The 118,175-nt window shown below is 41.2% G+C and overlaps 2 protein-coding genes, 2 long non-coding RNA genes and 1 pseudogene across 22 annotated transcripts; 3 read left to right on the forward strand and 2 right to left on the reverse strand.

Annotated features, from left to right (window-relative positions):
* Window positions 1-8,115: 8,115 nt before the first annotated feature.
* On the forward strand, window positions 8,116-18,670 carry LOC107503065. 18 transcript variants are annotated; one of them, XR_004954434.1, is made up of 7 exons: window positions 8,119-8,399; window positions 9,907-10,188; window positions 10,589-10,744; window positions 13,414-13,538; window positions 13,636-13,760; window positions 13,898-15,840; window positions 18,311-18,670. It is a non-coding gene; the product is annotated as an uncharacterized LOC107503065 (long non-coding RNA). The 18 variants fall into 18 exon arrangements; XR_004954432.1 differs by having other exon boundaries at window positions 8,136-8,399; window positions 13,414-13,760; window positions 13,898-13,999; window positions 15,720-15,840; window positions 18,311-18,663; XR_004954429.1 differs by lacking the exon at window positions 13,636-13,760 and having other exon boundaries at window positions 8,143-8,399; window positions 13,898-13,999; window positions 15,720-15,840; window positions 18,311-18,660.
* Window positions 18,671-27,852: 9,182 nt separating this feature from the next.
* On the forward strand, window positions 27,853-40,144 carry LOC118611482. Its single transcript, XM_036232684.1, has 8 exons — window positions 27,853-27,865; window positions 29,221-29,329; window positions 29,726-30,045; window positions 32,143-32,229; window positions 33,599-33,717; window positions 33,828-35,914; window positions 38,330-38,491; window positions 39,666-40,144. The coding sequence occupies exons 1-6, from the start codon at window positions 27,853-27,855 to the stop codon at window positions 34,170-34,172; spliced, it is 993 nt and encodes a 330-aa protein (XP_036088577.1). The 3' UTR covers window positions 34,173-35,914; window positions 38,330-38,491; window positions 39,666-40,144.
* On the reverse strand, window positions 36,416-59,812 carry LOC118611444 (annotated as a pseudogene).
* Window positions 59,813-75,670: 15,858 nt separating this feature from the next.
* Window positions 75,671-79,664, reverse strand: LOC118611447. Of its 2 annotated transcripts, none has more exons than XR_004954446.1 (3): window positions 78,230-79,664; window positions 77,222-77,291; window positions 75,671-76,849 (listed from the first exon to the last, which is right to left on the reverse strand). It is a non-coding gene; the product is annotated as an uncharacterized LOC118611447 (long non-coding RNA). The 2 variants fall into 2 exon arrangements; XR_004954447.1 differs by lacking the exon at window positions 78,230-79,664 and adding an exon at window positions 77,716-77,827.
* LOC107504814 (zinc finger protein 665-like) lies at window positions 77,915-102,921 on the forward strand. Its single transcript, XM_016134352.2, is given in 8 exon segments — window positions 77,915-78,145; window positions 80,631-80,718; window positions 85,891-86,017; window positions 86,473-86,601; window positions 87,169-87,272; window positions 93,795-93,849; window positions 96,276-98,667; window positions 98,669-102,921. Coding segments are annotated over 7 exon segments (3,015 nt in total). The 5' UTR covers window positions 77,915-78,145; window positions 80,631-80,703; the 3' UTR covers window positions 98,862-102,921.
* The last annotated feature ends 15,254 nt before the right edge of the window (window positions 102,922-118,175 follow it).

Genomic DNA, 118,175 nt, shown 5'->3' on the forward strand with positions numbered 1-118,175 from the left:
TGTCTAGTTTGAAGAGATACTGGAAATACAACCTTCAAAAACAGGCAAAATGTGCAATAATTTGAAAAATTAGCAAAAAAATTAGGAGAAAGAATAAGAAAATAGAACGAGTGTCATGAAGAACACGTAGTAGGTTGATAATTCCAAACCCAAATATATCCATTGCTATTTTATACACATATATTCATTGCTCCTGGTAAAGGCAAACATTGGCCATATTCAATTAGATTTTTGTACAAGACACAGCTAAAACCTAAGAGTTAAAGCAGAAAAGTGCAAGATACATTTCTTGCAATATTTGACAATAAGACGGACTTGAAGTTTGAAGTAGTTTGGCATAATTAGTGTTATTTTCACCTTTTTTTTTTTTTAACAGACCCCAAGAAACATTTTTCAAATACCCGCTATGTGACGGTACTAAGCTAGATATCATGGATAAAAGACAAGCTAGATCCTGCCCCTCACAAGTTACAATTTATTGGAGCAGAGAGAAAAGTGTGCTATGTGCCAAGAAGGTGAACGAACATATGAGAGAGTGCCTCTTATACTTAGAAAACACTTCCCGGAAGAAGCGAAGTACAAGGAGAAATCTGAATGCTGAGGGGGAAATATCCAAGCAATTAAGTAAATAATGGTTTATCAAAATGAAAACAATGTGCATAAACAGAGGAAAGTGAGAACCAGACATAAAGAAAATGGCTAGAAATGAAGATGAGAAAAGCATATGCCCATCTGAATCTGAAGGAAACCTAAAGCCATTTTTATACACTTCCTCTGTCTGGAATACTCTGCTGTCTTGTTTCCTGCCCAACCATCTATCTATTCCTGCATTTCTAATCTTCAAATTTATGTCCTCCAAGAAGCTTTGTCTGGCTTACCTCCCTCAACACCCTTTTTAAGAATGATTATGTGCTCCCATACTTCTACAGTACTTTCTTGTAATTAACTGTTTAATTTTCTCTCCTTGTTACTAAACTAAGTTCCACGACAAGAATCTTGCTCCTGTTGTATTCCTATTAGGCAGCAGAATGCCTGGCATATACCTGGTGTCTAATAAGTATATGTTGAAGGAATGAATGGAAATGACCATGCATTTACTACTATGAACTAAGCACTAAACCGAGTTCTTTATAGGTATCATCTCGATTAAACTCTCCGGTATTATTTCCACTTTACACACGAGGAAACTTAGCCCAGATCACATAGCTATGAGACTAGGAGCGAGGACTCCTAATCTCTACATTATAATCATTTCTCACAGGTTCTCCCTATTGTATTTACTCCTTTTTGTTTGTTTGTTTGTTCGTTTGTTTTCTCCCAGCTTTATTGAAATATAATAGACAATTATTTGTTGATACTTACATTGTACCATTCCATGAGTTTTTTTTTTCATCCACTATAGTTGGCATACAGTAATATATTAGTTTCAGTTGTATAGCATACTGATTAAGATCCACATATCTCAAAGGGATCACCCCATTAACTATTCCCCCTTACAAATTTATTACATTATTAACTATTTTCCATATGCTGCACTTTATATCTCCATGTCCATTTTGTAATTATCCATTTGTACTTTTTAACCACTTTTGCCCTTCTTTCTGTTCCCCCAACCCACCTCCTATCTAGTGCCTGCCCCAAATTCTCTGTATCTATGAGTTTATTTCCGTTTTTGTTGTTCCTTATCTTGTTCCTTAGATTACACATGCGCATGAAATCATGCAATATTTGTCCCTCTCTATCTGACTTATTTCATTCAGTGCAACGTCCTCTAGGTCCACCAAGGCCATATCTTTTTCCATTCCCTTCCTTTTAGTCTCTGTGTCTTTTAATCTGAAGCGGTCACTTGTAGGCAGCATATGTAGGGATCTTGTTTTCTTATCTATTCAGCCACTATAGCTTTCAGTTGGAGTACTTAACTCTTTTCCATTTGATAGGAATGTCATTTTTTATTCCTGTTTTGGACACATGGCTTTTTTTTTTTCTTTTTCATAAAAAGTCCCTCCAACATTTCCTGTAATACTGGTTTGGTGTTGATAAATTCCTTTAGCTTATTTTTGTCTGGGAAGGTTTTTATCTGTCCTTTGACACTAAGAGGACAAACGCTTTGCTGGAGAAAGTATTCTTGGTCGTAGATCCTGGGTTTTCATCGCAACGTTATTTTGTGCCAAGCCCTTCTGTTTCGCATGGTTTCTTTTGAGAAATCAGCTGCCAATCTTACGGGTGCTCCCTTGTAGGCAACTAACTGTTCATTTTATGATTTGTTTATGTGGTGTATCACTTTAATCGATTTGTGTATGTTGAATTATCCCTGCGCCCCTGGGATGAAGCCCACTTGATCGTGGTGTACAATTGTTTCAACGTGTTCCCGTATTTGGTTTAGTATCTTATTTAGAATCTTTGCATCTGCGTTTACAAATGTGTTTGCATCAATATGCGAGATATTGGTCTATAGTTTTCTTTTTTCGTGTTATCTTTGGGTATCGGGGTAATATCGGCCTCATAAAATGAGTTATAAAGTGTTGCCTCCTCTTTGATTTTTTTGGATGAGTTTGAGGAGAATAGGTATTAAATCTTCTTTGAACGTTTTGTTGTAGAATTCATTGGTAAAGCCATCTGGTCATGGAATTTTACATTCTGGCATGTTTTTGATGATCGTTCCAGTTTCCATACTGCCGATCAGTCTATTTAGATTTTCCAGTTCTTCTTGATTCAGTCTAGGAAGGTCGTATCTTTCTAAGTACTTATACGCTTCTTCTAGGTTATTACATTTCGTGTTCTATATTCTTTCATAGTATTCTTGTATGATCCTTTGTATTTCTACAGTGTGTCGTAATTTCTCCTCTTGTGTGTTTTATGAATTGCAGCAGTAAAGTTTTTGATTCCATATTAGAATATTTTTTATATCAATACAATCTCGCTGAGATAAATTCATTTTGACAGCTAGTGTCTGAATATGTAGTTATAAGGTTACCCTTTCCTTAGTTGCTTAATTGAAATTTCCTTAACTGAAACTTATTTATAAAGTTTCCTTTTCCTTAACTTCAAGAGGGAAATGCTCCATTATCAACAGACCGCAGGTGTTTTCAGTAGAAACACAAGTACTGACACCAGTTAGAGAAAACACTTCTATTCCAGCAACTGTGATTTGAATACACTGATTCTACACAGTATTGTATGTCCTTATAGCTTCATCCTGTTCTTTATTAAAGCATGAATGTGTTACAAGCACAACATTAGTAACCCTGAAATTTAGTCTGTAATTCCTGTAGAGGCTGACGGAACAGCAGATTGATCTGAGGACTACAGTTGCTAAGCACCTTAAAAATCAGGTTTCACGATCACTTAAACACCAAAATGACTGCCATTGTCAATTACACGAAATTAAATTAGGAGCCACCACTGGTGGGCACTGTAGGACCCCATCTGCCATTACCACCCGGGCTCATGTCACAGCAATTATTCCTTATTCTTACGTGGCCTTGACATTGGACCTAGTTCACCCAGAAGCATCACTTTTTCCACATGATCACTTACCCAGACTTCATGTAGCTCCACTTTCATTACAGATTCTGCCTCTCAAGGGAAATCGAAAACACCCAACTTCCTGCTGACAGAATAGTGGGCTCCTGCGATGGTTACAACAGCCAGTGCACATGCGGGAAGGAGTCTGCTGGACCCTGACACATGGGTTAGTGATTCTGTAACATCGCCTTTCCCCAGGACCTCATTTGTCATTTCAGCTATAGTGTCGTGGGAAAATATCCCAAAAGCTCCAAAGCCCACTCCAATGAAAAACCAAGAAGTAACTCAGAGAGAAGGAGAATTCAAATTTATTATGTACCGTCCCAGACGAGCTAGTCGTGCTCTGAAGATCTGGGCAGTAGGCTCAGTTGAAATATTGCTTGTATATCAGAATTTTTACACAAGCTAATTGGTCAGTTTGAACTCAAATCTTTACAAATGACAGGAGTTGCTATGGCGAGTACGAGTAGTAACATTGGTAAGGCCGGGAGTCGTTACAGGCTGCTGACAGATACAAATTGTCACAACAGAAAGCCTGAGCTGCTAGGGTACAAACAGTTACACTTGCAAGTCGAGCAAAGTGCAAGGGAGCTTTTCCAGGAGGCTTTGCATGCAGTAAGCTTATTTGCAGAAAACAAGCATATTTACAGAAGCAGAAAGTTGATTAGTTTTCAATGAAATTCCTCAGATTTCCTCTTCAGTAGCAGCCATCAGAGCACATGCTGGAGAGAGAGAATGTTTCTGAAATCTATTTTCAGTGGCTAATTACAAAGAAATTTAACAAAACAAAACAATTACAAGTTTCTAGATAGCTTCTCCAAAGGGACCTTGGAGGTAGGCTACTCTCTCCTCCCAGCCACACAGGCAGACACTTGTAAACATGGACTCATTTGAAGAGGCATTGTAACATTGCAACAAAGTAACCAGGAAACTCTAAGGTCTGACGTGTAAGGGCACGTGTGTCCCATTGCATTCTCTGAGAACTTCCATGAGAAGTCATTTTACCAAAAAACATGTATTTCCTTATTTTCAGACTATCGAAATACACCAACATATAATTCATGAGCAGAGACAAAAATGAGACACATAGCACAGGAGCAGGATTTTCAGAGAGATGCAAATAAAAGGAAGAACATGGTGCCAGCACTTTGTCTAAGAAATCATTGCGATCACGTGCACAGCTCAATTTCACGTCGCCTAGGTGTTTTCATGTTTTTTATTTACTTTATTTTTTATCATACGCCATCTTCCAGTGCATCTCATAGATGATTGTTAGTTATACAGAGAAAGGCAATTATTTTTGTGGGTCAGCGTTACATTGTACTAGTTTAATAAACCATATTTCATATCAGATTTTTTCCCTTTCTATTCCTTTGTGTTACTAGATATATAATCATATCATCTTCAAATTGGGTTTCCCATCATTATTTCCAATTCTTCTGCTACTTTAAATTGCCTTGGCTAAGCTTCTGACAATAGCGAGATCTCCCTAAAGCCTCCCATGAGTAGCGCTGAGACATGTGTATGCACATGAATATGCAAACAAAACTGCGCTCGAGTAGGGCAAATGCACCGTCTGTCCAGTTCGAAAAAAAAAAAAAAACCCACAGAAAATAGTATGGAGTTTCCTCTAAAAATTAAGTATAGAACTATCATTAGATCCAGCAATCACACTTCTGGGTTTTTATCTGAAGAAAATTAGATTACTAACTTCAAAAGTTATCTGCACCCCATGTTCATTGCAACACGGTCACAATATGACAAGACATGGAAGCAATCTAAACAGCCATCAATACATGAATGAAGAAAATGTGGTGTGTGTGTGTGTGTGTGTGTGTGTGTGTTTATAAAATGGAATATTATTTAACCACACACACAGAAAAACTTGTCATTTGTGACAACATGGACGGACCGTGACAGCATTATGCAAATTGAAATAAGTAAGACAGAGAAAGACAAATACCATATGATCTCAAACTTTTATGTGGAATCTAAAAACAAACAAATGACAACAACAACAAATACCCCAAAGCTCATTGTTACAGAGAACAGACTGGCAGTTGTCAGAGTGGGGGCTTGGGTAAAAGGCGTGAATGGGGTCGAAAGGTATGAACTTTCAGCTGGAAAATTAGTGAGTCCTGGGTCTGTAACGTATGGCATGGTGACTCTCATTGACAATACTGTATTGCGTATTTGAAAGTTGCTGAAAGAGAAGTTCTTAAAAGTTCTCATCACAATATAAACAATTTTTGTAACTCCGTATGGTGATGTACGTTGACTAGACTTATTGTGATTATTTCAAAATACATACAAATATTGCATTATTATGTAGTACACCGGGACTAATGTCATGTCAATTATATCTCGGTGAAAAAATCCATCAATTCTTAATATTTGATCATTTTAATTTAATATTAATGCATATTAAATTTTACAAAATAAATTTTTGTACCCATGAACACAGTCATGTGACTTCTTTTCACCCTATAAAAATGATTCACTATATAAATGTATTTCCTAATATTGAATCATTCCTGAATTTCAGACATAAACTATATTTGGCAATTATGTATACGGCACATCGGTATTTGTATTTTAGCTTACAAATTTGTAGGCAGAGATATGTGTAAGTGGGCATGATTTAATTTATTTTTTTCTTGTAATATTCTGTCTGGTACAACATTTGGAAGGTTTCGGTATCAATGTTCATTTGCGTTCCGAACCATCTTTGGAAGTAGTGTTTTCATTTTGATGTTCTTGAATTGTGTAAGATTTGGTTTATCTGACATTCCAAATCACTATAGGATACCTCTGTTAAATCACTTGCTCACGTAACCTTATTTGCGAGGCCTTCTTTTATAATGCATGGATATTATTTGGTTTAGATTTCCGATCTAAATAAGTGTTAATCTTGGTAAATTCCATTGCCCTAGAAAATTTCATATCCTCTTGTTTTCCAAACCCATACACATTGTGTTGTGTAAATTATTTTTGAATCGTTTCAATATCAATTCTTGATACCTTATTCTATCCTTAATTTTTAAAAAATTTGTTCTTGATTATAGTTGACATACAATATTATATTAGTTTCAGGTGTCTGGCATAGTGAGTCCACATTTATATTCCTTACAATGTGATCACCACAATAAATGTAGTAACCATCTCTTAATGTGTAGTTATTACACTACCATCAACTCTATTCCCTATGCCAAACATGACATCCTTGTGACTCATAAGTGGAAGTTTGTACGTCTAAACTCGTTTTCTGTCCAATTTCTCACCCCTCTCCCATCTGGCAACCATCGGTTTTTTCTCTGTATCTGTGAGTTTGTTCCTGTCTCAGTTTTTGTTGTTGTTTGTTTCTTTTTAGAGTCCACATGTAAGTGAAATTATACAGTATTTGTCTCTCTCTGTACAATTTGTTTCACTTAACCTCATGCTGTCACAAGTGGCAAGACAAATATGAGCATCAGTCCTAGAAAAGCAGCAGGATGTCCTACAGGGACCTGGCAATGAGGACTACCTTCTGCAGTTGCAATCCCGGGGAATTTCTCTCTTCTTTATCATATTTACCTTTATTTCACTGTACAGAGGTTAAAGTCCACGGATCTGATCGTCAAGCGCTTGACTTTAGTCAATACCTTCGCCGTTCACTCTGAGGGAGTCCCCCAGACAATGGCAGCTTTGGGGCTGAAATATCTCTTCAATGATTTAAGATGTGAACTTGTACCGTATCCTCAGAGTGCCCAGCAATCCGCCTTTGGGGTATATACAGGCCATCATGGTCAGTCCCAGGAACTCCAGATGGACAGTGCTCAAAGCTCTCAAGCACATTGGGCTCTCCAACAATTGTGTTGGACCATGCAAGTGTTTTTAAATGTGTCTTTTCCCATATATATGTCTGGCGAATGGAGCCACAGAAATGCCACGAAACAAAAAGATTTGGTATACTCTTCTAGTCTCCCCCTTCTCCTCTCCCTGCCTCCCCTTTTTTTAAAGCACGTTCAGGAAACAAATGCATGGAATGATTTGTTTTAAAATATCGGACTAAGCTTTCAGTTACATCAGGGTGACCCATAGAGATTAAAACTGAGGATGCACATTATAAGTACGATCAAGTTAGTTTTCACATCTGGAAAGAATCTGTCTTGGTATCAAAACCAACATTTGCAATAAAGATGGGAAAGTTTTGATCCATTCTTCATTGATAAGCAAATATCACAGTTATACATATTAGAGAAAAACCGTACAAATATAATGACTCGGAAGGTCTTTAGGCAGGGCGAGTCCTCTGTAATCATCAGAATTTCGTACTAGGGGAGACCGTGAAGTATATAATGAATTGGCTACAAATTTAAACAATAGTCAAGCCTCACTAAACAACAGTAACTACATCTAAGTGAAATCTTAAAAATGGAATGGCTGTGGCAAATTTATCGAAAATTCGGTCCTCGGGCGATCGTCATCATATTAATTCTGGAAGGAAATCTTACAAACTTTATGAGTAATGACGGTCAAGCCTTACCAGATATTAAGCCCAAGATAGTGAGAGCCAGGCACAGCGGAGCCCAGGCTCCGCCCCTGCGCCCGCCCCTCCCACCCGCGACCGCGTCCAGGTCTGGCTGGGATTCAGGCCTCGCGCTTCGCCAGAAGCCCTCGGCCCGGGCCCCGCCCCCCGCCCGGGTTCCCCTCAGCGCTCCCGCGGAATTTCTCGCAGACCCAGAAGCGCTAATGCAGAGGGAAGGTCATGTTGGCGACTGTGATGTCCGGCTGTTCGGGCTGAAACCTGAGCCTCTCGGTCCACCGTACTGCACGCGGAAAGCCTGGGGGCTCGCTACGGACGCCAGAGTCCCCCACCCGCACCTCCTACAGCGGTGAGTCCAGCGTCCAGGGGAGACGTCCGGGTCCCTGACGCCTCTCTGCGGAGTGGAAGGTCCGTGGTCCTTTCCCGTAAAGTCTGAGGCGGTTCTGCCTGCAGTCTGTCCGCCTTCGGGTCGTTTTCCTGCTTAAAACCCTTCACCCGGTAGCCCGCCCTCCCCGCGCCGTGTACAGTCTGGGGAGATGGACTCGAGAGCTGGATTCGGACCCTCGGCGCCCCTCCCCCAGCCTCGCCACACTCGGCGGAGGGACCCCGGCTTCCTCCTTGGCCTGGGTTCTGCAGACCCTCCCCCGTCCCCCAATTTAATAAGGGGCCCGAATCCCAGGAAGAGTTCACTGTTCAGGGGGTGGAATTTAGGAGGGAATAAGGCGGGATGTCACCGGAAGAGGTCAACCCCCTCACCCACACACGCGGGGAGAGTCTTTGTGGAAACGGTGACTACGACGGGGAGGCCAGGGGAGCGGCGGGACGAGGGTGTGAGAGCCTCACGGGAGAGAAGTAACGAGAGGATTAGATACGCGAGCAGGCACAGCGGTCAGGGAGGGGTCCTTAAAGAGACGATAAATCAGAGGCGCTGGAAGGACTTGTCTTCGACAGTCAGACAGAGCGTAACTCGGGGAAGCAGGCAGAGGAGAAAGAAAATGGAGAATACGGAGGGAAGAGAGGAGCTCCAGCGAGCTGAAGGGGCGCTGGGAGGGAGGGGCGTGGTGAGCAGAAGCGGGGCCGCGACAACGGGCGCGGGGCGGGGCGGAGGGCGGCGGAGGACGGCAGCGGGAGAAGTCGCCCTGAGAGCTCAGCTAGCGTGGTCACCAGTGAGTCGGGGCACAGGGCGGGTGACCGGAATCAAAGGGGACACGGATGGGGAGACAGAGGCAGAAATATGTGGAGGTGGGGCGCAATCAGAACGATTAGGGAGAAAGAGCCGCTGAGGGTGAAATAGGTTTCAAGAGTTTGGTGGGGCAGGTGCAGGGAAAGGAGTAGAGAAAAGGGGGGAAAGAGCAGATCGGAGAGCGGGGAAACGCAAGAAAGGACAACGGTAGAGAGAAACAGGGACGAGACACACAGATGCACAGACGGAAGGAAAACCCTAGAGGAGGCGGAAGGGAGCCCCAACCTGGATGAGCGGTGAGCTGATGGGACGTGGATGACTGAGTTGTGACGTATTGACTTGGGGCTTTGTAATCGATTTAACTTAACATGTGCTGAATGAGAATTACAAGACTGTAGTTTCTGAGGCTTGTGCGTTTATCATTATTCGCATCACCCTGTGGCTTCCGTGTGCATCCTTTATGCAGCCAGAGGGGAGGGACCTGCCTTCGGTTTGGTCAGTTTGTCGTGGGTCTCTTCTCATTTCCTGGAATGGCCTGAGGGTGGTGACCTAAGACCAGAAAGGACTGAGTCTGTCACCACCTGATGCTTTTTCAAGGAATCTTAAAAGCACTATGCCTTTTTTTTTTTTTTTCCTTTTCCATATTTAAAAAATAACTCTCTGTGACTTCCAGGAAAAGAGGAAGGAAATCCATCCGGCCAGCCTGAACTTCTAGAAGTTTGCACCCCAGCCCCTCACACTACCCAAAGGTCTCAGTGGTGCGGAGTCTGATGTCTGTAGCCCAGTGCTATGGGAAGCAGGTCTGGGGAGCAAGTTCAACAACACCAGAGGACTTAAAGATGCCATTTCACAGGCTGCCTGCAGAAAGTCTTATGGTGGGCCCGGATCCCCCAAGGGATCTGCATGCTCATTCAAGCTAAACGCTTCTCATTTATCCGGGTTCCTACTAGATCATGTGAGTTTTGAGACTGAACATCATCACCTGAACCCAGCACCCCCTAGATTGGACAAGTGGTCTGGGCGGAGCATCACTGTTATTTTAATGAGGTGTTTTATGTGATTCTAAGGTGAGGCTAGGATTGGCCAGAGGGCTCCTGGACACATTTGTGTGAGATGAGAGTAGGCTTTGGTGAAGGAGTGGGTTTGGGGGGCAGGAGAGCAGCCCTTGTTCTCATGGTTGTGGGAATTTGTGGACATCTGTGGGAAGGGAGAGCACGGGAAGACAGGAAAGAAAAAGCTCGCAGTTTGGTCTTCACGTAGGAGCTCATTGTCCCTGACTGTCCTGTGAAAAAGGACAGGGGAGAGTGTTTTGTTTTGTTTTGTTTTGTTTTGTTTTGTTTTGTTTTGTTTTTTAGCATATCAAGGTCCTGAGTGTGGGGGAATCAGATGAAGGGGCTGTGTTGATACTTTTGAAGGCACATTCTCCAGACGCGGCTGTGATTCTTCAACATTAGGTTGCCTGAGCAAACGATCCAGAGCAGGAGGACGAGGACGCAATGGCTGCTTCTCAGGTAAACGTTCTGCCCGGGGTGAGAGGCTCTGTTTGCTTTTTCTTCTAAAATTGGTGGATTTACAACTACAACTTATGATCCTCTACTTCTGACATCCTTGCCGAGCAGCGTTTTTTTGCAGCTGCTTTTTTCCTTTTTTAAAAAAATGAGAGATAAGGTTAGCTCTTTAGATTAGTTCTGTCCCTCGTCCCAGAGTCCTCTCTGGATTGTCTCCATGCAGGCTCCTAAGGGCATGAAGAATTCTCACTGAGAAGTAATGACCCCCAGCGATTATCCCCGTGTGGGACGGACCAACTTGGGGAAGGCATCGATGTCCAAGATCTTTATGGGGTGACTCAGATACTTGGGTGTTGTCAAGAAGGGGAGCGAGTGTAGGTTGTAGGTTCACATGGTGGTGGCAACGTCAGTGCTGTAGAGTGGGATTTAGAAAGTGCACCGTTGACCAGGATGGCATTAGTTGTCAGGACAGCTCAGGGTGTTCTGAAAAAAGAGTAATTAAAAGAGACCTGCTCTCTAATTTGGGAAGAAAGACTTACTGTTAACATGCACTATTAGAGTTACAGAACACGGGAGCTACTTGTGAATTGAAATTTGCATTAAACTAATGGTTTTTTTTTTATATCGGGTTCAGATTATGATTTTTTTTTTTTTAGTGATTTGTTTTTGCCGATATCACAGCAGTGGTGATGTGTCCTCACGTGTGCCTCGGACCCCTGATGCACTCGTTTCATTCCACCTGGTTTTCACACGGTTGAGGTCCTCTTTTTTCTAGAAAGTTAATAATTTCCCCTTTATCTTTGATATGGGTCCTGGAGAGATTTCTTGAGAGATTTGCAGAAACTCCCTTGTTTCCTTTGCCTTTGCTTTTGAAAATGAAGGGCCTCACCTTTCTTTGCTAGAGATCTCTGGCTCTACAAAAAACCTATTGCTTTGCAATTAAAAGTATTCAGACATTTATTTCCTACATAACTTATTGCGAGGTGATCCACGTTAAATTTATTTTTATCATTTGCTTCAATTCATGTTTTCTTGACCAGTTCTTCATATTTTTTTTCCACACCTCCGAGGCAGTGAAGAATTTTGAAACACCACAGCTAAGGACTTGAATCTTCTTCTGCAGCTACCTATGTGCCCGTTAGATGCAGTTCTAGTGGTTTTCGTCAACCTCTGTGATATGTGTTCAGAAAACATTCATCACGACAACCTTCATTCATCTTCAACTCGTAGGCTCCGTGGCACCTCGAGGAGCTGGGCGATGGGCCCACAGGTGCTGCTGCCCAACCTGCATGGCGTGCGGGGCCGATGGTGTCTCACGCACCTTCCTCCCTCTGCTGTCGGGTGAAAAGAAAGCTGGACAATTGGCTTTTGAAGTGGAGGCTTTAATCGATCAGGCCTTGATTCTGGAAATTTTCATTATATTCCACACTCATGTTATAGACGTACCCTACTTCACTTTTTGTATTTTCAAGAAAGTTTGCAAGGATCGTGTTAATATCTGTTTAAGTGAGTTTAATTTCTAATGGATAGCTCAGTACAAATAATACACAGAATGTTCCAAAGAAATGAAAGACTAAGAAACCGTAGGTCTAATGTACATTATTCTGTGTATTTCTCTTTTTATTGTGTTTATTCAATACAGAGTATCAGCCGCAGATGGAGTCATGAGATTGACAGCATTGCAAAAATCATCTCGATTTTATTGATGTTAAAATTTTATTCTCTATCACTTTTAACATGTACATAGTTTCCATATGCTTGTCTTTCTGTGTGCATAAAATGTTAACAGTGTTGGAGCTATTCTTTCTTCTTACTTGCTTAAGTCCTTTTGGTGCTTCTGAGTTACCGAAATGGATATGAAAATTCATGAGAGTTGACTATGTGTAATGAATGGTCTGTGTCCTTCTGAAAAATTCTAGAGAAAGGTTGGAGTAAAACCCAAGCTGTACCGTTTACTGAATGTTTCACAATATATTCTCATAAAAGAGGAAGAATAATACTGTTCTCAGCTTACTTATGTGCATTAGGAATTATGAAAGCTGTTAGAACGATACATAGTATACAGTAAATTTTCCAAAGGATTGTGGTTGCTATGCGTCCTAGCTAGCATATGAGAACTATAAATTCCACAAATCTCAGTTCTAAGTCATGTATGAATTTTCCCCTGTGCTTTGTTTCCCTGTTCTATTCAACGGACCAGAGACATTGACGTCACTAGTTAAAAGTGAGGTTATTAGAAATGTGGAAACAGACCTTTCATCCCAGAACTCCTCATTCAGAATCTTTATTTTTTGATCTTTATTGTTGTCCGCATTAAAATTTCAGAAGTACTTTACACATCTAAGTCATCGTGACTGTTTCCTTAGAAACGTATGCAGTTTATCTTCTATGATACACATATAACACTCGAAAAACCATACGCCTGTGTTGACATTGTATTTTTAAATTTATCTTCCAGGAAAGTCAAGTCTCTTCGGTTGTTTCTTGGGTCGGATGTCATCGTTTGTTTCAGAGTAAAAAAAATACACTAGAGAATATTTCTGTCAATGATCTTACTGTTTAATCCTGGATACTCTTAGGTCAAAACTAGTTCTCTTAACTCTGTTTTCGTATTGGGTCACATTAGGAACTCTGCCCGTGGCCACTTGGTAAACGTGTCTATTGTTTCACAGATGGATGACATTCAGGGATGAGGCCATAGATTTCTCTCAAGAAGAGTGGGAATGCCTGGATCCACCTCAGCAGAAACTGTACTGGGGCGCGATGCTGGAGACCTATAGGAACCTGGTCTCCCTGGGTGAGGATGACTTCCCTCCAGAATGCCTGCCTCACCCACGGGGTTTTGTTTCCTTCATCAGTACAGGGTCTCTCAGAGCTTCTGCTTTCTGTGGTAGAGTTTCAGATCGCTGCCCTGAAGGGACAAATTCGGAGTTGCTGGTGTAAAAAAGAAGTCTTCATGATGTACCTGGAAGAGGAAGTCAGGATCTGAACACTTCATGTGTTGTCTAGTAGAGTAAAGGTGCTGTGAGAAAACAGTATTTAGGGAATCATTGTCTAGAATATTCTAACATTCTACAATGTCCTCTCTTTGTACCTGAGCACTTACTGGATTGGAAACTGGAGAATCTCCATCACTTATGTTCCTTTTTCTAATAGATAGACCTTGCTGTCTCTAAGCCAGACCTGGTCGCCATTTTGGAGCACATGAAGGAGGCTTAAGATATGAAGAGGAGAAAGGCAGTGTGTTCATTCACCCAGGTAGGTGGGAATGAAGGAAGCAGACGACACCGGTGAGAGAGCTGAAGGTCACGGAGGAAGCCAGACCTTCAATGGTGGTTTAGGAACCTGCCTCACTGGAAGAGAGAGCTGAAGGTCACGGAGGAAGCCAGACCTTCAATGGTGGTTTAGGAACCTGCCTCACTGGAAGGGAAATGAGAAGCCCAGGTTTCTTTCTGTCACTGTCACAGAGGGACAGGTCTCTCCAAGATGTCCCATGCTCCTACATCCCCTAGGGACTCTCCACCTGCTCCGTGATCTCTGTCACGTTCGCAGTGGGGGCCAACGTCTTCTCCTTGGCCTGTGGGGGCCGGCAGGGTCTGCCTGCTCTTCCATTACCTTGGGGGCCTGAGAAAGTCTGCACCTTATGAGGAATTCTACAAGAAGCCATTTTAAAATTTCCTTTCTTGCCCCATGCAAGGATTTTGTGAAGGAAGTGATGGAGGTCCTGGGATTTGGTGCAGAAATCCCGGGGGCACTGGGGACAGATGGCTTATGTCTTCTGCTTTATAACTTCTGATCGTAAGGAGGCTTCAAACATGACCCTACAAAGTTTAGAGTCAGCAGTTTTATCGCAGCACCCTGAAATGAGAAGACTCGTTCTGTTTCACTTCAGAATGTTCTTTTGCTATGTATGAAGGAACCTTAGAAATTTCAAGTCTGTGTTCTTCCACAGGTTTATGTATCTGTTGCCCTCACAGAGTTTGTCAATTAATTCATGACACAAGGGGGCTTAGCACAGAGCCCACCGAAGAGGACAGTCTTCATGTTACCTGATTTCTTAATAACTATCGTTTTATTATTGTGCCTTGTTCAGTCCAAGCTGCCTGGGGCTGTGTCTCATTTGTTTTCACTTTCTCATTAGAGCTTTGTCAGTTTGTGGGTTTTGATTCAGAAGTGCTGATATAGCGTGCTCATGTGTACTCCTTTTGGAAGAAGTGGGTTACGTTGTTTTTAGGCTCCCATATTTGGGAAAATGTTTGCTTCCTCAATTTCAGTTTTCTTGAGGCCGAAAGTAATCATTAGGGTGTTCATGTGCCTTGCTCAGCATGTCTCTTAATCACGGTGCCGATTTTATAGATCAGTGATTCTCGGCATGTTGGTATAAATTTTTCCTGTCTCGGTCATAATTTATCTAGCTTATTTTTCTTTTCAGTTAATGGTCAGTGGTTTTCTTGTTTGTTTGTTTTTGTTTTGTTTTTTATCCTGTGTAAATAGTATGGAAGTAGTCATAATTTCATATGTATTAACCGATGATTTTATATTCTCTTTTTGAGAGAAACACTTTTTTTGAATTGTAGGTAATGAAATTTTTTATAGTTATCTGTTAGAGATAATTTTTGATTTTCAAGTTTGGAAAAACGTGACTAAAAATGTAACATCTCGACCATCTGTAACTGTACAATTCAGTCGTGTTAAGTATGACCAAATCGTTGTGCAACTGATCTCTGGAAATACGCATCTTGCCCAACTGTCTCAAAACCCATTAAAACAACCACTTTCTTATTTCCCTTTACCCCAAGCCCCTGGCTACTACCATTTCACTTTTTTTTTTTTTTCCCCCCTATGAGGCAGACTACATTAGATGACTCACGGGAATGGAATTTTAGTGTTTGTCTTTTTGTGACTCGTTTGCTTTACTTAACAGATGTTCTCAAAGTTTTTCTGCATTGTATCAGAGGAGTTCTATTTCTTTTTCAAGGCCGAATAGGACTCTGGTGTATGTATATGTCACATTTTCTGTATCCATTCATCTATCCATGGACGTTTGGGTTGCTTCCAACTCTTACAGACTTTTGTGAATAATGCTACAATATACGTGGGTGAGTAAATGTCTCTTACAGTCTGTCTTTTGAAGTCTTTTGGATTTATACCCAAAAGTAGGATGGCTGTGCCATCGGATAATTTTATTTTAAATTGTTTGAGAAACACCATACTGTTTTTCATACCATTTGCACCAATTTCTATTTCATCCAACTGTACATAAAGGTTTAATTTCTCCACATTGGTTCAACACTTGAAGTTGGGGTACACGTTTTTTGACAGTATTTTATGTCAACTATACTGGCAGTTTTTAATTTAATCCTAATAATATACCGCCATTATAAAATAGTTATTTTTTCAAATTTTTTATTTTTACTTTATTTTGCATTATGAAAGTAATAGAGGATTATCGTAAAACTTGAACAGGAGAAAGATCTATCACAATTTTTTGTGGCCAAAGGTGCAGTCATTGAATTTATTTATTTTGATTATCAAAGTGTAATTGAAATGAAGTATTAGTTTTAGGTGGATAACAGTGATTCTTCATTTGTAAATCTTATGAAGTGATCACACTAAGTCTGGTAACCATCTGTGACCTTCCAAAGGCATTACGATATCGTTGACTGTATTTCCTGTGCCGCAGTCATTTTATAACGGGACCTTTATAGCGCTCATCCACTTCACCATGGCCCTCTCTTCTCTGTAAATTCTCTATCTGTGAATCTTTTTCTGATTAGTTTGGTCGTTATTATTTTTTACATTCCACATATAAGTGAAATCTTATGAAATTTGTCTTTGTCTGACCATTTCACTTAGCATAGTATCCTCTAGTATCATCCATGTTGTTGCCACTGGCAGGATTTCCTTCTTTCTTTTGTCTGAATAATAATCCATTGTGTACATTTATCACATATTCTTTATCCATTGATCTATCAATAGACATTTAGGTTGCTTCCATATCTCGTGTATTGTAAAAAGCGTTGCAGTGGATGTAGGGGTGCATATAGCTCTTCAAGTGAGTGTTTGGTATTCTTGGATAAGCGCCCGCGAGTGGAATTACTCATTCGTACAGTAGTTCTGTTTGTAATTCTTGAGGAACCTTCCTACTGTTTGTGGCTGCACTGCATTTTACATATTTGTAATATAATTTTCATAGCTTCCTGTTCAGTTCACTCTTTTTGTAGTGATACTTTTTGACACTGCACGTTTGTCTGATGTTAGTTAGTAGGGCCACCATGCTTTTCATTGATTATTTCATGTAATACATTTCCCCATGGTTTTAGTTACATCCTGTATGTGTCCTCGCTTCTAAAGTGAGTCTTTCGTCGACAGAAGGTAGTTAGATATTATTTTTTAATTCATTCAGCCAACTTTTTTCTTTTGATTGGGGGAACTTCATCTTTTTAATTTAAGGTAATTACTGAGAATTAGGGACTACTATAACCAGTTGAGAATCATTTTCTGCACTTTTCAGAGCTATTTTGTCCCACTTTTCTTCTCTTAACTGTGTTCCATTGTGTTTCTTTAATTTTGTTTGGTAGTAACATGCTTTGCTTTCTCTCTCCATTTCTTTTTGCATGCCTAGTGTAGGTATTTTATTGTGGTTACATTGGGGGTAACCTAAAACAAAATTATAAAATATGTTGTGAATTCTTGGTCAGGTAATTAATAGCTCTGCATTAATTTAGGGCCTATTTCCGGAGATTTATTTTGTTCCTCTTATTAGACCATGTTCTTCTGTTTCTTTGTATGCCCTGTGATGTTTTGTTGAGATTTTGGAGAAGCAGCAGCCACCACCTCAAGCTTTATGGACTTGCTTTGTTACAGGAGAAGACAAATAACAGGCAGCCTAGGGCAAGTCTCACTGGTTTTGGAGGGTGTGTATCCTCTGTGTTTCTTGTGTGTAATTTCTCATTTTAAAATATTTCTGTTTCTTATTTAGAGCCCATGGTATCCTCCTTATCTTTGAGGTCTGTCTTTAGCACTTCATTCTTTCTGGCGTTGAATAGTTAGTCGTACTTTTTCTTAGCAGCCACCACAGTGCATTCACAGTGTACTGCCATTCCCTTAGCAGTCTGTCACGCAAAAGATAAACAACACTCTCAGGCAACTGTAAAAAAAGCCACATCATAGGACACACAGTGCATTCATCTCTTTCTCTCCTGAGAAGAAGCTGGGAATTGGGATTTTTCACAATACTGCCACGGCGTGCCGGGATGGGTGGACAGCTGTTGTCGGCAACTGTAAGCAACATTTTTTCCCTCTTTGCTGTAACTCTCCCTCATTTTTTCACTTTCCGGGGCATGCTGTGAGCTCCTACCTAACTCGATTCCGGAATACTGAAAAAGTAAATTGGGTCAGTGATGGTTGCTAAGTTCACATCTCCATGGAGGAGCGAGGTTTTGGAGCCTCCTATTAGGATTATGCCATCTTGCATAGTCCTGCAATCGGTATTCAATTTGTGCATTAGAATTTAAAGCATATTTACCTGAGTATAGTGGTAGTGATAATTTATTTGGCATCTTTCAGCTTTGTCTCCTGAAGACAGCCAGGACTTGTTGCGAAAGCCAGGCATAGAAGATTCATTTCACAAAATGCTACTGGTAAGAGATGGTCTTGAGAATTTGTACCTAACGTAGGACTGAAAATGTGAGAGAGAGTGTGACGGTCCTAAAGGATGTTATGAGGGACATCACCAAATTGGGACAGTTATAATAAAATTTCTGTTGCCATAAGAGATCAAACATAACACGTCTTGGGAAAACCATCACTTGAAGTCAGTTATGTTTGCAGAACAATGTCTTTTTGAATGTAAAGACGGTAAGCAATTTTCTAAACATAGATATATTCTCTGAAAGAAAATGTGGAATATCTGTGAAGTTATCTAATCTATGGTGTGTATAGCCATTTGAATTATTTCAAATGTACGATAGGATCAAACTTATAGTCAAGCATTTCTGAACATCAGAGCTTTACAAGTGAAGAGAGAAATCCTAAATGTGATCAATTTGGCAATCCCTTAACCAGGGATATATTATGCTTCCATAATGGAATAATCCCTTCTTGTCTCAAGGTGTAGAAGTTTTGTGATTGTGGGAGGATGTTTATACAACCTTTATGGTTTAATAGGTATCATGGAGTAATTGGGAACAACTTTACATGTTCAGTGAAATTAGTGCCCTCACTAATGTCCTTTCTGTCTTCAGTGATGACCAGACTACGTGTAATGGAGAGAGAAGTTATCAATTCAGTGATTCTTAGGAAAACTTTAACCAAGGGTGAAATCTTAAGAAACATCAGAAAATTCAGCTTCCAGAGAACCATTATAAATGTGGGGGAGTCTTTGGTCAAAGCTCAAATCTTACTATACATCAGAAGAGTCATATTGTAGAGAAGACAAACAACTGTAGTGAACCTGACAGATCTTTGAACCAGTCTTTAAATCTAAGTGAACATGAGAACGTTCATACCGAGGAGAAACCTTACAAATGTAATCGGTGTAGAAAAGTCTTTAGTCGATTATCCAGTCTAAATAGACATGAGAAAATTCATACTGGAGTGAGTGGTGATGCCTTTACTCGATATTCATATCTTAGTAGACAAGAGAAATTCTTACTGGACAGAAATGTCACAGATGTAAGGAACGTGGTAAAGCCTTTATTCGATGCTCATATCTTGCTAGACATGAGATATTTCATACTGGAGAGAAACCTTACAAATGTGAAGAATGTAGCAAAGCCTTTAATCAGTATTCGGGTCTTACTGAACATCAGAGAATTCATACTGGACAAAAGTCTTACGAATGTAAAGAATGTGGCCAAACCTTTACTCAGCGCTTATATCTTACTGAACATGAGATCTTTCATACTAGAGAGAAACACGCACGTAACCAGTCCTCAATGCTTACTCAACATCAGATTATTCATACTAGGGACGAACCTTACAAATGTAAAGTATGTGGCAGAGCCTTTTATCGTCATTCATGTCTTACTGAACATGAGTTAATTCATACGGAAGAGAAGCCTTACAAATGTAGAGAACGTGGCCAAGCCTTTAATCAGCACTTAAAAGTTTCTCACCATCCCAGAATTCATACTGGAGAGAAGTCTTACAAATGTGAGGAATGTGGCAAAGACTTTAATCGGCATTCACATCTTACTCAACATGAGGCAATTCATACTGCAGAGAAGCCTTACTGTTGTAGAGGATGTAGCGATGCCTCTATTCACCATTCACAGCTTATTCAACATGCGAGAATTCACTAGAGAGAAACCCCAAGACCGTGAAGAATGTGAGAACCCTGTATCTGGACCTACAACCTCACTCCATATCAGAAAATGCTTACTGGGGAGAAGTTCTGCATTTTTAATATGTGATGAAAGACCTTTGTCACAACTGTACACTTCAGAAAGCCCCACAGAATTCATGCTGAAAAGTGACTTTAAAGATGTAAAAAAAAATGTGGGGAAATATTTAATGGAAAATCAAATCTGAAATATCAGAGAAGTGACATTAGAAAGTAGTAAGTCAAGAGCACTTTTGAGATATCACTCTAAATCAGAACACCTGCAAAGAATAAGTAAAAGTTTAAAAACAATGTACTTGTTAACATGCTTAAGAGTATCAAAGGGATGGATGTTTGGACAGGTATAATTACTTACAACATGTCTATATAATGACTTGAGAGTTTTTGAAAAGGAAATATGTGATTCGACTATGAAATCACTTGATGCTATGTTTTACCTCTGTTAGCAAATCATGGGGTGGACATTTGCTGCCTCAGGATTTGAGAGTTCTTGCATATTGGGTGGGATTCACTCTGATCTACTTTTCCCTTCAAGATCGAGGGCACTGTGATGTACAATGTATGGAGAAAATTGAAATGAAGAAGCTATTTGTGCTTGACTTAGAACGTTGATGTGAGCCACTGTGAAGTAGGTGTTCAAGGCATTGCTCTTTGCATTAATGTAAGACAGAGGAACTTTGACAATTTTAACTAGTTTTACCAATTGTGTTCTAAGGAAAACATGGTGGCAGCTCATCAAAATCCCCATGTGTTTTTATGGCAGCCATACTTGGCATCATGAATATTATATGATGTGGTTGGAATAAAGAAATCTTCTGAGAAAGTATAGACAGGTCACCTCTAAGTGCATAAAACTGTTGTACATCCGTGTTTACTAAACAATGAGCTTCAGTCTTGAAAACTATAGAAAGTACCGCTCTCAGATTCTTTTATCAGAAGAAACTGAATGTTTCTTGAATGCTGTAATTTGTATTTTTCAATGCATATATGTTGGTTTAGTCATGCTTTATTTAGACTATGTGTGGACTTAATATAGTTTTGTTAATAAAGCTGAGTCAATTTGAATCTGTTCACACTGATGTGTAGTGAATGAAGCATTATTCTGTTAATTTATCCCACCTTATTTAAGGTTGTAGGTAGCAAAATACTCTTCGGTAATACACTGGAGTCAGTTAATTGGCAATCCCTTTTTTTTATAATGTATATATCATACATTTTCTTTTTGTTGTACTTACTCGGACATTATGGTGGTTAACACAAGATGATATAGGAGCATTTTCTTTTTTCACCTTTATCGAAATATGATAGACAATTAGTTGCTCATGTTTACCTTGTTCAAGTCAATGAGGTTTCAATTATAGTTGCCATAAAATAATACATTAGTTTCAGTTTACAGCATAGTGATTAGAGATCTATATAACTCACAAAGTGATCACCCCATTAAATCTAGTACACCTCTTCCCCCTTACATATTTATTAAAATATTATTAACTATCTTCCATATGCCACACTTTACGTCTCCATGTCTATTTTGTAACTATCCATTTGTACTTCTTAATCCCTTTGCCCTTTTTTTGCCATCCCCCCAAACCCTTTCCTATCTAGTAGCCCTCAAAATATTCTCCATATCTATGAATTTATTTCCTTTTTTGTTGCTGTTGATTTTGTTCTTTAGATTCCATGTGTACATGAAATCATGCGATATGTCCTTCTCTATCTGAATTATTTCATCCAGCACAATGCCCTCTAGGTCCTTCAAGGCCATATCTTTTCCCAGCCCCTTCCTTTTTGTCTGTGTGTGCCTTTTAATCTGAAGTGAGTCTCTGGTAAGCAGCATATTTGGTAGGCACCCATCCTCTATCGGTGGTTCGAGTCTCTCTGTCCACTCCATTGGTTCCCTCTAATATACTCTTCATCTCAGATAATGTGTTCATTTCTGACTTGGTTCCCTTTTATAATCTCCGTTTCCATTTTTATGTTTTTTATCTCCTTGTTAAAGTACTGACTTCATCTGTACTTTCCCCTAAATTCTTCGAGCATCTTTATAACCAGTGTTTTGAACTCTGCCATCTATTGGATTGCTTGACTCCATTATTCCTGGATCACTGTTCTATTCTCTCATATGATTTTTTCTTCTTTGTCTTGCCATTTTGGCTGCCTTTCTGTGTCTGTTTCTATGTACTAAGCAAAGCTCCTAAGTCTCCCGATCTTCTCAGTGTGGGTTTGTGCAGTAGGTGTCCTGGGAAGGGTTCAGCTGCAGGCCAAATTTAGCCCCAGCCTGTGCCTCTCCGGGGCCACCTTTTCAGATTTCAGCAAGCAGTCCACAGTTGCTGTGCTTATAGTTGCTTCAAGAGGCCACGCCAGAAACCGAGATCAGCTGCCACCAGTGTGAGTCTTGGAGTTTGCTCAGCAAGAAGCACCATACTTCCTGGGAGCACAAGTGGATGTGGCCGGTGGGGTCGCAAGTTTGGGGAGGCGGAGTTTCCGGGACTCCTGGGCAGAGTGACCTCTGTTACCCAGTTTGCTGACATCTCAGCTTTGGCAGCTCTGTGCACGCTGGGAGGGGCGAGGGCTCAACAGAGGAACAATGGATACTGTTCGCACTTCTACCTCCGGCCCTTGCTCTAACAACTCAGTGTCCCCCTGTAAGTCCCTCCTGGTGCTCCCCCACCCAACCACCCCCTCCCCTGCAGCTGACCCAGCGTTGGTGATCAGAGCAAGCAGGTCGTCACCGGGAAAGCCTGCTCCCGGACATGGCCCCTTAAGAGGTGTCTGCAGCTGCCACAGCCTCTGTCCCACTCAACTGATCAGGACCGGGCACCCTCACGTCTTTGCGCTCTCTTGCCTTCAAACCGCAGGTTGATTGATTATGTATGTTGCTCGTTGTAGTGCTTCTGTTCATCTAGGTCCCAGGTGACTTTCTTTGCCATTTGCTTTGTGTTTCTGTCACAACTTTGATTTGGTCGAAAGAGTGATGAACAAAGCATCTATCGCCTACACCATTTTCCCCTCCTCTGATAATACGAGTATTTTTGAGAGTTCAGCTAAACTATTTCATGATATTACTGCCTTGGCATTTATTTGTGTTTGTTTGTTTGTTTGTTTGTTTAAAATGTATTATTCCGATTTAATAAGATGCACAAGATTTCCCACATTAGATTCTATGTTTAATAACAATATTAAAATGTAAGAGAACTTCCTTACTAGTAGTTTTATTTTATGCAGATGTTAATAAATTGATGAGTATGTGATCTGAAATTAGTTAATACTTTTCCTCTACATAATCTTCTCATCTATTAGTGATATCCTCTAGTTTATAGCACACTAAAATCACTCCTGTGATGTGATGTTACATTTTGTTCATAGTACAAAAGCAAATGAGTCTGTTGCCCTCCTAATCTTGAGCCATTCTTGTGCTTCTTAAACGCAACTTGGTCATCTGGCTGGATTCAGTAGTATTGCACTCAGAGCATCTACATTTTGTTAAGACCTCTGACGTTTTGTGCATAATTGATATTGGCCTAAGAAATAAATCTTTACGGATAATGGTAACTTGTTATGACTCAAATTACAAAATGAATTACCACCAGCTTGAAATATATTGATAAGTTATACGAACAGCTAAATATATATCTAGACTCCTGGAGGACGCTGCTAACTAGATTTGTCTGTGTATCATAGTCGTGAAATGTGTGTGCTTTGTTAACAGCCCATCCCATCCTGCCTGTACCTAGGATATGAATTGAGTCAAATCACATTTCCCCCAAGCCACACCTAAATTCTCTTTTTCTTTGATAGTTCCTGCCTAGTAGATTGGGGAAGAACAAGGAAATCACCCAGTACACGTATGGCCTTCATAGGGTTGCTTTGTTCATTATACTTGCACTTTCAAAAGTTGATGATACATTTATTTCTTGGAATGCTTTTAGTGAAAGAAAAACATGAAATAACCATTTCTCACTGGAAACCAATGGCAAATGGGAATATTGGATTTAAGTGGCTATGATACGTGGAGGCCATGCCTCATTTCTGTGCAGAAAACTCTAGCTCAGAAGGCAAATATTCCCAGAGAACTGACAGGATGGCAGGCAGGGACTTGGCGGTAGGCATGATCTTCTAGTTACAGACTGTAGTCGGAGTCCTGGGGAATCTCACTCTGCTTTACCATAATCTCTTAATTGTGCTGGATGCAGGCTGCGGTCCACCGATTTGATCGTTGCACGTCTTTTTGTAGCTAACTCCTTGGTCGTGCTTTCTACAGAAATCCCCAAGACAATGGCAGCTTTGGGGTGGAAACGTCTCTCAATGCCATTGAATGCAAACTTATGTACTGTGCTCACAAAGTGGGCAGGGGTGTGTCCATGGGCACCACCTCCCTCTTGAGTGTCTTTCAAAGCATCACGATCAACCCCACGAACTCTAGGTGGGCAGAGCTGAATGTGAGAGCTCCCAAGTGCATTGGGTTTTTATTTTCCTCTGCTGGATTCTACACATACTGATAAATATCATTTCTTCTATGTAGGTGAGTGCTAATTGGAGCAACAAATACAAAGAAAAAAGATTTGGGATTCTGTCATTCTGCAATTCCTGCTTCGCGTTCCTGCGGATCCAGTAGTTACTCAAGTCACAAAAAAGAACATTATGAACCGATGACAACAATATAGCTAATTAGCACAATGTCAACTCACGTAGTTAGCCATTTGTGTGTGTGTGGTGAGAGCATCTAAGATACGCTGTCTCAGCAAATGTCAAGTAGTATATCCACTGTAATGAACTAGAGTCACCATGCTGTGGTTTAGAGCTCTGGAATGTATTCGTCCTGTGTAACAAAATCTTGTATTCTTTGGCCCACATTTCCTATTTCCCCAACAGCCAGCTGCTTGCAATCATAATTCTACTCAGCTTTTCGGTGTTTGACTTTATCGGATTCCAAATTCAAGTGAGATCATTCATATTTGCCTTCCTATGTTGGCTTATTCCACTCAGCATAATGCCCTCCAGGCTCATACATGTCGCAAGTGGAAGGATCCTTTTTTTTTTTTGGCTAATATTCATATTGTTTTTCAAAAATCATATATGCATTTATTTATCTATTCTTCCTGGACACCAGGGAACAATAATGAGATGTCACTTCCTAGTTCCTAGAATGGCTAAAATAAAAAATATATATGAAACAGTAAATGTTAGTGAGGATGTGGAGGAATTAAAATGATCATTGCTGATGGGAGTGTGAAAGGTACACACAATTAGGAAACTTAAATTATTTTTCTTATTACAGAACAAGTGAGTGTAAACAGCAATGAAAACTATATGAACTTAAGTCCACCCTCCTTTCTGTATCCCTCTGTCCTGATTTTGCTCCTATTGTATACAAACACTTAAAGGAGAGAGAGAGGCAGGGCCCAGGATCTACACGCCCAGGGTTATTATGGAACACGTAGTGCCACCCCTGGGTGTCAATGAGGATTAACTCATAGTGCGGGGAGGTTCCCAACCCCATGACCATAATCTGCTTGTGAGGACACAGTAGATGCTCAGTAGGCCTGCATTAATGAACATGTATACATTTTCCAAACAGACTTGCTCAGTCGTTACTGTATTTTTTGTTTTGTTTTTTGTTTTGTTTTGTTTTGTTTGCAATGGAGAAATTGGGGTCACTTTATTTGTAGAGCACTAAGCAAGGAGAAAGAGAAGCTATGGCTCAAAGCCCAAGCTCCCCAATCCAGGGTTTGGGGTGTGTTTAAGAGGTATGGGGGAATAGGTATGTGGAAGCATTGGTGGAGCAATTTTTAATTGGAAGTCCTTGGAACTTGGATATTTATGGTGAGGGGGTTTAGCACTGATCTTCCTGAACAATGGACCCTTTCGCCTCTGAAAGGGTTCCAGAGTTTAAGTTCTGGTCATGTCCTGGTCCTTTTGTTCTGGGGGTGGGTGGAGGAAAGACTTTGGTTTGGAGTGTGGCTGGAGGTCAAAGCTCTCTCCTCTGCACATGTTTCAGCCTCGTGGCTTGCAGTTTTAGTCTGTTGTCTCTGAAAAACAACTCGGTGCCTTTAAAACAGAATAGGACCATTTTGAGTCAGTTCTATGGTTATAAATCTCCCCTTTTTGTTCATTCCTCAGTCTTTGCCTCAGTATGGCAACTGGGTTCGGGGTCAATTAAGATGGAGAATTAGCTTCAAGATGGAGTCAGATTTGTTTGCCTGCACACACAAATGGTAACTACGTGAGTTACCAATTTGTCTCACTGGAAAATAACAGTGATGTAGGTCAGCCATGCCCAGTCAGTAGCAAGCAGTGCAGGTCTGTCTCTGGAACAATCAATCCAGGCATCTGCTTGGATGGAACCTGGAGAGAGCTGCCCTGACCAGAGATTATTGAACTAATGTCCAGCCTCACTGCTTTCAATAATCTCCTGTGAACTTGAAAGTGCCAGCATAGCCTGTGATCAGGAAGGTGGCTGTGGTCTTTACTGGGAGATAACGGTAAACAGTAAACTCTTCGCTGGGAACGCAGCAGAAATTGGTGCGTTGAGATGATGGTTGGTGTGCGGGGCTCAAGTGTGCTGAGTCTGCTTCCTTTAATATACTGCTCCTAGAAATGGGTCTTGGGGCAACGTCAGCAGTGACAGTAAGCCAATTAAAGAGGCCTCTCCTAGGGTGCCCCTGCAAATCGGGACACTTGCAGTTCCTTCCAGTGGGGCCGGGAACAGCTGCTGATTCACGCGCACGTTAAACAGTGAGAGGTTGTAAAGCGTCTCTAGAGCGTGCTTTTCAGCCTGGGTTTACAATGAAGATCACGTGGTGAGTTTGCAGAACGACCATCACCTGTGCCTTCCCAGGGCCCGTGTTTGGCATGAGGGCTCTAAGTAGATGAGTGAGAGCTGCACGCAGCTGCTGGTCAGGAGGAGGTGACATCGGCTATGCCTGTGCCTGGAAGGAGTAGTAGAGCAGCAGCACTGCTTGTGCTGTCACAGAGTCACCGGGTCTCTGAGGACAGGGGGGGAAGACCACACAGTTTGGTCCCCAGATAGGAGGTCATCGTTCCTGACTGTGACCCAGAGCTGGAGGAGGATAAGGACGAAATGGCTGCTTCTCAGGTAAACATGGTGTCACAGGTCTGAGGCTGTGTCCACTTATCTTACTGAAATGCCATGTCTTTAGAAGTTGCAAACCTTGACATTTCTACATCCAGTGGTCCTGTTAACAAATTTGTTTTCAACTGCTTTGTGTCCCTTCTAAATGAAAGTCGAAGTATAGTCTTAAGGTTGTTGCTCCCGTCCCCCAGAGTCTGTCTCCACGCTGTCCCTCCCTGGCTTATTTGGCATGAAGGAGTCTCATCACGAACTAATGACCTGCAACTACCGAAAATGTTCCCTTTGTGACAGATCCACATGGAATGTGTTGGTACCAAGGTTCCCACGGGGGGTGGGGTCAGGTCCTGGGGTATCAGCGATGAAGGAGAACATTTCATGTTTAGGTCCCATCTAGATGTGACATCTGTCTGTGTAGACCAGGATTAGGAGAATGCGCAAATAACGATTTCTATATGGCCCAGAGTAACTAATTCTGAGTTCCGATGGAGAGAGCGAGCGAGCGAGCTTGCTCCCTAGACTGCTTCAGAGGAAGACGATTTAAAATACACCAGAACCTAGTGTGTGGGAGCTGTCTGGATCTCAGATATGCAGGAAACTTTATTTCATGATTACATTCATGTTATTTAGTTTTTCAGGTTGTTTTTTTGTTTTTCCCCAAACATCCCAACAACGATGAGCGCATCAGGTAGGTGATAATCAGCTTGTCCCACCACAGCTGATGTGAACTTTGTTCCCTTTGTTCAGGTGCTCTCTGCCACTCTTACTCTATGAAGTGGATATTTTCCCTGGTATCATTTGTAAGGGTCTTATAGAAAGTTATCGAGAGGGGTGAATAAGCCATCACGTTTCATCTGAAGACTTCCCCCTCTTTTTCGTTTCTCTCCCCTTTGTAATTTGTTTTGGAGAATGGAGGCACTTGCCTTTCTTCCATGAAGATGATAGATTTTTCTAGTGAGGCTCTCAGAACTGAGTCCTATAATTCTCCATTGTATTTTACAGTCATGTCACAGACAGCTTTTGTGTTTTCAGCAAACAATCATATAAATACATGTTCAAGTATCCTGAAATTCTATCATATAACTTACTATAAATGATCAAAAGAATTCAAGGGAATAGTTAGGAATTTGTTGGTGTAAAGAAGAAAAATGCAGGGTGTTTCGTTTTGATCTTCCTTTTCCTTGAGGTGATCTGCATCCTTCAGTCTAGATTAGTGAGAATTACTAGAATTCTGAAATATTGTTGCCCCATTGTAAAATCATATCTCCACCCCTAATTTTTGACTCAGTACTTGTAGGTGGAATGAAATATTTGGAAATTGAAAATGCTTCCTAAATGTTCAGAAGAGGCTGCCAGACAAGTGTTGGGGGAAATGATTTTCTATAACCTTCTACAATGAGCTCACTTCTCCACTGAACAAAGTCCTGGATTGAAAATTGTAGAAACCCCACAAGAGTCGTGAGTAGGACTCATGGGCACCTCATGTGTCCGTATGATACACAGTGATTCTGGGTGGCCAGTCCCTGATCTTCATTCCTGCATCCTCATATGAATCCCGTATCGTGCATTACTTAGTTATTTAAAGTGGACAAAGCATTTCAAATTCTATGTTTTAGCTCTCCACTCCACAGCAGGAGGCCTCCCAGAGCGGCCCTGAGAAATCATCTGCTGGGTTCCATCGGGAAAAGAACGTGACCTTATCACTGTGCCACAGGTGTTCCAGGAAGTCAGCTCTGCCGGGACCGCCTCCCCAAATCTGGTTTTAGGGGCTGACCTCAGTGAGAGCCCAGTTGGGTTGTGTCCCCCTCATTCTTTGACATGAGAGTCAACCTGCCACCCAACATGTCACCCTACCATAGCAGAAGCAGCATGGTTAAAGGAGGCCCCTTCAGAGATGGGCCGCCTCTCAGTGTCTCCGTTCATTTACGTCTTTTCATCTCCCATTCAGGTCGGTATTTATCTCTTTCCTTCTTCATTTCTTCTGTTCCTTCTTCCTCTGAGAGGAGTGCTTTCGGGGTGTGACCAGTTGTCTATTTGGAAAAGGTGAAATACGTAAACTAGATGAAAACGATGGAGAAAATCCAAACTTGATACTTTATGGCAGGGTCGCACCATCCCCGAGCCGCTCTGGCATGAAGCAGACTCTTGTAAGGTGCGTCTTAGCGAAGACTTGTCTCTCTCTGCATTTTTCCAGACCTCCATGTATGGATGGAGCCCAGAGACTCAGGGCCTCATCTTCAGCTCCATTGTTGCGGAGACGTTAGGAAGAAGAGTCGGAGTCTGGAAATGCTTTTACTAACATGGATAAGGGAGAGGAGGAATGGCAAGAATGGCAATGCTAGCATGTCCCACCCCTGTCTCCATGGCTTTTTATTAATTTCCACAGTAATGCTGGCTTTGTAATTAAGTAATTGTTACTCTAAGGTCAGCGGATACTAGCTGGATACAAGCTACAGCTAACTTTCAGATTCAGCCTCAAAGCCACCTCCGTGTTCTCAGCTATCTCCTCTTAAGTATCTTTTTCTAGTTTTCTTATCCTCGGCCCTAGGGCAAGAAGTCCCAGAATAGGTCAGGCGTGTGTGTCCTCCCTGCAATGTGTCCTTGTGTGCAAGTACACATTTGCTTCTGATGACCGTGTTGCTCCAAGCACCAGGCATCCCGCCAGGACCACAGGCGTTTCTCACAACATCCATCAACTATGGGATCATCCTGACCCTGATCCCGAGCGGGTATCTAGCCAGGATCATCGGCGCCAAGCGGGTGCTGGGGGCCGCCTTGCTGGTCTCCTCCCTCCTCACCCCACTGGCTGCCGACCTTGGGGTGACTTTGGTGGTCGTGATTCGGATAGCCCAGGAGGGCATGGCCCAGGTATCCAGACACTTTCCCCACCCGCGTGGGAAACAGACCCCTGAGTTCTGGAGAGTGAGGTCTCCACGACTTTCGTTTTAGGGCATGGCGTGGGCCAGGCAATTTACGATCTGGGCCAAGTGGGCTCCTCCGCTGAAACGGAGCAGGCTCACCAGCCTCGCGGGCTTAGGTAGGATGCCCGCGCGCCACAGCCCTGCGCCCCGCCTCAGCCCTTCTACCCGCAGGTCGGTCTGGGGGAGGGGTCGAGGCGCTCCCCCAGTTCCACCACGTAAGCCGGTCACGTAACGAGTACGGAAGGCGCATGCGTGCTGGAGCCGCTGAGGCCCGGATGCGGAGGCGGGCTGTAGGGGGCTGGGCGGACCCTTGCAAGTTCGCGTGAACCGAGGTAGATGGAGTCCGCTATGCATGTGGACACTGCCGCAGCGAACACGTACGAGTGAGAACTAAGGTATCAGGACTCAGGGCAGACTCGGGAGAAGCCAGGCTGGGCTGTGGCCCTGAAGGAGCTCACAGCGTCCTGGGCGCTCCTGTCTACTGAGCTGAGCCTCACAGCCCTCCGAGGTCACTGCTACTTTTCACGGTAGTTTTACAAAGTGTACATCAGTGTGTGCAGAGGTCACGTGAACTACCCCCGTGTGACAGCCATCGGGTGGTGGGACCGAGACCTGAGCCGCCGCAGTCTGCCTGGGAGCACACGCGGTCGGTCACCACAGGGCGTGGGCGTAGCTGAGAATGCGGGGACTTTATCATTGCTATTCGCTCGCTGGTGGCCCTGAGCGTGTGAGTTGAAGAACAGACTGCAGGTCCCCCCAGACCCCTCCACCCCTGAGCCCCTGGTCCCACATCGCCGTGCCCTGCATACTTACTCCAAAGCAGCCCTCCACGTTGCTGTCTGCTGCAGCTGCCACCGTCTCCTCCATCTGTACCTGCTCCCGGCTAGTCCCCTCTGTCCAGCTTTGTTTCCTCCGAGCGTCTTTCCCTAGCCGAGTTATCTCCCTAAAGCTCCTTTTGCTCACCTGCTTGGCAATCTTCAGTGGGTCCTCCTGTGACTGTGGAGAAAGGCTGACCTCCGTGTTGCACAGATATACGGGTGCTCAGCCATGAGGTCCCCTCCTGCTCCACATGCATCCCCTCCTGTGAGCAGGGCGTGGGTCCCCACGCACCGCCTCACCCAGCTTCTTTCCGGCTTCTTCTCCGCTGGCTCATTTTCCTGGAAAGTCCTCTGCCTCCAGCTTCTTTTTCCAAAATTCTGACCACCTCACTGCTCAGCCCATGCAAACAATTCCTAAACTATCATCGGTTTTCATTTCCTCTCGTGTATACTCCAGAGCACATTGTAGTTTTATTATCATATTTATATTTTAAGACATCCTCCCCCCCCCCCAAAAAAAAAATCGGGACCCATGGTGTGGGGGGAGGGGTCATAAGATCAATTAAGTGAGTGAAAACTAATAGAATAGAATAGAATAGAATAGAATAGAATAGAATAGAATAGAATAGAATAGAATAGAATATGGAGTGTATCGCACAGGGTACTAAGTACCAAGCCTTGAAACTTGTTAGAGGAGTGTCCGTGTGTTGCTGGAGTTGGTGTGTGTTTGCACGCGCATGCGTTTCCAAGTAAAATACTCTTCTTACTGTTGGTCTCTCTATAAAATACATTCAGACAGCGGGGTCTGTGTGTGGGGGGCACTGTGACAGTTTTGTTCCCATGTTCTGTTCTGCCCAACTGGACTGAGCTCTCTGAGGGCAGGGACCGTTTCTTACTGACTCTGAGTCTTTCCTGTCCCCGACCTCCCACTGCACTCACTACACTGTGACCCCGATTGTAAGAACAGGCGTCTGCGGCTGCAGCATCTCCATGACCAGATAGATGTCTAAGGGAGGTGGGTCTGGTGTGAGGGAGCCATGTCTGTGTTGGGGTGCATCGTCGTGAATTTCAGCCTCTTCCCACCACTCTCCTGGGTGAGAGCTGGGAGCGGAAAAAAGAGCTTCATCCCCCAGCAGTCCTGCGTGTGCCCCTCGCCTCCCAGACGGACGATGCCAGGGAGGCTGCTTGGCTATTTTCGCGAGTGTTTTTCTCCCTCTCCTCCCCAGGGGCAGCGTTCGAGACCTTCGTCATCCTCTGTGTGGAGGGACTAATCTCACAGGCCCTGGGCTGGCTGTTCATCTTCTACATCTTTGGTGAGCTGCTGTCTGGCTGTCTGTTACTCCCTACGCCCCCACCTCCCCCATCCCCCCACCCGCTTTTCCAGGCATTCGACCCACGCAGCAAAGGGAATGTGAAGAGCGCGGGGGCTTGGCAGCTCTCTCAGTCCGGCCTGAGAGACGGTCACGCAGGCCACCGGCCCTCTAAGAAATCAGGGCAGCTTCACCCTTCCACCCCCAGTGTCCACTGCAGGGTCCCTACCAGCCCGTCCGAAATGCCAGGTCTCCTTCTGCATGTGGTTAAGAGGTCAAGGTTGGAGACGTGCATTTTAAACATTTCACATGTGTCTTGGTATTTTATTATGATTACTATTTCTCCTGAGAAGCCCTCAACCTATTATTCCCCTCAAGAAACCTGCAACACTCGATTCAAATGTGCCTTCCCTCTGGGAACTCCAGGACGTGTCCCATCGCGTTCGGTCTCTGTCCTTGGAGGTGCTACTGATGTTTATTCTCTGGGCTGGCTGGCAAGTGATTGTCTTTCCCCTTCTCCTGCTCCAGTGGACTGTAACGTGCTCATGTTAGGGACTCCATTCTGTCACACTGGATTCTGTGCTGTCATCATCACAGTTCCTGACTTACGGCTTTATAAATCAGAGGATAAATGAGCCCAGTCATTAGAGGGACCTTGAGAAGCATTAGTTCCCAAGGTCCTTTAACGTAGAACCTTCTTCAAACCACACAGCTCGGCAATGGGGCACGTTTCTGTCCTGTGGTTATAACCAGTGGCATCTCTGAGCTCGGTCCTGGCTTGGCCGGCTTTGTTGTTAATGGTGCTAATCCCGGGTCATTTGGTCTGTGAATGTAAGTCACATACTATCTGGAAATGTCTCTCCCGGAAACCGTGACAGACGTGTCATGCGGCCACAAATGCCACTGTCCTACGCACATGAGTTGGGGACATTTTCTTCACAGTGCTGATGTTATGGCAGGTTGCTTCGTACACGTGTGACTGCTCTCCTCTTCTGTCCTCATTACTCAGATCTTTGCACAATGAGACAGTAGTGTGTATATTAAGAAATTGCTGCCCACGACACGTTACGCGGGAACCGCCGGGATGCCGAGAGCACGCGTCAGCCATATGGTGACACACTCACGCTCATGTTACTTCCTGTCACACTCTGACGCAGACAGGTGGCAGTCTGTGTCCGAGGTGCTGTCTGGGGAGCTTTAGTTCGAAGGACGCCTGTCGAAAAATCGAGATGAAGAAGGGGGAGGATTTAGGTCCTCGTGGTGGGATAAACGTGAGCGGCTGTGTGTCCTGCGGGAGGTGTGCGGCCTTGAGGGGAAGGCTCCCTCCCAGCTCACGAGTCCACCTGCCGACAAGGGGGGTCCCCGCTTCCAGGTATCGTGGGCTGTGGCTGCTGTGTCCTGTGGTTCACGGTGATTTACGAAGACCCCATGCGTCACCCGTGCATAAGTGTCAGGGAAAAGGAACACATCATGCCCTCACTGGCTCAGCAGGTACAGGGTGCCCCTTCTCCCTGTGGGTTGGGCAGGGGCAGGAGTGGGTGGGGGCTGGAGATGCCCTCCACCAAAACCGGTGCACGTGCTGACCAGATATTTCCTTGCAGCCCACTTCTCCCAAACGGTCTGTCCCCATAAAGGCCATGGTCAGGTGCCTGCCACTCTGGGCCATCTTCACCGGGTTTTTCAGCCACTTCTGGTTGTGCACCATTGTCGTCACTTACCTGCCCACCTACATCAGGTCCGTGCTCCACGTCAACCTGCGGGGCGTGAGTTCCCTTCCCACACGGCACAGAATCGGTAGCCGCCATGACGGGAACTGGTTCATTGCCTCCCGCCACACTCCGCTTTGCCCGGGACCTGTCACCCTCGCGGCCACCGCGATGGGCCTGGGCCCCGGCGTGGAACTGGGACCGGGAGGTGTGGTGACTGCCCACGCCCCCGAGCGGTAAAGCTGCTGCGTAAAGCGGCTGCAGCGCGCGCTGGGCTCTGCGCTGTGCTGCGCGCTGGCCGGTCCATGGTGTCCCCGTAGCAGGCGAAGCCACCCTCCTCCGGGACAGGCGCTGCGGGTGCCGGGACACTAACACATTCTTTAAGTTAATTGGTCATTTGAATACGCTCTTCTGGTAACTTTTTCTTGTTCGGTAACACTGGCCAAAAAATTCAAAGTTATTTGTTTTTCATCAGCCATGTCCAACCATCTGGGTATCGCTGCAGAAAAGGCAGAGGTTTATTTACGGTTCGGAAAGGTCATTAGACACAGGAGTTAGAGATACGAAAACAGGACACAGGGGTGAAGTAATGGGGAACAGAGGCCTGCTGCAGGGAGGGGAGGCAGAGCTGGGAGGGGACAGAGGTATGCTCGTTAGCAGTCACTTTTCGACATCAGCAACATTTCTTTCCTCATTTTATGGCCATTTCCCCCTCACTTACATTCAGCTTTTGTTACTTCTTGTAAGTGATTATGAAGAAGGCACCCTCTGTCACCCTCATAGTAGGTTTCAGTTGTCCCCAGCCTCACTTTTCCTTCATTGTCCCCTGCCAGAGAAAGTCCCCCTGAAACTCACGATGAAGGCCCCCATGCTTACTAATCAGATCGTTATGGTCTAGCATTCTTTCCAGGCTCCTCCCATCTTTGCCACCAGAGGGCCTCATTGCCAAGGGGAAGGCTCCTCGAAACTGTCATGCAGCCCCTGGAATAATGCCCAAATTGTCCCTTAAATACCCTATGCTGGACTGAAATGAGAAGGCAGTTTCTGGAGGTGTTCACCTGCTGTCTTCTCTGACCACCGGTGCTCTGACAATCGACGCCTCTTCTAAGTAGCCCGACTCCTGTGTCGGTCAATGGCCAGGACTCGGCTGCCTTCCTGTGACACTGCAAGTAACCAAGAGCGAAGAATCGCAAGCATGCCCTGACCTGCCGATGAGAGCGGGCCCTGCGGTTACAGGTGGTGGGACTCTGACAGGGGCCCGTGTCCCGTCTAGCCGCATGTGAGTCCAGTCAGGGCCCCAAATAGAATTGTCTCGAATTTTCAGATTGAAGGAGGGAACTGGGGGGTCAACAGTCCTGCAGCTGGGAAGCCCTGTGCCTCCTTAAGACTTCGTCGCCCTTTGCTTGGGTGCTGAGGGGGCTGGGTGCTGGTCTCACTGGGCTCAGGCTTCTTCCTCCCCTCCCGACACCGACGACCAGAGAAAGGGCCAACTTAGTCCTCGTGGAACCACTTCTGCTCCCTTTGAAATGTTTGTGATGTTTGCAAGGTATCGCTTGTCAGTAACGTAACCACTTACGGGGCTGCCCCGTGGTGCACACCCAGAGTACCGGGCCCACCCGCAGCAGTGGGTGGGGGTGGCTCCTTCCTCTGGGCTGTGGGCTTGTGTCTCCTCTAGATCTGCTGCTAATCTATCAGTTAAAGTGGGGAACCTGTCCAGGGGATGGGACCCTCTCTGCATGCAGGAATCATAGCCCCCATGTGCAATCTCGGGACATGCCGCTGCCGCTCCATCCTCTCGCGCTTCCAGCCAGGTCCCTTCACTCAGCAACCCCTCCTCCAGCCCACAATTCTCTCCCATTCCGTCTCATCCCTCATCCCGCCTCCTTGCCTCCTCCAGTGCGTCCTGGTCCTGCGTCCGAGGCTCCCCACTGCTCCAGCACACCTAGAGCCTTTTCCAGGACATGTCGGGAACGCTTCAAAAGGTAAAATTCAGACCTACGGCTGATTGGAGCCTTCCTGGAGGCAATAAGCTGACCCCACTAGATGATGAATTAAACGGGTGACACCGCAGTGTAAGCGTGCAGGGCTTCAAGGGGCCGAAACCCAAAGGGAAGTGCTCACCTAGCCCAAGCAGACAAGGGATTGTGGGCCAGGGCTGTTCCACATGTTCCCCAGCTTGCCTAGCACAGGGAGGTCGGCCATGCTGCCCTTGCTGTTGCGTTTGGCCTCATCTCTCCAGGTGGCCATTGTGCAATCTTAGAACCTCGGGTGTGTGCCTGTAAAGCTCCTTAAAGGTGAAGCCTCCTAACTCCTGGTTCAGCAAATAAGAAAATGACACAATACAGTGACTCATGCAAGGTGCCCAGTTAACAGCAGCTAGTAAAAACAGAATAACTATAACATGTGACATGTTTATAAAGGTCGCATTAAGTATAACTTATAAGCACTGCTTGTTGTGTTTGCATAATAACCTCTCAGTAGAACAACGTTTGCATCTTTAAGTATGCATAACACACTTTTGAAGTGGACTTAGATAAGAAAGACTGCCCACCCGACCCTGATTTGTCCGCTTCTATGCAAATGAGGGCTCCAAATCCTCACAGTTTGGTCCAAATAGCACCACCCTGATTGGTCAAAAGGAGTTGTTCTGGTTGGTTGGTTGGTTGGTTGGTTGGAGATGTAAATGTGAGTCCAGTGAAGGCCTTGGCCACATACCAAAACAGAACTGTCTCGAATTTTCAGATTGAAGGAGGGAACTGGAGCAGCTTTTCAGCCCATTGGTTAATTTGGGCACCTGGGAACTCCTTAATAAAGGTGGCTCGAAGGCAGAAGCACAGTGCAGGAGGCAGGCAGCTCAGAGCAGTTTCTCCCTGACGTGCAGAGCACAAGAGAGTCCCATTTAACAGTGCTTACTAGGCTGTTTATAAATTTGAGCTCAATCTACCTCCAGGAGTCTTAACGGGCACATTCATCCTCAGGGGTGATGGAACTAAGCACTAACCTAGGTATCGTGAACCTTGAGAAGGAATACAACTCCCAAGAAGGATTCCTCTTACTTAACTGGGCTCAAATTCATAACCAAGAATTGAACGGCCGTTGCTGGCAGAGACCTCTTATTTCAGGAGACCTCTGCATTTCAGGAGAAAGCCCCAGGCTGACCTGTCAGCGTCCTGCACTGCTTCTGTCAGCTGAGCTCACTCTTATAAAGGAGTTCCTGGAATTGTAATTTGACCAATGGGCTGAGGTCTGCCTCATCGAATTAGAGCTCTAGCCACATCTGCTTCTTTACCGACCAGCCAGAGCTGCTTCATATTGACCAATCATATTGACCATTCAGGACAGTGGTATTTGGACCAATCCAATTGTGCCAATTTGGGTCCCTCACTTGCATAAAAATGGACTGGTTGGGTACCAGGGCCAGCACTTTATCTGTGTAAAGTGGGCTTCCCCTTTGTCTTTGTCCAACTTGTGCCTTCACTTCTGCATAAAGTTGGGGTCTTTCAGTCATCCGGTGGGTCAAACTGCATCAAACTGGGAGGACCCATGTCCCCCGACCCCTGGGTCACCCTGCTGGGACTAATGGCAGTCTCAGCGCTGAACCCACTGAAAGGGGATGGAGGGACCCGGTGTGATCATAGCTTGATCTTGCTTTTGTCCAGCTCAGAGTGACCACCTGCAGTGTTTCCAGTGCTTACAGTCATCATTCAGTGTGCATTTATTAAGGATTCACTATAAGCCCGGCGCCGGTCTCGGTACAGGAAAGCAGCAGCGGAGAAAACAATTGAAATTCTGCCTTGCGGCATTTACACGATTTTCCTGCTCGTCAGTTAACACGTCTGGGGGCAGCAGGAACAGAGGAGAATATTGATGAACCTGGAAGTAGGGCCACAGCGTGTCAGAGAAGGTGACCTTGGGAAAGGTGAAGATGTGGGAGGCCGTGGCTGTGTTGTAAAAGGACATGACCCTGGCCTCACAGTCCAGGAAGACTCCCACGGCCAGGGGCTGCTCTGTCAGATGGAAGGGCGTGATGGGGCGTGTCAGTGCCTCGTAGCTGGCCCTGGTGTGCAGCCTGATGGTCCAGAATCCACACCAGGGCTGCGGCTCCGTATCAGTGCTCCTCTGCACGCTGTCTGAGCAGACCCCTAAATCCCACGCGGTTCCTTCTCTCACGTCTGCTTTGAAGTAGTGTCGTCCTGAGGGGAAGCCCTTGCGGCCCAGGACACAGGGGGAGGTGGCAAATCTGCTGGGGTAAGCGTCCAGGTTCTCCTGGGGGTACCCCGGAGTCACTCGTCTCTGATCCTAGGACACAATGAGTTCACAATGAGCTGTATCTGGATCCAGAGTCACGCTGACCGAAGGGGGAGAAAAAAGACCTTTTTTTTTTTTTGGTCCCCAAGGGCAGTTCATTTGAAATGACACCGGCCCCCACCGATTCTGACCCTGTGCGAGGCCGGCTCATCTGCCCAACGGAATGGCAGGGAGGCGGGTCAGGGGCCTGCACTTTGTGCGGAGATGCCCTCCGTACCTTGGTGGCGCCTCAGCAGCCCTCTCACGTCCAGGTAAAGCTGGGAGACATCGCATGGAGTCTGAACCTCCGGGGCGGGGGCGGGGGGAAGGGGGCCTCCGGCAGTTCCAGCTTCACAGCCCGAATCCTGGAAGGAGCAGAGACCCGAGGCTTCTCCGTGGCACGTCCGTCACTTTGGGCTCCATGCCCTCCCCTTCTGCGTCCTCACACACTCACCTCAAAGTGTCCTCCATGTCCTACAGAGAAAGAGACAAAGGTGAGTGTCGGAACATGAGCCCCAGCGGGGCTGCGCACACACGTCTGGCCCCCAGAACCGCTCCTCTCAAGGTTTAAAGAAGCTCCAGCTGGAGGTACCAGCGGACGCGGGCCCGACGGGATGACTCCCGCCTGGCGCCTTGGGACAAGGCCATGGCGGGCGACCACCCTCCTCCCAGGCTGTGGGAGCTTCGCCCGCGCACCCTCTGGCACAACCTGCCGTCGAGGACCTAACTGCCTTTGGGGATCGCCAACATGGGGCCCCAGGTGAACCCGTGCAGCCCCGGGGCTGGGTGCCAGGGCCACAGGCATTGGTGTCACAGGGTGCGGAGCGGCTGCAGCCCCAGCTGGGTTCGCGGGAACTGGGGTGCTGTGGTCCGGGGGCAGGCACCAGCCCCACAGGCCTCGGGGCGGCTGGGAGGCTCCATAATCACTCGGGGGCTGGGGCCCGGGGCCCGGGGGCCGGCTGCACCCAGGACAGGGATGTCTCCACTCCCACCGTCCCACCCAGCTGTCCCCAGGAGCCTCAGGCTCAGTGCGCAGGGGACAGGCAGCTGCTGACAACAGTGGTCCCATCATTCCCTCTGGCCAAGGAGCCCACCGCGCCCAGCCAGAGGGCTGTATCTGACGCACACAAAGGCACCCGGGGATCCCGGGGATCCCGGGGAGCCGCCTTGCAGATGCCCACCCGGAGCGCCAAGAAGCAGCACTGCGCCTGCGCACCAGGATGAGCCAGCCTCCCAGGTGGGCGGCTCCCTCGCCCCACGCCCCCCAGGAGCACAGCCCTCCTGCCCCCTCACCTTCAGCATCTTCTGGGCCCTGAGGCCTGGCACCTCCACTCCAGCTCCAGGATGCAGGTCTCGAGCTTATGGCTCTTCTGGCCCTCAGCCTCCACAGAACCTGCTCTTTTCCTTCTCCAGTCTCCACAGATAAGACTTCTCCTCCTCCCGCAGGAAGCTCTGCATGTTCTTGAAGTCAGACTGGATTTTCTGTCTCCGATTCTTTATCTTCTCCTGGAGTCAAGAAAGGATGCTCAACAGGTGGGAACAACCCAGCAACTACCCATGGACAAATGACAGAGTGGGTGTGTGGAGCTGAACACCCTGCGGCCTTACCAAGGAAGAAGCCCTGACATGTGCCATGGCATGGAGGGACCCTGGAGATGTGATGCTAAGTCGAGTGAGCCAGAAACAAGGGGGCGACTGCTGCATCATGCCACCTACCCCGGGGGCCCAGAGTGGTCACATCAGAGATGCAAAGCAGAATCCTGTTTACCAGGGGCTGGGAGGCGGAACAGCGTGTCCGTGTTTAATGGTGACAGAGTTTCACCTAGGGGTGAAGACAAGTCCTGGAGGTGGGTGGAGGTGACAAATGCACAACAGTATGACAATCCTTAATGCCACGGAAGTGCATACTTAAAAATGGCTGAAAAGGCAAATTTTGCGTTATGGATATTTTAATGCACATACGCATACCCAGGAAGTATGTGTGACCGCCCTGGTGTCACATGAGCTATTGAGCTGGAAGGGTGTCCCCAGTCCCCTGCGGCAGGCGTGCCTGGGAGGCAGCGCTCCTGCGTGGGAGGCGTGGTCATGATTCCCCACCTTCCCCTGAGTAAGTTCCTTCCTTTTCTCCCAAGATGTGGGGGCAACGAAGGGTGGGAGCATGAGATAATTTAATCGCGGCACTGGCGCCAAGGTCCGACACTATCAGTTACAGAGACAACTGAGTTATTATCAGGGCTGTAAGGTTTATCTGCATCTGGGGAATTTCTTGAGCACAAGCTGGTAATGACCCTCACACCAGTACTGGACTTTAGGCCAGCAGGCCAGTGAGAGGGTCTGTGAGCCTCGGGGCGGGGGAGGGGGGGGGAGGTCCAGGTGGCAGAGGAAGTAGCCATCCCCAGTCCAGGTCCCCTTAGTCACCTCTACGTGTAAGACTGACCACAACCAAATGGAACATGCTGGGGGACTCAGCTTTCATTTTGAGGGATACGGGACTGCAGTTTCCACTGGCGCTTTCTCAGTTCATGCGGTGGGGGGTCGGGTACCGGGGTCACTGCCGGGGTCACTGCCGGTGTTTCCTTAGGCATTTGTTGTAACCAAGAGCCTCCCCACGCCGGGAGCCCGGGAAGAAGGGGTGTTCCGAGACTTCAGGGGCAGGGCAGAGGTGGGAAGAGACCTCTGAGCGAGGTGCAGTGGCTCACCGGCCGCCCGGCGAGACTGGACTGCAAGCCGAGGGGCCCCACAATGTCCTCCGTGAAGAAGAGCACCCCGACCTCGGGAGGCGGGGCGCCTCGGAGACAGGCTCAGAGCTCCGCCGCGCCCCCCCCCCCCCCCGGCGCGCGGCTGCAAGGCAGCATCACCCTCCTCCTCTCCCGACCTGCGACTGCGGTGCCGAGAACCCTGGCTGGTTACTGTGGCGAGGGGGAGGGGGTTGGTGGTGGTGGCAGGGGCAGGAGGGACGTGCTCAAAGGCGCAGACAACCGAGCGCCTGAAAGCGAGTGGCTGTTTCTTCTCGGGGTGTCATCCGCTGCCTGTCCGGGAGAGTCAGCCGTCGCCGCGCTCTGCTCCATCGCCCCCCACGCCTGAGCTCTAGGACTAGGACGGAAAACAGCCCGAGGTCAGCAAAGCCGGCTCTTCCGTTCCATTGGGTTATCTGCTTTGCCGTGACCGCCTTGTGATTCGTATACTCCTCCTCCAGTTGCCTCAGGTTGGCTGTCGCTTCCTCAAGCTTTTCCTGGAAGAAAGTTGGGTGAATAGAGTCGATTAAATTTGTCAGCTCTTCATGAGGCACTTGGGGGGAATCCTAGCCCACCGAGACTGTTAGAACTCGGCCAGGAGGCATGCTGAGGGCGGTGTGTGTGGGGACAAGCGTGGCCCCGAGCGTTGGCAGGACTTTTGCTGTCATTTCTGTGCTGTGGAAGGTGAGGCTGGGGCTGGGTCGAGGAACTTGCCAGCGAGGAGCTTCGCGCAGAGTCCGCCATCACCGCCCACCCAGAGTCTCCGATCCCTCCTCCACTCCAGGCTTGCCGGGGACACACTGCCACCGAACGCGACAAGAGGCAAGTAAGAGGTTTTATAAAAGCGTGCAACTCAGCACCAGAGTGGACTCGGGGTGGAAGTCGTGTGTGTGCATGCGTGCGTGCGCGTGCGGGGAGTCGGGCGGCGAGAGAAACAGCAGAGGAGCGGCGCGCCGCCACCTTCTGAAGAATGGCCCCGTGCAGCCGATTTACAATGACTCAGAATCCATCCCCAGTTTTTAGATCGTTTTTCAAAATAGTTTCTCACATTTTCACGGAAAGCAGTTTTAAGCTGAACCAAACTCCTAGTTGTGGTCGAAGTGACCAGAACCGGCTCCCGTGCCCTGGGAAGCCCACACGCACTCTCGTTAGGTCCCCAGCACCCTCCGAGGGGAAAGGGCTGTGACGCGCCTGCTGCTTCCCTGCGTGACTGTGCTTCCAGCTGGCAGTAGCCGCCTGGGCATGCGTGTCGGGGAGGAGCGGGGCTGCCATTCTCCCCGTGTACAGACGGAGAGACCAAGGCACGAAGACGTGGAGGAATTCGCTCAGGATGCCCATCTGGGAAGTGGCAGAACTGAGATTTCAAACCCAGCAGACCCGGGGCTGAGGCCCCTCACTGTCACCTGCTCTTTTTCGTACTACCTGATGTGAAAGTAATTCCGCTGGGAGTGACCCCGTCGCAGTAATTAACTGCGCCGTGAAGTGTGAGGACACGGGGACAAGGCCCACCCTGGGGACAGTCCCCTGGAACCCAAGCAGGGCTGAGAGGGAGCCAGGCATCAGTATTCATCGCAGATTTTGGTTTGTAGTTTTCTTTATTTGTGCTTTGAAATTTGGCAATGCTGGTCTCATAGAAATTGCTTTGATCATTTCTTTACTCTTTAGTCTTTGGAAATGTTCATGGGAAATTAATGTTAATGTTCTTTAAATGTTGCTAGAATTATCCAGTGAATTTATCTAGTCCAGGACATACTGTCTTGGGAGTTTTAAAATTATTATTATTACTGTTTTGATCTACTTACTAGTTGTAGGTTGCCTGTAGTTTTTCTTTAATTTCTTTCTGCAAAGTCTAAGTAGGTTGTATTTTTATAGAAATTAATGCGTTTTCCCTAGGTGTCCAATTTGTTGTCATATAATTGCTCATAGTAGCCTCTTACAATTTTTTTCTATGGCATTACTTATAATATCTGTTTTATTTTACTTCTGATTTTAGTTTTTCTCTCTAATTCTTAATTAGGTAAGTGTTTGTTGATTCTGTTATCTTTTCTGAGACAAGACTCTTCCTTTCATTGATATTATTTTTACTTTTGCTATTGTTTGTTTTGTTTACTTCTGCTCACCTTTTAAATTTTCTTACTCCTGCTAACTTCGGGCTTAGCTTGTTCTTCTTTTAATTTTCCTTGAGGTGTAATGTTATGTCGTTCACTTTAAATCACTCTTATTTTTGATGTGTTTATTTCTATAAACTTACCTCTTAGTACTATTTTCCCTCAGTCCCAGAAGTGTTGGTGTATTGTGTTTCATTTCGTTTGTCTCAAGGTATTTTCTGATTTCCTTTTGATTCCTTTTTGACCCACTACTTATTTGAGAGTGTGTTGTTCAATATACAACTATTTGTGGAATAATAATATTCTGTCTGCTATTGATTCTCGTTTCCATTCCGTGTGGTCAAATGACACCTGGATGATTTTCATTATTTGGTTTGCTAAGACTTGTTTTGTGGACTCACAGATTACCTGTACTGGAGAATGTTACATGTGCGATTGAGAAGACTGCGCATTTTAGTTCGGTGAAGTGGACCGTGCATGTTGTTATATCTAACTAGTGTATAGTGTTGTTCAGTCCTCTCCTTGTTGATCCTGTTTTTCTGTTTTTATCTAGTTGAAATTGGGGTATTGACATCTCCTCCTATTACATGACTTTCTATTTCTTGTTTTATTTTGATTTTTCAATTACAGTTGACATTCGGCATTTTATCTTAATCTCAGGCGTATACCACATTGGTTGAACATTTATATAATTTACTAAGTGTTCCCCCCGATTAGTCTAGTAGTAATACACAGCACCTAATACAACTGGCACTATACATAGTTATTACAGTTATTATTGATTGCATCCCCTATGTTGTACTTTATCTATTTCTTGGTTTAATTCTGTCTTGCCAGATTCATATATTTGGGAGCCCTGATGTTATGTGCATCCATATTTATAATATAACTGTTATAGCTTCCTGTTGAATTCACCCTTTCGTCATTATAAAATGTTCTTTGTGTGGTGACACTTTTCAACACTTACTGTGAATTGGTCCGATATAGTTTATCCACCCATGCCCTTTATTGTTTACTATTTTTTGGGCTATATTTCCCCATCCTTTTAGTTACGTTTCATGTGTGTCCTCACAACTAAAGTGAGTCTCTTTTAGACAGAAAGGTAGTTGGATATCATTTTTTTTTAAATCAATTCAGCCATGTCATTCAATCCATGTTTTCGACTGGGAGAGTTCCATCTGTTTACATTTAAAGTAGTTATTGAAAGGAAGGGACTAGTATAACTATTTTAGAATTGTTTTCCGCCTTTTTTGTAACTGTCATCTCCCACTTTCCTTTCTTACTGTTTTCCACTGTGTTTCTTTTAGTACTGACAGGCTTTGATTTCTTATTTCCTTTTTGTTTGTCTGCTATAGGTGGGCGCTTTTTTTGTGTGTGATTAATATAGGGGTTACTTAAAATGTCTTAAAGGTATGTGAATATGTTAACAGTATCAATTGCATATAAAATCTCTTCTACATAATATCTCCACCCTGCACCTACTTTATCTCATCAGTATCACATATTCTATTTTTTATATTGTGTATCGTAATACATAGATTTGTGATTTAATGCTTTTATTTTCTAAAATTTGTGGGAGAAATATAAGTGATTTGCATTACATCATGACAATACCAATTTCATTTATGAGAGAGCTATATATTTCCATATGATTTTGTGCTGTCGTTTAGAATCCTTTTATTTCAACTAGCAGGATTTTCTTTGGGGGTGGGAGTGTGTGCGCGTGGCAGGTCCAATGGTGAGGAACTTCTTGGGAGTTTTCATCAGGAAGTCTTCATTTCTCCATTCTTGAAGGACAGTTTTGCCAGATATAGTATTTGGGATGGATAGTTTTCACTCTTTCAGCAGTTTGAATATTGTATCTCACTCTTCTTTCTGTAAAGATGCTGCTGAAAAACCCACTGATACTCTTTTGTACATGATGAATTGCTTAAAACATTTTTTTTTTTTTTGCTGTTTTCAGGATTCACTTTTTGTCTGTGATTCTTGATACTTTGATCATAATGTGTCTGTGTTTTTCACACACACCCTACTTAAAGTTCAGTGAGCTGCCTAAATTTGTATTCTGTTTCTTTATTCAAATGCAAGAATTTTAAGCCATTAATTTTTTATATAAGCTGTCTGCCCATTTTCACTCTCCTCTCCTGATGGGGTCTATTTGTTATGCATATTGGTCCACTCTTGGTGTCCCATGAGTCCCTTATTCCATTTTCCCTTTACCACACTTTTTTTTCCCACACAATTCCCTAAATTGATAATTTGAAATGAACTGTGTTTGAGTTGTCTGAATCTTCCTTCTGCTTCACCAAGTCTATTGTTGAAGATTCTAGTGTATTTTTATATTCGGGCGTTGTATTCTTTAGCTCCCAATTTCTGTTTTGGTTCTTTTTTATAATTTGTCTCTTCGCATCTTCATTCTGCTCCTGCATAGTTGTCCTGATCTTATTTAGTTGTTTTCTCTTTTCTGTCGAGCATCTTTAAGGTAGTTATTTTGAATTCTCTGTCAGGTAACTCCTAAAATGATCTCCATCATTTTAGGGCCAATTTCTTAAGGTTTATTTTGTTCCTCTGATTAAACCAAGTTTTTCTATTTCATTGTATGCCTTGCAATTTATTGTTGAGGTTTGGAATAAGAATCAATCACCAACTCAGGCTTTGTATACTTGCCTTGTACAGGAGAACAGAAATAACAGGCAGCTGTGCAAGAAGTTTTAAGGCCTGTCAGACCGAATCTGGGGATGTGTACTCGTGTACGTGTATGTGTGTGTGTGTAAATTCCCATTAAAACGTTTTTGTTTCTTTTGGGGGGCCCATCATGTTTTTCTTTACATCATGTCTGTCTTCAGTACTACAGTCACCCTGGTGGTTAAACAGTCACCTTTTTTCTTAGCAGCCATCACAATGCATTCACACTATAATGCCTGCCCATCTCTTAGCACTCTGGGTCATGAAAAAAGAAACAAGTCCCTCAGACAGCTGCATAAAACCCTGATCACTGAATCTACACTTTCCTCAGCTATGTCTCTTCTGAGAATTGAGGGTTTCTTACATTATTTCCATGGTGTGGCAGGAAGGGTGAGCAGCTATTGTCCGAAATGTAAGCATTTGGTGGGAAACTAACAGCGCAGGCGCTGTGCTGAGAGGTTAGCAAGAGTGGCATGTGGTCACGTGAGGGCAGAGTGTGCTGGTGTCTTGTGGGCATGCATGAGTGGGGAGAAAGGAGACATGGGAGAGGTGTCCCACACAGTCCTCATGTCATGCTGCATCGGGGTGAGATGTTGAGAAAAGTGCTCAAAATGATAGGTAGCACTGTGTGGTGTCAAAAGTTAAACTGATGCATATTTAATTTTTCCTGAGTTAATTTGAGCTGCCTAGTCAAATCAAGCATTGTCAAACCAGAGGCGGTTAGGAGGCTCCACCTGCAGCAGCCAGGGGGAGGGATTTTATAGAGGAGATGCGGAAGTTAAACAAGCACAGTTTTCGACTGGCTGTAAGTTAAGCAGTCGCTTTATTTTTGGAAAGCCTAGCTGGCTGTTTGTGAGGTCAGTGTTTTTGATGCAGGATAGGGCAAATTTTCCCAAGTGGGGTAGGGGGAGACAAAGCCCTACACTGAAAGAAGAGATTTGCTCACTGCTTCTATGAGTGAGTCGTAAAATTTCAGCTTTTGTTGAATTGGGGAGCTCTTTGCGGTAAGGAGGCCTCATTCTTTCCAAGTAGCAGCATGTTCATGGAGCACCACAAATTTATGCTTTAAGTCAGTGTAAATATTCACTGTGAGTCCCTTTCCCAACTGTAAGGCCCTAATTAGGGCTGTAAGTTCTGCTTTTTGAGCAGAGGTGTTAGCTGGTAAAGCATTGGCCTCAATGACATCTGATAAGTTTACAGTCGCATGTCCAGCCTTCCTGAGCCCTTTATGTATAAAACTGCTTCCATCTGTGACCCATTTGGCATCTGGATTGAGTGAGGGTCCATCTTTTAGATCAAGTCTGCTTGAATAAGTTTGTTCACTAGTCTCAACACAATGATGGAGAGGGGTCTCTAAATCAGGAGCAGGCATCAAAGTGGCGGGGGGGGGGGGGGAAGGGGGGGGGTTAGTGTTCCACAAACCTGGAGAATGATGTTGTAATAGGCGCCCTCCCATTAACTGTTGATGGCCCTTTGTCTCGAATACACTTTGTACTTGATGGGGGGTTAATACCTGAAAATACTGTCCCAAAGTTAGTTTAGAAGCTTCTTCTTACAGGGCTGTGGTCACAACCCAAAAGCATCTTGGCCAGCCTGAAATTACTAGATCTAATTGTTTTTGAAAAATAGGCAATTGGTCTTGTAATGTCCCCTAGCTCTTGAGTTAGCAGTCCTTAAACTATCCCTTCTTTTTCAGCTGTATAAAGAGTAAGTGGCTTTTCTAATTTTGGAAGGCCTAATGCAGGAGCCATTCCCTACCTTTCATTTAGGGTATAGAAAAGGTTCCAAAGAAGCAGCTCAGCATTGGGACCTTGATGGCTTCATATAAAAGTTTAGCTATTATCCCAAAATTGGGTACCCATATTCTACAAAAACCCAGCTGTACCTAAAAAGGTTCTCAACTGTTTCTTTGTCTGGGGAAATTTAATTGCTAATATAGCTTCCTTTTGTTTGGGAACCAAAGCTCGGGCTCCCAGTGTTAAAACATACCTTAGGTATTCCAGAGGGAAGTTTGAGCCTTTTGCAGAGACACATGGTATTCCTAAGAAATTTAAAACTTGGATGGTGTTAGCATCACAACTCTCCTTTGTTGGGCTGGTTATTAACAAATCATCTACTTATTGAATAAGAGAACCATCTGTTAATTTTAAACCCCTGAGTTCCCGGGCCAGAGCACTCCCAAACAATTGGAGGCTATTCCAGAAGCCTTGGGGCAGGACTCTTCCAAATATATCGTGAGGTTTTATGCATGTCAGGATCAGTCCACTTAAATGCAAAGAAATATTGGCTATCACGGTGTAGAGGGGTGCAGTAAAAGAACACCTTTAAGATCTAAAACTGTAAACCAATGGGCATTGTCTGGAATCTGAGTCAGAGGGTCTAGGGATTGGGGATGATTGGATGAATTGGGACTACAGCCCCATTTACTGCCCTTAAATCTTGGACAAACCTGTATTCCCCCTTAGGTGTTTTTTTTTTTTTTTTAATTGGCAGGATAGGGGTATTACAAGGTGACTGGCGAGGATTTAGCTGTCCATATTTTAAGAATTTTTCCACTACTGGCTACGTACCCTGTTGTGCCTCAGTCTTGAGTGGATACTGTTTTGTTGTTGTTGTTTTTGTTTTTGTTTTTTATGTGGGTAATTAGTATTAGGCTTTAGTTGTATTTTAATAGGAGTAACATTAATAGCTCTTCCAGGGACTTCTGTGGCCCAGACCCTAGGATCAACTTGTGAGCTAATATTCAGGTGTATCAATTGTACAGGTTCTCGTAAGTAGAATAAGGGTCCTGAAATGTGAGGTAATAAATTTGCTTGTGGAGTGCGTCGGTGAATAGTGGCACGTATTAGTTGTAGTAAATCTCTTCCTAATAGAGGGATTGGACATTCAGGCATAAGTGAAAATTGGTGGGTAATCACAAGGCCTCCTACTAGGCAATTTATGGGGGTTGTAAACCTTCTGACGTTGGAGTAGCCATCAACTCCAGTAATTAAACATGTTTGTGAGGACAGTGGCCCAGAAAATCGGGTTAGAATAGAGTACGTGGCTCTCACATCAAGGAAGAGTTCGATAGTCTCACCTGCCACATTAAGGGTCCCCCGAGGCTCATCAGTGGCGATGGAGAGTTGTTCCACAAGAGCTCGCGTGGGCCTCGGGCTCCGTCAGTGGCTTCCCTTTTTTGCCATTATTGGCTTCAGAATTGGGGACAGTCCCGCCACCTGTGTCCCTTTATGGAAGCATAATATATCCCTGGTTAAGGGATTGTCAAATTGATCACATTTTGAATTTCTATCTTCATTTTTAAATCTCTGATGTTCGGAAATGTTTGACTACATGTTTAATCCTATCCTACATTTGAAATCATTCAAATGATTATTCACACCATAGATTAGGTAACTTCACAGATATTCCACATTTTCTTTCAGAGAATATATCTATGTTTAGAAAATTGCTTACCGTCTTTACATTCAAAAAGACATTGTTCTGCAAACATAACTGACTTCAAGTGATGGTTTTCCCAAGACGTGTTATGTTTGATCTCTTATGGCAACAGAAATTTTATTATAACTGTCCCAATTTGGTGATGTCCCTCATAACATCCTTTAGGACCGTCACACTCTCTCTCACATTTTCAGTCCTACGTTAGGTACAAATTCTCAAGACCATCTCTTACCAGTAGCATTTTGTGAAATGAATCTTCTATGCCTGGCTTTCGCAACAAGTCCTGGCTGTCTTCAGGAGACAAAGCTGAAAGATGCCAAATAAATTATCACTACCACTATACTCAGGTAAATATGCTTTAAATTCTAATGCACAAATTGAATACCGATTGCAGGACTATGCAAGATGGCATAATCCTAATAGGAGGCTCCAAAACCTCGCTCCTCCATGGAGATGTGAACTTAGCAACCATCACTGACCCAATTTACTTTTTCAGTATTCCGGAATCGAGTTAGGTAGGAGCTCACAGCATGCCCCGGAAAGTGAAAAAATGAGGGAGAGTTACAGCAAAGAGGGAAAAAATGTTGCTTACAGTTGCCGACAACAGCTGTCCACCCATCCCGGCACGCCGTGGCAGTATTGTGAAAAATCCCAATTCCCAGCTTCTTCTCAGGAGAGAAAGAGATGAATGCACTGTGTGTCCTATGATGTGGCTTTTTTTACAGTTGCCTGAGAGTGTTGTTTATCTTTTGCGTGACAGACTGCTAAGGGAATGGCAGTACACTGTGAATGCACTGTGGTGGCTGCTAAGAAAAAGTACGACTAACTATTCAACGCCAGAAAGAATGAAGTGCTAAAGACAGACCTCAAAGATAAGGAGGATACCATGGGCTCTAAATAAGAAACAGAAATATTTTAAAATGAGAAATTACACACAAGAAACACAGAGGATACACACCCTCCAAAACCAGTGAGACTTGCCCTAGGCTGCCTGTTATTTGTCTTCTCCTGTAACAAAGCAAGTCCATAAAGCTTGAGGTGGTGGCTGCTGCTTCTCCAAAATCTCAACAAAACATCACAGGGCATACAAAGAAACAGAAGAACATGGTCTAATAAGAGGAACAAAATAAATCTCCGGAAATAGGCCCTAAATTAATGCAGAGCTATTAATTACCTGACCAAGAATTCACAACATATTTTATAATTTTGTTTTAGGTTACCCCCAATGTAACCACAATAAAATACCTACACTAGGCATGCAAAAAGAAATGGAGAGAGAAAGCAAAGCATGTTACTACCAAACAAAATTAAAGAAACACAATGGAACACAGTTAAGAGAAGAAAAGTGGGACAAAATAGCTCTGAAAAGTGCAGAAAATGATTCTCAACTGGTTATAGTAGTCCCTAATTCTCAGTAATTACCTTAAATTAAAAAGATGAAGCTCCCCCAATCAAAAGAAAAAAGTTGGCTGAATTAATTTTAAAAATAATATCCAACTACCTTCTGTCTACAAAAGACTCACTTTAGAAGCGAGGACACCTATAGGATGTAACTAAAAACATGGGGACATGTATTACATGAAATAATCAATGAAAAGCATGGGTGGCCATACTAATATCGCACAAATGCACAGTGTAAAAAAGTATCGCTCCGAAAAGGACATCACATAGTTATAAAAGAGTGAATTGAACAGGAAACTATAAAAATTATGTTACAAATATGTAAAACTCAGTGCAGCCACAAACAGTAGGAAGGTTCCTCAAGAATTACAAACAGAACTACCATACGAATGAGTAATTCCACTCCTGGGCGCTTATCCAAAGAATACCGAAACACTCATTCGAAAAGCTATATGCACCCCTACGTCCACTGCAACGTTTTTTTACAATACACGAGATATGGAAGCAACCTAAATGTCCACTGATAGATCAATGGATAAAGAATATGTGATAAATGTACACAACGGAATATCATTCAGCCAAAAGGAAGAAGGAAATCTTGCCAATGGCAACAACATGGATGGTTCTAGGGGATACTATGCTAAGTGAAATGAGTCAGACAGAGAAAGACAAATTTCACACGATTTCATTTATACGTGGAATGTAAAAAATAATAATGAACAAACAAATCAGAAAAAGATTCACAGATCGAGAATTCACAGAGAAGAGAGAGCCGTGGGGAAAAGAGAAAGAGGTGAAGTGGATGAGCGCTATAAAGTTCTCATTATAAAATGACTACGGAATGGGGATGTAATGTACAGCATAGGAAATACAGTCGACGATATCGTAATGCCTTTGTAAGGTCACAGATGGTTACTAGGCTTACTGTGGTGATCACTTCATAAGATTTACAAATGAAGAATCACTGTTATCCACCTAAAACTAATATTGCATTTCAATTATACTTTGATAATCAAAAGAAATAAATTTAATGACTGCATCTTTGACCACAAGAAATCGTGATATATCTTTTCTCTGTTCAATTTTTACAAAAATTCTCTATTACTTTCATAATGCAAGAAGAAGAAGAAGGAGAAGGAGAAGGAGAAGGAGAAGGAGGAGGAGGAGGAGGAGGAGGAGGAGGAGGAGGAGGAGAAGAAGAAGGAGAAGAAGAAGAAGAAGAAGAAAAGAAAAGAGAGAAAATCAACTAAAAATTTTGAAAAAATAACTATTTTATAATGGTGGCATATAATTCGGATCACATTAAAAATTGTCAGTATAGTTGACAAAAAATACTGTCAAAAAATGTATACCCCAACTTCAAGTGTTGAACCAATGTGGAGAAATTAAACCTTTATGTACAGTTGGATGAAACAGAAAATGGTGCAAACTGTATGAAAAACAGTATGGTGTTTCTCAAACAATTTAAAATAAAATTATCTGATGATGCAGCCATCCCACTTTTGGGTATCTATCCAAAATACTTCAAAAGACGCACTGCAAGAGACATTTACTCACCCACGCATATTGTAGCATTATTCACAAAAGTCTGTAAGAGGTGGAAGCTACCCAAACGTCCACGGATAGATGAATGGGTACAGAAAATGTAACATGTACATACACCAGAATATTATTCAGCCTTGAAATAGAAATAGAACTCCTCTGATACAATGAAGAAAAACCTTGAGAACATTTGTTAAATGAAGGAAACGAGTCACAAAAAGACATACTAAAGTTCCATTCCTGTGAATCATCTAATGTAATCTGCCTCATAGAAATTAAAAAAGTGAAATGGTAGTACCCAGGGGCTTGGGGCAAAGGGAAAAGAGCAAGTGGTTGTTTAATGGGTTTTGAGACAGTTTGGCAAGATGTGTATTTCCAGAGATCAGTTGCACAACAATCTGGACATACTTAACATGGCTGAATTGTACAGTTACAGATGGTTGAGATGTTACCTTTTTAGTCATAACTTTTTCCAAACTTGAGAATCAAAAGTGATATCTAACAGACAATTATAAAAAATTTCATTACCTTCAATTCAGAAAAGTGTTTTTCTCAAAAAGAGAAAATCATCAGTCAATACATATGAAATTATGACTATTTCAATACTACTTAACTACACGGGAAAAAAAAAACCCACAAAAAACACCCTGACCATTAACTGAAATGAAAAATAAGCAAGAAAAGTCACGAACGAAGTCAGGAGAGAATTATACTACATGCCGAGAATCACTGATCCATAAAATCGGCATTTGAGATGAAAGTACGCCGTGATTAAGAGACATGCTGAGCAAGGCACATGAACACCCTAATGATTACTTTTGGCCTCAACACAACTGAAATTGAGGAAGCAAACATGTTCCTAAATATGGGAGCCTTAAAGAAAGGTAACTCACTTCTTCCAAAGGGAGTACATTCGAGCATGCTATATCAGCACTTCTGAATCAAAATTCACAAACTGACACAGCTCTAATGAGAGAGTGAAAACATATGAGACACAGCCCCAGCCAGCTTGGACTGAACAAGACACAATAATAAAATGATAGTTATTAAGAAATCAGGTAACATGAAGACTGTCCTCTTCAGTGGGCAATGTGCTGAACTGCCCTGTGCTATTCATTTATTGACAAACTCTGTGAGGGAAACAGACACATAAACCTACTCTAACATGGAAAAAATGGAAGAACACAGACTTGAAATTTCTAAGGTTCCTTCAAACACAGCAAAAGAACATTTTGAAGTGAAACAGAACGAGTCTTCTCGTTTCAGGGTGGTGCGATAAAACTGCTGACTCTGAACTTCGTAGGGTCGTATTTGAAGCTTCCTTAAGATCAGAACTTACAAAGCAGAAAACATAAGCCATCTGTCCCCAGTGCCCCTGGGATTTCTGCACCAAATCCCAAGGCCTCCACCACTTCCTTCACAAAGTCCTCGCGTGGGATAAGAATGGAAATTTAAAAATGGCTTCTTGTAGAATTCCTCATAAGGTGCAGACTTTCCCAGGCCCCCAAGGTAATGGAAGAGCAGGCAGACCCTGCCGGCCCCCACAGGCCAAGGGGAGGACGTTAGCCCTCGCTGCGAGTGTGACAGAGATCGCGGAGCAGGTGGAGAGTCCCTAGGGGATGTAGGAGCATGGGACATCTTGGAGAGACCTGTCCTTCTGTGACAGTGACAGAAAGAAACCTGGGCTTCTCATTTCCTTTCCAGTGAAGCAGAGATTTCCAAACCACAACTGAAGGTCTGGCTTCCTTCGTGACTTTTGGCTCTCTCACCGGTGTCATCTGCTTCCTTCATTCCCACCCACCTCGGTGAATAGACATTGCCTTTTTCTCTTCATATCCCAGGCTTCCTTCATGTGCTCCAAAATGGTGACCAGGTCTGGCTTAGAGACAGCAGGGCCTGTCTATTAGAAAAAGGAACATGAGTTGTGATGGAGATTCTCCAGTTTCCAATCCAGTAAGTGCTCAGGTACAAAGAGAGGACATTGTAGAATGTTAGAATATTCTCAACAATGATTCCCTAAGTACTGTTTTCTCACAGCACCTTTACTCTACTAGACAACACGTAAAGTGTTCAGATCTTGACTTCCTCTTCCAGGTAGATCATGAAGACTTCTTTTCTACACCGGCAACCCCCAGTTTGACCCTTGAGGGCAGCGATCTGAAACTCTGCCACACAAAGCAGAAGCTCCGAGAAACCACGTACGGATGAAAGAAACAAAACCCTGCAGGTGGGGCAGGCATTCTGGAGGGAAGTCGTCCTCACCAAGGGAGACCAGGTTCCTGTAGGTCTCCAGCATCACGTTCCCGTACGGTTTCCGCTGAGCTGGATCCAGGCATTCCCACTCCTCCGGAGAGAAATCTATGGCCACGTCCCTGAATGTCAACCGGCTCTGAAACAAAATACACATTTACCAAGTGGCCACGGGCAGAGTTCCTAAAGTGACTGTATATAAAAATAGAGTTAAGGAGACTAGTTGTGACCTAGGAGAGTATCCAGAAATAAACAGTAAGATCATTGACGGAAATATTGTCTAGTGTATTTTTTTTACTCTGAAACAAACGATGACATCCGACCCAAGAAACAACCGAAGAGACTTGACTTTCCTGGAAGATAAATTTAAAAATACAATGTCAACACAGGCGTATGGTTTTTCGAGTGTTATATGTGTATCATAGAAGATAAACTGCATACGTTTCTAAGGAAACAGTCACGATGACTTAGATGTGTAAAGTACTTCTGAAATTTTAATGCGGACAACAATAAAGATCAAAAAATAAAGATTCTGAATGAGGAGTTCTGGGATGAAAGGTCTGTTTCCACATTTCTAATAACCTCACTTTTAACTAGTGACGTCAATGTCTCTGGTCCGTTGAATAGAACAGGGAAACAAAGCACAGGGGAAAATTCATACATGACTTAGAACTGAGATTTGTGGAATTTATAGTTCTCATATGCTAGCTAGGACGCATAGCAACCACAATCCTTTGGAAAATTTACTGTATACTATGTATCGTTCTAACAGCTTTCATAATTCCTAATGCACATAAGTAAGCTGAGAACAGTATTATTCTTCCTCTTTTATGAGAATATATTGTGAAACATTCAGTAAACGGTACAGCTTGGGTTTTACTCCAACCTTTCTCTAGAATTTTTCAGAAGGACACAGACCATTCATTACACATAGTCAACTCTCATGAATTTTCATATCCATTTCGGTAACTCAGAAGCACCAAAAGGACTTAAGCAAGTAAGAAGAAAGAATAGCTCCAACACTGTTAACATTTTATGCACACAGAAAGACAAGCATATGGAAACTATGTACATGTTAAAAGTGATAGAGAATAAAATTTTAACATCAATAAAATCGAGATGATTTTTGCAATGCTGTCAATCTCATGACTCCATCTGCGGCTGATACTCTGTATTGAATAAACACAATAAAAAGAGAAATACACAGAATAATGTACATTAGACCTACGGTTTCTTAGTCTTTCATTTCTTTGGAACATTCTGTGTATTATTTGTACTGAGCTATCCATTAGAAATTAAACTCACTTAAACAGATATTAACACGATCCTTGCAAACTTTCTTGAAAATACAAAAAGTGAAGTAGGGTACGTCTATAACATGAGTGTGGAATATAATGAAAATTTCCAGAATCAAGGCCTGATCGATTAAAGCCTCCACTTCAAAAGCCAATTGTCCAGCTTTCTTTTCGCCCGACAGCAGAGGGAGGAAGGTGCGTGAGACACCATCGGCCCCGCACGCCATGCAGGTTGGGCAGCAGCACCTGTGGGCCCATCGCCCAGCTCCTCGAGGTGCCACGGAGCCTACGAGTTGAAGATGAATGAAGGTTGTCGTGATGAATGTTTTCTGAACACATATCACAGAGGTTGACGAAAACCACTAGAACTGCATCTAACGGGCACATAGGTAGCTGCAGAAGAAGATTCAAGTCCTTAGCTGTGGTGTTTCAAAATTCTTCACTGCCTCGGAGGTGTGGAAAAAAAATATGAAGAACTGGTCAAGAAAACATGAATTGAAGCAAATGATAAAAATAAATTTAACGTGGATCACCTCGCAATAAGTTATGTAGGAAATAAATGTCTGAATACTTTTAATTGCAAAGCAATAGGTTTTTTGTAGAGCCAGAGATCTCTAGCAAAGAAAGGTGAGGCCCTTCATTTTCAAAAGCAAAGGCAAAGGAAACAAGGGAGTTTCTGCAAATCTCTCAAGAAATCTCTCCAGGACCCATATCAAAGATAAAGGGGAAATTATTAACTTTCTAGAAAAAAGAGGACCTCAACCGTGTGAAAACCAGGTGGAATGAAACGAGTGCATCAGGGGTCCGAGGCACACGTGAGGACACATCACCACTGCTGTGATATCGGCAAAAACAAATCACTAAAAAAAAAAAAATCATAATCTGAACCCGATATAAAAAAAAAACCATTAGTTTAATGCAAATTTCAATTCACAAGTAGCTCCCGTGTTCTGTAACTCTAATAGTGCATGTTAACAGTAAGTCTTTCTTCCCAAATTAGAGAGCAGGTCTCTTTTAATTACTCTTTTTTCAGAACACCCTGAGCTGTCCTGACAACTAATGCCATCCTGGTCAACGGTGCACTTTCTAAATCCCACTCTACAGCACTGACGTTGCCACCACCATGTGAACCTACAACCTACACTCGCTCCCCTTCTTGACAACACCCAAGTATCTGAGTCACCCCATAAAGATCTTGGACATCGATGCCTTCCCCAAGTTGGTCCGTCCCACACGGGGATAATCGCTGGGGGTCATTACTTCTCAGTGAGAATTCTTCATGCCCTTAGGAGCCTGCATGGAGACAATCCAGAGAGGACTCTGGGACGAGGGACAGAACTAATCTAAAGAGCTAACCTTATCTCTCATTTTTTTAAAAAAGGAAAAAAGCAGCTGCAAAAAAAACGCTGCTCGGCAAGGATGTCAGAAGTAGAGGATCATAAGTTGTAGTTGTAAATCCACCAATTTTAGAAGAAAAAGCAAACAGAGCCTCTCACCCCGGGCAGAACGTTTACCTGAGAAGCAGCCATTGCGTCCTCGTCCTCCTGCTCTGGATCGTTTGCTCAGGCAACCTAATGTTGAAGAATCACAGCCGCGTCTGGAGAATGTGCCTTCAAAAGTATCAACACAGCCCCTTCATCTGATTCCCCCACACTCAGGACCTTGATATGCTAAAAAACAAAACAAAACAAAACAAAACAAAACAAAACAAAACACTCTCCCCTGTCCTTTTTCACAGGACAGTCAGGGACAATGAGCTCCTACGTGAAGACCAAACTGCGAGCTTTTTCTTTCCTGTCTTCCCGTGCTCTCCCTTCCCACAGATGTCCACAAATTCCCACAACCATGAGAACAAGGGCTGCTCTCCTGCCCCCCAAACCCACTCCTTCACCAAAGCCTACTCTCATCTCACACAAATGTGTCCAGGAGCCCTCTGGCCAATCCTAGCCTCACCTTAGAATCACATAAAACACCTCATTAAAATAACAGTGATGCTCCGCCCAGACCACTTGTCCAATCTAGGGGGTGCTGGGTTCAGGTGATGATGTTCAGTCTCAAAACTCACATGATCTAGTAGGAACCCGGATAAATGAGAAGCGTTTAGCTTGAATGAGCATGCAGATCCCTTGGGGGATCCGGGCCCACCATAAGACTTTCTGCAGGCAGCCTGTGAAATGGCATCTTTAAGTCCTCTGGTGTTGTTGAACTTGCTCCCCAGACCTGCTTCCCATAGCACTGGGCTACAGACATCAGACTCCGCACCACTGAGACCTTTGGGTAGTGTGAGGGGCTGGGGTGCAAACTTCTAGAAGTTCAGGCTGGCCGGATGGATTTCCTTCCTCTTTTCCTGGAAGTCACAGAGAGTTATTTTTAAATATGGAAAAGGAAAAAAAAAAAAAAAAGGCATAGTGCTTTTAAGATTCCTTGAAAAAGCATCAGGTGGTGACAGACTCAGTCCTTTCTGGTCTTAGGTCACCACCCTCAGGCCATTCCAGGAAATGAGAAGAGACCCACGACAAACTGACCAAACCGAAGGCAGGTCCCTCCCCTCTGGCTGCATAAAGGATGCACACGGAAGCCACAGGGTGATGCGAATAATGATAAACGCACAAGCCTCAGAAACTACAGTCTTGTAATTCTCATTCAGCACATGTTAAGTTAAATCGATTACAAAGCCCCAAGTCAATACGTCACAACTCAGTCATCCACGTCCCATCAGCTCACCGCTCATCCAGGTTGGGGCTCCCTTCCGCCTCCTCTAGGGTTTTCCTTCCGTCTGTGCATCTGTGTGTCTCGTCCCTGTTTCTCTCTACCGTTGTCCTTTCTTGCGTTTCCCCGCTCTCCGATCTGCTCTTTCCCCCCTTTTCTCTACTCCTTTCCCTGCACCTGCCCCACCAAACTCTTGAAACCTATTTCACCCTCAGCGGCTCTTTCTCCCTAATCGTTCTGATTGCGCCCCACCTCCACATATTTCTGCCTCTGTCTCCCCATCCGTGTCCCCTTTGATTCCGGTCACCCGCCCTGTGCCCCAACTCACTGGTGACCACGCTAGCTGAGCTCTCAGGGCGACTTCTCCCGCTGCCGTCCTCCGCCGCCCTCCGCCCCGCCCCGCGCCCGTTGTCGCGGCCCCGCTTCTGCTCACCACGCCCCTCCCTCCCAGCGCCCCTTCAGCTCGCTGGAGCTCCTCTCTTCCCTCCGTATTCTCCATTTTCTTTCTCCTCTGCCTGCTTCCCCGAGTTACGCTCTGTCTGACTGTCGAAGACAAGTCCTTCCAGCGCCTCTGATTTATCGTCTCTTTAAGGACCCCTCCCTGACCGCTGTGCCTGCTCGCGTATCTAATCCTCTCGTTACTTCTCTCCCGTGAGGCTCTCACACCCTCGTCCCGCCGCTCCCCTGGCCTCCCCGTCGTAGTCACCGTTTCCACAAAGACTCTCCCCGCGTGTGTGGGTGAGGGGGTTGACCTCTTCCGGTGACATCCCGCCTTATTCCCTCCTAAATTCCACCCCCTGAACAGTGAACTCTTCCTGGGATTCGGGCCCCTTATTAAATTGGGGGACGGGGGAGGGTCTGCAGAACCCAGGCCAAGGAGGAAGCCGGGGTCCCTCCGCCGAGTGTGGCGAGGCTGGGGGAGGGGCGCCGAGGGTCCGAATCCAGCTCTCGAGTCCATCTCCCCAGACTGTACACGGCGCGGGGAGGGCGGGCTACCGGGTGAAGGGTTTTAAGCAGGAAAACGACCCGAAGGCGGACAGACTGCAGGCAGAACCGCCTCAGACTTTACGGGAAAGGACCACGGACCTTCCACTCCGCAGAGAGGCGTCAGGGACCCGGACGTCTCCCCTGGACGCTGGACTCACCGCTGTAGGAGGTGCGGGTGGGGGACTCTGGCGTCCGTAGCGAGCCCCCAGGCTTTCCGCGTGCAGTACGGTGGACCGAGAGGCTCAGGTTTCAGCCCGAACAGCCGGACATCACAGTCGCCAACATGACCTTCCCTCTGCATTAGCGCTTCTGGGTCTGCGAGAAATTCCGCGGGAGCGCTGAGGGGAACCCGGGCGGGGGGCGGGGCCCGGGCCGAGGGCTTCTGGCGAAGCGCGAGGCCTGAATCCCAGCCAGACCTGGACGCGGTCGCGGGTGGGAGGGGCGGGCGCAGGGGCGGAGCCTGGGCTCCGCTGTGCCTGGCTCTCACTATCTTGGGCTTAATATCTGGTAAGGCTTGACCGTCATTACTCATAAAGTTTGTAAGATTTCCTTCCAGAATTAATATGATGACGATCGCCCGAGGACCGAATTTTCGATAAATTTGCCACAGCCATTCCATTTTTAAGATTTCACTTAGATGTAGTTACTGTTGTTTAGTGAGGCTTGACTATTGTTTAAATTTGTAGCCAATTCATTATATACTTCACGGTCTCCCCTAGTACGAAATTCTGATGATTACAGAGGACTCGCCCTGCCTAAAGACCTTCCGAGTCATTATATTTGTACGGTTTTTCTCTAATATGTATAACTGTGATATTTGCTTATCAATGAAGAATGGATCAAAACTTTCCCATCTTTATTGCAAATGTTGGTTTTGATACCAAGACAGATTCTTTCCAGATGTGAAAACTAACTTGATCGTACTTATAATGTGCATCCTCAGTTTTAATCTCTATGGGTCACCCTGATGTAACTGAAAGCTTAGTCCGATATTTTAAAACAAATCATTCCATGCATTTGTTTCCTGAACGTGCTTTAAAAAAAGGGGAGGCAGGGAGAGGAGAAGGGGGAGACTAGAAGAGTATACCAAATCTTTTTGTTTCGTGGCATTTCTGTGGCTCCATTCGCCAGACATATATATGGGAAAAGACACATTTAAAAACACTTGCATGGTCCAACACAATTGTTGGAGAGCCCAATGTGCTTGAGAGCTTTGAGCACTGTCCATCTGGAGTTCCTGGGACTGACCATGATGGCCTGTATATACCCCAAAGGCGGATTGCTGGGCACTCTGAGGATACGGTACAAGTTCACATCTTAAATCATTGAAGAGATATTTCAGCCCCAAAGCTGCCATTGTCTGGGGGACTCCCTCAGAGTGAACGGCGAAGGTATTGACTAAAGTCAAGCGCTTGACGATCAGATCCGTGGACTTTAACCTCTGTACAGTGAAATAAAGGTAAATATGATAAAGAAGAGAGAAATTCCCCGGGATTGCAACTGCAGAAGGTAGTCCTCATTGCCAGGTCCCTGTAGGACATCCTGCTGCTTTTCTAGGACTGATGCTCATATTTGTCTTGCCACTTGTGACAGCATGAGGTTAAGTGAAACAAATTGTACAGAGAGAGACAAATACTGTATAATTTCACTTACATGTGGACTCTAAAAAGAAACAAACAACAACAAAAACTGAGACAGGAACAAACTCACAGATACAGAGAAAAAACCGATGGTTGCCAGATGGGAGAGGGGTGAGAAATTGGACAGAAAACGAGTTTAGACGTACAAACTTCCACTTATGAGTCACAAGGATGTCATGTTTGGCATAGGGAATAGAGTTGATGGTAGTGTAATAACTACACATTAAGAGATGGTTACTACATTTATTGTGGTGATCACATTGTAAGGAATATAAATGTGGACTCACTATGCCAGACACCTGAAACTAATATAATATTGTATGTCAACTATAATCAAGAACAAATTTTTTAAAAATTAAGGATAGAATAAGGTATCAAGAATTGATATTGAAACGATTCAAAAATAATTTACACAACACAATGTGTATGGGTTTGGAAAACAAGAGGATATGAAATTTTCTAGGGCAATGGAATTTACCAAGATTAACACTTATTTAGATCGGAAATCTAAACCAAATAATATCCATGCATTATAAAAGAAGGCCTCGCAAATAAGGTTACGTGAGCAAGTGATTTAACAGAGGTATCCTATAGTGATTTGGAATGTCAGATAAACCAAATCTTACACAATTCAAGAACATCAAAATGAAAACACTACTTCCAAAGATGGTTCGGAACGCAAATGAACATTGATACCGAAACCTTCCAAATGTTGTACCAGACAGAATATTACAAGAAAAAAATAAATTAAATCATGCCCACTTACACATATCTCTGCCTACAAATTTGTAAGCTAAAATACAAATACCGATGTGCCGTATACATAATTGCCAAATATAGTTTATGTCTGAAATTCAGGAATGATTCAATATTAGGAAATACATTTATATAGTGAATCATTTTTATAGGGTGAAAAGAAGTCACATGACTGTGTTCATGGGTACAAAAATTTATTTTGTAAAATTTAATATGCATTAATATTAAATTAAAATGATCAAATATTAAGAATTGATGGATTTTTTCACCGAGATATAATTGACATGACATTAGTCCCGGTGTACTACATAATAATGCAATATTTGTATGTATTTTGAAATAATCACAATAAGTCTAGTCAACGTACATCACCATACGGAGTTACAAAAATTGTTTATATTGTGATGAGAACTTTTAAGAACTTCTCTTTCAGCAACTTTCAAATACGCAATACAGTATTGTCAATGAGAGTCACCATGCCATACGTTACAGACCCAGGACTCACTAATTTTCCAGCTGAAAGTTCATACCTTTCGACCCCATTCACGCCTTTTACCCAAGCCCCCACTCTGACAACTGCCAGTCTGTTCTCTGTAACAATGAGCTTTGGGGTATTTGTTGTTGTTGTCATTTGTTTGTTTTTAGATTCCACATAAAAGTTTGAGATCATATGGTATTTGTCTTTCTCTGTCTTACTTATTTCAATTTGCATAATGCTGTCACGGTCCGTCCATGTTGTCACAAATGACAAGTTTTTCTGTGTGTGTGGTTAAATAATATTCCATTTTATAAACACACACACACACACACACACACACACACACACACCACATTTTCTTCATTCATGTATTGATGGCTGTTTAGATTGCTTCCATGTCTTGTCATATTGTGACCGTGTTGCAATGAACATGGGGTGCAGATAACTTTTGAAGTTAGTAATCTAATTTTCTTCAGATAAAAACCCAGAAGTGTGATTGCTGGATCTAATGATAGTTCTATACTTAATTTTTAGAGGAAACTCCATACTATTTTCTGTGGGTTTTTTTTTTTTTTCGAACTGGACAGACGGTGCATTTGCCCTACTCGAGCGCAGTTTTGTTTGCATATTCATGTGCATACACATGTCTCAGCGCTACTCATGGGAGGCTTTAGGGAGATCTCGCTATTGTCAGAAGCTTAGCCAAGGCAATTTAAAGTAGCAGAAGAATTGGAAATAATGATGGGAAACCCAATTTGAAGATGATATGATTATATATCTAGTAACACAAAGGAATAGAAAGGGAAAAAATCTGATATGAAATATGGTTTATTAAACTAGTACAATGTAACGCTGACCCACAAAAATAATTGCCTTTCTCTGTATAACTAACAATCATCTATGAGATGCACTGGAAGATGGCGTATGATAAAAAATAAAGTAAATAAAAAACATGAAAACACCTAGGCGACGTGAAATTGAGCTGTGCACGTGATCGCAATGATTTCTTAGACAAAGTGCTGGCACCATGTTCTTCCTTTTATTTGCATCTCTCTGAAAATCCTGCTCCTGTGCTATGTGTCTCATTTTTGTCTCTGCTCATGAATTATATGTTGGTGTATTGCGATAGTCTGAAAATAAGGAAATACATGTTTTTTGGTAAAATGACTTCTCATGGAAGTTCTCAGAGAATGCAATGGGACACACGTGCCCTTACACGTCAGACCTTAGAGTTTCCTGGTTACTTTGTTGCAATGTTACAATGCCTCTTCAAATGAGTCCATGTTTACAAGTGTCTGCCTGTGTGGCTGGGAGGAGAGAGTAGCCTACCTCCAAGGTCCCTTTGGAGAAGCTATCTAGAAACTTGTAATTGTTTTGTTTTGTTAAATTTCTTTGTAATTAGCCACTGAAAATAGATTTCAGAAACATTCTCTCTCTCCAGCATGTGCTCTGATGGCTGCTACTGAAGAGGAAATCTGAGGAATTTCATTGAAAACTAATCAACTTTCTGCTTCTGTAAATATGCTTGTTTTCTGCAAATAAGCTTACTGCATGCAAAGCCTCCTGGAAAAGCTCCCTTGCACTTTGCTCGACTTGCAAGTGTAACTGTTTGTACCCTAGCAGCTCAGGCTTTCTGTTGTGACAATTTGTATCTGTCAGCAGCCTGTAACGACTCCCGGCCTTACCAATGTTACTACTCGTACTCGCCATAACAACTCCTGTCATTTGTAAAGATTTGAGTTCAAACTGACCAATTAGCTTGTGTAAAAATTCTGATATACAAGCAATATTTCAACTGAGCCCACTGCCCAGATCTTCAGAGCACGACTAGCTCGTCTGGGACGGTACATAATAAATTTGAATTCTCCTTCTCTCTGAGTTACTTCTTGGTTTTTCATTGGAGTGGGCTTTGGAGCTTTTGGGATATTTTCCCACGACACTATAGCTGAAATGACAAATGAGGTCCTGGGGAAAGGCGATGTTACAGAATCACTAACCCATGTGTCAGGGTCCAGCAGACTCCTTCCCGCATGTGCACTGGCTGTTGTAACCATCGCAGGAGCCCACTATTCTGTCAGCAGGAAGTTGGGTGTTTTCGATTTCCCTTGAGAGGCAGAATCTGTAATGAAAGTGGAGCTACATGAAGTCTGGGTAAGTGATCATGTGGAAAAAGTGATGCTTCTGGGTGAACTAGGTCCAATGTCAAGGCCACGTAAGAATAAGGAATAATTGCTGTGACATGAGCCCGGGTGGTAATGGCAGATGGGGTCCTACAGTGCCCACCAGTGGTGGCTCCTAATTTAATTTCGTGTAATTGACAATGGCAGTCATTTTGGTGTTTAAGTGATCGTGAAACCTGATTTTTAAGGTGCTTAGCAACTGTAGTCCTCAGATCAATCTGCTGTTCCGTCAGCCTCTACAGGAATTACAGACTAAATTTCAGGGTTACTAATGTTGTGCTTGTAACACATTCATGCTTTAATAAAGAACAGGATGAAGCTATAAGGACATACAATACTGTGTAGAATCAGTGTATTCAAATCACAGTTGCTGGAATAGAAGTGTTTTCTCTAACTGGTGTCAGTACTTGTGTTTCTACTGAAAACACCTGCGGTCTGTTGATAATGGAGCATTTCCCTCTTGAAGTTAAGGAAAAGGAAACTTTATAAATAAGTTTCAGTTAAGGAAATTTCAATTAAGCAACTAAGGAAAGGGTAACCTTATAACTACATATTCAGACACTAGCTGTCAAAATGAATTTATCTCAGCGAGATTGTATTGATATAAAAAATATTCTAATATGGAATCAAAAACTTTACTGCTGCAATTCATAAAACACACAAGAGGAGAAATTACGACACACTGTAGAAATACAAAGGATCATACAAGAATACTATGAAAGAATATAGAACACGAAATGTAATAACCTAGAAGAAGCGTATAAGTACTTAGAAAGATACGACCTTCCTAGACTGAATCAAGAAGAACTGGAAAATCTAAATAGACTGATCGGCAGTATGGAAACTGGAACGATCATCAAAAACATGCCAGAATGTAAAATTCCATGACCAGATGGCTTTACCAATGAATTCTACAACAAAACGTTCAAAGAAGATTTAATACCTATTCTCCTCAAACTCATCCAAAAAAATCAAAGAGGAGGCAACACTTTATAACTCATTTTATGAGGCCGATATTACCCCGATACCCAAAGATAACACGAAAAAAGAAAACTATAGACCAATATCTCGCATATTGATGCAAACACATTTGTAAACGCAGATGCAAAGATTCTAAATAAGATACTAAACCAAATACGGGAACACGTTGAAACAATTGTACACCACGATCAAGTGGGCTTCATCCCAGGGGCGCAGGGATAATTCAACATACACAAATCGATTAAAGTGATACACCACATAAACAAATCATAAAATGAACAGTTAGTTGCCTACAAGGGAGCACCCGTAAGATTGGCAGCTGATTTCTCAAAAGAAACCATGCGAAACAGAAGGGCTTGGCACAAAATAACGTTGCGATGAAAACCCAGGATCTACGACCAAGAATACTTTCTCCAGCAAAGCGTTTGTCCTCTTAGTGTCAAAGGACAGATAAAAACCTTCCCAGACAAAAATAAGCTAAAGGAATTTATCAACACCAAACCAGTATTACAGGAAATGTTGGAGGGACTTTTTATGAAAAAGAAAAAAAAAAGCCATGTGTCCAAAACAGGAATAAAAAATGACATTCCTATCAAATGGAAAAGAGTTAAGTACTCCAACTGAAAGCTATAGTGGCTGAATAGATAAGAAAACAAGATCCCTACATATGCTGCCTACAAGTGACCGCTTCAGATTAAAAGACACAGAGACTAAAAGGAAGGGAATGGAAAAAGATATGGCCTTGGTGGACCTAGAGGACGTTGCACTGAATGAAATAAGTCAGATAGAGAGGGACAAATATTGCATGATTTCATGCGCATGTGTAATCTAAGGAACAAGATAAGGAACAACAAAAACGGAAATAAACTCATAGATACAGAGAATTTGGGGCAGGCACTAGATAGGAGGTGGGTTGGGGGAACAGAAAGAAGGGCAAAAGTGGTTAAAAAGTACAAATGGATAATTACAAAATGGACATGGAGATATAAAGTGCAGCATATGGAAAATAGTTAATAATGTAATAAATTTGTAAGGGGGAATAGTTAATGGGGTGATCCCTTTGAGATATGTGGATCTTAATCAGTATGCTATACAACTGAAACTAATATATTACTGTATGCCAACTATAGTGGATGAAAAAAAAAACTCATGGAATGGTACAATGTAAGTATCAACAAATAATTGTCTATTATATTTCAATAAAGCTGGGAGAAAACAAACGAACAAACAAACAAACAAAAAGGAGTAAATACAATAGGGAGAACCTGTGAGAAATGATTATAATGTAGAGATTAGGAGTCCTCGCTCCTAGTCTCATAGCTATGTGATCTGGGCTAAGTTTCCTCGTGTGTAAAGTGGAAATAATACCGGAGAGTTTAATCGAGATGATACCTATAAAGAACTCGGTTTAGTGCTTAGTTCATAGTAGTAAATGCATGGTCATTTCCATTCATTCCTTCAACATATACTTATTAGACACCAGGTATATGCCAGGCATTCTGCTGCCTAATAGGAATACAACAGGAGCAAGATTCTTGTCGTGGAACTTAGTTTAGTAACAAGGAGAGAAAATTAAACAGTTAATTACAAGAAAGTACTGTAGAAGTATGGGAGCACATAATCATTCTTAAAAAGGGTGTTGAGGGAGGTAAGCCAGACAAAGCTTCTTGGAGGACATAAATTTGAAGATTAGAAATGCAGGAATAGATAGATGGTTGGGCAGGAAACAAGACAGCAGAGTATTCCAGACAGAGGAAGTGTATAAAAATGGCTTTAGGTTTCCTTCAGATTCAGATGGGCATATGCTTTTCTCATCTTCATTTCTAGCCATTTTCTTTATGTCTGGTTCTCACTTTCCTCTGTTTATGCACATTGTTTTCATTTTGATAAACCATTATTTACTTAATTGCTTGGATATTTCCCCCTCAGCATTCAGATTTCTCCTTGTACTTCGCTTCTTCCGGGAAGTGTTTTCTAAGTATAAGAGGCACTCTCTCATATGTTCGTTCACCTTCTTGGCACATAGCACACTTTTCTCTCTGCTCCAATAAATTGTAACTTGTGAGGGGCAGGATCTAGCTTGTCTTTTATCCATGATATCTAGCTTAGTACCGTCACATAGCGGGTATTTGAAAAATGTTTCTTGGGGTCTGTTAAAAAAAAAAAAAGGTGAAAATAACACTAATTATGCCAAACTACTTCAAACTTCAAGTCCGTCTTATTGTCAAATATTGCAAGAAATGTATCTTGCACTTTTCTGCTTTAACTCTTAGGTTTTAGCTGTGTCTTGTACAAAAATCTAATTGAATATGGCCAATGTTTGCCTTTACCAGGAGCAATGAATATATGTGTATAAAATAGCAATGGATATATTTGGGTTTGGAATTATCAACCTACTACGTGTTCTTCATGACACTCGTTCTATTTTCTTATTCTTTCTCCTAATTTTTTTGCTAATTTTTCAAATTATTGCACATTTTGCCTGTTTTTGAAGGTTGTATTTCCAGTATCTCTTCAAACTAGACATTGCAGGATACTTTTAAAAAATAATCACGGTGTGAACTTATTGAATACTTTTTAACTTCTACCTTAACATTATAAGGGGGTAATGGCATTCATCTAGTCACATCCTACCAACTTTCTCTTTAATTGCAGATATGTATTTTTTAAAACTCAATGTATATGCACAGGTCATACGTGGATGGCTGAATGACCTTTCGCAAACTGAACGCACCTCCGATACACTTCCTACATCAAACGATGGAACATTGTCAGCTGCCAGATGCCTCCTCCTCTGCTCCCAGTCACTATCCTTAATGGTGACCCCTACGGTGACACCTAACATTGAATCTCTTTCCCTATTTTGTAATTTATGTAAATGGAATCGTATTGCATGAATTCTTTTGTATTTTGATTTTTAACTACCATATATTGTTTATGATTTTATTGCCGAGGAGTGATGATTCTGTTTGGCACTACTAGGGATAATGCTTATGTCTGAATTCTACAATGTGTTTCGATGTGATGTACAGAAATTTCTTTTTGATATATACCTAGCAATTATATTGTTGTGTCACAGCGTAATAGGCAGAACGCAGAGGTATTGCGGGTTAGGTTCCAGACCACAGCAGTGAAGTTAACATCACAATAAAGTGAGTCACAGTAATTTTCTGGTTTCCCACTGCAAATAAAAGTTATGTCTCTAATATACTGCAGCCTATTAAGTGCGCAATAGCGTTATTCTAAAAATACAATGTACATACCTTCGTTAAAAAACACTTTATTGCTAAAAAATGCTAACCATCCTCTGAGCTTTCAGGGAGTTGTCATCTTTTTGCTGGTGGAGGGGAGGTCCTGACTCGATGTTGATGGCTGCTGACTGGTTAGGGTGGTGGCTGCTGAACGCTGGGGTGGCTGTGGCAGTTTCTTTAAAGAAGACAAAATGAAGATGGCCACATCGGTAGGCTCTTTTTTCATGACCGATTTCTCTGGTGCACATGATGCTGTTTAACAGCATTTTACCCACAGTACAACTTCCAAGATTGGAGTCAAGCCTCTCAAACTCTACCGCTTCTTTATCAACTAAGTTTATGTAATAGTCTAAAACCTCTGTTGTTGTTTTGACAGTCTTCACAGCGTCTTCACCAGGAACAGGTTTCATCAAAAGAAACCACTTTCTTTGCTCATGCATAAGACAAGGGCACCAACGAACTTGCATGAGCCGCAGTTGCCACAAACCTTCATTCGTGGAAAAAAAAAAAAAAAGTCAATATCGGCCGGGCGCAGTTAAGCAAAACGCAATAAGATGAGGTATGCCTGTATATCTGCTCAGCTTTGGGAGAGATTGCCAAACAGCTTCCCAGAGTGTGTGCATGAATTTTACACGCAGCAGCAGTTGCTGAATTTTTTAGTTTATTCACAACCTTGTCAACACTTGACATTTTCTGTCGTTTTCATTTTAACATTCTGGTTATTGTGTAATAGTACCAGGTAGTTACTACTTGCATTTTGTTGATAAGCAAGAAACTTGAACATCTTATGCCATAGAGTAAACCCTTTTAAGAAATGTTTATTTTATCCTTTTTGTTTCAGTTGTGTTGCCAGTATATCTCTTATTGATTTATAGGAGATACCTGTGTATGTTGAATATTATTCTCAATGGATGTAATATCATTCTATCTATGCATCTACCTACCTAATAACTGTCTACCTATGTAGGCGCCTTTTGATGAGGAAAATCTCTTAATTTTAATATAATCTAATTTGTCATTTCCTCCATTATCGTTCAGATGTTTTGTTCTTTTGGAGAAATCTTTTCCTATTCTTGGATGACAAAGACAATGTCCTCACCTCCATTGGCTCACTCTTGCTGGGGACACTCAGCTGACCTGTCAGATGTGTTAGAACAGGGATTCTCCACGGTTTGACAGTTCTCTCAGGGTTTATTTTCAAAAGTTTTTCCAGGAAGCAAAATGAGAATATTTTTATCACACATTTGGTCGAAAATCGAGTGGAGACAGTCTAAACACACAACAATGAAAATGACATAATTCTGATGAGGAAAGACTGAAGACATTGTGTGATACCATAATATATGTTTGGTGGTTCACAAAGTAGTTTATGACCCACGATAGAAATAAAGTAGTTTTTGACCTATAAAAGAAATAAAGCAGGTGATAATAAAACATTTAGAGATAATCAGAGGGTTATTTAAAAGGCAATGTACACATGATAGTGTTTCCATAGACAGTAACATGAGAAAGACGTACATGTCCACAAGATGTGGTACCATAGCAGGGCTTTTTTCCCATTGACTTACCAATATTTTCTCATCTTTTAAAAGTAAATGATCGAAGGTAAATATTTAAAAGTTAAGCATGACTATGTGTCAAATATTCTGAGAACATTTATTCTTTCTCACATTTCCTTCAAACGGAGTGTTCTATACTCCATGCATTTTGCTGCTGATGAACTTAGTAATAAGTGAATATTTTCCCTTGATATCTGTGCTCCGAATTTTTCCATCAAAGCAATATTTAGAAGTGTTTGTTCTAAAGGGTAAGGTGAATCGTCCTTTGTGAGCTTTGCTATTAAGCTATGCCTATTCCAGTATTACATTATTTTCTTATTTGCATTGAAGCTTTTTATTAGATCATAAATAGAGGTGGTAAGTAAAAACAGATTTGAAATTTAGACAAATAAAAATACAACAAAGAGCAAAGCCCCCTATTTGTCTCAACTTTTTATCATTCTCCCTTTGGCAGACCCGTAAGCACAGTTCCTGGTGTGCCCTTCCAGAACTCGATGGGTACAGCAATGTATCTACCTGTGCATTGGGGGGTGGGGTGGGGGGCGAGTGACTCATGGTGTAGAGGTGGCAGAAACTGTGGGGACAGGTGGTCCAAGTTGGAATACTCATGCAGCCACTGCTTGTGTGACATTAGGTAAGTGATTATGCTCCGTGTCTCACTTTCCTCATGTGGAAAATGGATATTACATCAAGAGTACCTAGTACAGTGTTATTATAAGAAATGCGTTAACGTTAGTCAAACATCTAGCGCAATGCTTGTAACATGGCAGGCATCATGTAAATGCTGTTTAGATTTTTGAAATATCCTTTGGTTTGCATAATAAAAATACTATTTAATTACTTGCATTATAGCATGGTATTTTGGAGATGTTTTCACACGAGGATTGACGGAGTTGTCTCAGCTTTTTGGGATTGTCGCAATACTTGACTACACTAAAGTTTCTTGAACTTGTTTCCTGCTTATTGGTCATTTGGATTTTTCATGTTATTTGCACTTGTAAACCCACATGGAGTAGACAGTGTGAGTGTGGACGGAGAGACCCTAATGTAATAAATACACATTCAGATTTTGTCTAAAGTTTCTTTCTGTAAATGAGAACGGTTAATTTTAATTGGACGGTAAGCCCAGTATGACAGCATGTATGTCCATATTGATACATTCCTATATGTTAATATGTAATGGCATGTCCTATCCCAAATTACATAAATACCCCTAGAAGACATGCAAATTGTTCCATCTGGAGATCAAAGTAGTGTTGGGCAAGGGATAACTAGTGGAGACTTTTATTTTAGTACTTAAATATTTTATAATAAAACATAAGTGTAATTGTTTTCAATGACAAATATTACAATATAGCCCTGAAACTATTACTAATGGTTACCTCTTGGGATAGCTTCTTACAAGGAAGAAGAAAAAAGGACTACTTCAAATATAATTTGTGTTACTATGTTTTATTTTCTTACAATAAAGCAGATGCTGAATTTTAGAAATACCACAATAAATAAAAGGAGTTTCAGCCTATCAGATTTTCGGTATAAATTCTTTAAGATGAAGCAAAGCTTGGTATTAAGACAGCAACAGACATTTATTTTCATCGCTAAGTATTGGGGACGAGTAAACATCTGCTGGACCCCCTAGGGTAACTCTGTAACTGGCCTCACAGAAAAGGCTGGGAATTGTTGTTCCCCCTAAATTTTACCTGCACTCCTATATTGTATAATCAGCTTAAGGGGCTTTCAGGAGTACTTTTTACACACAAGATTCCTGTCTGCTGAACTAAAAGTTTTTGAAAACCAAGAGTAAATTGTGAATCAACTGCAAATGAGGCAATTGAGTAAAGGAATGAATTTTTGGCTTTCGCTGTGCCTTGTTCATCCCCCCATGTCCATCCCGCTCATCTTCCGCCTTCGTCTTCCTGCAACCTCAGACGTGCTCTGTCCCACATCGTTCATCTACTAGATCACCTTCCGTGTCCTCGACTTCTACCTGCCCCTTTATTGCCACACAATCATCTAAGACATCCATGTTGCCACATCAGCTCTAGTCTATGCCATTTGGACTTTCATCCCACTAAGAAGTCTATCCCAGCATTCCAAGAGTGTCAGGTTTATAACTCTACCCTTCCTTCAACCCTGTGCCAGCCTTCCTCCTCGCCCTATATCTGATCCTGCATTTCAGTGACCCCAGTGCAATTACTGCATTCCTTCTGTTGCCAGCTCTCCTGTGGTGAGCATGCCCCATCCACCCCCTTTTCTCATGACCGAGCCCCATTACTCTTCGAGTCTGTAATTGTAGCCCTTTTTCCTGGGTCCTTTAGCTCACTGCTGCCCTCTGATGCCCCTGTCCCCTCAACCCCTCCCTTGTCCCACGCCATTTGTCCACATGTGTCCATTTCCCCTGCAAGCTTCATTTCCTTTTGCACCCTCCCCAGCACCCCCAATTCCACATGCACCTTATTTTCTGCAACTATACCTCCTCCACAGGCTACCTTTGCCCTGTATCCCCTTCTTACTGTGCACTCTACCACACACCCACCTGCCTGAACTCTCCAACTTTCTCACCGTGTTCCCTGATTCAAGGGGCAAAGCTGACAGCAGATTTATAACCAGGCATATTGAACATTTTCCTTGTGGGATATTTCGGTGGGCAGTCCAGAGGGGAATCACTCCAGGTCTTTGGTGTTTTCGAGCAGGTCTAGAGGTGCAAACTAATAGATAAATCCGTTGTTTCCACATTATATGGTCCTTGAAAATCTGATGAAGCAATCACGGCCCCTACCATTCAGAAATATTTGGTCTACCGTAAGTGGTTAAATGGTTGAATTCAGGATTGTGGGGTCAGTGAGAGGAAGGAGACTTGGGCTTCATTGGGGCCAGTTTCCTTTCTCTGTTGTGTGAGTATTGATATCCCTCCCACCCCCCGATGGGTCATCTATGTACAGAAGAGTTTTCGTTAATATTTTTTAACCTTTTAAATAATACAATAGATTCTAATATAATTTTCCAGAAAATTCTAAGGTTTTAAATTAAATTACTTGTTACTTTCTGATATGAAAGGCACAAAAGTGTCTTAAATAGATTAAAATTATACGAACTCTGGGAATTAGTCTCTGTTGAGCAGGCTTTGAAAAGATGGGAGTATGTGTGTGAGGGACATTAAACTACTCTCCCAGAAAATTCAAACACACAACACGGTATCATTATCCATAGTCCTCAAACTGTATATTAGATCCCCAGACTTACTCATCTTACATAACTGAAATTTGAAATGTTTTGACCAACGTCTGTCCATTTTCCCCACCTCAGACCCTGGAAACCACCATTTTCCTCTTTGCTTTTATGAGTTTGACATTTTAAATTCTAGGTAAAATTGAAATCATGCTATCACTCTCTTTGTGTGTCTAGCTTATTTCACTTAGATAATATCCTCAAGGTTCATCGATGGAGATGCTTATGAAATTTTTTAAAGGACAATATTATTCAAATCCATTCCTTCCATCCTTTCCCCTCTCCCCCTTCCCTTTTGCCCCTCTCCCTCTCCAGTTATATACATCACATTATTCAAAACGTGTTCATTCTAATCACCAGGAAAACTATACTGAGATAGTTTTCTAGAATGGCTCAATTCAAAACGGTGGTAACACTATGCATCAGCGAGAACGTGGAGGAATTAGAATTCTCATATGTTGCAGACAAGGAAAGTACAACACATATTCACTTTGGAAAACTGATGGGCAGTTATTTATAATTTTAAGCACTTACTACACTTTTACAAAAATAAATTAATTAGACAGTATAACGAAAAATCCCTCTGGGCCACTACTCTACACTCCCTTTCTGTATGCCTACTATCCACACATATTTAGCTTTTGTTCTATAAGGTCATTTAAAAAAAAATAGGAGGGAGAAATGAAGTGCTTCTGAAACAGGTGTGAGAGAGCAAGATCAGTATCACCAAGAAAGACTTACAGATGTCATTTCGTGGGCCCCCTTCAGACCTACAGAGGTGTGCGGTCTTAGAGTGGGCCCTGAACCCCAAGGGATCTGCACACTCATGCAAGCTAAATAGTTCCCATCTGGGTTCCTACTAGATCATGTGAGGGGTTTTAAGACATGACATCACCTGAGCCCAACACCCCACAGATTGGACAATTGGTCTGGGTGGAGCATCATTGTTGTGTTAACGAGTTGTTCCAGATGATACTAAGGCGAGGCCACCGATTGGTAGAAGGGTTCCTGCACACATTTGTGAGAGATGGGAACAGGCTTTGGTCAAGGGCAGGTAATAGGGTGCAGAGGGCTATGGGGGGACAGGAGAGCAGCCCTCATTCTCATTGCCGTGGGAATCTTTGGACGTCTGTGGAAGGGAGAACATGGGTAGACAGGAAAGAAAAAGCTCACAGTTTGGTCTTTACATAGGAGCTCATCATCCCTGACTCTCTCCTGCAACAATGGACAGGAATGGGTGGCCTTTTTTGGCATGTCAAGGTTCTTTTGCTCGTGAATGTGGCGAAAGCAGGTGAAGGGGTTGTGTCGATGCCCCTAAATGCACATTCTCAAGATGCTGCCATGGTTCCTCACATACTATTCCGCGAGCAAACGACTTAGAGTAGTAGCAGGATGAGGATGAAATGACAGCTTCCCGGGTGCAGGTTCTGCCCTGGGTCAGAGGCTCTGTCTACTTTTCCTCCAAAAACCTGTGGGTTTAGAGTCTGTGACCTCTGATTCCCTACTACTGACGTTCCTGCCCAGAGAGGTTGTCTTCATCGACTTGTTTTCTTTTCTTCTTATGAGAGTCAAGGTCAGCTCTCTAGAATACTTCTGTTCTTTGTCCCAGAGCCTTCTCTGCAATATTGCTTATCAATTAATTAAAAGTTCAAATGTGTACTTTTTACATAATTTATTGTGAGGTGACTAATGTGAAATAAATTTGTTTTCATCATTTCATCAACTTTTCTTGACCAATTCTTCATTTTTCTTTTCAAAATGTTGCACGCCACACCTCTGAGGCAAAGAAAGATTTTTAAACACCACAGCTAAGGACTTGACCTTTCATCTGCAGCTACTTATATCTTTGTTGAATGCAGTTATTCTCGTGGTGGTTTCAGTCATTCTCTATGATAAGACGTTCAACATGACAACCTTCATTCATCTTCAGCTCATAGACTCTTTTGCACCTCGAGGAGCCCATCATCTGGCTCTGCAGCCCAGGCTGCATGGTCCACAATGCACGCATGGCCAATGGTGTCTCACGTGCCTTCTGTTCTCTGCTGCCCAGGGCAAAGAAAGCAAGGTAACTGGCTTTTGAAGTAGAGGCTTTAATCTATCAGGCTTTGTCCCTGTAAACGTTCATTACCTGCCACAACTATGTCACAGACATACTCTATTTCCTCACTTTTTGTATTTTCAAGAAAGTTTATAAGAATCATATGAGTAACGTATGTTCAAGTATATTAAATTTCTATTGGACGTCTCGGCACAAATGATATGCAAATTTTTTCGAAGAAATGAAAGACTAAGCAGCAATAGCGCTAACTTATTTCGTGTTGTCCATCCACTCAGGTAGGTGGGAATGAAGGATGCAGATGACACAGATGAGAGGGCCAAACGTCACGGAGGAAGCCGGACCTTAAAATGTCAATTGGGGTGCTCTGCTTCAGTGGAAAGGATCTGAGAAGCCCATGTTTCTTTCTGTTGCTATCACAGAGGGACATGTCTCTTCGACATGTCCCTTGTTCTAACATCTTCTAAGGATTCTCCACCTTTTCCTTGATGTCCGTCGCACTCCAGAGGGGGCCAACATCCTCCCCTTGGCCTGTGCGTGCCAGCGGGGTCCGCCTGCTCTTCTTCCATTGCTTTGGGGCCTGGGAGAGTCTGTGCACATGCTGAGCAATTTTACGATGAGTTATTTTTTAAGTTCTGCTCTTGCCTCATGTGTCGATTTTGTGAAGAAAGTAGTGGAGATCCTGTAAGGTGGTGAAGAAATCCCAGCAGCACTGGGAACACGTGGCATATATTCTCTGCTTTATAATTTCTAATCCTAAGGAGCCTTCAAACATGACCCTATGAAGTTCAGATTCAGTAGTTTCGTCACAACATAAGGCACCTCGATCAAACGAGGAAACCATTTTCTGTTTCACTGCAAAATGTCCTTTTGCTTTGTACAAACGGACATGAGGAATTTCAAGTCCGTGTTCCCAATTCCTCCATGTTAGAATAGGTTAATGTATCTATTTCCCTCACAGAATTTGTCGATATTACAGAGGGGAGCTTAGAACATTGCCCACCAAAGTGGAAAGTCTTCCCTGTTATCTGATTTCTTAATGACTATTTTTTATTATGCAACCTTTTTCCGTTCCAAGCTGCCTGGGTCACGTGAGGAAGCCTATGCTCCCCAATCAAAACAGCTTTAATCACCGTCTCAAGAACAGGGATTCCACAGACTGATTATCAGAAGCTTCCAAGAGTCACAAGAGAAAATGCAGAGATACACAAATGTAGCCAGCAATTTTCAGAAGTTTTTTGTAGTTCTCCAACAGGGCGTCTTTGCTCAAGGCCCTCTGTGATGGGCCCAGACATTGTCGCTCCTCCCCAGGGAAACCGTTGGCCACAGTTGTGAATGTCAATTGTCCCTGAAAGAAAAACACAGTTCACCCAGTGGACAGGGAAAGAGTTCTTATTTTGACACAGAGAGGCAGAGACAGGCAAAAATTAACTTGTTCAGCAAGTGTTCTGACTGATTCATGATAGATAATTTGGAGGAACTTATAGCTCTCCATTTGTTTTTAACTGAAATTTAAATAATATAAAGTTGGCCAAGTTAAAAGTACGATTTAGTGGCAATTCAGTCTATACCATTCATAATATTATACAACTATCACTTCCAGTTCTAACGTATTTTTATCGGCCACTAAGGAAATACTTTAGGCACGAACCAGCTGCTTCATTCCCCTTCCCCCACTCCCTGGACACCACTCATATACTTTTCGCCTCTATGGATTTACCTATTCTGAACATTGCTTGCAGGTGGAATCAAGTTTAATGTTGAGTCTTGGTCTCCGCGGTGAATGGGCACTAAAAAAGAAAATGCTCTTTTGTTGGTGTCAGTATGAACTTGCCTATTCTACCGAGAGAGAGCTCTTTATTTCACGTTCTAGTTCATAATCCATCCCCAGACAACTGCCAATTTAACTGATTACATTAGTTCCAATTGCAGAAATATTCCTGGGTCCCTGCTCCCCCCGCCCTCCCGGCCCCGCCCCGCCTTGGCCACAACCCAGTTCCCGCTGGGTTGCCTCAGCTTCACCAGCAGAACCTGCATGCAACCAACTCTCAGAAATTTTTGAATTAAACCGTTTCCCACTTAGGAGGAAAACGTAGTTTCCAACATAAGTGGCTCACATAACTCTAACATTTTTTCTTTAAACTGTTAGACATAACTTAAAATGGGGAGACAGCCCCGGAACGATGAAGCCCCGCCAGCACCACGCCATTTCACCCTTTTCTTTTCAAATCGTTTCGAACACTGCACACGATCAGCCTCTCACGCGTCCAGCGTCCGGCTGTTTGACCGCCGCCCCTACCACGCCTCTACCTCTGCCGGATTTCATTTTTTCACCGCGGTCAGTAAGCAGGCGTGATCTAACTCTGGCCCCGCCCCTTCCAGCTGTAGCTCCGCTCTGGTCCCGCCCCTAAGCCTATTTTCCCGGTCCCCTTCATGGTCAGCGCGCAGGCAAGGCCTTCCTCTAGGTCCCGCGCGCGGACGCTCGCTCTTCGCCCCGCGGCCGTTTCCTAGCTTTTCCCATGGGCCAGTGCGCCGGCCTGACTTCTCACCAGGTACCGCCCCCGGGGCTCCCGCTTTTCCCGTACACGCCATTTCTTGCGAACAATGGAGCGGAGATCCGGGAGCGGAGGAGACCCTGCTCAGCGTGAGTTTCCGTTTTACTACCCTAACCCTGTGTTTCACAACGCTGCTCCTTCATACAGGGGTCAGGGGTCTCCGTGGACCTTACCGTCCCCGCAGCCGGCCTTTCCCTATTTAAATTCCAGGTTTGCGTAGCGGTCGGGCGCTTCCCTTGGCGTGTGGAATGGCTCTGGTCCTGCTCACTGCTTCTCCGTCTTCGGTCCACGTAGACCCACTTGTCACCTGTTTTCCTTCGTTAAACCCTTCCCTGACCTCTCCGTGCGTCAGGCGCCCTCACAGCATTCCGTGAGGTGAATTCGCGGCCCGGCCTCGCCCTCGCGACCCCTGTGGCAGCGCCGGCCATCTCGGCCCAGGAGATGCCGCGTCCTCTCCCTGGTCTTGTGTTTCTGGAGACAGCACTCGCCACCTGAAACAGCCTCCCCGTCCGTCCTGGCGTCCCACTCAGACCTGGTCCTTATGCTCCTCAGGCCTCCCCTTCGAATCCCTTTTCTTCTGACCTTTTATTTGGGTGAGTGTCTTTGTCTTGTTCTCTGCCACCTACAGTTATTCCGTCCCACATTCCACCCTGCTGGGAATTTGCACTTCGCGAGGCAGGCATCTTACTCCATCCCACTCCTTCTGTGCGGCCCAGGGGGTCTAAAGAAGCAGGGCCCGGGACAGGGAAATAGAGAAAGTGAAGGGAGCAGGGAGAGAACAGAGGCCAATGTGGAGAATGAGTGAGGGTCTTGCAAGGAGGTAGTAGAGTGAAAGTGCGGGATGGGGTGACATAGAGGTTCAGAGAAAATTGGGATTCCCGGGGAGATGCCAGCGAGCAAATAGAGGGGCCCGTGGGGGAACAGGGGGTTCTGTAATGAATCAGGAATTCCCAACTAGGCAGTTATGGTGGGTAGTCACATCCCAGGCCTGTGACTTCTTTAAAGAAAGGTTTTCAAGTCAACCTTCTCCGTTCTTATGCATCAAGGTTAACACACCTTTGATGTGCCAGAAGTCATGTCTCTCCATTCATGACCATCCTCAAGAGCACATCATCTCCGTAGCTGTCCTGTAACCTATCCGTGCCTTGCTTTCGCTCATCTTCTTGTAATCTGCCTTATGTTCCTTTCTTAATTTCAGATGCATAAAAGAAACAGCCAAACTGTCATTCTAGGGAGCATTTGAGATTTTGCCCCCCAGCATGTGTTCTCACTTTAGCTCAAATTCTTGATACATCAGGAGAAGGGAACAAAATGAGCAGAATAGAAAAAAGAAATAAGATATGGCGGTAGATACACAGAGGGGAGGAAAATGCATAGTAGTGAAGGAGGGGTTTCACTTCAGGGTATATATCCAATGGAAATGAAATTATAGTTTGAAGAGATATCTGCACTCCTATGAGCATTACTGAATTATTCACAAGAGCAAGGTGTGGGATCAGCCTAAAAGTATTGACAGATGAATGGAGAACGTACGTGTGATCCATATATTTTTACACATGCTATGAAATACGATTCAGCCATAAAAATGAAAGGAATGAACAATATGGATGAAAGTGGCGAATATTGTGTTAAGTTAATAGAGCCACAGAGAGAAACAAGTATTGTAGGATCTCACTGTTTGTCTTGTGTAGAAATCAGAACTAGAGAGAATGGTGGTTACTAGGGCTTGCAGTGGAGGAAATGAGATGTTGGTCAGACAATACAAACTTACAGTAAGACGTCGCCATCTAAAGTACTGCATCATGAGTATATGTACTCCATATTCCATATTTGAAATTTACTGAGAGAGAAGTCCTAGTGTTCTCACCACACACTGACATAAAAAATAGTCATTGTGAGTTGATTGATGTATTAATTCATTTGTGATCGTTATTTTATGTATGTATTTCAAGTGATCACATTGTATCCCTTAAATATACATAACTATTTTGTCCATTATGCCTCAATTAAGGTGGGAAAGAACAAGCTGATGGGAGATGTGCTAGTCTAGCCTCCTCTGGGCGGAGCTAAATGGCGCTTCCCAATAGATTGCTGAGGCATTTTGCACTGACATCTTTTTGTGCCCCCTGAGTAGAAAGTGTCAGTGAAACATTTGGGTTGGGCCCAGTCTCAGTAATATTTAAAAAGAGTTTCATGTGACACTAGTCTTTATCATGGAGCAGCAAGGCTCTGGGTCCTCATTACTTGGATATGAGATGTGTAGTGAATGAGGGGGCTCTGTTCTGCACCAGGTTAAATCAGTGCCGGGTCCATGACCTCGGGGAGAGTATTGGGTTAGTTGAGGTTTCCACCGCTGCAATGTATATGAAGGCATGACCAGGAGGGCAACGTGATCTTAAGAAGGGGGAGGTGAACCTCATTTGTTGGTCTCTGATAAGCATGTATTGTCCTTGAATGCTTCCTGTGGCAGGGACAGCAGACACTGTGTTTTCCACTTGCTGAGGTCTTCCCTGTGTGATTGATGGTGGCACAGGAAGGCAGTATGTTGTTAAAGGCCATATTTCAACTTTCTAGATTGACTTATGAAGACTTGTTGCCTGAGGAAGAAGTCCAACAGTGGAGAAAGAGGAAATAAAGGGGTCCAGCGATGCCTCTTTCTCAGGTAAATTCATATTCTCAGTTGATTGTTGTGTCTGTCCTTCCCAGAATGCCCTTTAACTTGCTGATCTTCTCTGACTCCGAATTGTCCTTCCTGATGTTTGTTAATGCTCAACCTGGGCCTTCCTTAGTCTCTCTCATTTCTACTTAGAATCACTCTCACTGTGACCTTGTGACATGGGACTTGTGAAGAGTTTTAGCTGGGCATTGTCCTGGACAGAGCTTCACCTCTTGGATTTGAGACAGGATGTGGGCTCAGTTGCATCAGTGCATTGGGCAAAGGGGATTGTTCATGTATGGATGAACAGTCCCTTTTATGTCAACCAGGATAAAAGATGATGCACATAGACTTCACATATTATTAGGCACAAATACATCAGTTCTAGAAAAGGGACCAATAGTCAGAAAACTTTCCAACTGCTTTTATGATGCATTTAAAGCCAAAGGAGTGAATCACTGTTTTCAGAATCTTCATGATTGGGAATGGAGTGGAAAGTTAACAGACATCAGTGACAGAGGGTGTTTTATTCTATCGTTCTTTTTTATTTATTTTTTTTAATGGTTACATTGGTTAACAAAATCCAGTAAGTTTCAAGTGTACAATTCAACAGTAAGGCATATATGTATTATATATGTATTGCATTGCTTGTTCACCGCCCATAGTTAGAGTTCTATCACCATACATCATGCATTTTAAAATAAGAAACGAACTATAATGTCTGACTGTTGATGATTGTTTAGGTTGTTTTTCTTACATTCATTTCTCAGGTTATATTTTTTGCCTGTGGATTGTATCCTTGGACATACAGAAGTTGTTTGATGCAGTTAAGTTTCTAGCTTTATTCTTTTGCATGTAAATACTCAGTTTTCCTTGCACAGTTTGTTGAATTGGCTGACCTTTCTCTGGTGCAGTCTTGATTGTTCTGGTTGAAAATCATTTGATATATATGCAGGAGTTTATTTCAGGGCATTCTCTTTTGTTCCATTGGTTCATGTATATGGAGTCATGCCAGTGTTTTACTAATCTGATTACTTTTGCTTTGTAGTATGTTTTTTGATCTAAAAAGTGAAGCCTTTGACTTTAATTTCCAGATTGTTTTGTTTCTTCTGGATCTTTTTTTTTTTTTTTTTTTTTGCTTGATTTCAGTGTGCCTTTTGCTATTTTTTCCAACATTGCCTTTGGAATTTTCATAGGGAATCCATCAAAGCTGTAGAATGCTTTTGGTAGAATGGATATTTCAACAATATTAAATCTGTCAGTCTATGAGTAATGGATGTCTTTCTATTTATATCTCCTTTGAATCTTTTTAGTAATGTTCTATAATTTTCAGTAAATAAGTCCTTCACTTTCTTGGCTATGTTTATTTCTACATATGTCATCATTTATGATGCAACTATAAATTGGATTAAAAATTTTTTTTTTAGATTGTTCATTGCAACTTATCTAAAATAGTTATCCACTTAACATTTTTGTGTGGATAATCTGTAGTTTTCTATATGTAAGCTTATTTTGTCTGGAAAAGAGAATTTTACTTCTTTTCAGTTTGGATGTCTTTAGTTTTTTTCCTTGTCTAAATACCCTGGCTAGCACTCATACTTTGTTGAGTTGTAGTGCTACGAATTTGCATCCTTGGCTTTTTCCATATCTTGGAGCTAAAGCTTTCAGATGTTGAACATTGAGTATGAATAGCTGTGTTCTTTTCAAATATGGCTTTTATTATGTCAAGGCAGTTTACTATTAGTAGTTTCTTAAAAGGTTGTTGAATGTAATTAAATGCTTCCTGAATTAGTCGAGATCATGTTTCTGTGTTTATTTTCTTAATGTGGGTTATTTGATTTTTGTATGTTGAAACTTTCTTGCCTTATAGGAATAAATTTCACTTGGTCATGATACATAATTGTTTTAATGTGCTGTTGAATTTGTTTTACTAGTATTTTGTTTTTGCATCAGTACCGATCAGGGATATTAGCCTGAATTTTTTTTTTCTTTGCTATATTTTTCTTGGGTTTGCTCTCAAAATCATACAGCCTCTATAGAATGAGTTTTCAAGTGTTCATTCTTGAATTTTTTTGAAGGTGTTTGTCAGGATTGTTATTTTTCTATCAGGGTTTGGTAATATTTAGCTGTGAAGCCATTTGTTCTGAGTTTGTATTTTTTGTTGCATGTTTTTAAATTGTGCTTGAATTTCTCTATCATTTGGTTTACGTTTTCAATTTTTTTATAATTAGTTCTTGTATGTTAGTTATTAGGATTTACTCATTGTCTTCTAGGCTATGTAATATTTTTGTATGATTGTTTTTATTACCCTCTCGAAATCAATAAAAAATATTGTGTCATCAGTTATAGTGGTCCCTGTTTCCTTTCTGATGTAATTTATTTGAATCTTCTCACTTTTCTTAGTGTAGGTAGGGGTTTGTAAATTTGTTACTGTACTAAAAAAAGCATTTCTTCATTTGATTATGTTTATATTGACTTTATAGTCTCTTTTATTTACCTCTGTTCTAATCTTATTGACTACTTTTCTTCTAAAATAAGGTTTACTTTTTTTTTTTTTTTGAGGTGTAAAGTCCATTCCAGATTTGGGATTGTTTCTATTTTTATGTAAATACTTACATATTGTACCTCTAAATGCTACTATCACTGCATAAACCCCCCCTCCCCCGCTTTGATTCCCTCCCCTCCATTTCCACCCCTGACCAATAGATGTTGCCATTTTCCCTTAAGAACTGGATCTCTGAAGGCTGAGCGTCTCCTCTCTTGTGCTCAGGGTGCACCCCTGGGGCCTGGCTCACCCGGGGCCTGGGACACCCGGGGTATGTTCCGTGGCTCTACCTGAGGCACAAACCCAGGACCTTCTGCGTGTAAAGCAGACATGCTAACCACTACAATATGGAGCCACACCCTGCATCTTATTTACTTTAGTCGGTTGTATTTTCATTGTTACTTCATCCAGATTTTAAAAAAGTTCTCTGTTTTATTTGAACTACTGGTTGTTTAAGAAGACTTGTTTACTTTCCACATTTTGTGGGTTTTTCATCTCTTTGTTTCTAGTGTCATTTCCTTGTTACAGAGGATATTTTTTAGGATTGCAATTTGTAAACAGTTTTTCATATTTGTGGCAAACTTGTGGTTCGTCAAATAGAATGTTTCATGTGTACTTGGGAAATACATGTTTTCTGCTGGTGTTTGGTGGAGTGTTCTGTATATGTCTGTTAGACTCCATCATTCTGTGAGGTTATCAAGTTTTCTGTTTCCTAATGTGTCTGTGTTTGGTTGTTGAATCCATGACTAAAACTGAAATACTGATATCTCATACAATTACCATGCTGGTCCCTATTTCTTGATGCATTTCTGTTAACATTTACCTCATATATTTGGAAACTCTAATGTTATGTGCACCTCTAGTTATAATTGTTAGAATCTTTTGGGAAAGGACCCTTTTACATCATAATGTCCTTTGCCCGTTGTCAGTTTTTGTCTTATAGTCTTTTATCTCATGGAATATAGTCACCTCTGCTCTCTCTAGGATATGGTTTGAATGGAATATTTTGTTTCCTCCTTTTATTGTTAGCCAATCTCTATCCTTTGATTTACAAATTTTCACGGTTGGAGCTCTTTCACTCTCTGTCCCAATCAATCTATTTTTTCCTCTGTTTCTCTATTTTTTTTTTTTTTTTGGTCTCTGTTGAGACAGGAGCTCTGGTTGGCCCCCTTTCTTTACTGTAATTTCAGTGAAAATGCATCCACTGTTATTCTGCTGTCCCAAATATTTGGTGAAATGTTCCTGGTTAATAACAGGTTTTTCTCCAGTTTCGTTTTCGTTCTGATTTCTGTTTATCCAAGAATTTTTTTCAAGTGCCTAGAAATATGAGAATTTTTGAAATCTTAATCTTTTATGTATAACACTAATAATTCTTAAAATCTCGAATCCTTGTTTTATGAGTAGAGTAAAACAATACACTATTTGGCTCTTGTTAAAGCCTCCATGTCTAAATGTAAATGGATAAAATTGTATGTATAGGGTTCAATAAGTACTTTATAGAACTTGTAGTTAAGTAGTCTACATTTTCAGTTTTGTGTAATGTTTTTACTAGTGTCCTTTACTGTACAGTCTTCAAAAATGAAAATAAGCACAGCTGATACTTTTTTATTGATGAGATGCTCAGATACACATGAATAAAAATGAGAATATATAAAGTTATCCAAAAATACATCAAGAGACAAGTCTTCAGTTAATTGGTTTGTTTATATGTGTGTACAAGCATGCATGGATAGTTTTTATAAAAGTATGTTTTTATAAAAGATATTTAAGTTTTATATTTTTTAGTGGTTATGATATCTTTAACATAGTTCATGATCTCAATTTTATTCTGTGCTTTAATGTTAATTATTTAGATGTAAAACTAATATCATATTATGTGCATGTGCGCACATGCAAATGTGATGACCTTAATGTGTATCTCAATGTTGTTAACCTTGAAGTTGTTTCAGGTTTTCTCAGAATGCTTTGTCGGTGTACTTCTGAGGTCTTTTCTATTATATAATTGTTTTATTTTTTTTAGTTTTGGTCTAAACCCCAGCACCTGAGTTCAGATGTTTGCTTGATCAAATCTTAGATTTTGAGCTGAGTTGAGTTTTTTAGAATGTCTGTGACACATTTTCTCCTCTATAAGATGGGAACAGGTTTTTCTGCAGTTAGCTGTTATATTGATAACAAGTTAAAATATGTAGAGCATTTAGACTAATGCACATAGGATGTATTCTAAAACTTTTCATCATGCTTGTATTTGTCATCACAATTTAAGAGTCTGATTTTTTTAAAAGATAATGTGGACTTTGTCATCTCTGACGACACTGGTCATCCTCTAGCTCATCTAGGCACTGAATATCATTCAGTGGGTAGAACATACCATCTAACCTTCTGTAGAGACAGCTCAGTGGTGAATTTTAATTGTAATTTCATGTATTGTCCGCCAAATGAGAGGCCCTCCCTGATTATAGACTGTAGTAACTTTTTATAGGAAAATAATAGAAACCAACATTACGGACACTTAATTTACTCAGAAGTATCTGACATGGATCTGTAAGAACATTCCACCTGTATTGATGTTACTCATTTTGTGTGAAGATAAGAATTGTCACCATTTCTCTTTGTTGAAATGTGTTTTCTTTCAGGGATGCTTGACACTCAGCGATGTGTTTATAGAATTCTCTCAGGAGGAGTGGGAATGCCTGGCCCCAGCTCAGCGGGCCTTTTACAGGGAGGTGATGTTGGAGAGCTACCAGAACTTGCTATTCTTGGGTGAGGATGACTTCCCTCCAGAGTAAGGATCTGCATGTGTGTCTCTTCATTTTCTGTTTGGTGCTTCTTGGGAGCCTCTGCCTTGTGTGATTGAGCCTGAAGCTCTGTTTACTAGGGCATGAAAAAGCTTCATAAGATGGCATTAGGACTTGAACCTTGCTTTCTTTAGATGATCTTCTCACTTTGTGATACATCAGTGGTTCTTAAGCTTAATTTTTATAAAGCCCTTTGACAACCTTAAAATATCTATTTTTTTCTACCCCCACGTATTGATATCAGTAGCTTTTGGAAAAGAGCTCGCTCTCTGCATATGACATAGATCCCTATGCACAGAAGGAGGTGAGGAGCCGCTATGTTTCTCGAGTCATCTGTACTAACTTCATTCCTCAGTTGACCAGAGATCAGGGATTCTGGGAGAAGTACAGGTCTTCATGCTCCTTTCTTCTTATGTGCAGGAATTTCTGTTCCTGATCTGTATATTGTCTCCATTTTGGAGCAAGGGAAAGCGCCCTGGACTCTGGAGAGTGAGTCGAAAATAGCACAAAAACCAAATTGGTGGGAATGTATCAAAGCTGTGAATACAGGTAAGAGCTTGGGAAGAGAGGGAGGAGGCTGCAGCCTTTGTCGTGTTTGCAAATGTGCCCCAAGTGAGAAAGTTCTTTGGGCAAACAGAAGTTTATTTCTGGGGAACCCTCAAAGGTAATTTTTCTTCTTTCCAACTTACCCATCTATTTTTCAAGGTTAAAATTTATTTTTTCACCCTCAATGGGACTGCAGTTCCAACAGACACAAAGGCAGAATCTTTATAGTTATCCCAACACTGTTCTGTGGCCAGTGTGACATTTTTGACTCCTTGAATTTGGGAGCATGGGGCTGGCTGTGTCACTGGTCTCTGTCCACCTGGTGTCTCCTTCTAGACTGGGTTCCATCAAATGCTTGGTTCTCAGTCCATATAGAACAGAGCCTAGGCTTTGCAGTCCTCCCACCTGTCGCATTGCTGTTTCCTGTGGTTGGAAGGACTGATCAGAAGAGAGGTCGTACTATCTCTCTGTTCGTTCCATCTGGTGCTCTAGGCTGTACTCTCTGATGCTCTGTCATCCTGTTCTAGACCCTCAGACATTTTTTTTCTCTTCTTTTTCTTCCCACTTTAGAGGTTTGTGTCACAGGGAGGCGGGTAGGATATTCTATAACTGTTATTAGGAAATCTCCAGAGACAGTGGACAGAAAGACCCTTCGTTTCCCAGTCCTCCACAAGGTGTGTATCTCAAACTTCCAGTCTTGTAACGTGGTGTCTGGTGGCGTGCATGGTCTCCTGATGATCCTGCAGTGTCTGACCCCATTCCTTATACTTCTCTCTCTGCACCATGTGACCTTGTCTGAAAATATAAACTCTTCCAGATTTCATGTTCTCTGTAGTTCACATGGTTTGCCTCTGAACCTTGCCCTTGAACTACATATTGCTGGGGTTTGATATTTAATACTCCACTGTCTTTTTTTTTGCTGTTGTCATCGACTTTTAGGGGGTGGACAACTGGTGGGCTCTTCTGTGGAGTGAGTGTCCTTGGTCATAGAAAATTCTTGACAGAGATACTTTGACTCATGTTTCAATATTAGCCTGCTACACATGGAAGCAGCACTTGGAGCTGCCTGATAGAGCGTTCAGCATATCTCAGGACAATGATATAGAAAGTGTTCTGACATCTGGACTGATAAGTGTTCTCACTTTTCTTTCTTGTTGGAGGAGTGTCAGTAAGTGTCTGTCCAGAACTCTGATAACATGGATCATATACACACATGTACTAAACAGGAAGAACATTGTTCAAGTTCACAGCCTCCTATCCTTGAGGCTACTGACTAAACTTCTGTCCACGCCATGGTTCTCAGTCTCTGTGTGGGCAGTTTTACACATTGCCTCAGCAGGTACAATTTTGAAGGTTCTTATTGAGGGAGCTTAGGAAGTTGAATGGTGCTTCAATAGTCACCATCATTTGTTTTTGTTTAACTCACCTCTCCTTTCTTCTTGCACATTTTCATGCTTTTTAAATGAACTTAAGTTTTATTTAGTCATCAGTTTTATATTCTCTGTTTTATATTTACTGTGTGTGAGGGTGGAATTGGGGAATGGACATTACTTGATATATATAATAGTTATTTCCTTCTTTAGTGTGGTGAGTATAGCTCATCAGCCTTTTTCTGTAAATCCTCAACTTGTTTCAGAATATTTTGAAAAGATATTTTTGCTACTTCTTTTCGCCTGCCTTAGTACCTCATATTAAGTTACTCTTTCTTTTAATTGAATTCAGTACAAGTTTTAATTTGAGAATTTGCAGTACCTTGCAAATTTTTATGTCACATACTTAATTCCAGGCATAGCATTAAATTTGTTTTAGTTATATAAGACTGATTAGTTTTTCTTTCTAGAATTTGTTGACTTATTTTGTAAGTTTCATTGCATTTTAATATCTTGGTGTAACTTTTCTCTAATTTTACTCACTCTATGTGGAACCATCATGTCTACTTTGTTCTAATGTATTAATTTTTAAATATTTCATTGTTATTGTATTTTATGGGAAAGTTACCTGATTTCTTTCATTTTAGAAACTTCTTTCCCACTGTTCTTTATAACACCTGCAAAATTTCTAAAGTTCTGGAAATTGCAATTTTAAGCATACACATGAAGACAATTTTTTTTTCATCTTTTTCCATCCAAATCCATGTAGAGTGTACCTGGGCACTGCTGCTCCTCAGGAAGGATCTGCCCTCGTGATCCAGTTGCCTCCCATAGGCTCACCGTTGTCATTTAGGAAATTTTAGCATTGGAACTTTAAGAGACACCACGTTTAGTATATAGGGGATGATAATTCAATGTTTGCTTTTCAGAGACCCACCCTACTGGGTTTATTAGCAGCTACAGTATTTTACCTTTAGAAGAGTGGTGCATAAGAATTCTGACTTTTTTTATCCTCTCTGATTTGTATTATTTTCAGTTTTTTGATAGTAGCCATTGTAATGGATATGTGATATAGTGGTTGAGATGTGTGTTTCCTGATGATTAGATAAACTCAACATCTCTTCACATCTCTAGAGAAATATCTGCTCACATTCTTTGCCCACTTTTAATTGAGATGTGTAGGGTTGTTGATACTGAGTGTAAAAGTTATCGATATACTGTGATTTATGACCATAAATATATATGTGGTCTTTGTCCCCATTTCTAACTCCGGCTCCAAAGGCCTGAAATTCCCTCAGTGATAGGAGCAATGGGGAATCTCCTGTTACAACATGTGGTCTCTTGTCCTCAGTTCTGCAGTCTCTTCAGGATTTTAAAGGCGAAATTGTGGTCTTATTTATAACCAGCCCCTTTCAGTCACAACTCTGTGTATGTGAATAAGGTGACTTTTGGAAGTACCCAACAACAGGAAGGCTAGTTGTCAGGGAAGCCAACCATACAATTAGAGGTTTGAACCCTGACCTTTGGGAAGGGAGAAAGGCGAGATTGAGTTTAATCACCAGTGCCCAGTGATTTAATCAGTTACTCCTATTTAGTGAGACCTCCCTAAAACCCAAAATGAGAGTGTTCCAGGTTAGTGAATCTGTGGTGACTGGGGAGAGTGGAATGCTGACAGGGGGATGGGAGCTTCTGGCCATAGGCTTCCCAATGCATGTCTTCATCTAGCTGTTTTTGCCTTTATCTTTTCTCAAATCAGTGATGTGTAGTCAGTAAAATGTTATTTTCTCCTATTCCATGGTTTGGCTTTTCACTCTGTTGAGTCCTTTGCTGCACAGTAGTTTGTAATTTTAACATAGTTCAATTTATCTGTGTTTACTCTGGTTGCCTGTGCTTTCAGTGTCATCTCATCTCATAATAAATCATTGTTGAATCCAATGTAAGTCATCCTATGTTTTCTTCTAGGAGTTTTATAGCTTTCAGTCTCATGTTGAGTTTTTCCATGTGGTGTAAGGAATTGTTACAAGTTTATTCTTTTTTATATTTACATCATGTTTTCTCAACACCTTTGGTCGAATAGCCTGATTTTTTTTTTGGTTATTTTTTGTTTTCCCGTTGAGTGGTGTTGACATCCCTTTGGAATATCATTTTTTTTCCCATTAAGTGGTGTTGATAACCCTGTGGAATATAATAATCTACCTCAGTTTATTTTTGACTCCTCTATTCTATTCTACTGGTCTCTGTCTTTATTGCAGAACAATATAGATTGATTAGTTTAGCTTTGTAATAAGTTTTGAAATATGAAGCTGTACGTCCTTGATTTTTATTTTTAAGTTTGTTGTTTCAATTAGAGAGTTTTGAGATTCCATTTGAAACTTAGGATGGACTTCTGTATTTCTTCAAAAAATGCTGTTGTAAATTTCCTAATTATTACTTTGAATCCATTGATGGGCTTTAGCTAGTGTTGATACCTTGACAATATTGTCTTCCATTCCATAAACATGGAATGTCTTTGCATTTATTGAGTCTTGTGTACATTTTTCCAGTATTATTTTTCATTGAGAGTACACAAATCTTCCCCTCCTTGCCTAAGGTTACACCTAAGGATTTTATTTTACCTTATATTATTATTATTTTATTTCTATTTAATTTCATTTTTTGTTTTATTATTTGATATTGTAATGGAATTGTTGAGAGGATTGTTTTTTGATAATGTATAAAAGTCAAATTGATATTTGCATTTGATTTTATATCTTCAACTTTTATGTATTTTTCTTGCCTACTTGTTCTGGTGAGAACTTCCAGTACCATTTTTCGTAGACATATTGGAAGTAGGCATCCTTGTCTTGTTCCTGATGTTAGAGGAAGGGCTTTTTTTAGTCTTTTACCAGTATAGTATTGGCTATGAGTTTGTCATATAGGTCGTCTTTTATGTTAACGGACCTGATGTTTATTTTTAGTTCATTGAGGTTTGTTTTTTTTTTTTATTATTATGACAGGCTAACTTATCTCAGATGCTTTTTTTGCTGCATCTTTTTTCATTCATTCTTTTACTGTGCAATATTACATTGAATGATTTTTATATGTGGAAAGTACCTTGTATTCCAAAGACATGCTCCCCTTAGTTATAGTGGACAGTCTTTTGAGTGGATTTACTTGGTTCGCGCTTTTATGAATAATTTTATTATTATTATTATTATTATTACTCATCGTCGATATTGGTCTGTGCATTCTTGTATTGTCTTTGACTCACCTTACTATTAGGGCAACTCTGGTCTTCCGGGATGAGTTTCAAAAGGTTCCCTCCTCTTTGATTTTTTGGGAGGTATTTGAGGAAGATTGCTGTTAGTTTCTTTTTCAACTGCTAGATAGAATTTTTTAGCGACATTTATTATTTCTTTCCTGAGTAGTTTTTGATTTGTTATTTAATCTATGTCCTTACAAGTTATAGGTGTGTTCAGAGTTTTTACTTTTAAGAGTCACCCTTGGGGGTGATTACTCAAAAGCCATGTCAAGGACCAAGGCTGTGCAACACTATCATAGTGACACAGCTTAGTTTCATATGTCCTTGAAAGTATTTCTTCCTAAACTCCTGGTATTTGTTATAAGCCTTTGTGGTCTGTACTGTCTAGGTGTGCAGTCATGCTTCAGAACATGTCATCTAAGTCTGTGGGTCCAGGTTCCAATTTTGTTTCTGTCACTTTCTATATTTATGAGGGTTATGTCCATAAACCCTGTGAGTCTAGTGCCATTATTTGAAAGTCTATTGGTAATTTCCCAAAGGCTTTTTAAAACACATTAGTGTAGTTAGATGGCTTAGGATATTGCATGTTTTATACTGCAGACTCAAAAGTTATTTTTGTTTAATAAGATATGTCAACTTTCTAGCATCTTTCTTATGAGATATTCTTTGCTTGCATTATTTTCTATGATTTTCTTTTGTAACGTCTTCCCATACCTTAATCAATTTTCAAGGCACAGTATCTGTAATACAGATACTGTTGGCCAGTGTACTGGATGAGTAAACGGCCATATGTACATAGGGAATCGCTCTAGGGATCGACTGTTATAGAACAGTCATAAATCCCAATAGTGAGTTTTGGCTCCTCCTAATATTCTTTATAATGTGTCTTTTCCTGGCATGTTATTTAGAAGTCAGTGATGCCCATGTAGTTTCCAGTTTTCATATGTGTGCTCTTTCTAGAATAGAAATTCTTCATAATGGGAATGTATAGAGTTCGAGAGAGCTCACTTTCTGTAATTTGGGTAATTATTATTCACTGTCACTTTTCTCTTTGGTTCTTAGAATCCTTTTTTTATTAACTTTCATTGTGACAGACAGATGATGGTCTTTCACATTTATTATGGAATGTAACTATCATGCATCACTTGCTGATGTTCTCAAATGCCAGTTATCGTGGGTACAGATAGTTTTATGACGATATTTAGTTTTGTTTTCTAAACATGTTTTGATGCTTTAATTTTCTTAATGGTATATTTGTTGTATAATTTTAGACTACTATGTGTTTTTATGATGTATATGTTTATTATTTATTTTTATTTATTTTTTTATGGTGACATTGGTTAACAAAATCCTATAAGATTCAGGTGCACATTTTAACAGTGAGATGTGTGTGTGTGTGTGTGTGTGTGTGTGTGTGTGTGTATTTACACTGTGTGTTCACCTCCCATAGTTAGATTTCTTTCTGTCACCACATATTTGACTCCTTTTACCCCACCTTACTCCCGCTCCCCCCACCTCCTACCCTCTGGTAACCACTAGTCTATTCTCCATGCCCATGAGTCTCTGTTTGTTTGTCCTGTTCATTTGTTGCTTTTAGGTTTATATCCAACACACAAGTGATGCCATGTGGTGTTTAACTTTTCTTTTTGGCTTATCTCACATAGCATGATTATCTTGAGGTCCATTCATGTTCTCACAAATAACAGTTCTTATGGCTGAGTAATATTCCATTGTAAATATGTGCCACAGCTTCTTTAGCCAGTCATCTATCGTAGGACACCTCAGTGGCTTCCATATGCTGGCCACTGTGAATAATGCCACTATGATTATCAGTGTACAGATATAATTTTAGATATGAGTTTTCAAATCTTTGAGGTAAATACCCAGTAGAGGGATTGCTGGGTCATATGGTAGATCAATTCTTAGTTTTTCGAGGAACCTCCATACTGTTTTCCATAGTGGCTGTACCAATTTGCAGTGCCACCAGCAGTGCATGAGGGTTCTTTTTTCTCTACATCCTCTCCAACATTTGTTTTTACTTGTCCTGTTGCTAACAGCTATTCTAACAGGTGTGACATGGTATCTTATTGTGGTTTTGATTTGCATTTCCCTAATAGCTAGTGATATTGAGCATCTTTTCATATGTTTGTAGGCCATTTGTATGTCCTCTAGGGAGAAGTATCTATTCAGGTCCTCTACCCATATTTTGATTGCATCATTTGTTGTTGTTGTTGTTGTTGTTGTTACTGAGTTGTATGAGTTCTTTGTATACTTTGGATATTAAGCCCTTATCGGAGGCATTGCTTGCAAATATTTTCCCATTTGGATGGTTGTCTCTTTATCTTGTTGACGATTTCTTTTGCTATGCAGAAGCTTTTTAGTTTGATGTAGTCCCATTCATTTATTTTTGCTTTTACTTCCCTTGTCTTTGAGGTCAAATTCATAAAATCTTCTTTAAGTCCAAGGTCCTTGAGTTTAGTTGCTATGTTTTCCTGTATGCATTTTATTGTTTCAGGTCCCTAATCCAGTTCGAGTTAATTTTGGTGTGTGGTGATAGACAACAGTCTGGTTTCATTCTTTTGCAGGTGGCTTTCCAGTTTTCCCAGTACCATTTACTGAAGAGGCTTTCCTTTTTCCACTGTAAGTTTTTGGCTTTTTTGTCAACAATTATTTGCCCATATAAACAATGGGTTTACTTCTGGACTCTCGATTCTGTTCTATGATCAGTGTGTCTGTTTTGCTGCCAGTACCATGCCATTTTTATTATTGTTACTTCGTAGCATAATTTGAAGTTGGGCAGTTTCATTTTTTTGCCTCAGGATGGCTTTGGCATTTCGTGGTCTGTGTGCTTCCATACACATCTGATGATTTTTTTTCTATTTAAAAACTGCCAATGGGATTTTGATGGGGATTACATTAAATCTGTATAATGCTCTAGGTAATAAGGTCACTTTAACTATGTTGATTATTCTAATCCAAGAACATGGAATATATTTCCATTTCTTTGTATCTTCTTTGATTTCTTTTAATAGGGTCTTATAGTTTTCATTATATAGGTCTTTCACATGTTTTGTTAGATTTATTTCTAGGTATTTTATTCTTTTTGTTGCAATTGCAAAAGGAATTATTTTTTCTGCTTTTTCTGAAACTTCATTATTAGAATATAAGAACATTATGGGTTTTTGAACATTGATTTTGTATCCAGAAATGTTACTGTATTTGTTTATTGTTTCTAGTAGTGTTCTTGTAGAGTCTTTAGGGTTTTCTCAATAGAGAATTATGTCATCTGCAAATAGTGACAGTTTGACTTCTTTATTTCCTATTTGGATGCCATTTATGTTTTTTCCTGCCTGATTGCACTCTCTAGGACCTCTAATCTTATGTTAAATAACAGTGGTGATAGTGGACAGCCTTGTCTTGTTCCCGATCTTAGAGGGAAAGTTTTTAGTTTTTCACCATTAAGTATAATGTTGGTTTGTCATAGACAGCCTTTATTATGTTAAGGTACTTTCCTTTTATACTGATTTTTTTTTTGAAGCATTTTGATCATAAATGGATGCAGTATCTTGTCAAAGGCTTTTTCTGCATCTATTGATATGATCATATGATTCTTATTATTTAATTTGTTTATGTGGTGTATCACATTAATCGATTTATGTATGTTATTGGTATGATTCATTTCGGAACTCACTGAAGTTTTTCAGAATTACTATCCTGAATTTTCTGTTATTTAAGTCTCATATTTCTATGTCTGTAAGCTTATCTTCTGGAGATTTTTCACTTTCTTTCTGAGATGTCTTGTCACCTTGGTTGTTCATGGTGTTTAATGGGCTGTTTCTCCACCTGGGCATTAATGGAAGTGTATTCTGCTTTATTTTTCTCCTGAAATAAGATGTATTATATAAAGGTCTCTCTTTAGCCTGTTGCAAAGGTGTTTTTCTTTTGGTTTCCAGTAGGTGGCATCTAAGTCTCTCAGATTCTTACTTTATATAAAGCCTTAATAATGCCTATTTTTTCTTACAGATTTTTAATCATGCTCACTACAATCAGTCTCAGTCCCTGTCCATTTTAGCGACAGTTTCAGAACATTTGTTCAAATTTCCCTGGGGCTCTGCAGTGTTCGGTTTTAGAGGGTATTGGGAGAGGGGCACTCTGGGTTAGGGGTTGGGGGCTGCAGCTCAGCCTCGGTTTTGCAACCGCGGCTGGTAAAAATCAAGTGTGCTTTCTCTGCTGTGCTCACTTCTCTAATTTCTGCCATGATGACTGGTCCCTGCTGCCGCAGTATGGACTTCACAGTACTCTGAGGCAAGGCTGTTCAGGGATTTCGCCACACCACTCCCCTCCCCCTTACTCCTAAAGGAAGCTCTGGCTGTGAGAGGCAGCTCCTTTGTTTCTCTGAGTCCACTGCCTGACACTCGAGGTTCTGATTTGTGCTAGCTCTTATGCGCAGGTCCCACGCTCAGATGTGCTGGTGTATACTTTGAGTATTTTTGTTGAGGTTTAGATGTTCAGCTTATTGTTTCAAGGGAGAGATCTGGGGACGTCTCTCACTCTGCCAGGTTTCCAATGTCACTAGACTTCTCTTTATTTAGATTATTCTTTAGATAATGTTGTTTTAGATTTCTTCACCATTACATTATATTATCCTTAGTACTTATCTTCAATATGTATGTAAACATACATATAATGTATGTTTTCACGTAGTTAATGAGATCGCAGTATGGTTACTAACAAATGGTATGTATTTTGGAATCTTGGTGGAGAAATATCCTACACTTGAAAGCTAATTTAAGTTTGCATGATGTGAGTGTTTTTATCATAGGCTTATTGAAACTAAGCTACTCTTATGATTTGCATGTGACGACTCTTTTTTTTGTAAAGAATCCTGTTTCTTTATTCTAGAAGTTTGAGGGTCATGTTTTGGAAGTTTCATAACTGTGTTCAGTATAACTTTTAGTATAATATTAGATTTCAACATGAAACATTTAGAAATGAATTAATTGGGTAAACATGAAACATTTAGAAATGAATTAATTGGGTAAATATGTGCTTTTAATTTCTTGTAGATATCTCTCCATATGTAATCAAGAAATTGAAATTAACAGAATCTAGTAATATAGTAGGAGCATTCAAAACAGTGGTGTTTGGAAGATGTGAAAATGAAAGTCATGTAATCAAAGATTTTTACTTCTGGGAAATCCAAGAAGATATCCATGATTTTATTTGTCAGCAGAGAAATAATGAAAGTAATCTCAAAGTAACGCCTGTAACTCCTAAAAAAGATCTCACTGAAAGAAGAGGAGAACATGGTAGCGAGCATGCTGGAAACGAGCCTATTGAAAACAGGCCTGGACTGAGGTTTCAGTTACATCGGGGTGATACAGAGATATTTCAGACTGAAGGGAACACTGATGAATGTAATACAGTCGAGAAGTCTTTAAACAATAATTTCTCCATCTATGCACTTCAAAGAGTTTTTCCTAGTGTCCAATCCACCATTTATACTGTATATAGGAATGATTCTAGGCATCCCTCAGTACTGACAAAAGACCTGAAACCATGCAGGAAAAATTCTTACAAATGTAGCGAGTGTTGTAAAGACTTTAGTACACATTCAAGCCTAACTGTACATCAGAGAATTCATAGTGGAGAGAAACCTTACAAATGTACTGAGTGTGGTAAAGACTTTAGAACACATTCAAGCCTAACTGTACATCAGAGAATTCATACTGGAGAGAAACCTTACAAATGTAGTGAGTGTGGCAAAGCCTATAGGGTACGTGCAAGGCTAACTAGTCATTATGTAATTCATAGTGGAGAGAAACGTTACAAATGTAATGAGTGTGGCAAATATTATAGTGCACATTCAAGCCTAACTATACATCAGAGAATCCATACTGGAGAGAAACCTTACAAATGTACTGAGTGTGGGAAAGCCTTTAGGGTGCGTTCAAGCCTCAGTTGCCATCAGTCAGTACATACTGGAATGAAACCTTATAAATGCAGTGAGTGTGGCAAAGCCTTCAGTTTGCGAAAAAGATTAACTATACATCAGAGAATCCATACTGGGGAGAAACCTTACAAATGTAATGAGTGTGGCAAAGCCTTTAGGGTGCGTTCAAGCCTCAGTTGTCATCAGTTGGTCCATACTGGAAAGAAACCCTACAAATGTAATGAGTGTGGGAAAGCCTTTATAGTGCATTCAAACCTAAGAGTACATCAGAGATTGCATAGTGGAGAGAAACCTTATAAATGTAATGAGTGTGGCAAAGACTTTAGTGTGCGTGCCAGCCTAAATTGTCATCAGATAATTCATACTGGAGAGAAACCTTACAAATGTAATGAGTGTGGCAAATCCTTTATGCTACGTTCAAGCCTAACGTCTCATCAGAGAATCCATTCTGGAGAGAAACCTTACAAATGTAATGAGTGTGGCAAAGAGTTTAGTGTGCATTCAAGCCTAACTAGACATCAGAGAATTCATACTAGAGAGAAACCGTACAAATGTAATGAGTGTGGCAAAGCTTTTATTTTTCATGCAAGGCTAACTGGACATCAGAGATTGCATACTGGAAAGAAACCATACAAATGTAATGAGTGTGGCAAAGACTTTAGTTCGTATTCAAGTATAACTACACATCAGAGAATCCATACTGGTGAGAAACCTTACAAATGTAATCAGTGTGGCAAAGACTTTAGTTTTCATTCAAGCCTAACTAGACATCAGAGAATCCATACTGGAGTGAAACCGTATAAATGTAATGAGTGTGGCAAATCCTTTAGTGTGTATGGAAGTCTGACAAGTCATCAGGCAATTCATAGGCGAGAGAAACCATACAAATGTAATGAGTGTGGCAAAGATTTTAGTGCCCACTCGAGCTTAAGTAAACATCAGAGAATCCATACTGGGGAGAAGCCTTACAAATGTAGTGAGTGTAGCAAAGCCTATAGTTTGCGTGCAAGCCTAGCTTATCATCAGTTAACTCATAGAGAGAAACCGTACAAATGTAATGAGTGTGGCAAAGCCTATATTGTCCGTGCAAGCCTAACTAGTCATCAGTTAATTCATACTGTAGGGAAACCTTACAAATGTAATGAATGTGATAAAGAATTTAGTGCCCATTCAAGCCTACGTACACATCAGAGAATCCATAGTGGGGAGAAACCTTACAAATGTAGTGAGTGTGGCAAAGCCTATAGTTTGCGTGCAAGCCTAGCTTACCATCAGATAACTCATGGAGAGAAACCATACAAATGTAATGAGTGTGGCAAAGCCTATATTGTCCGTGCAAGCCTAACTAAACATCAGAGAATCCATACTGGAGAGAAACCTTACAAATGTAATGAGTGTGGCAAAGCCTTTAGTGTACATGCAAGCTTACCTAGTCATCAGATAATTCATAGTAGAGAGAAACCATACAAATGTAATGAGTGTGACAAAGACTTTAGTGTGCATTTGCCTAAGTATTCATCAGAGAATCCATACTGGACAGACACCTTTCAAATGTAATGATTGTGGCAAGGTGTTTAGTAACAAATCTCACCTTGTGATTCATCAGAGAATACACAATGCATGGAAATTAAAATGTATTGAGTGTGGCAAAGGCTGCAGTGTAAGTTCAAGCTTGCCAACAGATACTTCATACTGGTGAGATTCCTTAGAAATGTAGTGGGTGTTGCAGCGCTTTTAGGTATTGGGTTAAACTCAGGATGTACCAAAGTGTTCATCATTTCACATGCCATGAACATGGCAAATTTTAAAATTAGAGCTCATTCTTTGCTAGCTATAAGAATATGTCTCTTAGAGAGAGAGCACAAAAATTAATGTGTGGCAAAATGTTTATCCAAAGATCAACAATTGGAAAACATTGGAGCAATTCCTTACAATTGCAATGAGTGTGGCAAAGCCATTAGAGTTCAGGTATTATGTAAGAATAGAGACTCCACAGTGAAGAGAAATTATATAAATATGCGTCAGAGCCTTTATCCGGGCCTTTCAGTTCTCTAGACAGCAGATTTTGAGAAACCACACAAAAGTAATGTGCGTGTTAATGCTTTGACAGAAGATAACATTTTGGAGAGTAACCTTATAAATGTAGTGAATATCATAAAGCTTTTCATCAAACATCTATATGTTTTGGGTAATGACAGAATTAACTGAAGACAGAAACTATACTGAACATGGAAATACTAAGCAACTGTGTCCTCAAGCTTCACCCAAGAATTAATGTAAATATAATGAATGTAGTAAATTTTTTAACCAGTTCTCCCAACCAGTTCCATAGTGAATAATCCATACTAAAAATAATAGGCTCCAGTTCTCTGAAATTAACCTAAAACTTCACATATTGCAGAAATATTACAAATTAAACATGTTAAAACTCTGGATATGTTATATATCACAGGAACAATGACGTACGTGTGCAGACAGCACATTGTCTTTAGTGTTTATAATAATTAGTTTCGTTTCCTTGAGTATGTGACCGTGAGTTTTATCCTGAAGTCCAAGGTCTGTTGAACTTTTTTTTCCCTTTCTTCCAGGCCTTTCATGCTGGTCTCTGGAAAGCAATCCATATAATGAAAGGGTGTACTTCACTGGACATGGTCCATTTATATCCATGTCCCCTGGAAAAATAAGGACACTGATTATCTAATTCATTATTGTTTGAATTAGCATCAGAGAAGGCAGAGAATAATGAAAAACTATGTACTACATCTTTATACTTAACTGTACAGTCCCTGTACAGGCTGCTGCCAGTCATAGGAAAGAAAGCACCATCAACTGACTAGGTAACAGAGCAGGTCCAGACATGAAGGTCCTGGGATTTTCATAAGAGGAGAGTGATAAGTGAGTAGGGGGTGATTAGTGGTAGAAATGCAGAAGATGTGGAAACTTTCTCCATAGAATGGCAATAAACGTGTATCAAAGAGTCATGGAAAATTTGTATTATTCGTGGCAATTGTTGAGAGAGCAGTTACCTGAGACGGAAGCTAGATCAAAAGAACCAGAATAATATGTGCATGTGAATGATTCTCACAGAATTGCTGGCATTACCTTTGCCAGGTTCATTGGGACTATATCTCAGGGCTCATGTTTTAATGAATACAATTTAATTATTTTTCATAATCTTAATAATTCATGTTTCTCGTACCAGCACAGTTTCATCTCATTTCCATCAGGTACTTCATGACATCAACAAGCAATGTGTCATTGGTCTCTCAAGGTCAAAGGTATCTATAATAATTTTATTTCATGATGGGTTCAAAGAGCATATGAGTTAGCACATATGTACTCACAACGCGTCCCTGGGTTATTCTCTCCACACTCTACCCCATAGCATTTATGAGGCTGTAATCAAAATATCTTACCCAGAAGTCGAATGGCTTGCATCTTAGGATAATTCTACTTTTAATTTTTGAGAAATGCCATACTGGTTTTCATGTGATTTGCCCCAATTTACATTTCATCTGACTGTACATAGGGTTTAATTTTCTCAACACTGTTTCAACACTTGATTTATTTGTTGATAGTGGTCTTCGTATTTGGCGTGAAGTGCTATCTCATTGTGTTTGTCTTTTTTAGAAGCAGATACAAACATGTTTTGCATGAGCATAAACCACTGGAAAGATACATGTACTTGAGAACAGATATGTAGGAGAAGTAGAAGTCTAAGGATGATTTTGTCTTTCAGAGCAGTTTGAGGTTCAGAGGAAAACTGAGTAGAAGTTAGTTCCCATATGCCTTCTGTTCCCACATGTATAGCCTCCCCTTTCTCCACACCCCCCACCAGAGTGGTACATTTCTTACATAGATGAAACTACATTGACACATTACCCTCCAAAATTTATAGTTTAGGGTTTGAGTCGGGTTGTTTATTCCATGGGTATGGACAAAGTTATAGCGACATACATCCACCATTATAGTATACAGTTTAGTTTTGCAGCCCTGTGTATTCTCTGTGCTCTGCTTATTCTTTCCTCTTCTAAAACTTAGCCACCAGTGACCTTTTTACTATCCATTACTTTACCTTTTCAAGAAAGTCGTATAGCTGGAGTCATACAGTATATAGCCTTTTCAGATTGGCTTTTTTCACTTAACCATACAAGATAATTCATACTGGACAGAAGTTCAGTAAGTAAAAAATGTGGCAAAGCCTTTAATTGGCTTTCTCTCACATATTACTCAATGTGAGAGAAAACATCCTACAGAGAAGTCATAAATGTAGAGATTTTGGAAAGTTTTTTTTTTTTTTTTTTTAGTGTTCATGTCTTAGTAAACAAATCATACTGGAGCAAAGCCTTACAAATGTAAAGAATGTGGCAAATAATTAAATCGGTGTTCAAGTATACTGACCATGATAATTCATAGTGGAGAGAAACCTTAAGACAAGAATGTGAGAAAATCTATCTGGACCTACAGCCTCACTACATATCAGAATGCCTACTAGGGAGAAATTGTACATTCCGAATCCATGATGAAAGGCCTTCATCCAAACTATACACTTCAGATAATCCAACAGAATTCATTCTACAAAGTGATTAAAGATATAAAAGTGAGGAAGTATTTAATCAAAAATCACATCCGAAGTATTACAGAATTGACATTAGAAAGTCATAAGCAAAGAACACTTCAGAGATCATTAAACCACTTGTAGAGAATAAGCAAAATTTTAACTTAGAAACTCTTCTTGTTAATATGCTTCAAAGTATCAAGGGATTTGATATTTGGACAGGTGTGATTACATGTCTTTGTATTGACAGCACATGAGGTTTATTGAAAAGGACACACGTGCTTCCACTATCAAATCACTTGATCCTATGTTTTTACTCACTGTGTGTGTGTGTATCCTGGGATTGGTTGATGATGACTTAGGAGCTGAATGCCCCTGTATATTAGGTGGGATTCACTCCCATCTGCTTTTCCCTTAATGACTGAGGGCACTGTAATGTATGATGTATGAAGAAAATCAAAGTGAAGATGGTGTTCGTGCTTTACTTAGAACATTGATGGAAGTCACCATGACATAGGTATTCAGGTCATCAATTTTTGGATTAATATAAGAGCATTCTTAATTTAAACTAGTTTTACCAATTGCTCTCTAAGGATAAGGTGCCAATTCATTAAAGTTCTGATATGTTTTTATAGTATCCATGGTTGGAGTTATAAATATGATGTGATGTGAATAAATTAAAGAGGTCTTTAGAGATGACTGAGAAACTAGATAAGTTATTTTAAGTATATATATATGATTATTGTACATTTTTGTTTACTAAGCAATGAACCCTCAGTCTTGAAAATAATAGAAAACACCATGCTTAGGTTATTATACCAGAAGAACCTGAATGCTGCCTGACTGTTTATTTGTGAATTGTCATGCTTCACTTAGACTATTTGTGAACTTAATATATTTCATTAATAAAGCTGAATACATTTAAATCTCTTCACACTGATGTGTAATGAATAAAGTATTATCCTGCTGTATCTCACCTTATTCAAGGTTGTAGGTAACAAAATGCTATTTAGCAATGCACTTGAATCACCATTAGCAATTTTTTTCTTCATTATATGTTGTATCTACTGGAGCATTTTAATTGTTAATATGAGATGATATAGGAGTATTTTTGAGAGTTTTGCTAAACTACATGATATTGCTGCCTTGGCATTTATTTAAATATATTATTCCAGTTTAGTAAAATGCACAAGATTCCACACATTGGATTTCCATTTTGTATAATAATCTTAAAATATAAGACAAATCTGAACTTCTTCCCTAATAGTTTTACTTTGTGAATGCATTAATTTTTGAGTATAGGATTTGAAATTAGTAAATTTTTTCTCTACATAATTATAATACATGTTAATGATTCATGTCCTGCTTTACATTACACTAATATTTAATAATTCTTGCGATAAGTGATGTTAAATTTTGTTTCTGGTCCAAAAGCAAATGAGCCCTTCTGTTGCGATCCTAATCTTGAGCCGTTCTTTTTTTAATTAAATACAAGTTGGTCATCTTGCTGCATTCAATAGTATTGCACACAGAGCATCTACATTTTAAGACTTCTTAAAATTTTGTGCATCCCTTATATTAGCCTAAGAAATAAATATCTACACAAAATGGAAACTTGTTATAACTCAAATTATAAAATAAATTACCATCAGCTTGAAATATGTTGGCAAGTTATATGAAGAGCTATTTGTATATCTAGACTCTTGGAAAGGCATAGCTAAATTGATGTCTCTGTGTATCATAGTCATGAAATGTGTTTGGTTTGTTATCAGCCCAGCAAGGTTGAAGTCCCATCCTGTCTGGGATATGAATTGATTCAAATAACGTATTCTACCACTCATGCATAAATTCTTTTTCCTTAATAGTTTGTGGCTTACAGATTTGGAAAGAATAAAGAAATCCTCCAGTACATAAATGACCTTGATAGCAGTGATTTGGTTATTAAAACTGCACTTTCGTGTGTTGGTATATTCATTCCTCGGAAAGCTTTTAGTAAAAAACAAAAACATTATTTCTCATTAGAAACCAATGACAAATGGGAATATTGGATTTAAGTGGATATGATATATGTAGCCCATGTCTCATATTTCCATGCAGGAAACTAGCTCTAGGTGTCAGGCAGGTCTTGGCTGACTATATATTTTTTCTTTATGTATTCATATATGCATTTATCCAGTCTTCCTGGACAGCACGGAAACAATAGTAAGATGCTACTTCCTAGTATCTAGAAAGGTGAATATAAAAATATAAAATTTGTAATAAATTTTAGTGAGGATGTGGAGGATCTACCAATGATCCTCCATTGCTGATGGAAGTATGAAAAGTACATGCAATTAGGAAACATTTGGCTTTGACTTGTCAACTTAAACATTTATCCTATTACAGAACAAATAAATGTAAACAACAATGAAAACAATATTAACGTAAATCCACCCTCTATTCTGTATCCCTCTATCCTTATTTTGCTTCAATTATATACAGACACTTAAATATCAGTGATGAGAATAGAAAGGGAAAGGCAGGGCTTGGGATCTACACACTCACAGTTATTATGGGACACCTAATGCCACCCCTGGGTGTTATAAGAATTAACTCATAATGCGGAGAGGTTGGCAACCCCTTGATCATCGCCAACTTGTGAGCTCACAGTAGATGCTGACTAGACCTGCTTGTGTACATATTATTTTCCAAATAGAATGTGTACATATTTTCCAAACAGACTTACTCAGCCATTACTGCTTTCAGTGGTTTTCTATAAACTTGACAGTGCCAACACAGCTTGTGATTCTTTAGGATGATGGCTGTGGTCTCTACTGGGAACTAACAATAAGCAGTAAACTCTTCGCTGGGAACTCAACAGAAGTTGGTGCGTTGAGATGATGGTTGGTGTGGGTAGCTCCGGTGTGCTGCCTCTGCTTCTTCTAATGTGCTGCTCCTAAAAATGGGTCTAGGATAACATCAGCAATGACAGGGAGCCAGTTAAAGATGCCTCTCCCTTCGTCCTACTGCAAACCGGGACAATCACAGTTTATCCAGTGTGCCAGAAACAGCCGCTGATATGCATGCACATTAAACACTGAGACACAAAGTTTCTGCTCGCTTGTTATCCCGTTTTACTATAAAGATCATATGGTGAGTTTGCAGAAAAACCTTCACCTGCGCCCTCCCAAGGCCAGTATTGGGCACAAGGGCCCTCAGTAGATGAGTAAGACCTGCGTGCACCTCTTGGTCAGGAGGAGGTGCTTACTCCTTCTTGGAAGGTGCAGGACAGTCAGCGGGTGACTGTCTCAGGGCAGGAAGGGAGGACTGCACAGTTTGGTCCCCAGGTAGGTGCTTGCTGTTCCTGACTCTCCTAGGACAGAGGAGGGTAGCCTTTTCAGCATTTCTAGGTCTTTCTACCTGTGAGTGTGGGGGAGGCCAATGAAGAGCAGTGACACCTTTAAAGGCACATTTTCATAATGCAGCAGTAACTCCACATAATGGCACCAGAGCAAAGGATCCAGACTAAGAGGAGTGTGAGGACGAAATGACTGCTTCTCAGGTAAATATGGTGCCACAGGTTAGAGGTTGTATACGCTTCACTTATTAAAATGCTGTGTATTTAGAAGCTTCAATCCTTGATGTCTCTACTTCTGGTGGTCCTGTAAACAAAGTATTTAACTACTTTGTGTCACTTCTAATGAAAGTCAGGTCCAGCTCTTTTGGGTGTTGTTGTCATTCCCCAGAGACCGTTTCCACACTATCTTTCCTGACTTCTTCTCTGTCATGAAAGAGTTTCACCAGGAACTACTGACCTGCACCTGCTGAAAACATTCCCTTGTGGCTTATCCACATGGGAATGTGTTAGTACCAAGGGAACCTTGGGGTCGGATGGGGTCAGGTTCTGGGGTATCAGTGATGAACATTTCATGTTTAGGTCCCATCCAGATGTGACACCTGTCTGTGTAGACAAGGACTAGGAAAATGCACAATTGCTATATGGCCGAGAATAACTCCGTGACCTGAAAGAGAGAGAGAGAGCACAAACACAAGCTTGCTCCCTAGACTGCCTCAGAGAAAGCCAATGTAAAATACACTAGAACTTAGTGTTGGAGTTGTTGGAGCACAAAATTTGTTCAAAACTTTTTAATTTAATCATTATATTCATATTTAGTTTTTAATTTTTTTTTTTTTTGCAAGCATCATAACGATGAGTGCATCCGATAGGTGATAATCAGTTTATCCCACCACAGCTGATGTAAACTTCATTCCCTTAGTTCAGGTGCTCTTTGCCACTTTCCTCCTCTATGAAGTCAATATTTTCCCTGTTATCATTTGTCAAGGTCTTGCAGGGATTTAACGAGAAGTGCATAAACCATCACATTTCATCTGAAGACTCCCCTTTTTAATTCCTCTTCACTTTTAGTTTGCTTTGGAAAATGGAGGCTTTCACCTTTTTTCATGGAGATAATGGCTTTTGCTAGTGAGGTTCTCAGACCTAGGTCCTGTAAATTTCCATTGTATTCCACAGTCATGCCTAAACAGCTCTTGTATTTTCAGCAAAGAAAACACCAATCATATAATTAATATATGTTTAGATATCTTCAAATTCTATCATAAAACTCAGCACAAATGATAAATAAAATTCCAGGGAATAATTAGGGATTTGTTGGTGTAAAGAAGAATGCAGGGTGTTTCATTTTGACCTTCATTTTCCCTTCCTTGAAGTGATATACATCCTTCGGTCTATTGAGAATTATTAGAATTCTGAAACATTATTGCCCCATTTAAAAATCATATCTCCAGCCCTGATTTTTGAATCAGTAGTACTTGGAGGTGGATTTAAGGATCTGGAAATTGAAAATGTTTTTTAAGTATTCTTAAGAGGCTGTCAGGCAGGTGTTTGTGGAAGTCATTTTCTGTAACCTTATATAACCTCTCTTCTCTATTGAACAAAGTCCTGGTTTGAAAACTGTAGAATCCCCATAAGAGTCATGAGTCTAGAGGTGGGACTGATGGGCACCGTATGTGTCTGTATTACACATGGTGATTCTGGGTGGCCAGTCCCTGATCAAGAGTCTGCCCTTGGTCATGTGCATTGTTGGAGGGGCTCCATCTGGGTGCTTGGTGGGAGTTCGTGGTGTGTGGACAGCTGAAGGGCTGGGCAAAGCAAAAGGCAGAAATGGGAGACAGCATAAAACCCCCTGTGAGAAACTATGTGGGTTGGAGGGAAGGCCAGTCTGTGTTACAGCTCCCTGAACTCTGGTCTCTGTCATGTGTACCTGCTTGAGATGGAATTCAATGCTGATGGTCTAAAGACAGTCTGGGGAATGGGGGAGCACGTGACCTCATGTTTTGGCCCGGGGAGTGGCATGTGGGCCAGAAGTCCTTAGCGTGCATATACAGCATTTGGCAGGGCAACTTAACAGAGGAGGTGCAGTGGTGAGTGTGACCAAGGATGAGCTCTGATCATGTGAGGGCAGTGTGCTGATGTCTTATGGGCATGTGTAATTTGGGACAAGAGAAGGAGCAAAGTCTCTTTGTCCTTAGGCCACTGTGTGCCTGGGGAAGACACAAAGGAGCCAGATGACAGAAATGCTCCAAAAATGAAAGGTGGAATGTGCAGAAATGGTGGAATTTTAGGCTTTATGTTTATTTGCAAGGATCGTTTTGCAGTTATCCACTTATAGTGGGAATGTCCAATCAAGATGGGGCACAATCTCATACCTGGAGGCAGGCAGGTAATCACCTAAGCACAAATAAGCAATCCACATTCCATGATGTGTGTGATAGCTGGAGACAGACACCTTCAACTCTGGAAATGACTAAGGAGATGATGATTCGATAAGGTGTTTTATTCATAATGCCCATCCATTTTGTGTTTTAGCAAATGCAGATCTATTTCTAGTGGTATGAAAACATGACCTTTATTGTTATTGATTTAAAACAGCATTTTGATTGATAGTAATTCTGATATTTGTGTGAATATTGAACCAAGTACAGAATGTTTTAATGTTTGTGTGGGGTAACTAAAATTCTTTTCTACTCTCTTTGGTTCTTGGGCTGGGCCTAAGAACTGAACTAACATAAGGCGGATTAACAGGAGGAAAGAACACACATTTAATAAAATTTTTACATGTACATAGTCTTGACCAGAGGATGAAGACCCGAAAAAGTGACCAGATAGAAAAATTTTATGCCATTTAGATGAATAGGAAATTTGTGAAGAATTGGTGAGATAAAGGGGCGTGGTGTCATCCTTGAGATAAAGGTTAATATAAAAGATTATTTGCTGATTCCTCTGGTGCCATCTCTGGGAAGATAAGAGTCTGTTTCCAGAAAAAGAATTCATTTCCTGCCATTAAGCAGAAAAGGGGGAGCTATTTTTATTGCTCTTTGCCTTTAGTTCAAAATTATTTTTATGTAAAAGAGGCATATTTTGAGGTGATATATTCCAAATTTTGAATGTGTTTATATGTGTATAGATATGAAATTTCAATTTCAATCTCAGATACACTCTGAAATTACATGAAGAGGATGCACCTTGAACTAATTGAAAGCTGTTACCTCTGGAGATAAAATTATTGATTGTGGGATAATATATGGGAACTTTTACTTTCTTGTTTAAATATTTTCTTTCATACTTCTCTTTAGATTCATTTTCTATCACTGCCATAGTATAGCATTTTACAGCTAAACCCAACATTCTACAGTTGATAAGTTAGAAGTCTGTAGGCTTGGTGGGATCTTTTTAGGGGCTCACAAGGTCAAATTTGTGGTTTAAGCAGACATGGGCTCTTATCTACAGGCTTTAAGTGAAAATTCACTTCCAAGACCATTGGGGTTATTGGCAGAATTTATTTCCTTCTCATGGTCACACCTTGGAACTGGTATCCCCAAAGAGACTAAATTTATAGCTTACTAAACGGTTAACAAAATTTATAGCTTACTTAAATGGTTTACTAAAATTTTACCTGTGTTTCTCTATGTTCAAATAAGGGTTCTGTTAAGGGTATTTTTTTGTTAAGTGCATTTTTTGTAAGCCCATTGCCTCATGGGCTGAAATTCAAAACTTTACCTCCTAGAGATCTTAAATAAGTTAATGCTGTAGGGGAGCATAAACATTACTCACCATACAGGAAAGTCTCCACTGTTACCTATTTTCTTAATAAGTCATTTTATAGTTCTGTCTTGTGCAGTCCATAGTTCCCGGGATGGTCCTGTAAATTTTCACTTTTTGATTCGATCTATGTCTCTGCCTGTCTCTGTTTCTGTCAGTGAATCTGAATCTGATTCTCTATGAGTCTCTGTCATGACTCTGAATCTGACTCCTTCTCAGTTTCTGTCTTTCTCTGTTAGTCTCTGTCATTCTTTCTTAGTCTCTCACACACACTATGTCTCACTCTGTCAAATTTGTACTGTTAGATTCCAAAGGGCTTGTACAATATGCTCAGATATACTTTTTTGGGAAGGTGTGAGTTATAGAATTATTAGACACCTGATGTTTAAGGGAAATTTGCTCTCTCAGTTTCAGTTTACTTCAGGCAAAAAGTGATCATTTTTCATGTGCTTTCCTCAGCATGTCTCTTAATCATGGTACACTTGAGTTTCAAATGTTCATTTATAGGTCGGTGATTCTTTGATATTTTACAATTTTCTTTTTGTTTCTTCATTTAGAAATGAAGGGTTATTTTCTTTATAGTATGGATTACAGCCTATATATTTTGTGTAAGAATAGTTGAAATGTTAATAACAATAAATTTCTCTATTTTCATTTAAGTAGTTATTTATTAAAGTTTTTAATAGAGCTATTAAAATATAACTCTAATGCATTAAAAAAAATTTCAGGCCTTATTGAAATGTAATAGAAAAATAGTTGCTGGTATTTACATTGTATAATTCAATGAGTTTTTAAAAGTATAGTTGGCATACAATAATATACCAGTTTTAGGTGTATAGCTTACTGATCAGAGATCCATATAACTTGCAAAGTGATCACCCCACTAAATCTATTACTCCACTTCCCATTACATAATTATTACAACAATATTAACCATCTTTCCCATGCTACACTCTATATCTCCATGTCTATGCAGCAGCTATTCATTTGTATCTTGTCTTTTTTTGCCGTCCACCCAAACTGCCTCTCATCTAGTAGCCCTCAAAATATTCTCTGTATCTATGAGTTTATTACTGCTTTTGTTGTTATTTTGTTCTTTAGATTCCACATACATGTGAAATCATGCTATATTTGTCTTTCTCTGTTCAACCCCTTTCATTCAGCACAATACCCACTAAGGCCATCAAGGCAATATCTTCTTTCATCCTTTCCTTTTAGTCTGTGTCTTTTAATCTGAAGTGAGCTCTTGTAGGCATCATATGTCGGGGTCTTGTCTTCTTATCCATTCAGCCACTCTAACTTTTGGTTGGAGCACTTAATTCTTTTCCATTTGAGGTATTGTTGTTAGGAATGTAGTTATTACCATTTTTTATTCCTGTTTGTTTGTTTTTTTTAATATATACATTTTTTTTTTCTTAAGTCCCGCCACCATTTCCTGTAATACTGGCTTGGTGTTGATAAATTCCTTTAGCTTATTTTTGTCTGTGAAGCTCTTTATCTGTCCTTTGACTCTAAGTGATGGCTTTGCTGGATAAAGTATTATTGGTTGTAGATCCTGGGTTTTCATCACGTCGAATATTTTGTGCCAAGCTATTCTGTCTTGTGAAGTTTTTTTTTTTTTTTCTTTTTTGAGAAATCAACTGCCAGTCTTACGGGTGCTCCCTTATAGATAATTAACTGCTTTTCTTTTGCTGCTTTTAAGATTCTCTCTTTGTATTTAACATTTGGCATTTTAATTATGATGTGTCTTGTTGTGGACCCCTTTGGGTTTCTCTTTCTTGGGACTCTCTGAGTTTCTTGGGGTTGTATGTCTATTTCCTTTACCAGGTTAGGGAAAATTTCCATCATTATTTCTTCGAATAGCTCTTCAACATCTTGTTTTCCTTCAGGTACCCCTATGACATGGATATTTCGACATTTAATAGTGTCCCATAGGCTTCTTAAATTATTGTTATAGTCTTGGCTTTTTTTTCTTGCCATTCTGATTGAGTGTCCTTGGCTTCCCCATCCTCTATATTGGTAGTTCAGTCCTCTTCTTTATCCACTTTGTTGATTCCATCTAGTATACTCTTAATCTCAGAGAATGTGTTCAATTCTGACTGGTTCCCTTTTATAATTTCCACTTCATTTTATATATTTTTTTATCTTTTTGTTAAAGTTCTCACTGAGTTCATCTACACTTCTCCTAAGTTCATTGAACATCTTTATAACCAGTGTTTTGAACTCTGCATCTGTTAGATTGCTTACCTCTATTATTCCTGGATCTCTGTTTTGTTCTCTCATATGGTTTCTGCTTCTTTGCCTTCCCATTTTAGCTGCCCTTCTATGTTTGTTTCTATGTACTAAGCAAAGCTCATATGTCTCCGGTCTTATTAGTGCAGCTTTGTGTAGTGGCACAGTCCTGAGAAGGGTTCAGCTGCAGGCCAAGTTTACCCTGAGCCTGTGGCCCTTCAGGGAAACCTGTTAAGACTCAGGAAGCAATACACAGATGCTCTGCCTATAGTTACCTCAAGTAACCATGCCAGAGACAGGCCAGTTGCCTCCAGTGTGAGTCTTAGTGCTGCTCAGTAAAGAGTACCAGACTTGCCAAGGACACAACTGAATGTGGCTTGAGTGGGGCCATGAGTTGGGGAAGGGGGAGTTTCAGGGAATTCTCTGAGCAGTAGGATCTATTATTCAGTTTGATGACATCTCAGAAATGGCGGCACTGGGTCAGTACACCAGAGGAACAATGGATACCGCTGGCGCTTTGTCCAGGAGAGATCCTTGCCTCCGAACCTCACTCCAACAACTCAATGTTCCTCCTGTAAGTTCCTGGTGTTCCCCCTTTCCCCACCCACCACGTAGCCATCTGACATTGGTGCTCAGAGTGAGCAGGTCCCTCACCATGAAAGTCTGCTTGTGGACATGGCCTCTTTAAGAGGTGTCTGCAGCTGCCAGCTGCTGCTGCTATAGCCTCTGTCTTACTCAGTGACTTGGGACCGGATAGCCTCGCATTCTCTCCCTGTCCTACCTCCTCCCATTGCAGGGTGATTTCTTACTTCTCTCCCTAGTTCCCTAGTTGTAAGGCTTGTTCGTCTAGATCCCTGGTGACTTTCCTTGTTGTTTGCTTCATGTTTCTGTCACAACTTTAATTTGGTCACAAGAGGGTTGAACAAAGCCTCTATCTATGCCATTTTTTTTCTCTCTCCCCAATTCTAATGTATTTTTTGTGAAATTTTTTTCCTATAAAATACATGCCAGTGATACAAAATGCTTACTCTCCATGGGGCCACACTCCTGGTTGGAAATAGAGGTATATGTATAAGAACTCTTTTTTAATAGTATGCCTTTGTAGTATTCAGAATTCTGGAAATAAATTTTATTCACACTTTTGAATTCCATAACAATTTGTTTCCTTTTTTTTTGTTGTTATGTTCATCAAATTTAGTTAGCTGTATTTTTGGTTTTGTGTATATTATAGAGATGAATGACAGTTTTCAACCCACTACATGTAAGACAATATCTGGTTTAATGCAAATTTGAACCACCCATATATCACTTGCCATTAAAATTATGTGTGTGTTTGTATAATTTTCCCCTACTTTGTTCATGACTTGTGTTGTTTATTTCTGTGATTGGTTAATGGTGAGTGGTTTTTTATCCTATATAATTAAGTAGTTATTGAAATAGCTTTAGTTTCACATCTATTTACTGATGATTTTATGTTTTCCTTGTGAGAGAAACACTTCTTTGAATTGCAGGTAAATTTTGAAAAGTTTTATATAACTCATTTTACATAAAATTTTTAAATTTTTAATTGTGAAAAACTCATGACTAAAATCTACCATTTAAGCCATGTGTAACTCTACAGTTATGTTAAATATATTCACATTTTGTATAACTGATCTCAGGAAATTTCCATTTTCCAAAACTCTGAATATCCATTAAACTCTCAGGTCCTCATTTCCCTTTACCTCCAGCCCCTGGCTACTACCATTCTTTTTTTTTTTTTTTTCTGTGAGGTTGACTACATTAGATAACTCACCTAAGTGTAATCAGACAGTATATGTGTCTGATTGGCTTGTGTGCTTTATTTAAAAATGTTCTGAACGTTCGTCTGAGTGAGAGGATCTGTTTCTATTTCAAGACTGAATAATATTCTGTTGTAGGTATATGCTGCATTTTTTTCATTCATCTGTCCATGTACATTTGGGTTGCTTCCACCTTTTAGAGGATTTTTGAATAATGCTACAATGTATGTGGATGTGCAGATGTCTCCTGTAGACCATCCTATGAAATCTCTTTAAGTATATACTTGGAAGTGGGATGACTGCATCATAGCATAACTGTATTTTTAGTTTTTTTGAGAAATGCGATACCATTTGTACCAATTTGTATTTCATCCAACCGTGCATAAGTATCCAGTTTCTTGATATTTCTGCCAACACTTGATATTTTTTCTTTCTTTAAAGTATTCATTCTGATTGGTGTGGAGTGATATCTCAATGTGTTTTTTTTTTTTAAATAGGGAGTACAAACACTTATTTCTTGGATGTGCTTTAAAAACTACTGGAAAGTCATGGACCTAAGAACAGAAGTTTCTGAGAAGCAAATCTGAGGATGACTTTTTACATTACTGACAACATTATATGTCAACTATGCTTACATCTTTTAATTCACTTTTAATTGTATGTCACCATCATAAAGTTTTTTTTCCAAAAGTAATTTTGGTGATTTTTTGCATTATAAATGTAATATATAATTACAGCAAAAATTAACAGAGTAGAAAGATTTATCAAAATTTTCTTTGTGGTCAAATATGGGATCAATTATTTTATCAAAGTATAATTTATATGCAATATTATATTAGTTTCAGGTGGAAAACATAGTGACTCTTCATTTATAGATCTTCTAAAATGATTACCGAACTGAGTCAAGTAATCATCTGTCACCTTACAAAGGTATCATGATGTCATCGAGTATATTCCCTGTACTATATATTACATGCCCGAACTTTATTCATTTTATAACTAGATATTTATACCTCTCAATCCCCTTCACCCTTTTCTTTCCCCCACTCTCTCTTCTCTGGCAACCATCAGTTAGTTCTTGGTATCTACTCCTTTTCTGATTTGTTTTTGTTTAGATTCCACATATAAGTGAAATCATATGATATTTGTCTATCTTTGTGTAAGAATTTCACTCAGCATAAAACCCTCTAAGTCCATGCATATTGTTGCCAGGGGCAGGATTTCCTTCTTTCTCTTGGCTGAAAAATATTCCATTATATACTTTTATCATATGTTTTTTATTTATTGTTCTATTGATGAACACCTAGGTTGCTTTCATGTCTTCTCTACTATAAGTAATGCTGCAGTGGATATAGGGGTGGATATGCCTTTTTGAATAAGTGTTTTCATATTATTTAGATAAGTGCCAAGAAGTGGAATTGCTGGGCAATATGGTAGTTCTGTCTGTGATTTTTTGAGGAATCTTCATCCTATTTTTCACCATACAATCTCACAGTGTGTGAGGGTCCCAATTCTCAACACCCTCACCAATACTTGTTATTAGTTGATTTTTAAAAAATAGCTATACTGACAGGTGACATCTCATTGTGCATTTCCCTGATGATGAATGATGTTGAGCATCTCTTTATGTGTCTGTTGATCATCCTGATGTCTGCTTCAGAGGCATGTCTATTCAGGTTGTCTGCCCATTTTTTAGATGTTTTTTGTGTTTTCGATGTGGAGTCATATGCATTTTTAAATGTATCTTAGATATTAACCTTTGGAAATGTCATTTGGAAATATATTCTCACATTCAGTAGGTTGTCTTTTTGTTTTGTGGATGGTTTTTTTTTAATGTGGTCCCATTTGATTATTTTTGCTTTTTTGCCCTTGCCTTAGGAGACATATCCAAAGAAATCATTGCTAAGATCTATGTCAAAGATTTTACTGCCTATGTTTTTGTCTCAGAGTTTTTATATTTTTAGGCCTTACATTAGAGTTTTTAATCCATCTTGAGTTTATCTTTGTATATGGTATTAGAAAGTGGTCCAGCCTCATATTTTTTGCATGTATCCATCCAATTTATGTAATATTATTTATTGAAGAGACTGTCTTCCCACTCTTCCACTATATTTTCTTGCCTTCTTTGTCATAAATTAATTTGCCATATAAGTGTGGGCTTATTTCTAGCTTTCTGTTCTGTTCCATTGCTGTATGTGTGTATTTTTTCAGTATCATATTGTTTTGATAACAGTAGCTTTGTAGTAAAGGTTAAAGTCAGGGCACATGACACCTCCAACTTTGTACTTCTTTCTCGAGTGTATGGACTATTTGTTTTTGTTGTCGTTTTTGTTTTTTGTTTCGTGGTTCCATACAAATTTTAGGATGTTATGTTCTTATTCTATGAGTAATGGGGATTACACTGAACTTTATTTTTTTTTTAATTAAATTTATTGAGGTAACATTGGTTAATACAATTATATAATTTTCAGGTGTATATTTTAATATGACATCTATGTATTCTGTTATGTGATTACCACCCAAAGTCCAGTTTCCTTCAGCTACCATATATTTGATTGCCTTTACTCACTTCACCCTACCCCAATCCCCCTATATTTGACCTCCTTTACCCCATATACCTCTCCCCTCCTCCCCCACCCCCTATACTCTGGTAACCACTAGTCCATTGTTCATGACCCAGAGTCTCTGTTTGTCCTGTTTATTTGTTGCTTTTAGGTTTATATCCAACACACAAGTGATGCCATGTGATTTTCTACTTTTTCAGTCTGGCTTATTTTGCTTAGCGTGATTATCTGAGGTCCATCCATGTTGTTGCAAATGGCAGTATTTCATCTCTTCTTATGGCTGAGTAATATTCCATTGTATATATGTGCCACAGCTTCTTTAGCCAATCATCTATTGTAGGACACTTCAGTTGTTTCCATGTCCTGGCAACTATGAATAATGATTCTATGAACTTCGGTGTGCAAATATCTTTTTGGATATCAGTTTTGAAGTCTTTCAGGTAAATACCCAGTAGAGGGATTGCTGGATCATATGGTAGATCAATTCTTAGTTTTTTGAGGAACCTCCATACTGTTTTCCATAGTGGCTGTACCAATTTGCAGTGCCACCAGCAGTGCATGAGGGTTATTTTTTCTCTACATCCTCTCCAACATTTGTTATTACTTGTCCTGTTGCTAACAGCTATTCTAACAGGTGTGAGATGATATCTTATTGTGGTTTTGATTTGCATTTCCCTAATAGCTAGTGATATTGAGCATCTTTTCATATGTTTGTAGGCCATTTGTATGTCCTCTAGGGAGAAGTATCTATTCAGGTCCTCTACCCATATTTTGATTGCATCATTTGTTGTTGTTGTTGTTGTTGTTGTTGTTACTGAGTTGTATGAGTTCTTTGTATATTTTGGATATTAGGCCCTTATCGGAGGCATTGCTTGCAAATATTTTCCCATTTGGATGGTTGTCTCTTTATCTTGTTGACGATTTCTTTTGCTATGCAGAAGCTTTTTAGTTTGATGTAGTCCCATTCATTTATTTTTGCTTTTACTTCCCTTGTCTTTGAGGTCAAATTCATAAAATCTTCTTTAAGTCCAAGGTCCTTGAGTTTAGTTGTTATGTTTTCCTCTATGCATTTTATTGTTTCAGGTCTTATATTCAGGTCCCTAATCCAGTTCGAGTTAATTTTGGTGTTTGGTGATAGACAACAGTCTGGTTTCATTCTTTTGCAGGTGGCTTTCCAGTTTTCACAGTACCATTTACTGAAGAGGCTTTCCTTTTTCCACTGTAAGTTTTTGGCTTTTTTGTCAACAATTATTTGCCCATATAAACAATGGGTTTACTTCTGGACTCTCTGTTCTATGATCAGTATGTCTGTTTTGCAGCCAATACCATGCTATTTTGATTATTGTCACTTTGTAGCATAATTTGAAGTCGAGCAGAGTGATGCCTCCAGCCTCATTCTTTTTTCTCAGGATGGCTTTGGCAATTTGGGGCCTTTTTTGCTTCCATACAAATTTGATAACTTTTTGTTCTATTTCTTTAGAAAATGCTGATGAGATTTTGATGGGGATTGCATTAAATCTGTATAATGCTTTAGGTAATATGGTCATTTTAGTTATGTTGATTCTTCCAATCTAAGAACATGGAATATCTTTCCATTTCTTTGTATCTTCTTTGATTTCTTTTAATAGAGTCTTGTAGTTTTCATTATATAGGTCCTTCGTTAAATTTATTCCTAGGTATTTTATTCTTCTTGTTGCAATTGCAAAAGGAATTTTTTTTCCTCTTCTTTTTCTGATGCTTCATTATTAGAGTATGGGAACACTATGGATTTTTCAACGTTGATTTTGTATCCAGAGACTTTACTGTATTTGCTTATCGTTTCTAGTAGTGTTCTTGTGGAGTCTTTAGGGTTTTCTATATAGAGAATCATGTCATCTGCAAATAGTGACAGTTTGATATCTTCGTTTCCTATTTGGATGCCTTTTATATCTTTCTCCTGCCTGATTGCATTTGCTCAGACCTCTAATGTTATGTCGAATAGCAGTGATGATAATGGACAGCCTTGCCTTGTTCCCGATCTTAGAGGGAAGGTTTTTAGTTTTTCACCAATAAGTATAATTTTGGCTGAGGGTTTGTCATAAATAGCCTTTATTATGTTAAGGTACTTTCCTTCCATACCAATTTTTTAAAGTATTTTGATTATAAATGGATGCAATATCTTGTCAAACGCATTTTCTGCATCCATTGATGTGATCATATGATTCTTATTTTCTAATTTGTTTATGCAGTGTGTCATATTAATTGATTTGCATATGTCGAACCATCCCTGTGCCTCTGGGATGAAGCCCACTTTAGTGTGGTGTATAATCTTTTTAATATGTTGCTATATTCGGTTCCCTGGTAGCTTATTTAGGATTTTCGCATCTGTGTTCATGAGAGATATTGGTCTGTAGTTTTTTGGTGTGTGTGTGTGTGTGTTATTTTTACCAGGTTTTGGTATCAGGGTAATATTGATTTTATAAAATGAGTTGGGAAGTATTGCCTCTTCTTCGATTTTTTGGAAGAGCTTGAGGAAAATAGGTATTAAATTTTCTTGAATGTTTGGTAGAATTCACTGGTGAAGCCTTCTGGTCCTAGACTTTTACTTTTTGGTAGGTTTTTCATGATTGTTTCAATTTCCATATTGCTGATCATCAGTCTATTTAGATTTTCCAGATCTTCTTGATTCAGTCTAGGAAGGTTGTATCTTTCTAAGTACTGGTCCATTTCTTTTAGGTTATTAAATTTGGTGTTATATACTTTTTCATAGAATTCTTTCATGATGCTTTGTATTTCTGCG

The sequence above is a fragment of the Rousettus aegyptiacus genome, unplaced genomic scaffold (genome assembly GCF_014176215.1).
Source record: "Rousettus aegyptiacus isolate mRouAeg1 unplaced genomic scaffold, mRouAeg1.p scaffold_m13_p_14, whole genome shotgun sequence".
In the NCBI taxonomy this organism is placed as follows: domain Eukaryota; kingdom Metazoa; phylum Chordata; class Mammalia; order Chiroptera; family Pteropodidae; genus Rousettus; species Rousettus aegyptiacus.

Coding starts and splice junctions, on each gene's coding strand:
- LOC118611482 (XM_036232684.1), top strand. Junction 30,046..32,142: donor CCCAGGAGGGCATGGCCCAG/GTATCCAGACAC, acceptor TCTCCTCCCCAG/GGGCAGCGTTCGAGACCTTC. Junction 32,230..33,598: donor GTTCATCTTCTACATCTTTG/GTGAGCTGCTGT, acceptor CCCCGCTTCCAG/GTATCGTGGGCTGTGGCTGC.